The 122,252-nt window shown below is 42.1% G+C and overlaps 1 protein-coding gene across 1 annotated transcript; it reads left to right on the top strand.

Annotated features, from left to right (window-relative positions):
- Nucleotides 1–39,280: 39,280 nt before the first annotated feature.
- SCN11A (sodium voltage-gated channel alpha subunit 11) lies at nucleotides 39,281–120,599 on the top strand. The gene is made up of 26 exons (XM_055557924.1): nucleotides 39,281–39,547; nucleotides 42,562–42,680; nucleotides 43,648–43,749; nucleotides 46,227–46,355; nucleotides 47,966–48,069; nucleotides 52,330–52,509; nucleotides 53,299–53,362; nucleotides 60,914–61,055; nucleotides 61,640–61,837; nucleotides 62,733–62,906; nucleotides 66,666–66,795; nucleotides 67,789–68,027; nucleotides 72,252–72,434; nucleotides 75,215–75,583; nucleotides 78,498–78,920; nucleotides 81,205–81,318; nucleotides 82,045–82,159; nucleotides 84,681–84,835; nucleotides 90,737–90,910; nucleotides 96,643–96,744; nucleotides 97,214–97,483; nucleotides 98,157–98,210; nucleotides 99,523–99,664; nucleotides 105,674–105,774; nucleotides 112,764–113,034; nucleotides 119,569–120,599. The coding sequence occupies exons 1-26, from the start codon at nucleotides 39,281–39,283 to the stop codon at nucleotides 120,597–120,599; spliced, it is 5,352 nt and encodes a 1,783-aa protein (XP_055413899.1).
- Nucleotides 120,600–122,252: the final 1,653 nt, after the last annotated feature.

The following is a 122,252-nucleotide window of genomic DNA, read 5'->3' as shown; positions in this document are numbered from 1 at the left end:
CCAGCGGTTACTTTTAGTAAAACTACAGGCTGAGGGGAGAGCAGTGTGTTTCTATCCATGTTTCCAGGCATAAAAGCACAACCCATTCTTGAAGATTGAGCACTGAGGTACATGAATGATTTGGTCACAGCCAGTTTTGGATGGATTGCAATCCAGGTCTTTATTCTGTACCTTAACTATGATGAATCAGTTCATCAGGCTGTCAAGGGAAATGAAAGCTTCACTGTGAGAGGATGTTTGAAATGAAAAGGCTGTGTTGGACTTGGTTCCTGCACTCAAGGGTCTTGGGGGGAACAGAACTGTGAAATAACTGGAGATTATTTTGCAATCTAAACTGCAGACTGCAAATCTGGCTGCTTACCAGGACTGAGCAGGGGATGTACCCGAGGGAACTTGTCACTTAAAAGAAAGCAATTGCACAGATGCATATAAATGACAGTGGACTTATATGTGAGAATATAGGGAGTGGTAAAGAGGAACCATTGGAGAAGGAAATGGCAACCCACTCCAGTGTTCTTGCCTGGAGAATCCCAGGGATGGGGGAGCCTGGTGGGGTGCCATCTATGGGGTTGCACAGAGTCGGACACAACTGAAGTGACTTAGCAGCAGCAGCAGCAAAGAGGAACCAGAGATCAAATTGCCATCACTTGTGGAGTGGGTTGCCATGCACTTCCCATTTTCCAACCCAGGAACCAAACCCAGGTCTTCTGCATTGCAGGCGGATTCTTTACCATCTGAGCTACCAGGTAAGCCCATGGAAAAAGCAAGGGAATTCCAAAAAAGCTCTTCTGCTTCATTGACTATGCTAAAGCCTTTGACAGTATGGATCACAACAAACTAGAAAATTCTTAAAGAGATGGGAATACCAGACCACCTTACCTGTCTCCTGTGAAATCTGTATGCAGGACAGAAAGCAACAGTTAAATACAGACATGGAACAGCAGACTGGGTCAAAATTGGGAAAGGAGTACATCAAGGAGTATATTGTCACCCTGCTTATTTAACTTATATGCAGAGTACATCATGCGAAATGCTGGGCTGGATGAAGCACAAGCTGGAATCAAGATTGCCAGGAGAAATATCAACAACCTCAGATATGCAGATGATGCCACTTTAATGGCAGAAATCGAAGAGGAACTAAAGAGCCTCTTGATGAAGGTGAAAGAGGATAGTGAAAAAGCTGGCTTAAAACTCAACATTCAAAACGCTAAGATCGTGGCATTCGGTCCCATCACTTCATGGCAAATAGATGGGGAATAAGTGGAAGCTGTAACAGATTTTATTTTCTTGGGCTCCAAAATCACTGCAGATGGTGATTTCAGCCATAAAATTAAAAGACACTTGCTCCTTGGAAGGTAAGCTATGACAAACCTAGACAGCATATTAAAAAGCAGAGACATCACTTTGCTGACAAAGGTCCATATAGTCAAAGCTATGGTTTTTCCCATAGTCATGTACAGATGTGAAAATTGGACCATAAAGAAGGCTGAGTGCCAAAGAATTGATGCTTTCGAACTGTGGTGCTGGAGAAGACTCTTGAGAGTCCCTTAGACAGCCAGGAAATCAAACCAGTCAAGCCTAAAGAGAATAAACCCTGGATATTCATTGGAAGGACTGATGCTGAAGCTGAAGCTTCAATACTTTGGCCACCTGATGCGAAGAGCTGACTCATTGGAAAAGACCCTGATGCTAGGAAAGATTGGGTACAAGAGGAGAACGGGTCAGCAGAGGATAATAAGATAGATAGCATCACTGACTCAGTGGACATGAATTTGAGCAAACTTTGGGAGATGGTGAAGGACAGGGAAGTCTGGCGCACTGCAGTTCATTGGGTTGCAAAGAGTCAGACATGACTTAGCAACTGAACAACAACAACAAAGACAGAGGCAAACAGCTTCTGTCATTTCAAAAGGGACAGCAGCCTCAACTCAGCTTCAAGGAGCCCAGTGAGAAAACAGGTCTATAATTTCCAGATCTTCTGGTTTGGTCAAAAGAAGAAAGAAATCTTGATGTTTATATGGAATTTCTCAATTTTTAAAAGTCCTCAATTTAATAAAATGGCGAAACATGGGTCTGCAGCTTTCTTGGGGAATCTCTGCAAACACGTGGTGACAAGTGGAAAGCCAGGGAAGCTCAGAGAAGAGAGAAGAGGGTTGGGGGGAGCCTGGCATCCTGGGGCTGTTGGATGGACCCTTTTACTGGCAGGAGGGTGGGTCCACACCTCCCTCTGGGTGGAGGGCAGGATGCAGAGCCATATCTTCCGAGCACACTCCTATAGCCCAGGGACTGGCTCTGACTTTGTCTGCTTGTCCTCTTTGCAGCTATTCCCTAGAGGAATTGTGGAGACAATGAGAGAAGAGTCTCTTTTGTTCATTTTTTTTTTTTTTTTACAAAACGGTATGGAATTGTCTAAGTGATCGGAGGCAAAATTTTCTAACATTTGGAGAGTATAAAATAAAAAGTAAGAACTCTCTTCTATTTCCATTTCTAAGAGGTAATCACTGTTAAATTTTTTGGCTGTTATTCCAGAAATTTTCTAAGCGTATAAAAACCACATATGTGATTTATTTATTTTTTTTCCCCCAGGAGCTAGAGGAAAGATGATTGGCCTTCGGACAGAGAGCACAGTCCCAACTTTGTGCCTTTTTGTCTATAGTGTTTCCTGCTTGGAAGGCCTTTCTCGTCCTCTTCCTCTCCTGACGCAAATGCCTTGAAAGGCAGCACAGTACAGAAAAACACAGGATCTCAGTCAGACTTTCTGGTTCCACAGTCTGGCTCTCTTGGATACTAGTTCTGACTCTAGCTGAGTTCCTCGGGCTTTCCATGCCATGATTTTCCAATCTATTAAAAGGGCCTTAGGGACTTCCCTGGTGGTCCAGTGGTTGAGGCTTTGCCTTCCAGTGCAGTCAATCCCTGATTGGGTTGCTAGAATCCCACATACCTTGTGGTCAAAAAACCCAAAAGTAAAACAGAAGCAGTATTGTAACAAATTCAATAAAGACTTTAAAAATGGTCCATATTAAAAAAAAGAAACCTTTAAGAAAAGTCATTAAAACCAGAATCTGTCTCAAAAGGTTGTTACAAGAAATAAATTTGTTGAAGGCCATGTGGCAGCATTTGGCACCAAACAAGTAGTGGCACTGTGGTAGAGAATCTGCCTGCCAATGCAGGAGACACAAGAGACTCGGGTTCGGTCCCTGGGTTGGAAAGATCCCCTGAAGGAGGAAATGGTTACCCACTCCAGTATTCTTGCCTGGAGAATTCCATGGACAGAGGAGCCTGGTGGGCTACAATTCATGGTGTCACAAAGGGTCAGACACGACTGAGCACGCACACACACACAAGTAATTTATAGGTGTTCACTATTACCATTGTTCTCAAAGGCCTAACATTATTTTTCCTTTCTATTAGGAAACCTTCCTCAATCATCCTTAATTCCTGCTCCTGTCTCCTCCCCAAACTTACCTCTTTTAGTGATGATGATGCCGCCGAACTTGGCACCTTATTATATATATTGCCTCACACTGACTCAGCATGGGTCATGTGTGCCTGTGCATTGCTGACCTGTCTAGGGCGGTCGCCATGCCTCTCACTTCTCTGTGTCTGTGCAGAGGAACCCCCATGAACAGAGGTAGGCAGGGATACAGGTGCGAGGATCTCCAGGTCTGTGTCCTACTCTGCCTGATGCCGCAGAGGTCAGTGAGAAGTCAGGGAGCTTGGGACCCAGCTGCCATTGCTTTGAGCTGCTCTTTATATTCACAGAAGGTGTCTTGCCAAAATTTAGAGCAAACAGTTTTAGAAGCTCTCTGCTAGTGTCAGGGCCCTAAGGGCGGTGATGCTCGGCACTTCTCCTCTCCCCAGGGAGCCTCTGAGATCATCTCAGTAAAACTTTAATGCCTGGAAGTCAATTAGAGTGGCGAATTCTCCTGTAATCAAAAGAGGCAGTGCTTTTATTGGAAAGGTGCAAACAAGAGGGGAAGGATGGCAGCTGTGTGAGGCTCTGCAGAGCTAATAGCTTGGGCTGAGAAAGTTATTTCAGCAGAGTCAGACAGTATCTACCAGACATGAAGGCAAAAGGAGGGGCTCTGGAGTAGGCAGAGGGGGAAACAGGCTAGGCCTTCAGAGGTGGCCTCCATGATTATCCTTAGAGTATGTCGAAGCATTCCTAGAGCAAATTCACAGCTTCGCTTTCCTGGGTCGTCCAGCAGATCCATGAATTACTCTCCATCTCTCACTTGAGAGAGGAGGAATGGAACTAAAAAGAGGTTAACATGACACTGGAGTTAATACCCCCGCCTTTCTACTTTCAGAAAGCAGACCTCACTGGAGTGAGGAGTATGGATGAGGAGGCGGGGGGAGCTCTGTTCTCTCTAAGCACATTCCCCGAAAGTGGCACCTTCTCAGTGCCTGCTAAGAGAATTCTGAAAAGCTGTTATAGGAAGTCATGTGAAATTAATGACTTAAATATCACTGGACAGATGCACGAGTTGTATGTGTCTGTTCCATTTACCGCTACATAGCAAATCACCCCAAAACTGTCTTCCAAAAACCATTTTATTATGTTCACAGAGCCTGTGGGTCAGGAATTCAGGCAGGGCAACACTGAGGATGGCTTGTCTGTTCCATGATGTCTGGGGCCTCAGCTGGGAAGACGTATAGCAGGGAGTCACTTTACAGCTGGAGGCTAGAGTCTTCTGAGGGTTCAAGTGGCTGGACATCCAGGACTGCTCATCACATGGCCTTTAGCTGATGCTGGCTGTCAGTTGGGAACTCAGCTGGGGCTGTCGACCAGTGCACCGCTTGTGTCTTCTCTAGCATGACAGTCCTAGGGGATTTGATACTCCTCTCTGGAGGCTGACTTTCCCCAGAATGAACCTCCCAAAAGAACCAGGCAGATCTTTTATTTTTTATGTTTGTTTTTTTGGGGGGGAAATCCAAATTTTATTTATTTGGCTGTGGTGGGTCTTAGTTGTGGCATGTGAAATCTTTAGTTGCAGCATTCAAACTCTTAGCTGGGGCATGTGGGATCTAGTTCCCTGACTAGGGATCAAACCCAGGCCCCCTGCATTGGGAGCACAGAGTCTTAGCCACTGGGCCAACAGGGAAATCCCCAGGCAGACCTCTGAAGACCTACCTAATATCTCTTCCACTCCAGTCTGTTGGTCAAAGCAGTCACAAGGGAAGGAACACAGACCCTACCTCCTACCAGTGCTGAAGAATATGTAGCTGTTGTTTTTGAAGACCTCAGTATTGTCTTATTCCTTTATGTCCTCATTCCTTTATGACTCCGTGAATCCCTAATAACATAGGAGTTGTTCGTGAAGTCAGCAGGTGCTAGAATCCTGCCTTGGCTTTGCCACTAACTAGCTGTGTGACCTTGGAAAAGTTATCTCACCTATCCAAATTTCTGTTTTCTCATTGATAAAGATATTTATTGTAAAATAAACATTTAGGTATCTTTTGTCACTTGTAAAATATCTTTTAAAAAATTTTATTGAAGTATAGTTGATTTCTGAGGTTGTGTTCATTTCTGCTGTACAGCAAAGTGATTCAGTTATACACAGATATACATTCTTTTTTATATTCTTTTCCATTATGGTTTATCTCAGGACATTAAATATAGATCCCTGTGCTATATAGTAGGACCTTGTTGTTTATCCATTCTATATGCTGCTACTGCTGCTGCTAAGTTGCTTCAGTCGTGTCCGACTCTGTGTGACCCCATAGACGGCAGCTCACCAGGCTCCCCCATCCCTGAGATTCTCCAGGCAAGAACACTGGAGTGGGTTGCCATTTCCTTCTCCAGTGTATGAAACTGAAAAGTGAAAGTGAAGTCGGCTCAGTCGTGTCCGACTCTAAGCGACCCCATGGACTGCAGCCCACCAGGCTCCTCCGTCCATGGGATTTTCCAGGCAAGAGTATTAGAGTGGGGTGCCATTGCCTTCTCCAATTCTATATGCAATAGTTGGCATTTTTTTGGTGTTTAGTCACTAAATCATGTTGGTTCCAACTCTTTCCAACTCTACTGCAGCACACCAGGCTTCCCTGTCCTTCACTATCTCCCAGACTTTGCTCGAACTCATGTCCTTTGAGTCAATGATCTACTAACTCCCCAAACTCCCAGTTCATCCCGCCCTCAACCCTTCCCTTGCCAACCACAAGTCTGTTCTCTATGTTTGTGAGTCTGTTTCTGTTTAGGAGATAGGTCTGTTTGTACTATATTCTAGAGTCCACATATAAGTGATATCATACAGTATTTTTTTTTTATCTTTCTGACTTCACTTAGTATAGTAATCTGTAGGTCCATCCATCATGCTGCAAGTGGCATTATTTCATTACTTTTTGTGGCTGAGTAATATCCATTGTATATATGTACCACATCTTCTTTATCCATTCATCTGTCAATGGACAGTTAGGTGGTTTCCATGTCTTGGCTATTGTGAATAGTGCTGCTATGAACAAAGGGGTGTATGTATCTTTTTGTATAAAATATCTTTAAAATGTAGCTGTCTGATACAGCTCTGTACAGGATTATGATAAGGGATTGAAATATTGCCAAGATGCAGGCAGAAGTCTTGTGTGTGGTGGAAACTTGGGGACAACAGAGAGAAAAATGGGGAAAGGCCTTGAGAACGATGGTGAGAGATGGAGTAGGGGTAGGCTAAGGTGAGAGGAGTGTGTGAGGATCACCCAAGACAGGAAAAGACTGGAGGGTGATTTAAGAGGTCATGCATGAGCTGTAAGAATACCACTGCTGCCCAAGACAGAAAGATAACTGTTCAGAGGAGGCATAAGATAGGCGAGAAACATTGAGGATGGAGACCAGAACATATGCCTGGATGGGGGTGTGTGGTGATGGTGGGAAGATCAAATTTCCTAGGCTCAGAGAGTAAGAGAGACAGAGACAGTAAGATGAGTAAGGAAGAATATTGTTCCTTTGGGGTCCTATGTGGCTCTGCCCAGGGCTGGAGGGGACATGTAGGGAGGCTGGCCACATAAATGTCAATGGCAGGCATTGGGGCTGTACACTCAGGGGAAGTAACAGGCAGGCAGGGCTGGCTTCACATGTGTGCGATCTGAACAGTCACACTGACACCTTCATCTAGGAGGGATCATGCTTGATTTAATGCTCTGCTGTCACCATTTTGAAATTCAGATATAAACATTTCACTTTTAACATTTATTATTCCCTTGTTCTCACCACTGAGGTACCATATTGGAACTAGGGTTCTTAGGTTGCAAGCAGCAGGAACCAACTTTTTCCTATTTAAAATAGCAGTTATGGGGAGTTCCCTGGTGGTGCAGCGGATAAGAATCCATCTGCCAATGCATGGAATGTGGGTTTGATCCCTGGTCCAGGAAGATTCCACAAGCCATGGACCAACTAAGCCCATGTACCAGAACTGCTGAAGCTGGGGCTCTAGAGCCCGCAAGCTTCAACCACTAAGCTCATGTGCCATAAGTAATGAAGCTCACATGCCTGAAGCCTGTGCTCCACAATAAGAGAAGCCTGTGCAGCACATTGAAGAATAGCCCCTGCTCGCTGCAACTAGAGAAAGTTCATAAGCAGCAAGGAAGACCCAGCACAGCCCCCAAATAAGTTAATTAATTAATTAAAAAATAGCAATTATGGGAAGATGGAGGTTGAGGGGAGGTTCATTTGATTGAAGACAATGTTGAAGAGCCAAGAAGAGGCAGATAACAGGCGGCTCTGAATATACTGGTCTCCAGCTGGACATAGCACCTGGCCCAGTGGAGGGACCTCAGTTGAAGAAAGAGTAAGACCAACTTGGAGAGTGTGGTCTGAGAGAAATCTTATTGAAAAGGACCTCATAGAGCAATACCACTCTGTGATTCCTCCTATGGCCTGAGAGTTGAGGAGGGATCACAGCTGAGGGTAAAGAGGGAGAGCTTGGAGAAGGATAACTGGTATAGAAGCCTTTCCAAAGTAATCAGACAAAAAATAATTAAAAATGTGATGAACAGGACTTCATTTTACCCAATTCTCCTGGGAACAAATCAATGAACCAATCATTATCTTCACCAGAGGCCCATTTAGAAAGAGAACATTTGAAAAAGCATGTAGAACTGAAAGACTTGTAATATGGAATTTTATCTCTAAGTAATTTCTGTCTAACTTTCTGGTGGGTAAAATACAATACAAGCTTAGCTTAAGTGGAAAGTGTTTTTTTGTTTTTTTTTTTAGTTCTACCAGTTTATTGCTACCAACCCATCTCCCTCCACCCTCATGCATGCATGCATGCTCAGTCATGTAACCTTATGGACTGCAGCCCTCCACGCTCCTCTGTCCATGGACTTTTCCAGGCAAGAATACTGGAATGGGTTGCCACTTGCTTCTCCAGGTTTTGTTTTTTAAATAGAGATAGATTGTTCTTTCCTGAAACCAGTGGTGAGTCATGATGGCCAAAGGACTAGATCATAGAGTCCTTAGTAACCCAAAGGGCTTCTTATTGTGTTTCTCACAATCCTCCAGAGAGGTAGAAGCTATTTTTAACTTATAGGTTAGGAAATTGAGGCACAGAGAGGTTAAGTAATTATCTTGTCTTGCTCCTAGGATGAGTGGGTCCTCGTTTGTCCTGGCACCAGGGAGGGGGTTTTAGAATTTCCTTGTTCATGTCTCCATTATTTCCTTTCTCCACTCAAGTGAGACTCAAGCCCCTGGTACAGGGAGGGCAGGCTGCAGAGGGCCCAGTGTCCACTGAAACTCTATGTCATAGGGCACAATGACCTTCCTGAACACAATGACCATTCATGAACAATGACCATCCCCAGTGTTCCTGCTTCTTAGAAGTCTTCAACTGGGGGAGCCCGACATCCTGGACCCTTTGCTTGAGACCTAAATATTGATGAATGCCCTGACCGCTCTGGGAAGGGTGACATGGAGCAAAGAACAGCAACTCTCAAGGTTGAGGAGAAATCACTGACACCATCTAAGCCAGGGGCCACAGACCCACAGGCTACAAGAGCCACTCGGGTACCACAAACAAAAAAGTGGGACAAAAGGAGCTACAGCAATCAGAGAAGAGAAAGAAATAAAAGGAATCCAGATTAGTAAGGAAGAAGTAAAACACTCACTATTTGTAGATCACATGATACTGTATGTAGAAAACCCTAAAGATACTATCAGAAAATTGCTAGAGCTCATCAGTGAATTTAGTAAAGTTGCAGGATACAAAATCAATACACAGAAATCACTTGCATTCCTATATACTAACAATGAAAAATCAGAAAGAGAAATTAAGAGATCAATCCCATTTACCATTGCAACAAAAAGAATAAAATACCCAGGAATAAACCTATCTAAGAAGACAGTTCAGTTCAGTTGCTCAGTCATGTCCGACTCTTTGCGACCCCATGAACCACAGCACGCCAGGCTTCCCTGTCCATCACCAACTCCCGGAGTTCACTCAAACTCACATCCATCGAGTCGATGATACCATCCAGCCATCTCATCCTCTGTCGTCCCCTTCTCCTGCCCCCAATCCCTCCCAGCATCAGAGTCTTTTCTAGTGAGTCAACTCTTCGCATGAGGTGGCCAAAGTACTGGAGTTTCAGCATTAGCATCATTCCTTCCAAAGAACACCCAGGACTGATCTCCTTCAGAATGGACTGGGTAGATCTCCTTGCAGTCCAAGGGACTCTCAAGAGTCTTCTCCAACACCACAGTTCAAAAGCATCAATTCTTCGGCGCTCAGCCTTCTTCACAGTCCGACTCTCACATCCATACATGACCATTGGAAAAACCATAGCCTTGACTAGATGGACCTTTGTTGGCAAAGTAATGTCTCTGCTTTTTAATATGCTATTTAGGTTGGTCATAACTCCTCAAGGCAATGCCAAAGAATGTTCAAACTACCACACAATTATACTCATCTCACATGCTAGCAAAGTAATGCTCAAAATTCTCCAAGTCAGGCTTCAACAGTACATGAACTATGAACTTCCAGATGTTCAAGCTGGATTTAGACAAGGCAGAGGAACCAGAGATCAAATTGCCAACATACACCGCTGCTGCTGCTGCTGCTAAGTCGCTTAGTCATGTCCGACTCTGTGTGACCCCATAGACGGCAGCCCGCCAGACTCCTCTGTCCCTGGGATTCTCCAGGCAAGAATACTGGAATAGGTTGCCATTTCCTTCTCCAATGCATGCATGCTAAGTCGCTTCAGTCGTGTCTGACTCTGTGAGACCCCATAGACAGCAGCTCACCAGGCTCCTCTGTCCACAGTATTCTCTAGGCAAGAATACTGGAGTGGGTTGCCATTTCCTTCTCCACAACATACACTGGATCATCAAAAAAGCAGGAGAGTTCCAGAAAAACATCTACTTTTGCTTTATTGACTACATCAAAGCCTTTGACTGTGTAGATCACAACAAACTGTGGAAAATTCTTAAAGAGATGGGAATACTAGACCACCTGACCTGCCTCCTAAGAAATCTGTATGCAGATCAAGAAACAACAGTTAGAACTGAACATGGAACAACAGACTGGTTCCGAATTGGGAAAGGAGTATGTCAAGGCTGTATATTGTCACCCTGCTTATTTAACTTATATGTAGAGTACATCATGCAAAATGCTGGCTGGATTAAGCACAGGCTGGAATCAAGATTTCTGGGAGAAATATCAATAACCTCAGATACAAAGATGACACCACCCTTATGGCAGAAAGCGAAGAACTAAAGAGCCTCTTGATGAAAGTGAAAGAGGAGAGTGAAAATATTGGCTTAAAACTCAACATTCAGAAAACTAAGATCATGGCATCTGGTCCTATCAGTTCATGGCAAATAGATGGGGAAACACTGGAAACAGTGACAGACTTTATTTTTGGGGGCTCCAAAATCACTGCAGATTGTGACTGCAGCCATGAAATTAAAAAACGCTTGTTCCTTGGAAGAAAAGCTATGACCAACCTAGACAGCATATTAAAAAGCAGAGACATTACTTTACCAACAAATATCCATCTAGTCAAAGCTATGGTTTTTCCAGTAGTCATGTATGGATGTGAGACTTGGACTAGAAAGAAAGCTGAGCACTGAAGAATTGATGCTTTTGAGCTGTGGTTTTGGAGAAGACTCTTGAGAGTCCCTTGGACTGCAAGGAGATCCATCCTGTCCATCCTAAAGGAAATCGGTCCTGAATATTCATTGAAAGGACTGATGCTGAAGCTAAATCTCCAATACTTTGGCCTCCTGATGCAAAGAACTGACTCATTTGAAAAGACCCTGATGCTGGGAAAGATTGAAGGTGGGAGGAGAAGGATGACAGAGGATTAAGTGGTTGGATGGCATCACCGACGTGATGGACATGAATTTGAGTAAGCTCCAGGAGTTGGTGATGGACAGGGAAGCCTGGTGTGCTGCAGTCCATGGGGTTACAAAGAGTTGAACATGACTGAGCGACTGAACTGAACTGAATTGAAGAAGACAAAAGACCTGTATACATAAAACTATAAGACACTGATGAAAGAAATCAAATATGCCATAAACAGGTGGACGGATATTCCATGCTCCTGGGTTGGAAGAATCAATGTTGTGAAAATGACTGTACTACCAAAAGCAATCTACAGATACAATGCAATCCCTATCAAATCACCAATGGCATTTTTCACAGAACTAGAACAAAAAATTCCACAATTTGTATGGAAACAAAAAGCCTGCAGATAGTGTAAGCAACCTTGAGAAAGAAGAATGGAGCTGGAGGAATCAACTTACCTAATTTCAGACTATGCTATGAAGCTACAGTCATTAAGATAGTATGATACTGCCACAAAAACAGGAGGATAGACCAATGGAACAAGATAGAAAACCCAGAGATAAATCCATGTGACAAAGGAGGCAAGAATATACAATGGGAAAAAGATAGTCTCTTCAATAAGAGTTGCTGGAAGAACTGGACAACTACAAGTAAAAGAATGAAATTAGAACACTTCCTAACACCCTACACAAAGATAAACTTGAAATGGATTAAAGACCTAAATGTAAGACCAGAAACTATAAAACTCTTAGAAGAAAACAGAGGCAGAACACTGTATGACATAAATCATAGCAAGATCCTTTATGACCCACCGCCTAGAATAATGGAAATAAAAACAAAAATAAGTGTGACCTAATTAAACTTAAAAGGTTTTGAATAGCGAAAGAAACAAGGTGAAAAGACAACCTTCAGAATGGGAGAAAATAATATCAAATGAAACAACTGACAAAAGGATTAATTTCCAAAATATACAAGCAGCTCAATACCAGAAAAACAAACAATGAAAAAGTGGGCAGAATACCTAAACAGACTTTTCTCTAAAGAAGACATATGTATGGCTAATAAACACATGAAGAGGTGCTCAGTTCTTGTTACCTAAAATATGTCATTGTGTAGCATGACACATTGTAGGTAACCACATAATGCTGCAGTATTTCTGCTGATTCCCTTGATAAATGAAACCTTTCTTTGAGTTTGTTCCAGTAGAACAATCCACAAGGTTCTTTCATCTGCCTTTAAGTTCATGTAGGAATAGCAGCTTTGAATCAGCTTCCCACCCCTTTTATTAACTCCAAGAGCCTGTATTATACATACTGACTTTTCCCTTTAAGTCAAGGGCTCACCTACTGTTTACCCGGGACCATTAAACCATTAAGAAAAACGATGCTTCATGGGCCAGGACAATTTATGCACTTTGTTGAGAGTGAAGCTAATTTCCTCTTGCTCTGTGGAAAATGTTGTTTACACTTACTAAAGGTTCCAGGAATTCTGCACCCTGAGTTGATCCAGGTGTGATCCCGACAGAACAGGCAACAGAACTACCATTTCTCCATGAGCACTTGACTTTGGGGCCCTAAGTCACTTCAGTCAGTCTGACTCTGCTGCTAAGTCACTTCAGTCGTGTCCGACTCTGTGCGACCCCATAGACGGCAGCCCACCAGGCTCCGCCATCCCTGGGATTCTCCAGGCAAGAACACTGGAGTGGGTTGCCATTGCCTTCTCCGCACTTGACTTTGGAGCCCTAATAACTCTAAACAGGACCTGGTGCTGGCCTCAATCTCTATTTTTGAACTGTGCTTGTTTTCGTGGCTCTGAGTTAATGCCACCTCACTTTTCCTGTCAGATTCATCCCCCTCACTTGAACGTCTGAGGTTGAATGGGGCCACTTCTCCATCCCTCCTGGGTTTAGGACTGGAATTCTCCCTGTGGATTGCTCTGTTCCCTCCTCCTTTGTCTTGGCACTGCCACTGTGGCACTTGACCTCAAAATCTAGAGGCCACAGATGAAGAGGGCAGAAGGCAAACTGCAGACCAGCCACTAAGGACATGGCCACAGGGCCTGGGGCACAGGAGGCGCTAGCTCCCCCTGGCTTCCAGTGTTCCTGCTTTTTTAGTCCTTCTCAGCTGACAGAGCTCTACTTCCTGTTGGAGCCAACTTCAAGCCATTTTCCAGGTCTGTTTTTCTGAACTGCTTCTTGGAAACGTAATTAAAGTGCAAGGGGAGACGATTGCACTCTTCACATTTGCCATCAGGTCAGGAAGTGACATTCCTGGATAATAAGAATTTCCATAATAGATGGAAAGTCCAACCCCAGAGAAGCCTTGAGGTTGATGAAATTAGGGTTTTTCCAAATGAGGAAGATAAGAAGCCACATAAAATGAACTGTAACCTTGGAAACTATGACGTACAAAAACAGATGTAGGCAGAAGGATGAAAGTCCACAGAGAGGGTAGACAAAGGAAGACTGGTGACAAACCGTTTCAAGGTTGTTCAGCTGCAGCCAGGAAAGTAAGGCACTGTGTCTCAAGATGCAGCCAGGAGAGTAAGGCACTGTGTCTCAAGATGCAGCCAGGAGAGTAAGGCACTGTGTCTCAAGATGCAGCCAGGAGAGTAAGGCACTGTGTCTCAAGATGCAGCCAGGAGAGTAAGGCACTGTGTCTGACATTCTGGCATATCTCACCCTAGGTTCTAGGCAGACCAGCTCTCAACTGCATCAGAAATGTCAGGCTTTATATAGATTTTGGTTATAAAAAAAATGTTTGCAACTACCTGATCCTTTGGTTCACTTCCACCCCTAGTGAGTAAAGTTCTGGTTATTAATTTGGCTTCCCTGAAATCCTGATGTTGGGAAGAGGCTGCCTGAGTTAGTGTTCGTGACTATTTTGTTAAATAGATGAGCTATTTCTGATCCATTAAAGCTGAGGACAAGATTCTGGGTCTGACTTGACTCATCCATGAGCTCCTTCCTGCTAGACACAGCCACCTACTGGAAACTTGAAAAATCTCCCAAGTCTCTCTTGCCTTCAGAGACACTTGAAGCCTCGCACATATTTCTCTTTATCCTCTTGCCTTTCTTATGGTATTCAGTCTGTAGTCTCCATACTGCATACTTTGAGAGGGAAGTGACCTGCCTGGGCTCCTGTGTAGTAGCTATCACTCCTGACTTCTGCTAATGACTGAGATCACTGTACACAGTTACTTGCACTGATTCTGGGTATTTTGTTGCACTGCTCACCCATTAACTTCCTTTCCTGGAAAGATGTATTAAAAACCACTTTGCTTCTGGAAGTAGGCTACTGGCATGCTGCAGGCCTGGGTCAAATCTCAGAGTGACCACAGTATAGCTTTCTTGTTAAGGAAAAAGGCTGAATGGTGAGGTTAGGGCCAGGCTAAGGAGGATCTGAAATGTTTGCTGGGAATACTTGAAGAATTTTGTAGGGAATTGGGAGATTTTGGCTTTCTCAGCTAAGAAGCAACCTGCCCATATATGATTTTTTGATGGTGTAGAGATTGACTAGAGAAGACAAGGGCTGGAGGCATCTATTGTGATGGTCCAAATGCCAGAGGATGAGAGCAGGGCTAGCAATGGAGATGGAGAAACAAAGTTAGAAGAGATTTTGGAGGAACACTATGCAGAATTGGCAAAGAGGTGTCTTCTGAAGGGTGAAGATTGAAAGATTCATGGAAGTCCATTTAAAACTTTATTAGGTATATATTTATTTTTATGTGTTGAAGTCCCTGCCTGCCATGGTCTCATGTGAATGACATGGCAGAGGTTTGCAGAAAATGGACATGGAAATAGCAGTGTCTGGAGGACTGTAAGGTTCAGAAAGCTCTGATTCTCAAAAGTTGTGAGCCATATACCCTGCTGTGCCTCTGTGGTCCCAGGAAGCAGTTCTGACCTCACTGGAGAAAGCTTGCAGTGTCTCCTATGCCTCATTATCAAACTGGAAACAGAAGTTGAATGAGGAAAAGTTACACCCACAAGGAATTGCAGGACTTTACTACTTTATATCTCAAAAATCCAAGTATCATTCATTCATCCACTCATTTACTCAACAAATACCATTGAGTGCCTACAATGTAACATGCACCATTCTGAAAATTCATTGGTAAGCAAAACTAGGAGTGGTCATAGCTGTGGTGGGATTTATGGAATCCAGAGGAAAAGACAGATGTTAATCTATCCTTTAAATGAATGGAAAACTGCCCTTGGAATAAGTACTAAGGGGAGACTTATGGTACTCTAAGGCCTGAGAGTGGGAGAATCTGGCCCAATCAGGGAGGTCTATGAAGTAAGGAAATTTCTTGCACTGATATTTGAAAGGCTGGAAGGAGTTTAAGTGAGCTAAGAGGCCGAGGAAGAGGGTCGGGGGGATCAGAGAGGACAGTATGTGTGAATACCTTGTGGCCACAGGAGGCATTGAGCGCACTAAGGACAGAAAGAAAGCTGTTGTGGCCAGAGTGGAAAGGCCAAGGGGCAGAAAGAAGTAGCAGGCAGCTGGAGTGGGCAGGGCCAGACCATTCTGGGTCTGTGAGCCATGGTAAGAGGCCCGGTGGCTCAGATGGTAAAGCGTCTGTCTACAATGCAGGAGACCTGGGTTTGATCCCTGGGTTGGGAAGATTCCCTGGAGAAGGAAATGGCAACCCACTCCAGTACTCTTGCCTAGAAAATCCCATGGATGGAGGAGCCTGGTGCTGGCTACTGCCCATGAGGTCACAAAGAGTCAGACACGAGTGAGCGACTTCACTTTCACTTTCTTTTATCATGTTTAAAGTCTAATCACATCATGTTGTCTTCTCTGTATTGCTTTAAGGAGTATTTTCTATTTATGGCAAGTATCATTAATTTTTAATGAGTAAAGATTTAAAATATATATGTATTTAAAATTAAAAATTGACTTGATTTAAATAAAAATAGTAATAGTCATACAGGTGGTAGGCAGAAATGGCAAGAATTGCAAACATGGAGTGGAATCAACTCTCATGGAAGGAGTGTGGATGCTGATCACAAGTCTAGTTACCACCCATCACCATACAGTTCACCCCTTTTTTTCATTATACCCCTTCCTCTCAGTTCAGTTCAGTCGCTCAGTTGTGTCCGACTCTGAGCACCATGGACTGCAGCACACCAGGCTTCCCTGTCCACCATCAACTCCCAGAGCTTACTCAAACTCATGTATATCACATCGGTGATGCCATTCAACCTTCTCATCCTCTGTCGTCCCCTTCTCCCCCCACCTTCAATCTTTCCCAGCATCAGGGTCTTTTCAAATGAGTCAATTCTTTGCATCAGATGGCCAAAGTATTGGAGTTTTAGCTTCAGCATCAGTCCTTCCAATGAATATTCAGGACCAATTTCCTTTAGGATGGACTGGTTGGATCTCCTTGTATTCCAAGGGACTCTCAAGAATCTTCTCCGACACCACAGTTGAAAAGCATCAGTTCTTCAGTTCTCTGCTTTCTTTATAGTCCAACTCTCACATCCATACATGACTACTGGAAAAACCATAGCTTTGACTAGATGGACCTTTGTTGGCAAAGTGATATCTCTGCTTTTTAATATACTGTCTAGGTTGGTCATAGCTTTCCTTCCAAGAAGCAAATATCTTTTAATTTCATGACTGCATTCACCATCTGCAGTGATTTTGGAGCCCCCTAAAAAACAGTCTGTCACTATTTCCATTGTTTCCCCATCTATTTGCCATGAAGTGATGGGACCAGATACCATGATCTTAGTTTTCTGAATGCTGACTTTTAAGCCAATATTTTCACTGTCCTCTTTCACTTTCATCAAGAGGCTCTTTAGTTCTCCACTTTCTGCCATAAGGGTGGTGTCAGGTTACTACTAATATGTTCTCTGTATCTACAAGTTTTGTTTTATTTGTTCTTTTGTTTTCTTAGATTCCACATATGAATGAAATCATATGAAATTTGTCTTTCTCCATCTGACCTTTTTCACTAGAAGATAATACCTTCAAGATTTATTCATGTTGTTGCAAATGGCAGAATCTTATTCTTTTTTATGACTGAGAAATAGCCCACCAGGTTCCTCTGTCCATGGGATTCTCTAGGCAAGAACACTGGAGTGGATTGCCATGCCCTCCTCCAGGGGATCTTCCCAACTCAGGGACTGAATCAGCATCTCCTGTGTCTTCTGCATTGGCAGGCAGTTCTTTACCCCTTGCGCCACCTGGGAAGCCCCTGTTGAACAATATGCAAAATGAAATAAGCCAGTCACAAAACAACAAATACTTTATTATTCCACTTATATAAGGTACCCGTGAATAGTGAATTCAGAAAGAGAAAGTGGAATGGCCAGGGCCAGGGGAAGGGTAGAATACTGAGTTGTTTAATGGGTATAGAATTTCAGTTTTACACGATGAAAAGAGTTCTCCAGATTGGCCTCACAAAAATGTAAATACTTAACAGTATGTAACTTTATGCTTAAAAGATGATATATTTTTATTTACAATAGCCAAGATATGGAAATAAGTTCAGTTCAGTTTAGTCGCACAGTTGTGTCCGACTCTTTGCGACCCCATGGACTGCAGCACATCAGGCCTCCCTGTCCATCACCAACTCCCAAAGTCAACCCAAACTCATGTCCATGAGTCGGTGATGCCATCCAACCAACTCATCCTCTGTTATCCCCTTCTCCTCCTGCCCTCGATCTTTCCCAGCATCAGGGTCTTTTCCAGTGAGTCAGCTCTTCTCATCAGGTGGCCCAAGTATTGGAGTTTCAGCTTCAACATCAGTCCTTCCAGTGAACACCCAGGACTGATCTCCTTTAGGATGGACTGGTTGGATCTCCTTGCAGTCCAAGGGACTCTCAAGAGTCTTCTCTAACACCACTGTTCAAAAGCATCAGTTCTTCAGTGCTCAGCTTTCTTCACAGTCCAACTCTAACATCCATACATGACTACTGGAAAAACCATAGCTTTGACTAGGTGGACCTTTGTTGGCAAAGCAGTGTCTCTGATTTTTACTATGCTGTCTAGGTTGGTCATAACTTTCCTTCCAAGGAGTAAGCGTCTTTTAATTTCATGGCTGCAGTCACCATCTGCAATGATTTTGGAGCCCAGAAAAATAAAGTCAGCCACTGTTTCCACTGTTTCCCCCTCTATTTGCCATGAAGTGATAGGACTGGATGCCATAATCTTAGTTTTCTGAATGTTGAGTTTTAAGCGAACTTCACTTCCCTCTTTCACTTTCATCAAGAGGCTCTTTAGTTCCTCTTCACTTTCTGCCATAAGGGTGGTGTCATCTACATATCTGAGGTTATTCATATTTCTCCCAGCAATCTTGATTCCATCTTGTGCTTAATCCAGCCCAGTGTTTCTCATGATGTACCCTGCATATAAGTTAAATAAGCAGGATGACAATATACAGCCTTGACATACTCCTTTCCCAATTTGGAACCAGTCTGTTGTTCCATGTCCAATTCTAACTGTGTCTTCTTGACCTGCATTCAGATTTCTCAAAAGGCAGGTCAGTGTCTTCCCATCTCTTTCAGAATTTTCCACAATTTATTGTGATCCACACAGTCAAAGGCTTTGGCATAGTCAATAAAGCAGAAATGGATATTTTTCTGGAACTCTCTTGCTTTTCTGATGATTCAATGGATGTTGGCAATTTGATCTCTGGTTCCTCTGCCTTTTCTAAAACCAGCTTGAACATCTGGAAATTCATGGTTCATGTACTGCCAAAGCCTGGCTTGGAGAATTTTGAGCATTACTTGGTAGTGTGTGAGATGAGTGCAATTGTGCAGTAGTTTGAGCATTCTTTAGCACTGCCTTTCTTTGGGTTTGTAATGAAAACTGACCTTTTCCAGTCCTGTAGCCACTGCTGAGTTTTCCAAATTTGCTGGCATATTGAGTGTAGCACTTTCACAGCTTCATCTTTTAGGATTTGAAATAGCTCAGCTAGAATTCCATCACCTCCACTAGCTTTGTTAGTAGTGATGCTTCCTAAAGCCCGCTTGACTTCACATCCCAGGATGTCTGGCTCTAGGTGAGTGTTCACACCATCATGATTATCTGGGTCATGAAGATCTTTTTTGTACAGTTCTTCTGTGTATTCTTAGATGCCCATTTAATTGAACTGACATTAGGCTTTCTTGATCTGTCCTCCATGTTTCCCAACCCCTCTTACTTATTTTGCATAATTTTGAGTTCTTTTGCTGCATTTTTGTTTAAGTTCTTTATATTTATCTTCCAGCTTTAAAATTTTCTGTGCCTATGTGTCTAATCTGCTGTTTAACTTGCATACTGCATTTCTACTTGTAGTTGCTAAATACTTTAATTTGTAGGCATTCTATTTTGTTCATTTAAAAGTTTGCCAAGATCATTCTTTACACTCTCTTGTTTCCTGATATTTTTTCCCTGTTGGTTCTTAAATTTTCTGTCTGATAATTCTGCTACCTAAAATCTTTGTGTTATCCATTGCTTTTTCTGGGTCTCACTGACAGTGACTTACTTCTTCTGATGTTTGTGATTTTGATTGTGAACTGCTAATTTCTATTAAAACTTTATTTGTGGAAATTGCTTAAGACCTGGATCAGAGTGAAACTTCTCCAGAAACGATTTGTGTTGTTTTTGCTAGCCTCCTTCAAGAGACAGTTTTATTTCTTGTTCACCTTCGTGGGTGTAGCTCTTTGGTGCTTCAGTTTTACACAGTGCACTCCTCTTAAATATCCCACTTTAGAGACCTCCAGACTGTCTGTCCTGCTCCACACTCTGTGCAGCCATTTAAAAGGCAGCATAATTATGGTCTTGAGGGTGTGGCAAATGTCGTTTAAATAAAGGTCATTCCAACACTCTCTTTCATCCAGGGGTTTCTGTTTTCTCTTTATTTATAGCATCCTCAGAGCTTTTAAATGTTTTAATTTTTCATCTGTTAATATTTTATGTAGTATTTTAATTATTTTAGTTGCAAAATTATATAGGGTATTTACCTCTCCATGTCATTCCAGAGTCCTCTTCAAGCTTCACATTTTCTTTATATAAAAACCATTATATATATATATATATATATATATATATATACACACACACACACATATATATTTTTAGTAGTGACTCCTGACTTCAAATAGAACCCGTGAGCCTCTAATTAACAAGCATGTGAGAACGTTTTTTCTCTTGAGATTATATTTATTTACACAAAGTTTCATGGAAAGGAGTATAGCAACTAACTTTTTCTTGTGATAAAACTGAAGGATGAGAATAATGTTTAAACATAAATATAAATTTAAATTAGGAAAAAGAACATGGTCTTCAAACTTACACTTGTGCTATGTCTTACAACTCCTTTTGTTTCTGTATCATAAAAATATCTTTTGCTAACCCTCAGCTGGTAAAGAATCTGCTTGCAGTGCAGGAGACCCAGGTTCAATTCCAGGGTTGGGAAGATCCCCTGGAGAAAGGCATGGCAACCCACTCCAGTATTCTTGCCTGGAGAGTCCCTGTGGACAGAGGAGCCTGGGTGACTGCAGTCCATGGGGTTGCAAAAAGTCGGACATGACCGAGTGACTAAGCACAGCACAATGTTTGTTAAATTGTCTTATAGATGTAAATTTCCACATTTGAGCATTGTGTGCCATATCATGTAACTATAACTCTCTAGGCCTTGCTAGTAATTGTCATATAAGCATTACTTGTGAAATTCTGTTCTATGGCAGATCTGTATTATTTCTAAATTTCTTTCTTTGATTTTGGTGTTATCAGATTTACATTGTCTGCCTCTTCTCCCTTTCTCTATGCAATTACTAATTTATTCCCAGACTCTAACACATTCTTTGTCTTAAGTGTTAGAAACTTTTTTCTTCTGGTCTATGCAGTCGACAATGAATTCAATATGCTTGCATCTGCACTCCCAACTGAGTGAAGGTAGAAGTTATGTCTTACTCATTTCTGGGTCTAAGTGCTTTATAATTTCATAGGAGCTCAGGAATGTAATGAATAGAACTCAGGAATATAATGAATAGAATAGAAACAGAAGAAAAAAAGAATCAAAATCCAGGTTCTTGAATAGCAATTAAATCTGCTGTTGAGGCCACCGGGCTTTCTTCAGGGTGCGAGATGTCTGAGTGGGGCCCAGCAGGGGCAGGGTTAGTGTTCAGAGCCCAGGGCATCATCAAGTGATTTCCTATCACTCAGCCCAGCCCTTTGACTCTCTTTCTTAGCCACCTGGCTGCGAACTGTCTGAGCCAAAGGAGCCTCAGAGTGTGGGTGATGGGACCCGGCCACTGAGGGATGCTGGGGAGGGAGGCTGGCCCAGTCATCTCTGCATGTCATCTCTGCATGATGGCTCTGTGGTCCTGGGGAAGCTACAAGCTGGAGACTACTCCCACCTCCCCTCCCCATCCCAGGCCCAGCATTTTGTTTCCTCCAATTAACTGTGCATAACAACAAGGAGTGAAACCAAGTGATTTAAGTAATAATTTATCATGTTCAGTTCACCATTAACAGCCATCTAGTGTTTCCTTTGCCCTTTTAAATGAGTCTTTGTTCTAGTGCTCAGCTCTTTAGTGTATTCCATAAGCTTTTAGTGCATGCTTTCCCTCCCTCCCTCCCACTCTCCCTCCCTCCTCCTGCCTTCCTTGAGCTCTGAAGCACCAGTGTCTTTCTGGGAGCAGCTGAGCCACCTGTCATCTAGCATCCTTGTCCCATTTAATAGAGAACTTGAGTGTTAATATGTGAGCAAGAACTCCAGGCTGGGTGCTGAGAGATGCAAGGGAAAAGGATACAGTCATTGCCCTGGACTGGCTTTCAACCTAACTGGGATTGGGTGAGGCTCATCCAACATAAAGTGATCAGAGGAGGGGACAGAATTTGTCAGTGTCAGCCAAGTAAGGCCTTGCTATAAGGAAAGCTCCCTGGAGGAAAGGACTGAAACGAGTTCTGAATGTTGGTGGGGATTTGGGGAGAAAGTAGAGGAGAGGGCAGCTCACACAGGGGCTGGAGGTGGGCACAGGTGTGGATTTGGGCAAAAACTGGGGTGAGGGCAGGTGAGGTAAGGTCAGGGAGGTGAACCTTAACCAGCCTAGTGCTTGGTCTTTTGTCTGCCTGCTTGCTAGTTGGTCTCTTCTATGAAATCACCTGGTCTGTGAGCCTCTTTTTCTTAACCCTGTGGTTTCTGGGGTGTAGAGAGCCCCTTACAGAAGAAATCAGACAGTGGCCCCAGTGAAGTCTTAGGTTTTCTTGGTCTATTTACTTTCATGGCTGTACTCTGTTGGGCTGTGTATGTGTATATGAGTGAGTGAGTATGTTGAGGAATGAACACCTTGGCTCTCAGGGACTCTCATGAGCCCCTTGTGTTTCTGGACTTGGGGCTAGGGTGGTAATAACAGAGCTGGGGCAGCAGGGGCCATAGCTTTGAGTCACTGAGGCTGTGAGACCCTAAGCCCCTGACAGAGGCCCTGAGAGCAGATCTGTCCCTACCTGAGGTCTGTTTGGCTCCCTGATGGTGGAAGATGGGACTAAGGATGGGAAGCCTGGACCTTCGGAGGGTCTGAGGGAACACCCTCCTCTCGAGCAAGGTCCCAGGGCTCTGGGGGCATGTTGCGGGTCCCCTGGTCCAGTGCCCAGCCTAGTGCTCTAACCCCTTCTCAGAAGGAATCAGTATATTGGGCGAGGAGTCTTACTGGCCTCCCAAGGAGCCAAAGTGCTAACAGGTTTGACTGCCCAGGGCACTGATCATCCTGGAGGGAGAAGATGCAGGGACCCCATGGTCTGACTGTCTAGGCATCTAGGAACCTGTTCTCACATGCTCACTTCAAAGTGTCTCCAGGCTAAAATGTCTTTAAAATGAGACCTTGGGGCGGGGAGGAGGGGGGAATATTCCCTAAGATTTAGTTTTAATTTATGAAATTGAGAGCAAGCAAAATAAGACAATATTGTCTTTAATTCCAAATGATGGCAATCCAATGAGGTGGAGACATACTTCTTTACTAAAATGTCTTCTGAGGATAGCATATTATTTGTTTAAAAAATAATCAGAGAAATTGCTTGAGATGGAGGGTGAGACCCCAAGGGCATGCACGTAAAAAAAGAGGGGGACATCTTTCAAACTGTTATGCTCAAGGCATCAAAAGAAATTTGCCTCATTCCTGAAAGGTAAGATGGTAAGAAATTTAGTTGAATAGAAAGAATTGAATCCAGTGGAGTTGGGGAAGGCCAACGGAGATCCTCCAGGGCCAGAAGTGAGGGGCAGTAGAATTGGATACAGGTCACAGAGAGGTACATACAGGCAGCTAACGTCTGTGGTCCAATGAAAGAATGCGTTCTTTTAACGGTAACGGACTGCCACAGGGGCAAGCATGCCTGTGGAGTTTGGTTGGGCCACTTTATACAGAGGTAGCCAGTGAGCTTCTGTGCTTGGGATTTTAGAAAGAGAACTGAGTCTCATCCAGTGTAGATTTTGACATGAAACATTTAACCCAAGGCCACGTGATAAACTGAGGAGGAAGGTCTTCCTACGTCTAATGTGACAGCCATTCTGTTTCTGAACTTAAACCTTAGTGGATATTGTCTCTCTTCTATATACATTGTGAATTCATTTCCAGATGCCTTTAAATTTGCTCTAGAAATACCAACATCCACTTTATGCATAGTCAGGAAAAAGTAGGAAAAAAAAAAGCTGAAATGTCATCTCAGGGATACTGAACTACAGCCCCTGGACCACCTTCAGCCTTCCAGGGATGGTGGGAAGGGGTTGCGGGGTGGGGGAAGGAAGGGAGGATGGTAAGGGAGAGGGTTGGGAAGGCAGCTGCACAGTCAGGTCAGCTGTGTTTCTTCCTGTCACTGCAGCTCAATTCCTTTCCTCTGCATTCCCCAAGGAGTGACTGTGCAGATATCTGATGCCATGCAGGCCACTGGGCTTTTGTTCAAAGCCTAGACCCGTTCTTCCCTTTTATAAGCTTGATGGTGCTGTCACTTTAAGACTTTGCCTAGCCTTTTTTCTTCCCTTCCTCTCTAACAAGACCAAACTGAGAAGAATGAAGCCAGGGTAAATTGAGAAAATATTTGAAACCTATTAAGTGTGGCTACAAGTTTATTGCAATTCTTAAGTTAATTATATCCTTTTTGACTTCCAGCCAGTCCCTTCACTGGGCTTCCATATAGACTTGGCCACCTATCCCAGCCTCAGGCTGGCAGCATGCCTATCTGCCTGCCTTATTCCTTCCCTCCTTCCTTCCCACCACCTCTTCCCCCTCCCTCCTGCACAATTAAGTCAGCAATCCTCAGTAGCTACTACCTCCTGGGGCCTAAATGTAACTGGGAGTGTGGTGAGTGTAAAGCATTTGAAATGTGTGTGTATTTGTATCCATGTGAGGGGCAGGAACGTGGTACACAGTGGAAGGTCACATATGTAAACACTGCCTCTTACCTCAGCCACAAACATTTATTTTAGCTTGTACCCTGCAAAGTGTTATCCCCAATCATTTAAATTTCATGGGTTCCTGTACAGTAGGTGTTATCACTGTATATCCAGGAGTTTATGGATGAAGCAACTGAGGCTCAGAGAAATTTTACAAAGAGATTGATCACATAATTATTATAAGGATTTGATTTAGATCGTACCTGAGTGATCTAGTGGTTTTCCATACTTCTTCAGTTTAAGCCTGAATTTTTCAATAAGGAGCTCATGATCTGAGCCACAGTCAGCCCAGGTCTTTTTTTCTTTTTTCTGACTGTGTAGACCTTCTCCATCTTTGGCTGCAAAGAACATAATCAATCACATGCAAAGAGATAGAGGAAAACAGCAAAATAGGAAAGACCACAGATCTCTTCAAGATAATTGGAGATATCAGGGGAACATTTCATGCAAGGATGGGCATGATAAAGGACAATAATGGTAAGGACCTAAGAGAAGCAGAAGAGTTTAAGAAGAGGTGGCAAGAATACACAGAAGAACTATATATAAAAGGTTTTAATGACCTGGATAACCACGATGGTGTGGTCACTCACCTAGAGCTGGACATCCTGGAGTGTGAAGTCAAGTGGGCCTTAGGGAGCATTGCTATGAACAAAGTTAGTGGAAGTAGTGGAATTCCAGCTGAGCTTTTTAAAATCCTAAAAGGTGATGCTGTTAAAGTGCTTCACTCAGTATGTCAGCAAATTTGGAAAACTCAGCAGTGGCCACAGGACTGGAAAAAGTTAGTTCTCATTCCAATCCCAAAGAAGGGCAATGCCAAAGAATGTTCCAACTACCATATGGTTGCACTCATATCACATGCTAGCAAGGTTATGCTCAAAATCCTTCAAGCTAGGCTTCAGAACCATGTGAACTGAGAACTTCCAGATGTACAGGCTGGGTTTAGAAAAGGCAGAGGAACCAGAGATCAAATTGTCAACATTCGTTGGATCATGGAGAAAGCAAGGGAATTCCAGAAAAGCATCTACTTCGTCTTCACTGACTGCACAAAAGCCTTTGTGTGGCTCATAACAAACTGTGGAAAATTCTTAAAGAGAAGGGAGTACCAGACCTCCTACTTGTCTCCTGAGAAGCCTGTATGAGGGTCAAGAAAGAAGCAACAGTCAGAAACCGGACATGGAACAACTGACTGGTTCCAAATTGGGAAAGGAGTATGACAAGGCTGTATTATTGTCACTCTGCTTATTTAACTTCAATGCTGAGTACATCATGTGAAATGTCAGGCTGGATGAAGCACAAACTGGAATCAAGATTGCCAGGAGAAATATCAACAACTTCAGATATGCAGATGATACCACTTTAACGGCAGAAAGTGAAGAGGAACTAAAGAGCCTCTTCATGGGGTGAAAGAGGAGAGAAAAAGCTGGCTTAAAACTCAGCATTCAAAAAAGATCATGGTATCCAGTCCCATCACTTCATTAAAATAGAAGGGGAATAAGTGGAAGGAGTGACAGATTTTTATTTTCTTGGGCTCCAAAATCACTACAGACAATTACTGCAGCCATGAAATTAAAAGACATATGCTCTTTGGAAGGAAAACTGTGACAAACCTAGACAGCATTTTAAAAAGCAGAGACATCACTTTGCTGACAAAGGTCCATTTATTCAAAGGTGTGGTTTTTCTGGTAGTCATATACAGATGTGAGAGCTGGACTCAGAAGGCTGTGTACAGAAGAACTGATGCTTTTAAATTGTGGTGCTGGAGAAGACTCTTGAGAGTCCCTTAGACAGCAAGAAGATCAAATCAGCCAATCCTAAAGGAAATTAACTCTGAATATTCATTGGAAGGACTGATGCTGAAGCTGAAGCTGCAATACTTTGGCCACCTGATGTGAAGAGCTGACTCATTGGAAAAGACCCCAATGCTTGGAAAAACTGAAGGCCAAAGGAGAAGGGGACAGCAAAGGATGAGATGGTTAGATAGCATCACTGACTCAATGGACATGAATTTGAGTAAACTCCAGGAGATAGTGGAGGACAGAAGAGCCTGGCATGCTGCAGTTCATGGGGTCACAAAAGGTTAGATTTGACTTGGTGATCAAACAACAACAACATTTTATGTCAACTCAGCTAGGACCAGAGAAAGCCAGTATACAGTAAGATAGGAGAGCAAAGAGCCTGGGGAGCAGCAACAGAACCAAGAGATGAGGAGAAGCAGAACCTCCTGAATATCCTGCAGGTCTTCAGTCTGTGGTTCTATTCCATGAGAGTCAGTAGCTTCTCTTCCCTTGGATTCTGTATGACATTCCCATTCCTTACCAATAAAATCTCTTTCTCTTTTTTTTTTTTTTTTTTTTTGCTTATACAATATACTAGGGTTAGGATTTCCTTACTTGCAACCAAAATAATCTTCAATAATGCATATCAGAAAATGGAAGCAGTGAGCTAAGTGCTAAATATAGGTACAAGAAGTGAATAATAGGAGTTAGAGGATGGAGTAGTTTTTGCTGTTGTTTTGCAGGAGATCTCATGAGCTGGACACTGAAGCCTTGCTCACAACCTACATGTATGTAACCATTTGGCAAACCTTGTTGAGATGACAGGAGAATACACAGAAACCATCTTTTAGCAAGTTTTCAAGCCTAGCAGATGCTCTCGGTACCCATGCTACACTCCCTCAGACTACCTCCGATTTCAGCTAATATGTGGTGGACAGTTCCTGTGCTCTAACAGCATCCCACCTCAGTGGTCTCTCTTGCTTCTTTTGGCTTTTCTGTCTCAGTGGTTTGCCACATGAGCTCTCTCAGCCCATGAGCAAGCATAACCCAGAGACTGGAGGTCAGAGAGAAATTAACCTCAACAGAGACTGGAGGATCTACTTCCAAGATGGCTTACTCTCATGGCTGATAAGTTGGTGCCAGTTATTGGCAAGACACGTCAGTTCCTTCCCATGTGGAGTCTCCACAGGGCTGATTGAGTGTCTTCACAGCACAGTGGCTGTTGGCTCCTTGCAGAGGTGCAGTCCAAGAGAACAGGGAGAAGCTGCATTGCCTTTTGTGATTGAGACTCAGAAATTACACACTGTCACTTCTGCAATATCATGGTGGTTATACCTGTTCAATTTGGGATAGGACCACGTAAGAACATGAATATCAGAGGTAAGGGTCACTGAGGCCATTTTGGAGGCTGATTATCATAATGTCCCTGTGGGCAACCCTCAGCCTCTAAGGGATATAAGCCAGAGGACAAATGCCCAGCTTCATAATTCTCAAATAAATTCTGCATTTCCTCAGAAATTCCTGAGAGAGGCTGAGCCTCCAATCTGCCATATCAGCTGAAGTGTACACCCTTTATTGGCTTTTCATCCTTCTTAGCCTTCCATTTCTCTTTCCCTCATGCATGTTTCCTATGATCCACCTCCCTAACAAACTCTTTCACTGAAGGACTTGTCTAATGCTTTTGGAGGAACTAAAACAAACTAAAACACAAAGGTAGTATCTAAAATAATCTTGAAATGGTGTGGAGCCAATCACGAAGGTGATGTACTGTGCTATTGGAATATTGATGGCTAATCATGTAGAGGAGGCTCACAGAGGGATGGCATGGTCATGAAAACTTCATGGAAGCAGCAGGAATTGAGAAATGGAGGGACTGGGGAAAGGGGCAGGAAGAAAGGCAAGAGGAGGGCAGCTTTAGCAATACTCTGGGTGAGGCAGGGGGCAAAGAAGAGGGATGTGGCTGGAGCAGGAGTGGTCAGTACATGGGGCAGTCTCCCAGGAAGGGGCAAGGGCAGACTGTTCATTGGGAAGGCCGTTACAACAGTCCAGTGAGAGGTTAGAAGGGCTTTACCTCTGGAAATGAAGGCTAGAAAGGAAGAGCAAGATCGTACAGAGCCAGACACATCAGAGCCAGATAGATAGGACTGAGGAGCCTGTATTGGGTTTCAGAAAGGACTATGAGGTTAGTAGTTCTCTTATTCATTTGCAAATAATTATTAAGCACCTAGTAAATATATACAGTTTTAAGAATATGGCCATAACAGTGAATAAGATCATGAAACTATGTCTTCAACAAGCGTGTTTTCTGTGGGGATATATCTGGGAATCTCCCTTAGGACCTTAAAGGTAAGTACATCCTTGGTAATGGATTCTGGACTTCCTCAGATGTGTGTCCCCAGAATTAGTCACAACCAGTTCTCCTTGGTTTGCTCATTTTAAGTTTCCCCACAAAATATTCTGTTCCCTTTGACTGCTCTCACCTTCTGCTGTGCTGGACATCACACTCTCAGCATCACTCATTTACATGGGCATCTTATTGTCAGTGAGATAGCAGTGGTGCACGTCAGGGAAACAAAGGACTTGGTGGTTATACATAAAATAATCAGAAGCATAAGACAGTGCCAGAGCTGTGCCTTTGGCTAGTACAAGTTCCTGTTCAAGCTTGGCAATATCGAAGTGGTGTGCAAGGCCATGCAAAGCATTCCTTCATCTCAGCCTCCCCCTCAGCTATCCCCATGGAACCACTTGAGATTCTCTACACAGTCTTGTCTTTCCAGGCTGGTGTGACCTGGCTTATGCTTTTCCCGAAAAGCCCATCCTTACTTTCTCTACATATTGAGTTCTTACTCATTTTCTGAGCTTCTGTTCAAATCCCACTTCTTCTTGGAACACTTCCCAGAATGAGTTGCTCTCTGTTCTATGCTTTGAAGGCCTTTGTTTGCATCTTGCTTGCTGACCTTTGATGTTCCCATTCTTGTTTTGTAGTTCTTTGAACACATGAAGTCTCTTTCTCATAAAGAGACTGCATACTGCTCAAGGGCCCACATCTCATTATAGTATTTCCAAGTACTATGAAATAGTGGAGGTTGAATGTCATCTTTGCGAAATCAGCAGATGGGAGGCATGGTTGCTGCTAAAGCAGATGCACCATACTTGACCACTGATGCTGAAGTGGATCACCTTATCAGATGGTCGGACTGAAACTGGCAAGGTCTTGCTGCCTACTAGCACTTGAGGGAGGTGACGATGCTATACGGTTTGAGGTATGCAAATGTGAGTGCTCTTGCATTGGCATCTCATGTTACAAGGAAGTGTGGGGTCTCAACCACTGGACCAACAGGGAAGTCCCTGTGCTCAATTTTTCAAATGCAAGTATGTCTTCCCTAAGTTCCCCACGGGGAAGGTGAGTCTGGGGGAAGTCCTGAATGCAAGCTGCATGCTGCTTGGGCAGCCTGTGTTTGTGTAGTACTCTTAGTCAATTAAGTCCTTACCCCTGGAATAATTTTCACTTCCTTGAAGATGGAGCTAGAAAGATTCTTTGAAACTTCAGAGTGGGAAGTCTGAATCTGACTTAATAGCTTAGGAAAATAATATTTGCAAAGAGTTTATATTAAAAAGGCCAGGGCCTCTTAAGATAATGGATTTACAGGCCTCCTTTACCTCTTCAAATGCACACATTTCTGTCCATGTAAAAAATGCTCCTTAACTCTGAGCACTTCTCTTATTCTTTGATCTTCTCTTACTCTGAGAGTCACCCTAAAATCAGAAAAGGGTTTAAAACGGTCATATACACAGTGCCGGGCCTGGTGCTAATCTCATCCCACATGTGCAATTTCATCCTCTCCATGGGGTCTAGGTGTTGAGGCAGTAGGGGGAGAAAAACAACCAGGACTGCTCTCTCTTAAATTAAGATACTTATATCTAGTGTTTGCAAAGTGTTTTCACAGATACAATCACATTTGCTTCCTGAGGCTAAGAAAATTTGGAAGATTATCCCATTTTATAGGGAGAAAATAAGGACTCAGAGCAATTGAGTGATCTGTCCAATATCACACAGCTTTGAATAGTAGAGCCTAGTTCTTCTGACCAGAATTCAGTGCCTCTTCTGGCAGGATGAAAAATCTGCCTGTGATTCCAATCCAACACTCCTTTAAACAATTGCTTCCTACCTCCTGCTTCCTTATAAACACTCATATTGTGTCCTTAACCTCAGTTCGCCGTCAGCTGGCCTCTGAAAGGTAACAATGGCTGAAAATAGTTTATGGTATGACACTGCCCAGCAGGATTTCATTTTCCCCCAAGAATTAACAAAACAGAAACTTACATAGGAGAGTTTGAGTTTGGTGACAGGTCCATTGTGGAGTTGCTTTGGTGGCCAAGGGGTCTTATTGGTGTCCCTTATGATAAATACATAAGCAAGCATGTATTTTCATAGATCTGAACCCTGGTGTTGATGGCACAAGAGAAGAGAAAGTTGGAGGAGCCGAATGGGTGCCCTGTGAACAGTTTCACATTGTGGACCCCAAGGTTCTGGGGGATGAGACCCTACGGCCCCAAGTTAGCTGACCTGCAAGCTAAGCTGAATGCAGAAGCAGCATGGCTTTTCAGATCGAGTTTTCTGTATTTTCTCACCCACTTGGATGAGGCCAAAGGAAAGAAAAAACAACCTGTTTCTTTATTAATGATGCTTTCTGCAGAGTTAGATTAAGCACTGATTAAAGGCAGATGCTTCCAAAGTATAAATGTAAGTATCATCTCAGTCACTTCTCCGGTTACAGGGTTTCCTACACGATTCTTTAAAATCACTTTGGCTCACTTCCCATTCGCCTTCCTCTATGCTCTCCACCCAGCTTTGGAGCCGCCCCTCCCAGAAGGGCTTCAACTGTCAGGAGCTGGAGCTTGGACTCTGTGAGAGACTTGCTCTGTGGAGAGCTTCAAGAGGTGCCACGGGAGCTGCTGCCTGGAGCTACCTTACCAGGAGGAAGGTAAGTCTTCTGGGCTGGGAGCAGCCCTGTTCTTCTGTCCTTTCAAGGCTGGACCTGCCACTATGGAACTTGCTGTCTTTTTCATCAGGGTAAAGTACGGGTCTTCTGTAACATTTTCCTGCTCAAATCAGAGGCAGAGACCAGGTACCAGGATACATGGCTTAGGCAATAGGGTCCATCAGGTGATTCTCCTCCTTTCAAGTGCTCTGAGAGGGCATGGGGATAGGAGATGGTCAGCTGGCTGGCCTGGTAGGTGCTTGCAACCCTGGACTTTAAGTCACAAACTGGGCTTTTCTAGAAATGATGCGTTCAAGTCTTGGTCTCCATCTGAAGCTATTGTGCAAATCCTCCAAACATTTTCTGAATTCCCTGTGGCCAGTTAACTTAATCAGAAATTGATATACATGAGGGTGTTTTTTGTTTTGTTTGTTTGTTTGTTTGTTTTAGAATAGCTAGCACCTAGCTTGGGATTGGCTTTGGACAGAGATCAAATTGTGTTAAAGTCTGTACATGTTTGCTTTCTTTCTGATTTTCTTATGGGATCTATGAAGGAGGAAGAGTATGCATATATTCTTGTAGCCCACATTCATGAATATGACTTATGCATCACCAAAGTTGGAACTTGTTATGGGGACCACCACCCAAAATGGATGAGAAGGCATCCTGTAGAGTGTAGTTGCCACTGGACTCTCTGGCTTGGGTGAGTGGGAGGGTGTCATGGTGGGGCTCCTGGGATGCCTGTGGGAGTGCCATGTGAATAGTTGCAGTGAGGCTGATGTTCAGGGAAGAACGTCACACACAGTGAGGGTGCCATCCACCCAGCCCAGCTGGAAGCTGTGTGCCTTTTTCCTCCTGACTTCCTTCTGTCACCTTCTTGGAATGTCTTAGCTTAGGTATAACAATGTAGGTGGATAGGTGGAATTGCATGAATTGAGATTCTCCAGCACTTATGGGGTCGTAGGCAAGTATTTCCATTTCTCTAAGCCCTGTTTTCTTTTGTAAAATGTGGGTGGTATAATAATATCTACCCTGTAGCTCTCTTGGAAATTATGAGAGATAATCTATTTAAAGTGTTTGACAGTGCTTAGCCCATGGCTCAGACTCTTATTAACCTCAGAGTGGACCTTTGGCATTTTAGATTGTGTGGACCAGATCCATGGCAAAAGGTTCTGGTTGTACAGCTGCAATCCTTTTGTGACTTCCTCTTACTGGTTAGGGAAAAGTGTGAGGGTCGAGCTCCTAGAGAAAACTAGCAAGAAACACTAGTTAAAGGAAGATGTAAGGTTAAAATCTCTGTCTCTTAAGAGAGGGGATTCAGCTTAATTCCAAATGAATATTTCTTTTCAGAAATCCCCCAAGGATAATATTTATCTCATTAGATTGCTCTGAGGATTAAATGAGATAATAATTTTGCTGGAACAAGGTAGACATCATTAAATGACATCTATCATTGTGAAAATGTTTGAAATGTCATGTTAATTGAAAAATTCACAGAGTGAAATGGCATATGTATCGTAATGAGCGCTATGTAAATATATCCACAAGAAGACTACAGAAAAGAAATCCCTCCCAAATGTTAAAACTTGCATGTGGTCAGTAGCTTTGGTTTGTGAGTGATCATTTCCTTGTTTTCTAAATTTTCTTTAATGGATGATTCTATCAGCCCAAGCCCTGGCAGGAAACAGATGGCACATTCAAACTGGGCATTTTGAGGATGTTTTATTGAAGAGACATTTTATAAAAGTTCAGGCAGAGTTACAGTAACAGAAACAAGTTAGAGTGCTGTTCTCAGGTGTGTTGAGAATGGGTGACATTATATTCCACATCTGAAGGGGAAGGGGAATGTGCTATAGAACCAGAAGTGAAGCTGTGTAGATAGAACCAGAAGGGAAGCTGACAGGAACTGTGCTGCATGCTGCCATCAGGGAGAGAGTTGGGAAAGAAATCCCTGACCCCATTCTCCACTGTTCTCTGGGTCTCTCGCTGGTTCCTCCCATTGGCCAAGCTCAACCAGAAGCCAGAGTTCAAGGGACCCCAGTGAGGGGGCTCCAGGTAGATCAGCTCATGGGCATTGAGTAGGGTGGGAAAGGATGGAGAGAGACCTGTAGAGCAAATTAAGATGGCCAGCACAGTAAGATTATGTAGCTGTTGTAATTATAGGTAAAATCATAAACAAGAAAGAAAAGCCTTTTGCTATCCTCAGTGCTTTCACACCATACTCTTCTGACTTCTAGCCTTCATAACCGTGCCTTCCTCCAGGCTCCCAAAGCCCCTGGTGCTTCCGCTAGTGCAGCCGCACTCGTTGTATGGCTTCATCCTTCGTGCTTGACTTGCTTGATTCCCCACACCATTGTAAGACCCTGGAGGCTTGTAAGACCCAGCACATGAGTGAACGAACGATTGGAATTCAGATCTAAATAACTCTGAAAAGCTATAGATTTGAATTAAGGTCTGGAGCTACTTAATAGAGAGTGGATTCCTGATGAATTTAGGGTCTCTGCTCACGGAAGTGAGGCCTCAGCCCTCCTTCCTAGGTGAGTGTTTGTTTTTTATTTGGTGGCAGTGGGCCCGTGAGCCTGTTGAGCCCAGACAGGCCCTCAGAGGCCCTGACAAATGGCTCCCCACCTCGCTGGCCAGTTTAGCCTATCACCTGATGGGGGTCTGGCAGAGCATTCTCACGGGCCTCCCAGTCGCCAGGATTGCCTTGTGTCAAATCATAATTCACATGGTCTCCTGGTTTAGGACTGTAAATTGAGATTAAGCTTGCTTCCTTTCTGACTCTAGATTTAGAGCCTGTCTTTATACCTGATACTTTGACTCTCTGTTTTGAATTAGAGAATGTTTTGAGCCCTTGAAGAATTTTTGCAATCTTTTTTCAATCCTATGAAAGTCACATACATGCATATAACTCAAATAGCTCCGAAGGAGGAAATGTTGGGAAGGATAGAACATGAAAAATGAAATGTTTCCACCTTAACCAATATATCTAGTCTACTTTTAACCATTTCAGTTTTTCAGTCTTCTGGTCATTGTCTCACTTAACTCTAAATAATTCTCTTATATGTCTGTTTCTTGATTTATCAAGTTTAAGTAAAAATTATTGAATTGTGACTGTGTGTAATGAAGGATGACTTCCTTGGTGGCTCAGATGGTGATGAAGGATTTAACTCCTTACAGTAATCCTTCTGTCTTTCTCATGATTTCTTCCAGTTTTTGTTCCCTGTATTTCTAATTTGGTTTTGCACTTAATTACCTGTGTAATTTTAAGGGATAAACTTGTACTGCTTGATGCGTTGACCTTCCATAGAATGTCGTATTTCTCTTAAGTGTTTAGGATGAAGAAGTTGGTGCCTCTGAACTTCCCTTCATCTTTTCTCTCCAACTTCAGCTTGTAACAGTATTTTATAATATTTATAACATTTTGAAGTCTATCCTGTAATTATAATTAATTTTTCTTTATGTATCAGATGATTGTTAAAAATAAAAACCTAATATATATCAACAGGCTCACGGGCCCACTGCCACCAAATAAAAAACCTTCATGATATAATGATTTTTGTAGCTATAAGTCTCTAAAACCAAGTACTATATTTGGACCCTTAAAGAAGGGGGTGGACTCTGATATCACTGACCTTCTGCTGCATGAAGGAGAATGTTCTAAGTGTCAGGTCACATGGACTCTCTTTTTTTCCCTATCCTTATAATCTGTTGGCTGCTCAGATCATTTAGTTGGCCTCATGTGCAAAACATGACTTTTTGAAGAACATTTTATTTTCATGAAATTTCTAATTATCTTAATTTTCTTACTTATTAATAAGCCAGTTTCTTAATCATATATTTTTGTTAGAAAGAATTTACTTATTTATTTATTTTTTTATAGAAATTTATTTATTTTAATTGGAGGTTAATTACTTTACAACATTGTATTGGTTTTGCCATATACATCAATATGAATCTGCCACAGGTATACACGTGTTCCCCATCCTGAACCCCTCTCCCTGTCCCCTCCCTGTACCATCCCTCTTGGACTTTATTCTTGAAGACTTTTTCTTATGGTGTTCTGATTTCTGATTCTTGCTGGATAAAGACCATTGAGGTGCAGATATCCTGGAATAGTTTTATTGCACTCTTGGGTTGGGTACAGTATATCTTGGAGCCCATGCATCCTCCATTTTTTGATTCTTTTTTTGCTGTTTGGGAGCATATACTCAATTTTTTTTTATAACGAATCATTTAATGTTACAAAAATTTGCCTCCCCACTTGAGTATTAATGAGGCTTAGGAAAAAATTGCACTTAGCTAATTTAATTCTTTGTGGGCTTCCCTGGTGGCACAGATGGTAAAGAATCTGCCCACAATGCAGGAGGCCCAAGTTTGATCCCTGGGTCAGGAAGATCCTCTGGAGAAGGAAATGGCAACCCACTCCAGTATTCTTGCCTGGGAAATCCCATGGACAGAGGAGCCTGGAGGGCTGCAGTCCACAGAGTTGGACACTGCTGAGCAACTAACATACACACAAATTAATTCTTCAACGAATTTTCCATGCAATGAAATTATTTTCTGTACAGAAATTTTCAGAATTAAATATTTTTGTATTTGAATATTTCCAAATTTTATCATTTATAATTTGTGCCATATTTATTTTACTAATTCATTACCTTAATTAATTTTGCATGTGCAGCCTCTGTTTCTACAGTCCAGTTTTCCTGAGTCTACTTCTGTTAAAGAGTATTTGATTCTTCCATTAATTTTTTTCAGTTAATAAGAAAATTTTACTGCATGTGGTTTTATTTTATCAGATTTGAGTTGATAATTTTTATAAACTCTTCTTTTTTCCTGGGTCAGTTTTTGTGGTTTTCAGTGTTAACTTTTTTTTCCTTCTTTAGACAGTTTATTTTAATTGTTGTTATTTAAAAGAAGAATGCCAAAATAATTGTGGCTTAAGATTTGAATCTAAAACTTGTGTTGAACAGCTCTTGAATACATGTCATTATATCCAGGTTATTATCCAAAGCTCATGAGAAATTATCCTCTATAGATGCAAATGCTAATTTATACCTATTTATTATTGTTAGTCAGAAAATTCTTCTGATTACATTTTCCCTAATGGTTTCATACTTCCCCCCTCCTCCCAGTGTTACCTTTAAGATGTAGTTCTTTAGTTATTACATCGTCTACAACAAATTTTGATGTGTGCAGTTTAAGGGGGTTATCAGTTTCATTTGTGTTGTTTATTTTTATAAAGTCTTTTTTACTCAAGAACCCAACCAAGATACCTCAGGGTCAGAACAGCAGGATCAGAGTATCCATTTTCTTTTTTAATAGTCTCATTATTATGTCAAGAGCCCTCCACTGTATTTCTTGCTGCAACTTAGCATAAAGTCTAGTTTTTGCCATCAAGGGTCTTTACCTGGCTCAACCATTTTATAGGATCAACTAACACTCATATGCTATTTACGGCAAAGGACTTTATGCTTGTCTTAAATGTCTTTTATGAGCTCTAGAGCCAAATTCAGTAGAGTATCATTATATGCTTACTTCATTTGTATAAATTCGACTATACACGTTTATGAGAGAGAATAGAGGGGAGAAATAGAAGGGAAGAGGCATGGAGGGAAGGGGAGAGAAGAGAGAGTAATTTAAATAGTGTAGCCTGTTCCATCATCTGGGCACATCTATTACAAGCTTGACCCTGAATGAGTGGAGGACAGAATCCTCTGAATCTATGGTCCCAGGCTTGGTTTCTGTTGACATACAGCTCACACCTTGTGAATATTACATTACCCTTAGTGTGTTTAAAGACATTTTTTTGTTGCCTTTATTATGACTCTTAAACACAATCCAGCTACTTTCTTCACTGAAGAAAGAGTGTCTGGTTCTGGCACTGGAAGAAAACTGGCAGTACTGAATTTGTTGACAAATGAATTGAGATGCCTCTTCAATATGGTACCTCCCTAAGGGATTTTCAAGGGAAATTTTGACCATGATTTTAGGGTTTTTTTTAATTATTATTTTAAATGTGCTGTTTTCAGAGCCTAATGTGTATAAGCTGTGATTTTCTTGTACTGAAGTGCTTCTTGATTCTCTCTGCTTGCAGGTCCTGTCGATAGCTTCAACTCCATGTGTTTTAAACTGAATCTGTTCACCCATAGCCTTCTCCTTCCCTAGTGCTCTCTATGTAGTGAGTGGCACTGTTGACCCACTTGCGCAATCCAGGAGCCTTGGCTCCTTCCTGTCCCTCAAATCCACCTGTTTCTTAAATGACTCTCAAATCCATCTACTCCATTAGGTCATCCTCAGTGGTTATGACCCGTTGAAACAATTTCTAAGCTCACTTCTCCTCTTCTAGCCTTCTCAACTCCTTCATCCCCTTATCCCAAATCTATCCATTCTCACCAGTAAGAGGGATATTAAAAAATGATAGTGTTTCTCCTCTGTAATAGTAATAACTCAAATGTTAGCAACTCCCCCCTACCCTCAGGGTGAGGTTCATGATCTTTACTAAGTATTATAGGCCCCCACATGCTCTTTGATGCTGACTGACCATCATGCTCCACAAAAATCTCCATTCTGAGCAAACAAGACCTGTTGACGGATAATGTGCTTTTTCAACCAAGTGTCTTTGTTTATGCTCTTTCCTCTCCCTGCAACACTCTGATGTCCCTTATTTTCTTCTCTGAGACTTACATCTCCTTCAGGTCTCAACTAAGACATTAAAGCTTTGGTAACCCATCGCTGATTCAGCAAAGCTGCTTAGATACTCATCCTCTATTCCTTTCCTAGAGTAGCATTTGTCTTACTCTGTTATAATTTCATGTCTTTTATCTGTCTTCTCCACTACAGCAGGGCAGCATAACTGTAGTGCCTAGAGGAGCAATGGAGGTTTTTTCCACCATTAATACCTAGGACTGTGCCTGGAACAGGCACTGAACACATGGTTGTTGAATGAAGACACCAGTCCTATGTCAGACTCACCATTGTAATTCCCTGGAGAGGTGTGAGAATTAGTCCTAGATTGTCATTCAGTAAATTAGAAAGGAAGAGGATGCTTGATATGGAGAATAAATGCATTCAACTTAAACAGTATTTTTTTTTTTCTGAGTCTAGTTTTAAGCCTGAAGCTGTGGAGAAAGTCCTTGTAGAAAGTGCAATCAGGGATAAGGGCTGGCAGAGCTATTATCCCATGATAGAGTGACCCTATTGGCTTTGGCAAACCCTTTTTGCTTCCTTGGAGTCTTGCTTCTGCCTGGTCTGGATCTCAGAAATAAGGGAGCTGGCATAGGATCATAGATGATAGTATAAATGTTCATGCCCATGTTTATGGCTCTTTTGTTTCCATCCCATCACATTTCAAGAACTTTTCTGACGAAAGGTGAAGAAAGACTCATGAACTCATAGTTTTGATTTTTACAACCCCCAGTTATGGCCCATTTGATTCCCTATTCCTTCCTCTCCTGTTCACATTGTGAGCACTTGTCTACCATTAGTAGGTCCTATTTCAGTAGTTCAGCTGATTTAGTTTTATTGTCTTGCTTGGTGCTCAGTTTTACAGACTGAGCTTCTTCTTCTGCTCATTGATCTTGAACTAAGCTTCCCACCTGTTCCCAGGTCCTTCAGGAATGATGTTCTGCTTTGGTCTCACGTGTGCCCCAAATTCTTGGTATATCCACAATTACGGTCAACTTTTCTGATTTTCCACACAGCTAATGAGCTCCCAGGTCCCCCCATCTCAGTCTCAACTCTGTAGACTCCATAGTTCTATCCATGGAAAGTAGAATCTCAGGGCAGAAATTAGAGTATAATCTCTACCTCCCAGATTTCTCTGAGAATCTATTTACTGCTTGTCTCTGTCCCGAGGGTGAAGATGGATGACAGGTGCTACCCAGTGATCTTTCCAGATGGGAGGAATTTCCGCCCCTTCACTACTGACTCTTTGGCTGCAATCAAGAAGCGGATCGCCATCCAAAAGGAGAAAAAGAAGTCCAAAGATTGGAAAGCAGCAGAACCCGAGCCTCGACCTCAACTCGACCTAAAGGTCTCCAGGAAGTTGCCCAAGCTTTATGGTGACATTCCCTGTGACCTGATAGCAAAGCCCCTAGAAGACTTGGACCCATTCTACAGCAATCATAAGGTACCTCTGTGAGGAGACGGGAGTGTTCTAACCACAAAGTATAACTGGCACTGCAAGGATCTCCTTGGGCTATAAAGAGGCCAGACTCCACTTCTCCTTTGCTATCACCCTGTCTTTGATTTCCAATCCTAAGAATGGCTTTCAGTACTGATTTTCTCTCTATAATAATGGATATTTTGGAGAAGATAAGGACTAGGAGCAGTAGAAGGGTAAAATGGTGTCAGGAAAGAACTGGACCAGCAGTCAGAAAGGTTGAATACAGACCATTTCAAGTGCTTGAATTTATAAGTTTGGGTAAATAATTTCACTAATTGTCACTTTTATAATCAGTAAAATGAGAACAATGCCTGCTTTCCCTTCATTACAGCATAGACATGCGATGGAGGCACTTTATAAACTGTAAAACATTATGCTGATATGAAGGATTAATACCACTGTCCATGAATGTCTGTTTCAGCAACTAAAGTTTACCTTGAGAAACTCTTAACCAGTAGGCTTTTTAGGTTATTAATATGAAGGTCAAAGCCCCAGACCAACACTTGACACATAACAGGAGCTCAATAAATAAAGTTTAAGAATATTGTAATCAGGTGGGCACATGCAGATTATATGTAAACTCCATGCCAATACATGATAGTCTTGCTGTTTTATCTACTTAGATGTAGGGAAATTCTAATAAAAGTTTCTCAAAGAGGTTCCTGAATGAGGAAGTGTGAGCTCAGGCTCTTCTGATGGCTGGTCAAAAACCCAGGGCAGTGAGGAAAGTCCTCTATAAGCCATCCCCTTCCAGGAAAGACTCAGAAGACTTTGCCATCATCATTTCACTGCGTGGTCCAGCAGAGAATGGAAAACCTATTTTGCCAGACTGAAGACAGGGAGGAAGGAAGCTGAGGAGTTTGGGGCAAGTCCTGGAAATTATGGCATGCTGAGGGCATTCTTTGTGGGCACCCATGAGAAACTGACTTCTCCAAAGGAAGACTGCCTGGTTTGTATGTCCTTGAACTGAACAGACTTGGGATTACCAGGCCAAATGAGGACTGTGTAATGGAGGAAAGTGTGGTATGAGTGGGAAGAACAAGAAAGGAGAAAGGAGATGAAAGAACAAAAACACTTCAATATCTCTCCCTCTCCTAATGCTCCAGGATTCCAGGGGCTTCTTAGAGGCAGAGTCATTGGAAATAAGTTAACTCCAGGAGACCTCCTTCTGCCTCAAGTCTGGGTAGGGAACCCAGGAGGTAGGCAGCGGCTTGGTGTGTTATGGACAATCCTGGGAGGACAGACTCTGTTCCAGCTGGGGTGGGTGTTCTAGGACCATCTCTTCTAAATCTGGGTCCTCCCTTTAAATCAGGAGACATGATACTTGTTCGGAGCTCTTACACCCACAGCCTCACATGCCAGTGCTCTCAGCACTCCTGTGAGCCATGGGTGGTGTCATTAGCACTTCACCTTACAGATGGGGAAACAAAGCTTTGATGGGGAAGTGGCTTACACCAGGTCAAGCAGCCCGTTAGTGGTGGAGCTGGGACTCAAACCCAAGGGTTCTTTCTGTAGTCACAGGTCACTTCTTATCTTTCAAAGCTTCCATTTTTGAAAGAGAAAAGGGTGGAGATGTGTCAGCAAGCAGACAGGAAATACCTATATTTTAAATCATTAAAACCTTGGGAAGTGTAGTTAAATACACCATTAGTTGAAATATTTAAAGCAGTCAGAGGAGGCATTAATAAAATATCTAGGTCAAAGGGCACAGAAATAGAGCCATAGCATGCCACCTATTAATCTGGGTGACCCACCTCAGGGAGAGGTTTACTCTCTGCCCTAAAATCATCTTTCTGTCCAGAGGAAGTACACGGAATCTCTAAAGTGAGTCTTAGACTCCTGGGCTCATAGCTTTCAAGGAATCCTGTAGCCCATTTCATTTTGTTATGGAGGAAAAAGAAAGCATCCTAGTCCTGGTTGGTTACCTAGTTACCTGGTTACCTAGTCCCCAGGTAAAATCCTAGCATTTTACCTGCTGCCAGATGGCCAGCAGACAAGTTCCACAACTCGGTGAAGGAAGCTGATGCTTGGCAGTGGCTGAAGTTCTGGTCCCTCAACCAAGGTGGCAGCTAACCTGCTGTTTCTGTGCCTGGATGACAAGACCTGTCTTCCCTGTCTGAGAACATGCTGAATTACATGTCAAGGAGTACTTTCTGCAAGTCTGAAAAGAGCAGTGACATGGAAGACAGGAATGACCCTAGTTCTATGAAGGCTTTTATAACTAACAGCCTTGGGAACCCATATAACTGTTGACTGTTATATGGAAAGGGGATGGTTTGAAGGTTGTGTTAGAAGCCTGTAAGTCATTGGTTTTGTCCAGAGGCAGCTTCATGCCCAGAGCCCAGGAAGAGATGCAAAGAGGTGTTTTTCAGCAGGGCCCATTTGGGCACTTTGGGTGAGAAGCGCACCATTTGGTGGGTCTTTCCTGGATTTGGCATCCCTGGTTATACCCATGACAAGGCCGCAGAGACTCCAGTGAATGTTCAGTTCTACTTCTGTCTCTTCAAGTTCTCTTCTAATTCTCATCTCCATAAATAGTACAATACAAAGGGTTTTATTTGACCTAGTTATTACTCTTTATCTCTTTTTTTTTTGTTTGCAGGGCCCATGCACTTCATTTCTGTGGCCTCCAGAATATGTCACTGGGTGAAAAGTCCATAGCTCAACAGTTATTTTAGGCGTGAGGACTGACTTTCAACATATCAGAGTCTTGGGGCCCTGAGAGAGACCTAAGCCACGTGGGTGGGGGGGATCTATTGGCTTCCAAAGTGGCAGTGTAAGCTGCTCAGAAAGTGCCTCTGGCTTCAGAAGGTAACTCTCTAATCAGAAGCTGCTGTCATAATATGACAAGCCATACCTCAACCTATGGTTCCACTGAATTTTCTCTAAGATGAACTCATGATAAATATTGTTTTGTCACTGCATGTAATTCCTGTTGTGTGGTTTTTTGCCTTTGTTTTTTTTTTTTTTTTTGGCAGACATTTATGGTGTTGAACAAAAAGAGAACAATCTACCGCTTCAGCGCCAAACGTGCCTTGTTCATTTTGGGGCCTTTCAATTCAATCAGAAGTTTGGCCATTAGAATCTCAGTCCATTCATATCCTTTTGTTGCTTCTTTTACTAAGTCCAGGTCATGGGAAGTGTGCACAAGCTCGAGGGGTTCATGTGTCTGTTGAGTGGAAACAACCCATTCTTTCAACAAATCCTGGCTGAGTGGCCCCATTGCATGGCAGGCAGGGCTGTGCTGGGGCTGGCCCCTGTCTGGGACCCTGAGACCTTGGAGGAGACGAGAGGCTCAACTGGGCTTTGGAGGCATCAAGAATGGCCTCCTGAAGAAAGGAACATCTAAGCTGAGACCCAAGTAAAGGTTGTAAACTGGCAACCTGTGCACTGAGTTTAGCTGATAAGTGAGTTGTGGTAGAACTACAGTGTTTAAAGCTTTTTTGGAAACACTTTCTAGTGTTAAAAGTACAGATTTACAGGGGATGAGAAGAAACCTGGCAGTTTCAGATGGGAGGCGGGGGAGATGTGAAAAAGACAGGCGTGGGTTGGTAGACATAATGAAGTACTCAGGAAAACGGGAAGGAATATCTATTTAAGTTGGGTTCCCTAGAAGCAGAGCCTGAGATGGGATTCTTAATTAAGTGATTTAGTGGAGGAGTGCCGTCTGGAAAAGGAAAAAGGGAAACATCATGGAGCAAAAGGAGGAGCCAAACAAGGACAGGGCCTTAGCTGAGTCTACATCAGGCATCAGCCTGAGCCCACAGGGATCTTCAGAGCATGGGTTGTATCACAGAGCTGCCCCACCTGAAAGCCAGAGGGCGAGTTTTTGCAAGTCTGTGGGTCAGACGTGTGGCAAGGGCATGTAGCCTTGCAGGGTGAGAGGCTGCCATTCGAGGACAGTTCTTCAAGAAAGGGGGTGGCTGTGGGTTGTTCCAGTCAACACTCACAAAAGACAGATGCTTCTGCAGAAAAGGGGTCCTGCAGGGACCCCTGCAGCCTCTACTACATAACCAGTGACATGGGCCACCCTGCGGTGCACCTGCCTTAACAGCCCTGCTCACATTGTTCAGCATGTTCATCATCTGTACTGTCATCATCAACTGCGTGTTCATGGCCTTAGCTCATCAGAAGAGCAGCATTGACGTGAAAACTGACCATGCTGAGTAAGTATTTTTCCTGCACACGTTTATCCTATGTTTTTAAGCAAATAGACCTTAAAGAATCATGATTATATCAGAGTTTGGCTATGGAGAGAAGAAAAAGTCACCCATAATCCCAGATCCCCAACACCAATGCTGGCAGAGTCAGTTTCATTTTGAAACTTTCTCAGAATAGTCTTAGAAATGGGTTTACTAGCTGGACATCCATGACCCTGACTGGATACCCTAACTATGGTTGAATTGACAGTGACACACCCAAGTGGGCCTGATTTGCCTGGAGGGTTGAAGTCTCCCTGTCATGGAGAACTCGAACGCTGCTTCCTGCTGGGCATGGTTCTACTCCACAGCAGATGTCATTTTGGTCTGCATGTCCCACCATTGGCCAGGCTTCTGCTAGAAAAGAGAGAATGGTAGGGTGAGAGGTGGAAGGCCAGATGGCTAGACAGAAATTGCAGTCAGAGGTGGCTGTCTCATTTGTTTGAGCTCTGGATGAAAACTTGCAGAATCCTGCTGCTGCTGCTGCTGTAAGTCGCTTCAGTTGTGTCCGACTCACAGCAGCCCACCAGGCTCCCCCGTCCCTGGGATTCTCCAGGCAAGAACACTGGAGTGTGTTGCCATTTCCTTCTCCAATGCATGAAAGTGAAAAGTGAAAGTGAAATCGCTCAGTCGTGTCTGACTCTAGCAACCCCATGGACTGCAGCCCACCAGGCTCCTCCATCCATGGGATTTTCCAGGCAAGAGTACTGGAGTGGGGTGCCATTGCCTTCTCCATGCAGAATCCTACACATCTGCAATTACAGCCTTTTTTTAAAAAAGACCCATAAATTTTATAAATTATACCTGAGTTTAAAAGATGGCATCTCAGGGCACACAGTAATTACGCTTCTGTGTTTATTTGTCACCTGAAAGGTGAGCAGTTTAGGAAAAAGCTGAAGCAGGAAGTAGCTCTTTCCCAAGGCAGCCTCATGACCATTTCTGCTCTTGTAATTAGCTGCTTTAGGATTTTTCAAGTTCCTAAGACCTTAGTTCCTTAGCTTTGAAGGCTAACAATGACTGGATATTCTACCAGAAAAGGTCCACTTCTTTTAATCTGAACCAGCAGATTGTTCAAATGAATTGTTTCTGTCCCAGATGTGGGACCAGTATGTGTATGGTGTGTGTGTGCACACCAACCAAGCACTTTTTGTTGAAATTATAACAAGAGAAATAGGATACTATCTTTTGGAGAAGGAGGAAGGAGAAGAAGGGAAATAAATTAGAAGATAGAACATGATGAAGGACTAAAGGAATAAAATGGAAATAGTTTTTTTTTTAATTTGTGATAAAATACATATTACCACAAATTTGCCATTTTAATCACTTTTAGGTGTTCAGATCTGTGGTATTAAGTACATTCACACATTTGTGCAACGATTACCACTCTCCGTCTCCACAACTATTTTTCATCTTGCAAAACTGAAACTGTACTCATTACATAATAACTCCTCATTCTGCCTTCCCCTCCAGGTTTCCCCTGGAAACCACCGTTATACTTCATGTCTCTATGTATTTGATTACTCTAGGTGCTTCATATAAAGGAATCATTTAACCTTTGTCTTTTTAAACTAGCTCATCTCCCTTAGTCTATGACCTCAGGGTTCATCCATATTGCTGCATGTGACAGGATTTCTTTCCAAGACTCAGTAATATTTTATAGTATGTATGTACCACATTTTATTAATTTGTTCATCTGTCAGTGAACATTTGGGTTGCTTCTACCTCTCGGCTATTGTGAATACTGCTGCTATTAACATGGTTGTGCAAGTATCTCTTCAAGACTCTGCTTTCAGTTATTTTGTATATATACCTAGAATGATTTGCATTTTTCTGATGATTGGTGGTACTGAACATCTTTTCATAGGCTAGTTGGCAACTGGTATATAATCTTTGAAGAAATGTTCATTCAAGTCATTTGGCCATTTTAAAGCTGGATTATTTAATTTTTTTGTTATTGACTTTGTAGGAGTTCTTTATGTAGTCCAAATACTAACCTCTCATCAGATATATGATTTGCAAATATTACCTTCTAGGACTCTTATAGTTTCAGGTCTTACATTTAGCTTTAATCCATTTTGAGTTTGTTTTTGTACATGATGTAAAGGTCCAACTTCATTCTTTTAAATGTGGATATCTAGCAGTCCCAATACCATTTGTTGAAAAGACTGTCCATGTTGGCTGAAACTTTTCTCAAGAAAATGGCTATGAAGCTAGTGATTTAAAAACAGCTTTGCAACTTTATTCATGGACCTGTTTATCAGAAATCCCAAATATCAGAACTTGCTTGAGGACTTTGCCTTTCTGAACTCTGATTTGCTAAGACCGTAATGTTAAATGTCACATTAAAATGGAATCAAACCTCATGAAGGTCAGATCAGATAGAGGGGCTCTCTGTGTTTCACATCACTTATCATATTTCTTCTTCTGGATGATTTGCTTTGTAGGTATGTCTTCCTTGGGATTTATTTATTTGAAGCATTAGTTAAAATATTGGCAAGAGGTTTTATTCTGGATGAGTTTTCTTTCCTGCGAGATCCGTGGAACTGGCTGGACTCCATTGTCATTGCAACAGCGTAAGAATGTTATTTTTGCTGAAGAGACTAGGGGTGGGAAAGAAGCCCTTTGGCTTCCATCTGGGTTCTGTGTGGATCCACATGAGTGGCTGAGTACAGCCAAGTAAAGCCTAGAACTCTTGAGTGCAGTGTTGGCACTGAACTGCACCATGTAGCCAACTGGCCAGAGGACTTCACACACACAAATCCACTTCATCCTTTCTGTTTTTTTTTTTTTTTTTTCCTCCCCCAACCAGGGACTGAATCTGGGCCATGGCAGTGAGAGCGCTGAGTCCTAACCACTGGACTGCCAGGGAATCCCCCACAAATCCATTTCTGGTCCAACACTCATGGTCTTACTTTTTCAGCCATTTACTCACCAAACACTGACCTGTTACGGGGCCAGGCTCTGTGGACCCAGGGTTGTGATAATGAAAAAAACATCATTCATGATTCTCACTCTGTTTGCAGTTCAGAGGGGATGTGAAGCATTTGTGTGTGTGCTTAGTCGCTCAGTCGTGTCCGACTCTTTGAGACCCCATGGACTGTATGTAGCCCTCCAGGCTCCTCTGTCCATGGGATTCTCCAGGCAAGAATACTGGAGTGGGTAGCCTTTCCCTTCTTTGGGTGATCTTCCTGACCCAGGGATGAAACCCAGGTCTCCTGCCTTGCAGGCGGATTCTTTATCATCTGAGCCACTAGGGAAGCCCAGTGAAGCATGACCATTAAAACCGGCTACAGTTAGTGCTAGCATGGGATGCTGTGCATCGTTCTGGCTGTCAGAAGATGGAGCAGGAGCACAGGGTCTAGAACATCTTTGTCTACTGAAAGCTCAAGGAGTTTCTGTCATGTTTCCTTCTAGAAGTGTTATTATTTTGGCTCTTGTGTTTACGTTTATGGTCCATTTTGAGTTAGTTGTTGTATATAGCATGAGTGAGAGTTGAAGTTCTTTCTGAAGGAGAGGACATCAATCTGGCATCTGAATGATGAGCAAAATAAAAAGCAAGAGAAACGATGGCCCATTGCCAGCACAGTAATAATAAACCCAACCTTATTTAATTAGTGCCAGCCATTGTCTTAAGCACTTTGCATATATTTTTGTTTGATATTCACAAAAGCCCTTTGAGGTAAGTACTAGTAATTTCAGAGTTTTACATTTCAAGGTCAATAGTCAGATGTTACTGAGAGGTGGTATAGTGCAATGCCGAAGAGTATGGGCTCTGGAGCCAGGCTGCCTAGGTTCCTTCTGGACTTGGCCACATGGTTGAGAGACCTTAGGGAAGTGTACTGGGGCCTGGAACTTGGTAGCAAATCAATAAATGTTTAAGTTGATTTCTGTTATCCATGAATGTAGCTACAGCTGCCATGACTATTTCAAGGAATCCCCAACCATGTCCAAATATAAAGATCAGCTGAGAATAGTCTCCTGTGCAATCTATGGTCCTTGGGTCCACAGCAATAGAGAGTGACATTGCCAGGTCCTGAGATGATAGTGGGGCTGGAAGGGGAGGCTGCAGATTTCATGCTGCTGAACAGAACCCAGGCTGTAACTACTTGTGACTTTTGTGGAGATGTGTAGGAGAGATACATGACTGAGCAAGCCTGGACTTTCCTTGTGCTTTGCCTTATAGATTTGTATCATATTCTCCATATATCAATGACAGCAGCTTCAGTCTGTCATCCCTGCGTACCTTCCGAGTATTCAGAGCTTTGAAAGCAATTTCAGTAATTTCAGGTAAGTCACTCTAACTTTCAACATTGACTCTTAGCAGAAGAGAATAGTTCAAATTTCTAAATATGTCATGTAAACCAAAAACTAACAAACAATGCTCTTTATTCATTTATTTCATCATTCAACAAATATGTACTGAGCCCCTGATATGCACTGTGCTACCTGCCTGGGATATATTGGTGAGCAAACAGACAAAGGTCCCTGCCTTCAAGGAGTTTACATTCTAGGTGGGGGATTGGGAAATGGACTGAAGTGATAACTATATTAAATAAATAGATTATATGGCATGCTTTTTCATGGAAAAATGAAATGGAAAAATAGGTAACATGATGGCTCTTGGAAGCCATGGGGTTCAAGGAAGCAGGTTGCAGCTGTCAGTGGGGTGGTTAGTATAGGTGTCAATTGGAAAGGTGAGATGTGAGCAGATTTGAAATTGGTGAGGAAGTTTCATAAGCAGACATATGGGGAAGAGTATCCAGAGCCTAGGAAGCAGCCAGTCCACAGACCAGGGAATATGAAAGATGTGGATGGGGCTGGAGCAGACAGAGTGAGGGTCTAGGTGGGGGAGGAAGGACCACAGAGGTGAAGGGGAAGCACCTAAGTCCCAGGAAGTCTTGGGCTTTCCTCTGAGAGAAATGGGAGCCATGCAAGGGCTTTGCGCAGAGGAGTCCCATGACCTGACTCAGGCTGTAGAAGGATTACTCTGGCTGTTGTGTGGGGAACAGAACTCGGGGGAGCAAAGGAAGAAGCAGGAGGACCAAGCAGGTGGCCTGTTGGTTACCATGGATGCATGCTGCTCAGATCTCCTGCTGCAGGGAGCGCAGTTGATGAATGGTCCCAGCTGCCCCCTCTCTGGATTCACCACTGCATTCATGTTCATGCCAAGATCAGGCGTTCCCTGCATCTGGGGAGCGCTAGTGCAGGCCCACGCCTAAAGGGTATAGGACTTCTCTATGGGGGACTTTGACTCAGGGGCTTCTCAGTAACCAGGGTGAGACTATCTCCCATATGCACTGCAGTCTGAAGCCCTTCCTATCTATCCTGCTTCCTTCCTATCTATCCTGCTTCCTTCCTGCTCTCCTTTTCCAGATGTCAGCTCTGGGTCACAGTCTGAGGCTCTCTCTGCCCTCCATTCCCTCCCTTCAGACTATTTCTCATAGGCATTTCCCCCAAAATCTCCAGTAATCTGGTCTCAGAGTGTCTACTTCTCAGAGGGCCCAAACTGACACATGGGGCCACTGCCGTAATCCAAGCAAGAAGCAGTGGTGCCCTCATGGAGTAGAAGATCAGGCAGTAGAAGAGGAGTAGGTGAATGGTGGTCAGATTCTGTATAAATTTAAAGGTAGAAACAATGGGACTTTCTGACAGGTTGATCGTATACATGATGTGAGCAAAAGAGGAGTCAAGGATGAGTCAAGGTTTTTGTCTGAGTGACTAGAAAGATGGAATCATCTCTGAATGAGAAAAGGAAGACTGTGAGAGAAGCAGGCCTCAGGGGTCAGATTGGGGGTTAGCTTCAGACACATTCTGTTTGAGATGGCTGTGAGACATCCAAGTCAGAGTATCAAGTAGGCAATTAGAAATACAAGCTGATGTTCAAGGCTGCAGGTATCATTTCGGAGATTAGAAGACTATAGATGATATTTAGAGCCATGGAATCTGATAAGGTTATGAAGAAAATGAGCATAGATGGAAAGTAGAAGAGGACGCAGGACTGAGACCCACAAGGCCCTGAGACCCTAAAGGGGAGGGGAGAGAGGAAAAGCCGGCAAAGGAGATGAGTAGGAGCCACCAGTAAAGTAGGAAGGAGAGAAAAAGTGGTCTCCTGGAACCCAGATCAGCTCTGTGATCAGGGTAAAGCCCAGGATGGGTTGTAACTATGAATTCCAGTTTATCAAAAATGAGGTGATTGTGGCACAGTCTTCTCTTCTCCTTTTCCTGTCCTCTACAAAAAAAGTATTAAAAGTTATTCTCTCTCTGGACTCCTTCCCTCCTCCTTCTTCCCTTCTTCTTCTAGTCTCTTTTATCAGAACTCCAGGCAATTTGAATCTTTTTTCATACAGAGGTAGTAGACTATTTTTGGAAACTCCAGAAAAACAACTGCATGGTGATGAAGAAACTGACAGAGGATATTTTATGTAGAACTTGTCTCTCTTTCCTTTTCTCTTCCTCTTTTGCAAGGTGGACCTTGGTTTCCCAGGTGGATTTGGGGGTTTCTGCCTGAGCTGAGCCCCTCATATTTCATGTGGATAAAATATAAATACACGTTCAGGCAGTCACTTAGCAAATTTGTGTTCCCCTCTTCATCTCTGAGCAGGTAAACACACTCTCCATTTTGACTCATGAACTACGTGAGATCCCTGGATACTTTTTGTTTTTTAATTTAAATTATTTTAATTGGAAGATAATTACTTTACAATATTGTGATGGTTTTTGCCATACATGAACAAGAATTGGCCATAGGTATACATGTATCCCTCCATCCTGGACCCTCTCCCACACCCCTCCCCACTCCATCTCTCCAGTTTGTTCCAGAGCACTGGCTTTGGGTGCCCCGTGTCATGCACTGAACTCGCACTGGTCATCTAGTTTACATATGGTGCGTGCATGCTCAGTCATTTCTGACTCTTTGTGACCCCCTGGGCCATAGCCTGCTGTGCTTCTCTGTCCATGGGATTTTCCAGGCAGGAATACTGGAGTGGATTTCCATTCCCTTCTCCGGGAATCTTCCTGATCCAGGGATTGAACCCGTGTTCTCTGGTGTCTCCTGCACTGGCAGGCAGATTCTTTGCCACTGAGCCATGATGGTAACTTTACATATGATAATGTATATGTTTCAATGCTATTCTCTCAAATCATCCCACCCTTACCTTCTTCCACTGAGTCCAGTGCTTTTTGTGGAACGAAGAGTATAAGATACAATCTTTTATGGGGCTATGTAAAAATAATTCTGGAATCACAACTACCTTTCATCCAAATCATCTTGCTTTGGGGAAGACACAAGCAAGCCTCTTGTTATAGATAAAAAATCAAGCATAGATGAGGTTAGAGTATTTTCATGTTTGGTGCCCCTGACCATGCAGGGAAAGCACGATCTTGGCATGAACATGAATGCAGTGGTGAAGTCAGTGAATGTCCCAGCTTGGTCCAAAGTCTCCTCCTCATGTAGCATCACCCTTGGTGGGAAGGTCGTTGCGGCGGGCTTGGCCTCCCATCAGATGCTGTTTTGTGTTCTCAAGTCTACCATTCCTGGTTTATGCTGATCAGCTGAAACTTTGTCACTCAGTGACATCCCACACATTATAGATGCCATCTGCCAATTTCTTTCTCCAGAGAGCAGAACCCATTGAGAGCAGAGCCTGTGAATCAGTATTGTACCGGGACTGACTTGTTCTCGTTACCCAGCAGACTGTTTCCAACTGTGTGTCCAGGGCTGTCACGGTGGTAGCTTGAAAGCAGCTGCAGGAGAGGGGTGCATGGAGGGAGGAGAAGGGTCTACACTCCAGAATTTAGCAAACCAGGACCTTTGTAAGTGCTGCAGAGGAGGACTCTCCCTGTGTCCTCCCCTCTCTGCAGAAAGCTGATTTTTATACATTTATTGACACACTGCATGACTGTGTCCTTTTTATTTTGTAACTCTGGCAGCCAAACACTGTATCATGGACCTTGAAGGTGCTTGGTAAATATTTCTTGAATGAATTTTTAAAAAGCCCTGATTATAAGTAGTAATCTGAGTTTTTTTCCCTCAGACATCTTCATTATTGGGGTCCAGACAGAGCTCCCTCTTCCAGCTTTCTTTGCAACCGCCCCGACCCGCCAATTTAGCCATATCTCAGGGCACCTTGTGTATGTTACTGTAGGTAGTAGCTACCAAATGTTAAATACAGCTTCTTCACTTTGGCATCAATGTTGCCTGTGACCCCCAGTCAGGGAAGTGACTGCACAACTCTCACCAAGCTATAGCTTATGTCTCTGTGGCAAGTTTCTGCTCAGAGTTTTCTCACTTGCCCTTCAGAGCAACCCTGTGGCATCTATAGGGCGGGATAAAGAGGCCAAGTCCTAGACCAGTGGATGGCTCTGATGGCAAATAGCTTTTAAGGTACAGAGTCGGAACTAGAACTTTCAGCTTCATAATCCCAGGTCAGGTCAGTTTCCAATACCAGCCCACAATCAAACAACTTTGAAAGCCTTACTGTTCCTTGCCTGTGTCTTAAGTGCATGTGTGAGTAGGGGTCTTCTCCCCACGCCTGTTTTCTTCCTCAGGTTTGAAGGTCATTGTTGGGGCCTTGCTGCACTCTGTGAAGAAGCTTGTCGATGTGATGATCCTGGCTCTCTTTTGCCTCAGCATCTTCGCCCTGGTAGGTCAGCAGCTCTTCATGGGAAATCTGAGGTACAAATGTGTCAGTAATTCCTGTAAAGATCACTATCAAGATTACTATCAAGGTAAACACCCCACCCTTCACTTCTTGGTTTATGCATGGTCACTTTTTATTTATCCCCACTTGTACCATCTATCGGTCTGTGTTATGAGTGTCTTGGGAGCATTGGATGACTTGTTCCTCTAGGATTCTCATGTGGGCAGTTGAATTTCTTAGAGAACTGCCCCCTTCTCTGGATTTTCATGGAGAAGGAAAAGCCTGAAGTTGCACATCTATAACAGTGGTGTCAGCTTTCATATCTGCCCACTTCCTTGTTACATTTTACAGATGCCTTCAGAGTGCCTGGCTTTGGTCAAAGGGGACCAGCAACTTCCCACAGTGCCTCCCTCTACCCAAGTGTTTTCTTCAGTTATGTTGCTCCTTTTATGTTGCACCCTCTCCACTCTGAGGTCAACCCTGTATCAATTTCATGTGTCCTGAATTTCATGTGGCCATACTTTCTCCATGTCTGTCTTGGTTTTTGAGCTTCTCATGGGCTGACCCTGTGTCCAGCTTCTCCCAAGGGTGGTCTCTGGTTCAGTTCTATGTACTGAGAAGCAAAGTGGTTATCGTGTCACTGCTTCCTCCTCTTATTTCTCCTTCCTTCTCCTTCTCCCTCTTCTTTTCTTGCATCATCCTGAGGGCTTAGGCTCTGGTTTCTCTCTGGATCATTTCATTGGGATCACTTTGATCACCTTGATCATTTTGGAAGTTTCTAGACCATCTTTTTCTAGCATAATTTGGCATATTTGCTATTCTCTTTCCTTTCAGTGTTATTTTTTTCAACCTGACTTTATAATTCTTTCCCCCTCAGACTATTGCTTTAAAAAGGAAGAGTCCACTGAATTCAAAATGTGTGGCATGTGGATGGGCAACAGGTAAGATGTTTATATTCTTCATCCTATCTATTTGAAGTGGTGTGGCAAACAGTCTTCATCTAATGACTTACACAGACAGTGGTGATGGTTCTCAAACACCACTGATTATTTCAAGTGTCTAAACAAATTTTGACATGCATTACTAAATTAAAAATTATTTCCCAGTGTCTAGAACTGTCCTCTCCCCCAAATTATGTGGAATTTGTATCTGGTAAGAAACCTGCTGAAAACATAGTGATATTTCAACTTTATGGAGTGGATATTCAAGACCATCAAAGGTCAGAAAGGATATTGTGACTGAAAGCCCCATTTAGACCTATTTCCTGATCAATGACATGGCCCTGACGCAAGACATCTCAGCATACATCTTCTATTTGTTGATCTGTGACCACCACTGCCCTTGATTGCCCACACTGTTGTATGTGTGTTCATACACATTCACCTCAGCAGCTAGTAGCCCTCTGGGGATATCCTTCCTTATTCTAGTAGTCCTCTCTGAGTTGAGAGATTCTGTGAAGCTTTATTGAGTGTCTTTCTTTCTGATGATGTTGTTTTCTTTTGGTTTCCTTGGATCTTCACTGCTGTGCATGGGCTTTCTCTAGTTGTGGTTTGCAGGGCTATTGTCTAATTGTGGTGTGTGGGCTTCTCAATGCAGTGGCTTGTCTTGTCGCAGAGCGCAGGCTCTAGGTGCTCAGGCTCAGTAGTTGCGGTGTGCAGCTCTAGGGTGCATGGCCTTCAGTGGTTGGAGCACAGGGATCTCACTGGTTGCGCTCCCGGGCTCTAGAGAGTGGGCTCAGTAGTTGTGGCGCATGGGCTTTAGTTGCCCCTCAGCATGTGGGATCTTTCCAGACCAGAGATTGAACCCATGTTCCCTGCATCGGCAGGCTACTCTTATCTCCTTACCACCAGGGAAGTCTGAGTGTATTTCAAATTAAGATAATATGCTAGGCACTCTGATGAAATAGACTACATTCATTTATCAATAACAAATATGTATCGAGGGCCAACAGCGTGCCAAACTCTGTCTTAGGTCCTAGGAATCCAAGTACATATAAAGGAGTGCTGCCCTCTTGAAACTGACATCTTTCAGGGAAGAGAGATGTACAGTAAATTCTTGAAAGTGTGATGAGTGTAAATACAGAGAGAAATAACACAGATGTAACCCTGTCTGTAAAATTAGGGAAGTCTTGTAGTGGTCACAGGTTCTGATTAGGTCAGACTTATTAGACATATTAGACTATAATCTAATACAAGGTTTATTGAGTTCTCTAGAATGATCTTCAAGAGGACGTATATGCCTACAGTTCATTTTTAGTATATAAAATGCAACAGATTTCTGAATCTTGATTCCTAAAATTTTACTGAATTCATTTATTAGTTCTAAACAGTTTCTTGATGGAGACTTTAATTTTCTATCTGTAGTATCATATCATTTGCAAATAGTGACAGTTTTACTTCTTCCCTTCCAATCTGAATATTTATTTATTTGGCTGCGCCAGATCTTGGTTGTGTCACACAGGATCTTCCATCTTTTAAAAAAATATATTATTTATTTTTAATTGAAGTATAATTACTTTCTAGTGTTGTGTTGGTTTCTGCCATACATAAGCATGAATCAGCCATAGCTATACACATATTTCCTTTCTCCTGAACCTCCCTCCCACCTCCCACCCCATCCCATACCTCTAGGTTATCACAGAGCACCAGGTTGAGCTCCAGGTGTCATACAGGAAATTCCTGCTAGCTATCTGTTTTACATATGGTAATTATATGTTTCAACGCTACTCTCTCAATTATTGACCCCCTCTCCTTCCCCCGCTGTGTCCACTAGTATGTTCTCTATGTCTGTGTCTCTATTCCTGCCCTACAAATAGATTCATCGGTATCATTTTTGTAGATTTTCTAGATCATATAGATGCATTATATGTGATACTTGCATTTCTCTTTCTGACTTACTTCACTCTCTATAAAAAGCTCTAGTTTCATCCATCTCATTAGAACTGATTCAAATTCACTCCTTTTATGGCTGAGTAATATTCCATTGTATATATGTACCACAACTTCTTTATCTGTTCATCTGTCAATAGACATCTAGATTGCTTTCATGTCCTGGCTATGTAAATAGTGCTGCAGTGAACACTGGGGTACATGTGTTTTTTAGAATGGTTTTCTCAGGGTATATACCCAGTAGTAGGCTAGCTGGGTCATATGGTACTTTTATTCCTAGTTTCTTAAGAAATCTCCATACTGTTCTCCATAGTGGCTGTTACCAATTTACATTCCTACCAACAGTGCAAGAGGGTTCTCTTTTCTTCACATCCTCTCCAGCATCGTTTGTAGATTTTTTGATGATGGCCATTTTGACTGTATGAGGTAATACTGCACTGTAGTTTTGATTTGCATTTCTCTCATAGTAAGTGATGCTGAGCATTTTTCATGTGTTTATTAGCCATCTGTATGTCTTCTTTGGAGAAATGTCTGTTTAGATCTTTTGCCCATTTTTGATTGGGTTGTTTGTTTTTCTGATACTGAGCTTCCTGAGCTGCTTGTATATTTTGGAGATTGATCCTTTGTCAGTTGCTTCATTTGCAATTATTTTCTCCCATTCTGAGGGTTGTCTTCATCTTGGGCTTCCCTGGTAGCTCAGATGGTAAAGGCCACAGGAGACCAGGGTTTGATCCTTGGTCTGGACAATCCCCTGGAGAAGGAAATGGCTACCCACGCCAATATTGTTGCCTAGAGAATTCCATGGACAGAGGATCCTGGTGGGCTACAGTCCATGGGGTTGCAGAGTCAGACACGATTGAGCGACTAATGTTATGGTTTCCTTTGCTGTGCAAAAGCTTTTATGTTTAATTAGGGGTCTTCCATCTTTCTTGTGGCATGTGAATTCTTGATTGTGGCACATGGGATCTACTTCCCTGACCAGGGACTAAACCTGTGCCCCGTGCATTGGGAATGTAGAGTCTTAGCCACTGGACCACCAGGGAAGTCCCTTTTCTTCCAATTTGGATGCCTTTCATTTCTTTTTTTGGCTGATTGCTACGGCTAGGACTTCCGATATCAATTTGGCCAATTGCTATGGGTAGGACTTCCAATATCAAGTTAAATAGAAGTGGTTAGAGTGGGCATCCACCTTATTCCTGAGATTAAGCAAACATGTGTATGTCCTTGTGAGCAGAGTCTCAGTTTGTTATAGCCCTCCTGTAAATCCCACTAGATTTCAAACCAGCTAAGGGAACTTTTTGTCCTAGTGTTAGACCCTAGGGCTGGCCTGCCCAGGATGTGATTGGAAACCTTTACCTGCCAGGAAGGATCTCTGAGCCTCTGATATCCCTTTCTTCTGTGTCCCTTCCTATGGGTGTGAGTCCCAACCTAATTGCTTCCCCTCCCTTCCTACCTGACTCTGTGTGGATCTTTCTTTAGACTCTTATATCCAGTTTACTGCTAGTGTCCAGTTTGTTTCATTGAGAATTGCTCCACATGTAGACCTATTTTTTTTAATAAATTTATTTATTTTATTGGAGGCTAATTACTTTACAATATTGTATGTCGACATTCTAGGAATCAGAGAACTAAAATGGACTGGAATGGGTGAATTTAACTCAGATGACCATTATATCTACTACTGTGGGCAGGAATCCCTCAGAAGAAATGGAGTAGCCATCATGGTCAACAAAAGAGTCCAAAATGCAGTACTTGGATACAATCTCAAAAACAACAGAATGATCTCTGTTCATTTCCAAGGCAAACCATTCAATATCACAGAAATCCAAGTCTATGCCCCAACCAGTAATGCTGAAGAAGCTGAAGTTGAACGGTTCTATTAAGACCTACAAGACCTTTTAGAACTAACACCCCAAAAGATGTCCTTTTCATTATAGGGGACTGGAATGCAAAAGTAGGAAGTCAAGAGACACCTGGAGTAACAGGCAAATTTGGCCTTGGAATATGGAATGAAGTAGGGCAAAGACTAATAGAGTTTTGCCAAGAAAATGCACTGGTCATAGCAAACACCCTCTTCCAACAACACAAGACTCTATACATGGACATCACCAGATGGTCAACACCGAAATCAGATTGATTATATTCTTTGCAGCCAAAGATGGAGAAGCTCTATACAGGCAACAAAAACAAGACCAGGAGCTGACTGTGGCTCAGATCATGAACTCCTTATTGCCAAATTCCAACTGAAATTGAAAAAAGTAGGGAAAACCACTAGACCATTCAGGTATGATCTAAATCAAATCCCTTATGATTATACAGTGGAAGTGAGAAATAGATTTAAGGGCTTAGATCTGATAGATAGAGTGCCTGATGAACTATGGACTGAGGTTCGTGACATTGTACAGGAGATAGGGATCAAGACCATCCCCATGGAAAAGAAATGCAAAAAAGCAAAATGGCTGTCTGGGGAGGCCTTACAAATAGCTGTGAAAAGAAGAGAAGTGAAAAGCAAAGGAGAAAAGGAAAGATATAAGCATCTGAATGCAGAGTTCCAAAGAATAGCAAGAAGAGATAAGAAAGCCTTCCTCAGTGATCAATGCAAAGAAATAGAGGAAAAAAAATAGAATGGGAAAGACTAGAGATCTCTTCAAGAAAATTAGAGATACCAAGGGGATATTTCATGCAAAGATGGGCTTGATAAAGGACAGAAATCGTATGGACCTAACAGAAGCAGAAGAGATTAAGAAGAGGTGGCAAGAATACACAGGAGAACTGTACAAAAAAGATCTTCTCGACCCAGATAATCACGATGGTGTGATCACTGATCTAGAGCCAGACATCCTGGAATGTGAAGTAAGGTGGGCCTTAGAAAGCATCACTACAAACAAAGCTAGTGGAGGTGATGGAATTCCAGTTGGGCTATTCCAAATCCTGAAAGATGATGCTGTGAAAGTGCTGCACTCAATATGCCAGCAAATTTGGAAAGCTCAGCAGTGGCCACAGGACTGGAAAAGGTCAGTTTTCATTCCAATCCCAAAGAAAGGCAATGCCAAAGAATACTCAAACTACCGCACAATTGCACTCATCTCACACGCTAGTAAAGTAATGCTCAAAATTCTCCAAGCCAGGCTTCAGCAATACATGAACCGTGAACTTCCTGATGTTCAAGCTGGTTTTAGAAAAGGCAGAGGAACCAGAGATCAAATTGCCAACATCTGCTGGATCATGGAAAAAGCAAGAGAGTTCCAGAAAAACATCTATTTCTGCTTTATTGACTATGCCAAAGCCTTTGACTGTGTGGATCACAATAAACTGTGGAAAATTCTTCAAGAGATGGGAATACCAGACCACCTGATCTGCCTCTTGAGAAATTTGTATGCAGGTCAGGAAGCAACAGTTAGAACTGGACATGGAACAACAGACTGGTTCCAAATAGGAAAAGGAGTTCATCAAGGCTGTATATTGTCACCCTGTTTATTTAACTTATATGCAGAGTACATCATGAGAAACGCTGGACTGGAAGAAACACAAGCTGGAATCAAGATTACCGGGAGAAATATCAATAACCTCAGATATGCAGATGACACCACCCTTATGGCAGAAAGTGAAGAGGAACTCAAAAGCCTCTTGATGAAAGTGAAAGTGGAGAGTGAAAAAGTGGGCTTAAAGCTCAACATTCAGAAAACGAAGATCATGGCATCCAGTCCCATCACTTCATGGGAAATAGATGGAGAAACAGTGGAAACAGTGTCAGACTTTATTTTTTGGGGCTCCAAAATCACTGCAGATGGTGACTGCAGCCATGAAATTAAAAGACGCTTACTCCTTGGAAGGAAAGTTATGACCAACCTAGATAGCATATTCAAAAGCAGAGACATTACTTTGCCAACAAAGGTCCGTCTAGTCAAGGCTGTGGTTTTTCCAGTGGTCATGTATGGATGTGAGAGTTGGACTGTGAAGAAAGCTGAGCGCCGAAGAATTGATGCTTTTGAACTGTGGTGTTGGAGCAGACTCTTGAGAGTCCCTTGGACTGCAAGGAGATCCAACCAGTCCATTCTGAAGGAGATCAGCCCTGGGATTTCTTTGGAGGGAATGATGCTGAAGCTGAAACTCCAGTACTTTGGCCACCTCATGCGAAGAGCTGACTCATTGGAAAAGACTCTGATGCTGGGAGGGATTGGGGGCAGGAGGAGAAGGGGACGACAGAGGATTAGATGGCTGGATGGCATCACTGACTCGATAGACGTGAGTCTGAGTGAACTCTGGGAGTTAGCGATGGACAGGGAGTCCTGGCGTGCTGAGATACATGGGGTCGCAAAGAGTTGGACGCGATTGAGCGACTGAACTGAACTGAACTGATTGTATTGGTTTTGCCATACATCAACATGAATCCGCCACGGGTGTACACGTGTTCCCCATCCTGAACCCCCCTCCCACCTCCCTCCCCGTACCATCCCTCTGGGTCATCCCAGTGCACCAGCCCCAAGCATCCTGTCTCATGCATTGAACCTGGACTGGCGATTCGTTTCATATATGATATTATACATGTTTCAATGCCATTCTTCCAAATCATCCCACCCTAGACCTATTTTTGATGTATTCACTGGGGGAGGTGAGTTTAGCATCCTTCTCCTCTCCCATCTTGATCTCCTCCCAGTAAAAGCACCATATTAGAGATATGGACCTGAAAGAGGTAAAAGTTGTTGAATTGGGGATATATAAATGACAGTTGAAGAATGCTAGAGTGGTTTTCATTACAAGCCTTGTGGTGCCATGTGAGTTTTTAAAACCACAGCATGTGTTACTTTGATAAGAATACTATATTTCAAACTAAAAAAATACATACTCTTAGTGTATTTGATAAATGCACTCAATGAGGTGTGTTTTGGTGATGTGGGCAAGACCCATATGCAAGGTATCTACTGTTTTTAAAGTAAAACCCAAATGTTTGTAATAATAGGGGACTGATAACAATTGTAATCTAAATATTCAGCATTAGCAAAGCATTTATAAAAATCCAAGAAATGTAAGACACACAAAAAATGAGACATTTCCTTGTATGCTGATATGGAAAGACCTCCAGTCAGTGTCATTCCATGAAAAAAGCAAAGTGCAAGACAGTCTTCAAAGAATGCTCATGTTCATGTATTATAGAAGATGTATATTGATAGACATGTGCTATAGTCATAGAAGGCTTCTGGAAAATTTATAAAGTAACTGTTTTATTTGTGCCTTTAGAAAGTGGGACTGGGTATCTGGGGAGAGAGGGAGACATCAATTCATTGTATGTCCTTTTGTTTTTTTTTTTTAACTAAATTGTTCACTAAGTCACTACACTTCATTTTTTAATGAAAAACTGCCAATGTGAACTTTCTAATCAATCTGTTTGAGAAGAGACTATGAATACCCATGTTTAGACATAGACTGGGAGGTTTGGAAGATGAGGGATGACACTCTACAAATGTTCTCTTCACCTAGGAGTTTTCAGTGTAAGCTCATTGTTCTTGGAAGAACCAGTGCCCTGGGAAGGGTGTGTGTGTGGTGGGGGGAACCTGGCTGCAGAGTATGTAATTCTTTCTCTGTTCCTTTGTTTCCAATATCTAGGGCTTGTCCTGAACAATATGAATGCAAAGATAGCAAAAAAAATCCTGACTATAACTACACAAATTTTGACAACTTTGGCTGGTCTTTTCTTGCCATGTTCCGGCTTATGACCCAAGATTCCTGGGAGAAGCTTTATCGACAGGTTATTTATTTATTCATTCTATTTCCCCCTCTCTCTCTGTACCTCCCCCTGCCGCCCCCTGCTTCTCTGCCTCCCTCTCTCCCTTTCCACCACTTATCTATCATTTATTTATAACCAACCATCTCTCCTCCACCTTTGTCATGTATTTTTTATCCTTAACAATTGTACTGTTAAATTCTCTTTTTAGAATTCCATTAGAAACATCAAAAAGACTATAAATGTGATATCTGGAAGAAGAGTACAAAAAACTCTTCCTAGAAATATCAGCCCTCACCAGATTCCCCATGGACTGCAGTTCCACCACTAGTACTTCAGCCTTCATGCTGCATTGCTCTCTCTTGCCATTTTTATGTAAAAAACACAAATACCCATGAGAAAGTCATAGTCAAGTCACTAGGACTTCTGTGTGAACGTACAAATGGTATTTCCTTACTGAGGGACAGAGCATCAGAAGCTCCAGTTGGTGGGGGAGGCAATAGATGAGGTTGTGGGCAGCTGAGCCAATCAGGGCTGGGGAGAGACCAATTACTACTGTCTAATCTCTGCTCCAGGTGAAGTCACCCCATGTGTTCTGTCCCTTGCAGACCGTGCGTACCTCAGGGCTCATCTCGGTCCTCTTCTTTGTGGTGGTCATCTTCCTGGGCTCTTTCTACTTGGTTAACTTAACCCTGGCTGTTGTCACCATGACTTATGAGGAACAGAACAAGAATGTAGCTGCTGAAACAGAAGCCAAGGAGAAGATGTTTCAGGAAGCCCAGCAGCTGTTGAAGGAGGAGAAGGAGGTAGGGGCACATGATATCTGTTAATGGGGTCTGCTTGGGGGCATCCCAGAGGCTGTGGGGTCTGACACTTAAGGTTTCTGAACAAGGCCTGTACAGTGCTTTCCCAACTGGTGATTTTCTGAGAATTTTTAAGCCCCTTGCAGCTGGCTCTGCTACAGCCTCTCACGAAGATGCCCAGGAACAGGGCTCTTGAGAAAGGGATTTTGATGATCTTTGGCTTTCTGAACATGAGCCTTCAAAGACAGATCCAAAATTGCTGGCTAGATATATGTGTGTGAAAAGGAAGGCTCTTCTCTAGGCTTTCTTGTGGGAAGCTGAAGATGTTTGTGTCCAGGGACTTTGCTTGAGAGTGTTTGGAAAGCAATCATGATGGCTGTAGAGATGACAGTCATGATCATCTCTCCTCTCTTATAATTCCTGTTATATTTACAGGCCCTTCTTATTGTTTCCCTGGCATCTTGATTTTTTTTTCCCAGTTCTTAGATTTAAAGATTCAGTTTTAAGATTTCAAGGCAGGGATCATGTTTTATGCTTTTTCTCATCCTCTGCAGAGATTTGTCAGGAGGAAACCCCTCTTAAGTGCTTGATATCTGCATCATTAAACACAGACATTTCGTGAGTACCTAGCACATTCAGGACACTGTGCTAAGGGTTGGTGGCACAGAGATATTGGAGAGTCAACCCTGCCTTCAAGGGCTGCAATATTGTGAACAAACAGGACACATTCCCCACATAAACAATGATAAAGATAGCATACTCCAGTTGGGCAATTTGCAGTTGAAGTGGTCCAGTGCTACCAGAAGAGAGGGGAGAATGCTCACCAAGGTGGAAGTCGTTTGCAGTGTTCTATGAGAAGTGTGATCTGTTCATTAATTGCTTTTGTTCACTTTCTAAGGCTCTGGTTGCCATGGGAATTGACAGAAGTTCACTTAATTCCCTTGAAGCATCATCTTTTTCCCCAAAGAAGAGAAAGCTATTTGGTAGTAAGAAAAGAAAATCCTTCTTTTTAAGAAAGTCTGGGAAAGACCAGATTCCAGGATCAGATTCTGATGAAGATTCTTCAAAAAAGGCAAGTTTCGGCCAAAGAATTTATGATATTTGAGCACTGCTCAGGGGGACAGGTCAAGTTGTCAACCTAATTGAAAGGATTCATTCAGTCAGTGAGTCATTTATCCATTCATCCATTTGCACATACTTCCCTGCATCCATGGGTCTATTCACTTATCCATTTATTTACAAATATCTGTTTAAAGTGTTGACAGTGTTTATTTGGCACTGGAGTAGGTACTGGAGACACACGGGATATATAACACAGACATCTAATAATGTAGACACAGTGCCAAGAAGGCACTTACTGTTCAGTGTGATGACCAGCATGATGGGCACAGGGAGAGCAGAGCAGGAGCAATGTCTTAGGGGCAGTGTTTATTTCCTCCAAGGCAAATGTTAGAGATGTTAGAGCACAAGTAGATTATTTGGCAGTGATCGCAGGAAGTACTGTGAAAGGAGGGGAGAAGTGATACATGGAAGAGAAGGTGGTCAATTAATGTGCGTTATTAAGTCAGTGTAATCTCCTTGGACTGAGGGCACTATTTATACACTACCTTTGGTCTATCATTGGTTCAAGACTTCTGGAGTCAGGAAACAATAATTTATGACTTGCTATGTGTTAGGGTGAAAGTTATTTGGGTTTCCAAAGAAAGCCCAAGGATGTGTGGATGGGACCAACAATAACATCTGTTTCAGACCACCAGCCCCAGACTTGATGGGGACTGGGAAAAGAGCAGTGGATCAGAAAAAAGTTCCTAGAGGAAGCAGTGTGTAAGCTGAAAGGATGAATTAGCCAGGTTAAAGGAAGAATGAAGCTCCACATGCAGAGAGAACAGCACATGCATAGGCCTGGAAGCAAAGGAGAGCAGAACATGACCTAGTAGAAAATGTGCATGTGCACACTCACACACACACACGTGTGTGTGTGTGTGTGTGTGTGTGTGTGGTTGGTGGGGATGGTGGCAAGAGGTTCTAGTGTGTGTGTGTGTGGTTGGTGGGGATGATGGCAAGAGGTTCTAGTGGTAAGATGTGGACCCTTGTAAAAGGCCTTGAAGCCAAGCCAAGGAGTTCATTCTTTACCCTATATGCAAGGGATAAGCAGTATGGAAAGGTTTTAAGCAGAAGAGTGATAAAGACCAGATTTACTTTGTGGAAATCCTGGATTCATGGAAGAGAGGGGATTGGAGGAGGGTGAGACTGGAGGCCACCAGTTAAGAAGCTGTTGCAGTGATCCAGGTAAGAGGTGGAAGTGGCTTCAACTATGGCTCGGGCAGTGAGGATGAAGAGAGATGAACAGGTTACAGTGGATCTACAGAGGGAATGATTTGGCAAGTGATTATATGCAGAGGGTGGGAATGATGAGGGTGGGGATGATGCCAGTTTATGGCTTGGGTAGCTGATTTGTACTGAGATGAGCAGAGAGCATGTTCTGGGGGGCGAGGAAGATGGCAAGTTAAGTTATGCACATACCAATTTTGAGATGCCTAGAGAATGAAAGAGGAGAGTGAAAGAGCTGGCTTAAAACTCAACATTAAAAAAACTAAGATAATGCTATCTGCTCCCATCACTTCACAGCAACTAGATGGGGGGAAAGTAGAAACAGTGACAGATTTTATTTTCTTGTGCTCCAAAATCACTGCGGATGGTGACTGCAGCCATGAAATTAAAAGATGCCTGCTTCTTGAAAGAAAAGATATGGCAAACCTAGCCAGCATATTAAAAAGCAGAGACATCACTTTGCTGACAAAGGTCCGTGAAGTCAAAGTTAAGGGCTTCCCCGGTGGTGCTAGTAAAGAACGTGCCTTCCAGTGCAGGAGATGCAAGAGATGTGGGTTTGATGCCTGGGTCGGGAAGATTCCCCTGGAGGAGGGCATGGCAACCCACTCCAGTGTTCTTGCCTGGAGAATCCCATGGACAGAGGAGCCTGGTGGGCTACAGTTCACAGGTTGCAAAGAGTTGGACACAACTGAAGTGACTTAGCTAGCACACAAATGATTTTTCCAGTAGTCATGTTTGGATGTGAGAATTAGACCATAAAGAAGACTGAGCACCAAAGAATTGATGCTTTTGAATTGTGGTGCTAAATAAGACTCTTGAGAGTTCCTTGGACAACAAGGAGGTGAAGTCAGTCAGTCCTAAAGGAAATCAACCCTGAATATTCATTAGAAGGACTGATGCTGGAGCTCCAGTACTTTGGCCACCTGATGCAAAGCACCAACTTATTGGGAAAGACCCTGATGCTGGGAAAGATTGAGGGAAGGAGGAGAAGAGGGTGACAGAGGATGAGATAGTTGGATAACATCACTGACTTAATGGACATACTTTGAGTAAACTCTGGGAGATAGTGAAGGGCTGGGAAGCCTGGTGTACTACAGTCCATGGGGTTGCAAAGAGTGGGACATGACTAGGGACTGAGCAACAACATGGGGCATTCAAGCCAGGTTATTGTTTAGGCAGTGGGACATGCAGAAAAGAAGCTATGAGAGGATGTGATATAGAAAAAAAATCTTATTTAAGGTGGGGGATGTTTGAACATGTTTTAATTCTGGAGAAGAGAAATCAGAAGAGAGGAAGATGTTGGAGATACAGGCCAGGGAATAATGGCTAGAGCCTCCTTCCTGAGGTAGTGGAAAGATGAAGGAGGCAGAAAGTGGGTGTGCATATCTGAGCCTGGAAGGAGAAAGGGAGTTCAGGGGTCTTTGAAGTAGATGGACGGACTTGCCCCACAGCTGTGAGCAGTTCCCTGGTGGAGTGACAGGGTAAGATCCCACGGTTTAGACTAGGCTTCTTTGCTGTCACATCACAGCATAGTCAAGAAATTGCATGTATTTTTTAATATTTTGGAAGTTTTTCCTCATTCTTAACCTAAAATGTCTTTTCCCTTTAACTGTTAATAGAATGAGAAATGGCTATTGCAAGACTACAGGCTGCCTTTAGAACAGCTTTTCACTAGTTCCCTATAAGGCCATGGTTGGTCAGAACCTTTGGGGGAATAAATAATTACAAATACCTGAGTTTTCTGGATAGCTGAAGGTTTATGAGGTTATGTGTTTTAATTTCTAGATACTTTAGAATTTTAGATAAGGTGAAAATCAATAAACTCTTAGACACAGCCTGAAAGAGTACCTGAAGTTTACTACTATAAGGATTTTGTGATATTTATATGACTGTCCTTCTTAGTTTGTTTTGGGGTTTTTTATTGTCTGTTTTTGGTATTTTTGCCACATGGCATGTGGGATCTTGGTTCCCCAGCAGGGATCAAACCCATGCCCCTTGCATTAGAAGCGCAGAGTCTTAACCCCCGGAACACTAGGAAAGTCGGAGTTACTGTCTGTTTCAAAATCTATTTAGACAGCCACTCAAGGCATTTCACTGTCTGGCCTCAATTCACCTTTCTGAATTTATCCCCCACTTCTGCCCCTTGCAAACATTGTTTCTAAATTACACATTTTATTGCTTTCATACCCCAAACCACCATGCATTAGTTTTTGTAAATTTTTTTTTTTGCTTTTTGTTGACAATGAATAAAACACAGAGAAATAAATGTTTCTGTAGGTATGACTCTAGACTCTAGAAATGTGTATACATAAAAATATGAATGTTCAACCCATATTCCTCTTATGTATTAAATGTGAATTAAGAAAATTGAACCTTTGGCATGCAATGAAGTTGAAGTGAGTTGAGCATCTTCACTGCATGTGGCATTGAAACAAAGTTGTGAAGTTTTGAGGAGAGGCCGCCCCTTCCCTCAGAAGGTCCATCATGCCTTCTCTTACAGCCGCACCTCCTTGAGCAAACCAAACGACTGTCCCAGAATCTGTCAGTGGACCGCTGTGATGAGCACGGAGACTCCTTCCAAAGGCAGAGGGCGCTGAGTGCTGTCAGCATCCTTACCATTACTATGCAGGGTAAGTTGTGGCTCCCAGCCTAAGTTCAATGATGTCCTTCCCTTCTCCCTCTCTCCAGCTCCCTAGAAGCCCTCTGCAACCCACCATGGGTACTTCTGCACAGTGACTCCCAGTGCTTCTTTGGAGCATGTGAGCAACATGGCTTTTAAGAAGCGGGCCTTCCCCGTGGGCCCACCCTGAGCTGCCCCTTGGGTAATGATGGGACCAAGAACACCAAGAAGACTTCCTGTTCAGGCCACACAGTCACAGGAGGTTTCAGTGACAATGATAGTCAACCAAAGGAGATAAAACATAGAAGTTTCCAGGAGGTGACAGTTGTCATTGAAGTTAGAATAGGAATCTGTCATGAACAATAGAAGAAGACCTATGCATACAGGCTGGTACCATCTGAGGGACCTGATTAACCACAGGTAACCGGGGACCAAACTGAGGGGTTGGTGTTCAAGGGCAGGACTCAGGTGCTAGCAAGAATGGGGTTAAACGGGTTCTTAGCACTTCTGAGTCCCCTCATGAAGCCCTAACATTGTGTGGAAATCAGGCTGCCTTTTCTGACCTGAAATCAACTGATTGCATGCCTTTTGTTTCGTGCTTATAGATGGCCCTGCCTGAATATCTCCCTTTCCTCTGGGCCCTGGAAGCTTCCTGTGCTCTGGTATAGCCATCACCTTGGTCCACCTTGGGTGAACATAACTTGGGCTTATGTCTGTCTCTCTCATAGGTTCATAGCCAGTCATTGTTGACTTCCCATCTGTATCTCTGACAGTGCAGCCCCGTTCCTAGGTGCTCAATGTACATATAAAGACTTTTACTTGACTATGCCACATGAAAGCTCAGTGTGGGAAACCTTTTTAGCCACACAGCAGTACTCTTCTTGACTGATCATGTTGTGGCACAGAAGATGCCAGGGAAGAGGGAAGAAGGACACACGGGCAAAGAGCAGCCAGACTGGTGCAGAGCCAACTCCTCAAGTACTTTTTCATTCTTCTTCTCCAGAACAAGAAAAATCACAGGAGCCTTGCCTCCCATGTGGGGAAAATCTGGCATCCAAATACCTCGTGTGGGACTGTAGCCCCTGGTGGCTAGACATTAAGAAGGTCCTGAGAACCGTGATGACTGATCCCTTTACTGAGCTGGCCATCACCATCTGCATCATAATCAACACTGTCTTCTTGGCCATGGAGCATTACAAAATGGACCAGAATTTTGAGAATATATTGTACACAGGGAACTTGGTAATTCTAGGTTTTTAAAAATACGGAACATATTTCAAACTTTGAATTGTGACTCTTGCAAATCTAGCTATTTTGTGCATGGTCTAACCTAGCATGGGTCTTTGGTCCTCTTAGGTGGAGTAGAGGGAAAAAATGACTGTTAGAATTTTATTTTTACCCATTTCAGTAACTTTCAATGGGCCCCTGTTCACTCTCTAGTGTGGTATGTCTAGTATGGTTCACGCTCTAGTTAAGGTATGTCTTTACTCATCTAATGGATGACTAAAGAGTCATTCACTGGTAAGACAGAAGCAAGTAGACATCTTCTTTTTCCTTTTTCGGCTGTGCTGAGTCTTCGTTGCTTTGCTCTGCAGCTTTCTCTAGTTGAGTGAGTGGGGGCTCCTCTTTGTTGCAGTGCCTAGGCTTCTCGATGTGGGGAGAAGTGGGGGCTTCCCTTGCTGCTGAGCACAGGCTCTGGGCACATGGGCTCAGTAGTTGTGGCTCATGACCTTAGTTGCTCCGTGGCATGTGGAATCTTTCTGGACCAGGGATCAAACCTGTGTCCCCCACATTGGCAGGCAAATTCTTATCCACTGTGCAACCACAGAAGTCTGCAAGTAGACATCTTAAAAGGTCAACTATTTTGGATAATCAAGAAAATATTAACCATATCCAAGGACCCATGGTAATGAGTACCATGGTACCTAGTCATGTTGATGACATCATTTGTCATAAAATAATGTGACTGCCATTGCTAAGTGTTATTTTCCCTGTAAGGGTGAGTCAGGGCCTGGAAGCTTTAGGAGGTTTACTTTCCCAGGAGTGGGTTGCGAGGTGGAGAGTGAGCGGGGGTGGGGTTCCAGATGAGTCTGCTTCAGTAGTCTCAGTTAAATTGGAAAAACTAAGATAGGGGAACAGACTTTTCAAAAACTGTTCACTTTAATTCATAATTCCTGCAGAAGGCCCAAGGGTAAATTAGTTTCCCAAGTATCAGAAATAGTAAGTACTCAGTGAATGTTCTACCCTAGTTTGCTAATGAGTTAATTAGCTAAAAACCTTATCATAATGTCAAGTCTTTTCTTCTTAAAGTTTTATGTTATTTTTATAATTTAAAAAGCAATACATGTTTTTTAATTTTAAAAACAAGGGGAATACAAAGAAGAAACTAATTTCTTATGGTCTTACTAGTGAAGATGATCATTTTTGGCATCAGAATATTTCCAAGTATGTATGTATGTAGATGTTTAAAAATTTTTTTTACATTGACAAGAACCCAAAGTACCTATTGAATCAGGAGTTGGTCCACAGAGCTGCCTCTGTGCATCAAGTTTAGGATGCTGTAGAACTGTAGACGGGTGCCTGTCACCTTTGGTTCCACATCCCATGAAGAGGAGCAGGGAACTGCAGTATAAGACCAGGGTGGGTCTCCTTATAGATAGTCTGTATTTAGGTTCTTTTTCCCATACTGCCTTTAGGGAGAAGAGCCCTTTGGGTATGCATATGCTGGATTAGATTCCATGTTGCACAATGAACCTGACACACAGATTACCTTCTAACAGGCTGGGTCTTCTGGGATCCAGGCCAGGCTGTTTGGTTCTCTCCTGTTGAGGTGTCCCAGAATGGCCTGACAAGGTTATTTCACTTGGAGGGAGAATGTTATGTGACCTCAGGGCCACAATACCTACCCCAACAGAGTCAGCAGGACCCATCTTTCAGTACCTCCTGGTAGATAGAGTTATTGGATAAGTTCCAGAGAATACTCCAAAAGTCTCTGACAGGGTCATCTCCATAGACAGGGCTTCCCAGTTGCAAAGGTGGTCTGTCCATCACTTCCCCTGTTGATCCAACTATCGGAAATAACCAAAGCCCACCTCTCATATTTCCCACTGACCAGGCATCCCAGGTACTGATGTAAAGTTGCATTTTGCAGTTGGAAGGTGGCTAATTAAGTGACATTCTTCTCCAGAGGCCAAAGGAGGCACAGAGACATTGTTGGTGTCTGAAAACACAGGCAGCAGTTGGACCTTGGGTCCTGGAAATGAAAACATGCAAAGCTGATTATGTAGCCTGTGCATCCATTCCATGCACCCCATTCGCTACACATGCGAAAAAGGGAGCAGCCACCTCATCTGTTGTGCCCCCATGATGGTGATGATGGGAGGTCTTGGAGCCCTGGGCTTGAAGGAACACATCCAGACTTCCTTCCTCTGATGGGTGGAGCCAGATTAAGCTGGCCTGTGGAGTTCTGTGGACTACACTCAGAAATAGGCTCTCTAGGCTTCAGAATTGCTTGAATCAAGGGGAGTCCATTGAGCTCCCAAGAAGTCATAAGTAGCAATTGAATTGGATTGCAAAACTGATGGTTCCCCAGGCATCTAGTGATGCTGTCAGGCTAAGACACCTAGAGCCTGAAGGAGACAGGAGGAGGAAGAATGCGTCAAAAGGGGAAGGAGAATCCTGCACAATTAACTGGAACACACAACACTGCATGCTTTTAGGCACTGGTTGTGGCATTTTGGGGATAGACAGCAATGTTGGGGGCTTCCCTGATGGCTCAGCGGTAAAGAATTCGCCTGCAGTAGCCACAGGAGACACGGGTTCGATCCCTGGGTCAGGAAGATCCCCTGGAGGAGGGCATGGCAACCGACTCCAGTATCCTTGCCTGGAGAATCCTGTGCACAGAGAAGTCTGGTGGGCTAAAGTTCATAGGGTCGCAAAGAGTCGGACAAGACTGAAAAGAGTTGGATAAGACTGAAGAGACTTAGTACACACATGCACACAGGCAGCAGTATTTAAAGGGAAAATGTAGATATAAGCTTTGATTTTTCTTTGCCACTCTTGATTTCTTTTTATTTGCCTATCTGGGGTTTAACTTTGCCCAGCCTTTTATATTAACTTGTATCATTTTATTTTGGGGTTATATTTTATAAATAGTCATTTCATTATTTATAAAAATAGACCACCTGTTACTTTTAATAAAGAGATTTAATCATTTATAGGTTGTTGCTGTTGTTTCCAGAATTAAAGAGGAGAGTCTTATAATGAACAACATTTAAAAAGATTTTAACCCTTTTCATGTGAAAGTCACTCAGTCGTGTCTGGCTCTTTGCAACTGTATAGTACATGGCATTTTCCTGGCCAGAATACTGGAGTAGGTAGCCTTTCCCTTCTCCAGGGGATCTTCCCAACCCAAGGATCGAACCCAGGTCTTCCACATTGCAGGTGGATTCTTTACCATCTGAGCCACAAGAGAAGCCTAACCCTCTTTTATTAAAAACAAACAAACAAACAAAAACCCTTTTTATATTACTGTATTATTTTCACACTATGGTTTTCCTCATTTCTGCTTAATTTCTGTGTGTTTAGGATAGAGAATGTGCTATTTGCTATGAAGAAATGCTTTGCCTTATTTTCTGCAAAGATATAGGAGATAGATTTAACTTTGAATTTGGCTACTGTGCAACATTTTGCAAGTTTCTTAAGCCTGTATTTATCTAATTGTTAAAGGCAAAGAATTATTTTTCTCATGGAAAAGACATAGTTTAGTGCTTTTTAAACTCTTGCCCTTCCTTTTAATTCTTTAATATTTTGTTCTGGAATGATGTGCCCTGCATTCTGAGGGAGTTTTTAAGATTATATTCTGATTCACTAATCTTCCTTTCAACCATAACCAATTCAGGGTTTATCCTCTATATCAGGTTGCTCAAAGACATTTTTTCTGTGTCTGGTAGTGATTTTCAATTTTCTGTTCTGGGCCCTTAAAAATTTTTTTTTTTCTGACCAAAGTATTGAGGTTGAGTGTTTAGATAAACTGCTTTTGTATTTTGGTTTATGAATGATATTTATCTTTACTTTTCAGAACTGTTGTGAACTCCCCTCACTTTGGAGTTGTTAGTATCTTAAAGAGAATTCAGAGGAGGAATTGCTTGACACTTCCTATTACTCTGCCATCTACCAAGAAGGCAATTTTGCTTTATTTTTTTTTAACAGAATGGAAAATAATATTTATTCTCCATCCTGATGCCTGTTAGCTTGGTGATACTGGAGTGGAGGCCGTGGTGGGGTTGGGTCATGGGGAGAGAGGAAAAGGTAAAGTGAAGTCCATGCTACAGTGGTAAATGTTTCTTTTTCATGGACTGCAGGGCATATTGTATCAAGTATGAGAATACAGTTTATTTCTTTGTAACCTCTGTAATTCCCTTGGACATACCTTCTTTTTCTCTCTTTTTTTCTGCCTCACTGTAGGTTTTCACTGGCATTTTCATGGCTGAAATGTGCCTAAAAATCATTGCTCTGGATCCCTACCACTACTTTCGTCGAGGATGGAACATTTTTGACAGTGTTGTTGCTCTTCTGAGTTTGGCAGATGTGATATTAAACCATATAGTTTCAGGAAAAAGTTGGATATCATTTCGTTCCTTAAGAGTGGTAAGGCACTTACTTTCTTATTTTACTGAATAACTTATCTGCCAGGATTGAAGAGTCTTCAGTGAGTTCAATAGCTAGTTTTGGATTAAAGCTTACCATCTTACCTTGATCTGAGAACCAAAATTACACTCCTCCTGCCACCCAGGTGTATAATACACTCGTGAGTCCCAGGTGGTCTTCTCTCCATTGAATCCCTACTCTCCTCCCTCCCCTGCCACAAGATGACCCTTCAGGCAACCAGATGCAAAATCATGTCTTCTGGTGTCAGGACTGTGCTCCCTGCTGTGTGTGCAACCCCCTCCAACTATCTTCCACGCCCCCCCCCAACTCTAAGCCAGGCACCCTCACAGCTGGGCTTACCAAGGGGGATGTACTGCAGAGCCCAGGACGGGGGCAGGCACTGCCAGTGGGTGTTGTCCCACAGGGTCCCTCCTCACTGCTCCCAGTAGCGCAGTCCTTTTCTGCAGGCTTTGCCCTTCACCCACAAACCACTGGAGGCACCCCAGTAGCCTTTGCCGAGTACCTGATACGTCTGGGGAAGACTGAAAGGTGAGGGAAGCACTGCCTTCAAGGAGTTTGTGGTCTAGGGAAAATATAAGACGTGGCCCAGAAATGACCATGCGGCAGACCCCATAAGAGGTATGGGCAGAAATCACAGAGAAATCATATCTGGGAAGGGAATCAGGAAACCACAAAAGGTTACCTCTTGTCCTCTTTCAAAGATTTACTTTTTTGGAGGGGACATGGATACGATTTCTTTTTTTCTTTTTAAAAACTTTTTATTTCATATTGAAGTACAGCTGATTAACAATACTGTGATATTTTCAGGTGAACTGTAAAGGGACTCAACCATACATATACATGTATCCATTCTCCCCCAAACTCACCTTCCATCCTGGCTGCCATATAACATTGAAAAGAGTACCATGTGCTATACAGCAGGTCCTTGTTGGTTATCCATTTTAAATATACCAGTGTGCACATGTCCATCCCAAACTCCCTAACTATCTCTCTCCCCCACCCCCCATCCTTCTCTCCAGCAACCGTAAGTTCGTTCTCTAAGTCTGTGAGTCTCTTTCTGTTTTTCAAGTAAGTTCATTTATATAATTTCTTTTTGGATTCCACATATAAGAGGTGTCATACAATATTTCTCCTTCTGTGTGGATAGGATTTCTAAACATGTGGAATAAGACATTTAATTCAGTTACTTAAGCATACATTTTATAGTTGGCATATATTAGAAAATCACACTGCTTAAAATCAGGCATTATTAGGCTGCTCCCTAAGTTTTATTGGTGCTTGGGTGAGCAAAATTACATTTGCTTTACTAATGGTTAGGCTTATTACAGCCATGCTCTGAGGCAAGGAGTTCTACGAGTTTGTCTGTAGATAAGAATAGAACCACATTTTCTCCCTGAGATGCCCCCAGTTCCCCTCTATGTAGACAGCAGTGGTCCCTCTCTTGTGATAGAAGTCTAACTGACCTGCAGTATCTACCTGCTCCCCCACAAATACTGGGTTGGCCGAAAAGTTTGTTCAGGTTTTTCTTTAACATCTTATGAAAAACCCAAGTGAACTTTTGGGCCAACTCCAAAGTTGACACTTAACAGGATTGTACTTTGGAGTGAAACCATTGGTTTACATTAAAAGTTAATATAAGAAATAATCTGTGAAACTAGTTACTGTGCTTTTTTCTGTTGTTGCCTCCTATAAGTTTCCATGGAGAGAATTTCTCTCTGGAAAAAGAGAATGTGTCTTGAGTAGTCCTCCTAGGCGCAATACATCAATTTGTGAGCTCAATTATATAATGAAGGAGTTAACCAACTTTGTCTGTAAAAAGCAGATGGTACATTTTTTCAGTCTTACGGGCCATATGGTCACTGTAGAAACCTCTCAGTTTGCCATCATAGCACAAAAGTAGCTGTAGACATTAGAGTACACATGCGCATGGCTGTGTTCCAATAAAACTTTATTTACAGACATGAAAATTGGAACTTTATACAATTTAAATGTGCAATGAAATATTTAAAAAATTATTTCCAACCATTTAAAGATATAAAAAACTGCTCACCTGTCAGGCCATGTGAACGCAGGTAATGGGATGGATCTGGCCCTGGGCCCAGAGTTTTTGACTCTTAGTATAGATAGTGAAGGACAGGGAAGCCTGGCATTCTGCAGTCCGTGGGGTCACAAAATGTTGGACATGACTTAGCGACTGAACAACATCCTATTGGGGGCTTCCCCAGTGGTGCTGCAGTAAATAACCTGCCTGCAACGCAGGAGATGCAAATTTGATCCCTGGGTCAGAAAGATCCCCTGGAGAAGGAAATGGCAACTCACTCCAGTATTCTTGTCTGGGAAATCCCATAGATAGGGGAGCCTGGTGGGCTACAGTCCATGAAGATCACAGAATAGTCAGACATGACTTAGTGACAGCAACAACCAATATTATACAGGGTTCCAATATATTCATTTTGTTTAATTAATGTGTATGCTCAGTTCTACCATCATGATCCCAAAGTCTTTATCATTTAAAAAAATTAGACCAAATGTTTCATTTTTAAAATAAAAAAATACATATGGGTGAATATCAGATTGGGGCATGGAGTTGCTGACCATGTTTAGGATGGATTTGGCTTTGAAAAAATTTTTGAAAGTTATAAATGCTATGGTTTGGGAACAAGTCATTTGAATTATAGCTGAGCAGGTGGAATTTGTCCTAACTGGCTTTTCTTCCATTTTTGTTTATTGTCTTTTTTTTATTATTATTATTTTTATAGCTGAGGGTCTTCAAGTTAGCCAAATCCTGGCCAACTTTAAGCACACTGATTAAGATCATTGGCCATTCTGTTGGAGCCCTTGGAAACCTGACTGTGGTCTTGGCCATTGTGGTCTTTATTTTCTCAGTAGTTGGCATGCAGCTTTTCGGCTCTAAATTCAATAACAGAAAGAATAATTTAAAGTCCTGTGACCCTGAAGTCCTGTGTTTACGGCGCTGGCACATGGGGGATTTCTACCACTCCTTTTTGGTGGTGTTCCGCATCCTCTGTGGCGAATGGATTGAAAACATGTGGGAATGTATGCAAGAAGCTAACCCAACGCTGTGCGTTATTGTGTTTCTGTCGATCATGGTGATTGGAAAACTTGTGGTGAGTGTCTCAGTTTTGTTGTTGTTGTTTTAAATGCATGGGCTAAATAAATGCATTAGCTTCTTTTCCAACACTTTACTAGTGAAAATTGTTATTTAAATATAGTATTATAAATTTAATGTTATATGATATTCAAAAATCTGCATTTGAATTTGATTTGAAGACAGTATGGTAAGCATGAAAGAAAACCTGTCATGTAGTCCTTTAAAGATGCCCCAATGTCTATCCTACTCCAAGTGATTATTCAAATCGCCACTGATTGGCTGAGGTAGGGATATTTTACTTAATTTGGTCCGTAGATGTAAAGAGTACATCATGCAAAATGCCAGGCTGGATAAAGCACAAGCTGGAATTGAGATTGTGGGGAGAAATATCAATAACCTCGGATAAGCAGATGATACCACCCTTATGGCAGAAAGCGAAGAGGAATTAAAGAGCCTCTTGATGAAGGTGAAAGAGGAGAGTGAAAAAGCTGGCTTAAAGCTCAACATTCAGAAAACTAAGATCATGGCATCCAGTCCCATCACTTCATGATAAATAGATGGGGAAACGGTGGAAACAGTGACTGCTATCATTTTCTTGGCCTCCATAATCACTATGGACGGTGACTGCAACCATGAAATTAGAAGACACTTGCCCCTTGGAAGAAAAGCAATGACAAACCTAGACAGTATATTAAAAAGCAGAGACATTATTTTGCCTACAAAGCTCTGTATAGTCAAAGCTATGGTTTTTCCAGTAGTCATGTATGGATGTGAGAGTTGGACCATAAAGAAGGCTGAGCGCTGAAGAGTTGGTGCTTTCAAACTGTGGTGTTGGAGAAAACTCTTGAGAGTCCCTTGGACTGCAAACAGATCAACCCAGTCAATCCTAAAGGTAATCAACCCTGAATATTCATTGGAAGGACTGATGCTGAAGCTCCAGTACTTTGGCCACCTGATGGGAAGAGCCGACTCATTGGAAAATACCTGATGCTGGGAAAGATGGAAGGCAGAAGGATAAGGGGACAGCAGAGGACAAGATGTTTGGATGGCATCACCAACTCAATGGGCATGAGTTTGAGCAAGCTCTGGGAGATGGTGAAGGACAGGGAAGCCTGGCGTGCTGCAGTCCATGGGGTTGCAAAGAGTCAGACATGACTGAGCAACTGAACAATAACAACAAAGATGTAAAGAAATGTCCACAGAGTAAGGTTTCTTGCTGTTTAAAAGAAGGAGGAGGAGAGGAAAGGAAAAGGAGGAGAGGAGGAAGGAGGAATGATGAAAAAAGTGGTCCTTTTTCTTCCTCCAGCCCTTTTATGACTGTGACTCTTGGTAGAACCACAAACATCATGCAGCCATGAGAAGTACCAAAGCAAGACAAAGTCAGCACTAAGGAAGGTAGACTGAAGGTGGAACAAACCTATTGTCAGGGCATAATTGGTCCTGTCTTCTAGTTTCAAACATCTTGTCATGTGGCATTTTCTTTTTATGTAAGCTTGCCCTGTATCTGTTACTTACAGCTGGAAACATGGTACTCTATGGAGAAACTAATTAAGTGTACACCATTGAGAGTGTGATGAGACAGGAGACAGACAAGGATACCTGAGCATAAGATCTCAGAATTGAGACTATCATGCAAATATAATTAATGATCCTCATACAAATATAATTAACTGTCCTCAGTATCTAATAAATGGTGTTAGTAGACAGCAGGATGGAGAAGGCAATGGCACCCCACTCCAGTACTCTTGCCTGGAAAATCCCATGGATGGAGGAGCCTGGTAGGCTGTAGTCCATGGGGTCACTAGGAGTCGGACACGACTGAGCGACTTCCCTTTCACTTTTCACTTTCATGAATTGGAGAAGGAAATGGCAACCCACTCCACTGTTCTTGTCTGGAGAATCCCAGGGACGGGGGAGCCTGGTAGGCTTCCATCTATGGGGTCACACAGAGTCGGACATGACTGAAGTGACTTAGCAGCAGCAGACAGCAGGAGATATGCAAGATCAAGGGAGTGGGAAGGGAGTGCTAAGAAGGACATTGTGGGAGACACGGTACTTGAAAAAGGCACTTCAGAGGCAAAGTGAAAGTGAAGTTGCTCAGTCGCGTCTGACTCTTTGCAACCCCATGGACTGTAGCCTACCAGACTTCTCCATCCATGGGATTTTCCAGGCAAGGGTACTGGAGTGGGTTGCTATTTCCTTCTCCAGGGGATCTTCCCAACCCAGGAATCAAACCCAGGTTTCCTGCATTGTAGGCGACCCTTTACCCTCTGAGCCACCAGGGAAGCCAAAGAGGACTTAGCAAGTAGAGGGTAACTTGAGCAAAGATTCAGACTTGGGAATTCTCATTGTGAAGCTGAGGAAGTGTGACTGGACCCATTAACACCCACAAAAGTCTTTCCCCAGAAAGCTGTATATTTTTTAACTGGTGAGAGCCACAAACAAAAGAGGTAAAAAAACCTGCACAAGTGTACCATCTCTCAAATTGTGCAGATAGGAGAGGACCTCGTAGCACAGCGGTCCTAGACATTAGACTCATATCCATGTGGGCAATTCCAGCAGAAGTCCAACCTCATGATTCTGGCTGATCCCCAAGGAATATCCACTTTTGATTTTGCCACATGGTTATGCCTTTCACCTTACCCTGGCCAGGCTCTACAATACACACTGCTTATACACAGACAGCCTGCATCTGGCTGTTTGCACCCTTTAACTTCAATTTTCTTTGGTCTTATCTTGATGTCTCTATTACTTCCTCAATCTTCTCTCCTTTTCTTTATTTTATAGATGAACTTTCTTGGGAGACAGAAGGACATAGAACTTTCATTTGATTTTGTTTCCAGTCTTGGGGAAAAGTTGTTGTGGAACCCTACTGTGTTGTTTCCTTTGCTAAATTTTCCCTATGTCCCTCTCCCTTTGCCCCTTCCTAGGTACTCAACCTCTTCATTGCCTTGCTACTCAATTCCTTCAGCAATGAGGAGAGAAATGGATACTTGGAGGGAAAAGTCAAGAAAACCAAAGTCCAGATAGCCCTGGATCGGTTCCGCCGGGCTTTTTGTTTTGTAATACATACTCTTGAGCATTTTTTCAGGAAGCGGTGCAGGAAGCGACATTTATCAAAGCAAAAAGAGGTGACAGAAGGCCCTGGTGGAGAGAGCAAAGATATCATTCCCCTGGTCACAGGGATGAGAAAGGGCCCAGAGATCTGGGAGGAGTTTGGTGTACTAACTTCTGTACCAATGACCTTGCATGATCGGACTTGGTTGGCCCCACTTGCAGAGGAAGAAGATGATGCTGAACCCCCTGGTGAAGATAAGGCACAGGCTGTCACACAACCTGAGGCTGGAAAACAGGTACACAGGTTCATACATAGACTCACGGATCATTTAAAGCTGGAGCTGCCATGGGGTACTGGTTGCCTGCCCTGTCCTGAGCACTATGCAGAGATGATAAAGGTATACAGTGTGGTGGCTGCACCTCTGGGGCTGGTTCTAATCATGGTCTGCACATGTGGCACAGGTGGGAGATACCAGAGGAGTTCAGAGTGGGCTGGGGCAATGAGGGAATCAAATGCCTTTGGTTGGGCACCAAAAGAAATATAGAGTTGGAACTGACTGAAAGGTGAGAAAAGGAGTGTGGAAGGTGAAGTGAATATAGCATAAAAAGAGATTTTGTTTCTTATGAATTGCCTGCCACCCTGGGGAGGATGTCTTAGCCACTACCCGGGATACTCGGAGGGGCCGTAGTCTCTCATCTCTCAGCCTCCCTCTTCCTGCATGGAATCTCTGCCCTGCGAACTAGCTGGAGTAAGGGAGATCAGGGCCCCAGTATTGTCAAGCTTTTGAACTTGGAATAGAGTCTCTGTCCTATGAGTAGTAACTAAAATGGAAAAAGAAATCCAACTTCTTGACCACATTCACCAGAAATTTAGCCTCTTCAACTCAGATTTGGAGGAGATGAGAAAAGCTGTGACCTGCACATTCTAATGAGATACATATCTCTTCATTGGGAGCCGAGGGCAGAGGGAGCCCCATCTTCTTGGTCACATCTCCCTTCCCACCCCCATCAAACTGAGCTGGGGGTGGGAAGCAAGAGAACAGGTCATGGCTAAAGTGCCATAGACTCCTGCTGTTATTACTGAATAGCATAGATTTTTTTAAAAAAAGTAAGTATTTCTTCATTTGCTGTATGCCCTTAGGACAATTTACAGAAACCTTAAATATATTTTTACAAATATTTTCCACCATTTATGTTAATTTTACTGTGAAACATTCTGCAGAACTCCTTATTCTACCATCTAAGAAGCAACACTCTGAATATCTTTTTTATAAATGTATTAATTTTAATGACATTTTTAGATTACGATACTGATTTTGTTCTTTTTCCTCAAGGAAATTAACCTCCCTGTAGTTAATTTTTGAGGACTACTGATTTTATGTTTGTCTCATCATACACTTTGGAATATAAATTTGGAAGTTCATATTTGTGGGAGGGTCTGTCACTCTCCCTGCAGTCTAAGTTCTGTGGTATCTTTAATAGACCCTTCTAAGGGATCCATTCAGAACTAAGTCTTATCTTGGCAGCTGACTCTTCTCTAATAGTGATACTAGGCATTTTGCAGATCCAGTCGCTAAGCCAGTGGCTCCCTTTGCCCAGATCTTATTTCTGGCTGTACTTCCTCCTGCCTCCCTAGGTATGCAGCTTTGTATAATTGTAACCCCAAGCATTGGCCACAACTTCTTTTAACTTTCTCTCTTAAGTATAAGAACTTCAACCCAGCCCAGAGTTTCAAGCTTTGGGTATAACTCTGGTTTCCTTTTTCATATGGGACACTTTTATTCATTGTTACTTGCTGCATGCTTTAAATTGTTATTACTTTATTTTTGTTCTGTGGTCCATAGATAATGTGTATCTGTTTTTTGTGTATATGTGTTCAATGGGGAGCAGCATTCTTAAATTATGTCCATACAATGTCAGATTCACAAGAACCTTCACATATATTTTAGGACAAAACCTTTCTTAAGATGTGACTTTGCATATCCTTGGATTTAGCTGCAGGTCATCAGACAAAATTCATTTTTTATTTTTATATTATATATTTTCATATTTTCTTTATGTGTTTCAGTTGCCTATTTTGCTAACTCAATCCTCTGTACCTAAAAGAATACAAAATTATTTTCCAAATTATTCTTTTAATAGTTTTATTCATGTATTTTTACATTGGAATATCAAGTGATTATCGTTTTTAATTTTTACTGTATTATGGCATTGTAGTATTTTTTCAGGGATAACTAATTATACCAGTACCATTTATTAAACAATTTATTATTTAGCCATTGAATTGAAAGGATACAGTAAGATTCACTTCTTAATTATTTGCTGAATTTTGTATCAAATCATGTTGTTTTGATTACATTACTTATGAGTAAGTTTCATTATATGTTTCCTATAATAGTTTTTCCAGAATTATTTTATGTTGAGTTTTTTCAGGAACAGTTTTTAAAAGTAAAGAGAAAAAGTTAAATAATGTCAAAATTTTCATGATGAACAGAAAACCAAATAGAATTCAAACTTGTTTCATCCCAAGTGAGATGTCCAGGAGGAATATTAATTCTACTCTTGGTTTCTCAGTGTCAGGCCAGCGAAGTCCATCAGAAGAGCAAGGATCTCACTAGTCCAGGAATTCAGAGTGTGGAAATTGATCTATTCTCTGGAGATGATCCTCCTTTGTCAATACAGAATCTTCGGAAGGTAATTTTCCCAGGGTGTTCCCAGAAGAAACATAGCTCATCCACTTACCTTGCTCAAAATAGCCACTATGGAAAAATATCTAGATTAGTACAGAGCAAACTGTCAAACTTACATTATTAAGCAAAGATCTAGCCCAGGGTTTCTCAGCCTCACCAGTATGACATTTGTGCCCAGATAATAATTCTTTGCTATGGTGGACGGTTCTGGGTATTGTAGGGTGTTTAGCAGTACCCTGCCTCTACCCACTAGATGTCCATAGAATCCCCCCCACCATTGCAAAAATAAAAAATATCTTTAGACATTGCCAAAGTGTCTCCTGGAAAGTAAAATCAATACAACCACTGTTCTAGGCCTATTATTCTGGGACTTGAGGTAGCTGACAATTTCATTGTCAGTAAAGTGGCCTTCTCCTCATCACCTGGCTTCTGTGTGTGTGGTTTGTCAGCAGATCAGAGGTAAGATGTGGAGGGAGGAAAAGGTTGAGACACTGTGTCATGTGCTTTTACCTTTCATCATCCAAGGGAGAGGAATTAGAGAATTCTGTCTTGGAGTCAGGGCTGGTCAGAGCATTTAGGAAAGAACCTAACAAGAGGGATACTTTCTAGACAAACCTCATACCTACCTAGTTTCATGAATTAAAAGTCCTAAAATAAGATATTATATATTAACCATGGTGACAGAGAGTGTTGGAAAATGATTCCCCCTTTCCTTTGTTCTGATGTATAGAAGTCTGATGCTACGAGTGTGCTCTCAGAATGTAGCACCATTGGTCCACAGGATCCCTTTATGCGGGTACTTGAAATGATTCCCAAAAAGGAACCAGAGAGGTGTTTGCCCAAAGGTAAGTGGCAATATTCCTACATTCAGTTCATGGAATATTTGGATGGGATTATGTTATTCTTTGAAGCTCTAGAGTTTGATAGATCCTTTCTTTCTAATTCTACTGGAGACAAAAGTGAAGAGAGTCTCCCCTGGATTCTGGAGACCACTTCAGGAAATTCTTGATTCAGGTGAGGTCAATTCATACAGCCCAACTTATAGAGTAGAAACTTGGGACAGCTTTTCTAGAAAGCCCACTGAGCCAGTATTCCTACCACTTGGTAGAGTTCCCAATACATCAATTGTCAGGATATCCTTGAGGTCATAGATCAAGAGAACTTGACCATAAATCTGGGGTTGGCTAGAGCTCTGGCCGAGGCCCTCAACTCATCTCTCAAGATTTTTCTCTGGAAGAAGGCATCCAAGATGGTGGGGTAGGAAGACCCTGAACTCAACTCCACCCATGGAAATACCAAATATACACTTACTTGTAGAGCAATTTTCCCTGAAAAAGACTCAAGGACTGATAGAACAGCTGCTGCATATAGATAGAACATACAGATCAGGTAGGAAAGATGGAGACGTGGTATCCATGGGAACTGTACCCTCAACTTAGTGACCTACAGTAGGAAGGGATATTGTTGTGGGGCCAGAGCACAGACCCACCCACCTTGGGATCAGCAAGAAAACAGCAGTTTAAAGGGCATCTAGACTATACCAGAAAGAGATCCATGTACCAACCCTAGTGTGTTAGTCAGATCTTCGCTGGTGGCTCAGACAGTAAAGAATCTGCCTGCAAAGCAGGAGACCCAGGTTTGATCCCTGGGTCAGGAACATACCCTAGAGGAGGAAATGGCAACCTACTCCCATTTTCTTGCCTGGGAAATCTCATGAACAGAGGAAGGAAATCCATGTTCTAACCCTAGAGCTTCTGCCAAATGCACAGAGAAGTGCTGGATCCCTTTGTGGGGTCAGAGGCAGCAGAGAGCACCTGTTTGCCTCACCCCCAGAACTCTCCCCAGCCCTCATTCACTCCAGCTCTAGCTACCCCACCAAGGTAGCCTGGGACTTAGCACTCCCCAAGGCCTGACTCCAGCCCAAGCCCACTCTAACCTCAGCTGCTCCACCTAGGTGGCCTCAGATGCCTAAGTGCTCCCCAGGAGTTGCCCCTGACAAGCTTCAGCCCCAGTAACCCTGCTGAAGATACCAGGTGCAAGCTGTTTACACGGGGACACTCCACACAAGTCCATTCCTTGAATACCAAGATAGGTAGCCGTTTCGCCTAGTTCATAGAAACAAAAACTAGAATTCAAACAAAATGTGCATATGGAGGAATGTATTCCAAATGAAAGAACAAAACCCTAAAGAAAAACAAAACCCAGGAAAAATCCTAAAGAAACAGAGTTAAGTAATTTACCTGGTAAAGAATTCAAAGAGATGATCATAAGAGTTTTCACCAAACTAGGGAGGAAAATGGAGAACTTCATTTTAGTAAGAATTTCAACAAAGACTTAGAAAATGTGGGCAAGAATTCAATAACATGATAATAATGCAGTCCACATTATAATTAAAATGTCAAAAATTTGAATATATTGTGCCAGTCCTTCTGCTTTGTGAAGTTTCTGCTGAAAAATCATCTAATAGACTTATGAAGTTTCTCTTGTATGTAACTAGTTCTTCCCTTACTGCTTTTAAGATTCTCTATCTTTAGTTTTTTTGTGATTTTTTTTTTTTTTTTTTTGACCATGCCTTGCAGCGTGTGGGATCTTATTTCCCTGACCAGGGATCAAACTCATGCCCCCTTCATTGATTACATGGAGTCTTAACCACTGGACCACTGGGGAATTCACTATCTTTAATTTTTGACATTTTAATTATAATGTGTCTTGGCATGGATCTCTTTGGGTTCATCTTGTTTGAAAATCTCTGTGCTCCCATCTCAGGACTTAGGTATCTGTGTCCTTCCCCAGGTTAGGGAAGTTTTCAGTCATTATTTCTTCAAATAAGTTTTTTGTCCCTTTTCTCTCTTTTCTCCTTCTGAGGCCCCTATATTGCTAATGTTAGTATACTTGATGTTGTCTCAGGGATCCCTTAATCTCTTCACATTTAAAAAAATTCTTTTTGCTATCCTGATTGGGTAATTTCCACTACCCTGTCTTCCAGATCACTAATTTCATTCCTATGCATCCTCTAAACGGTTTCATCTCAGTTATTGTATTCTTCATCTCAGTGTTGTGTTCTTTTTCATCTCAGTTATTATTTTCTTCAGTTCTTATTGGTTCTTTTTAATACTTTCTATAGTTCTCTATCTTTGTTGAAGTTCTCACTGAGTCTGAATTGGCATATGATGACCTCTATTCTGCTCTGTTGACCAAATGTTGTCACGTGGCTGAACCCAGATTCAAAGTGTTGGAAAAAGACTCCAACTCTTTAGTTGGAGGATTTGCAAAGTTACATGGTGTGTACAAGGAGGGTGAAGAGTTGGGCTATTAATGCACGTGTATTATAGACACTCGTGATAGTGATTCTCTACTTCCTTGCAGGCCTGAATTGCTGCTCTCTATGCTGTACTGTGGACAAGAGAAAGTCCTCCTGGATCACTTGGTGGAGCCTGCGAAAAACCTGCTACCAAATAGTGAAACACAGCTGGTTTGAGAGCTTTATTATCTTTGTGATTCTGCTGAGCAGTGGGGCACTGGTAAATTGTCATGGTCTTGTGGGGACATTGCGGGGCAAGGCGGCTGGGTGGCTTCATTCCGACTTGGCCCTTCAAGGAGCTGTGAATGTGGGGGAACTAGAAAGAAGTGGGATTTCTGTTGGTGTATCCTCTTAGGGGACAGGATTTTGCCATGATGTTCTGAAGAAATGCTACAACTGGGAAATCCCCAAGCTGAAGAGGCTTTACCTGTAGGAAGCATGACCCACGTCAGTGCTTTATTTTTATGTGTTTATTTATTTATATATTTGTTTTTTGGCCATACCACACAGCATGTGGGAACTTAGTTCTTTAAACAGGAATGAAACTTGTGCCCCCTGCCACTGAAGCACAGGATCTTAACCACTGGACCACCAGGGAAGTCCCCAAATTGGAACTCTAAAGTGGCTATTGGAGTCTTGACCTTAACTCCAAGTCTGTCCATCATTCCTAGAGGATTTCTAGACATTTTCAGCGTATCCTACATGTTTCCTCCTCTAGATGGCAATGCTCCTATTCTCTTTTTTTCCTGATGGCCCCTATGTTGCTTTCAAAAAGATAAAACGTTTAGGAGAAGTCTACAGGGGCTAGAATAGGATATAAGTTGCCTTGGTATTTTTCACTACTCATGATCCTTTGAGAGGAGGGAAAAGAGATACTGTTTTATGTGTATGACAGATCCTTCCAAATTGAGGTATTTTGTGAGTTCTGATGAGCTTTGGAAATAACTAAATCAATCAACCTCCCTAGCCATATGGTCATGAACTCCTTTCTGCTCTCTCTTCTCACCTTGTTGTCCTTCTTTCCTCCTCTGCACACATACCCTCACCTTGAGCAACAGTATTTTCTCTCTTATCACCTACATGTTTCTCTCTCTCCCTCCCATTATGTCTTGTATTTCCTCTTAAAATGGCCATAATGTAAAACTAAATTCTCTTAGTATTTGTCATCCCAAGTGAATGGAGTAATGAGTTCCCCTTATTGATTTAGAGTCACAGAGCATTTCACAGTAAATTACTAGGAGGGACAAGGACCTATCTTGTTCCTACACCCCTACTTTCCTGGTTAGTGCTTTACATCTGTGTAATCTCCAGATGAGAGGAGATGAGCATGCATTGGGGTTCACCAGAGCCTGTGATCAACAGACAGCCCATTTGCCTGCTTTGCTCTTCTTCAAACTCTTTGCAACCCTGTGGACTATGGCCTGCCAGGCTCCTCTCTCCATGGGATTTCCCAGGCAAGAATGCTGGAGTGGGTTGCCATTTCCTTCTCCAGAAGGTTCTTCTTCCCAACCCAGGGTTCAAACCCATGTCTCCTGCATTGGCAGCTGTATTCTTTACCATTGAGCCACCAGGGAAGCCCATTTACCTCCTTCAGATCAGATCAGTCGCTCAGTCGTGTCCGACTCCTTGCGACCCCATGAATCGCAGCACGCCAGGCCTCCCTGTCCATCACCAACTCCTGGAGTTCACTGAGACTCACGTCCATCGAGTCAGTGATGCCATCCAGCCATCCTGAAACAAAAAAGCAAATTTCTCTAAGACAGTCCCAGAGAATTGCCTTGATTAATTTTTTTATCACTCATCCTGTAGGCTTCCCTGTAATCTGGTGATTAGATTTCATTAGCTATCTACACTTCCAAGTGACAAGGTTCTTGCTCTTATTCCACAAATAGTCGCTGTTATCTGTCATGCCCTGTGCTATTTAGTGGAAAAGCAATGTTGTTGTCACAAGGTCACACAGACACCTGTGTGAGAAAACTTACAATCAGAGAAGCAGCAGAGGGCACACAGATCTCCTAGTTCTCATCTGCCTTCAGATGAGGCAAGGGTAGGCTGGGCAGGGTGAGACTGAACACACAATGCGGAGGCTTCCAGGAGACAGACACAGGTCCTGTTTCACTGCACGTATTTATAGAGAAATGGAGACAAGAAACATCTAGTCCCTCGCCACTGTATTTGGTATATGGACCAGCAGCCTCATATCACCTGGCAGCTTATTAAGAATTCAGAGTCTTGGGCCCACCCCAGACCTGCTGAATCAGATGCTAGGTGGTTTAAGGCTCATTAGAGTTTGTGAAGCTCTGATTGGGGCAACTACATAGAAATGGGAGCATCCTGGATTAGGCCTAGTTACATTATGGGAGGTTCCAATGCTCAGTTCTGATATCAGCCTGCTCTTCCTTTGAGCAAACTCAGACCTGCTGAGCCAGCTTGTTGCTAAGCTTCCAAAATGAAATGGGAAATGAGCTTTCAACACCATTCAGATTTGTCTCTCCTAAAGAGGCAGTCAGCAAAAACAAGACCGGGAGCTGACTGTGGCTCAGATCATGATCTCCTGATTGCCAAATTCAGACTTAAATTGAAGAAAGTAGGAAAAACCACTAGAACATTCATGTATGACCTAAATCATATCCCTTACAATTATACAGTGGAAGTGACAAATAGATTCAAAGGATTAGATCTGATAGAGTATCTGAAGAACTATGGCTGGAGGTTCATGATATTGTACGGGAGGCAGTGATCAAGACCATCCCCAAGAAAAAGAAATGCAAAAAGGCAAAATGATTGTCTGAGGAGGCCTTACAAATGGCTAAGAAAAGGAGGGAAGCGAAAGGCAAAGGAGAAGAGGAAAGATATGCCCATTTGAATACAGCGTTCCAAAGAATAGCAAGGAGAGATAAGGAAGCCTTCCTCAGTGATCAATGTAAAGAAATAGAGGAAAACAATAGAATGGGAAGAAGACTAGAGATAGAAGACTAGAGATCTCATCAAGAAAATTAGGGATACCAAAGGAACATTTTATGCAAAGATGGACACAGTAAAGGACAAAAATGGTATGGACCTAACAGAATCAGAAGATATTAAGAGATGGCAAGAATACACAGAAGAACTGTACAAAAAAGATCTTCATGACACAGATAACCATGATGGTGTGATCACTCATGTAGAGCCAGACATACTGGAATGTGAAGTCAAGTGGGCCTTAGAAAGCATCACTACGAACAAAGCTAGTGGAGGTGATGGAATTCCAGTTGAGCTATTTCAAATCCTAAAAGATGATACTGTTCAAGTTCTCTGCCCAATATGCCAGCAAATTTGGAAAACTCAGCAGAGGCCATAGGACTGGAAAAGGTCAGTTTTCATTCCAATCCCAAAGAAAGGCAATGCCAAAGAATGTTCAAGCTACTGCACAATTGCACTCATCTCACATGCTACAAAAGTAATGCTCAAAATTCTCCAAGCCGGGCTTCAACAGTCTGTGAACTGTGAACTTCCAGATGTTCAAGGTGGATTTTAGAAAAGGGAGAGGGACCAGAGATCAAATTGCCAACATCCGTTGGATCATCAAAAAAGCAAGAGAATACCAGAAAAACATCTACTTCTGCTTTATTGACTACGCCAATAAATCTTTTTGTAGATCACAACAAACTGTGGACAATACATAAAGAGATGGGGATACCAGATCATCTGACCTGCCTCCTGAGAAATCTGTATGCAGGTCAAGAAGCAACAGTTAGAACTGGACATGAAACAACAGACTGGTTCCAAATAGGGAAACGAGTACATCAAGGCTATATATTGTCACACTGCTTGTTTAACGTACATGCAGAGTACATCATGAGAAATGCTGGGCTGGATGAAGCAAAAGCTGGAATCAAGATTGCTGGGAGAAATATCAATAACCTCAGATATGCAGATGACACCACCCTTATGGCAGAAAGCGAAGAAGAACTAAAGAGCCTCCTGATGAAAGTGAAAGAGGAGAGTGAAAAAGCTGGCTTAAACTCAGCATTCAAAAGTGCAGATCATGGCATCTGGTCCCATCAATTCATGGCAAATAGATGGGGAAACAATGGAATCAGTGAGAGACTTTATTTGGGGGGGCTCCAAAATCACTGTAGATGGTGACTGCAGTCATGAAATTAAAAGACGCTTACTCCTTGGAAGAAAAGCTATGACCAACCTAGACAGCATATTAAAAAGCAGGGACATTACTTTGTCAACAAAAGTCTGTCTAGTCAAAGCTATGATTTTTCTAGTAGTCATGTATGGATGTGAGAGTTTAACTATGAAGAAAGCTGAGTGACGAAGAACTGATGCTTTTAAACTGTGGTATTAGAGAAGACTCTTGAGAGTCCCTTGGACTGTAAAGAGATCAAACCAGTCAATCCTAAAGGAAATCAGTCCTGAATATTTATTGGAAGGACTGATGCTGAAGCTGAAATTTCAATACTTTGGCCACCTGATGCGAAGAATGGACTCATTGGAAAAGACCCTGATATGGGAAAGATTGAAGGCGGGAGGAGAAGGGGATGACAAAGGATGAGATGGTTGGATGGCATCACCGACTCGATGAACATGAGTTCGGGCAAGCCCTGGGACTTGGCGATGGACAGGGAAGCCTGGCGCACTGCAGTCCCAAAGAGTGACTGGTATACTGGTGTCACAAAGAGTCAGACAGGACTGAGCAACTGAACTGAAAGAGGCAGACAACCCCTGACCTTCAAGAGCTTGGAGGCTTATAGGCAAGAAGGATGGAGTCCAGACAGCTATAACTAGGGCCATAGTGGTACACTCAGAGAAGCAATGTGCCATGTGGATGGCACCTAACCCATTCCTGTGGAAGAAGGACAGTTTCCTACAAAAGATATCAGCTAAGCTGATATCTTAAAGGCTGACCAGGAGCCAGTCGGGGAGAGGAGGAGATGAAGGGCCTTCTTCAGTCAAAAGCCCACTTGGGGGCTGAAAGTGAGACTGTTTTATTCTCTATTCTTTTTCTTTAGGGTTGTGGGACTGTGAGATTGCCTTAGTTCCTAACAGCATTGCTGATTTCTTTCTTGCCTTCCCAAGTGACTTGGCAGGGTTAGTGCCTCTTCTCTCCTTTCTTTCATCCTCAGTAACACTGTAAAGGCCAAAAGGACAGCTTATAGCCTAGAAATACAGAATCACACATACACATACTTTGGGTTAAGGAAATGTTTGGATGTAGTGTGAAAAAGGGTCTCTCCAAAAGCTTAGATGTCTAATTTTTGTAGTCCCACTTAATGAATGTTTGGGCCTTCCCAGGTGGTGCTAGTGGTAAAGAACTTGCCTGCTAATGCAGATAGATATAAGAGACTCGGGTTCGATCCCTGGGTTGGCAAGATCCCCTGGAGAAGGAAATGGCAACCCACTCCAGTAGTATTGCCCGGGGAATCCCATGGACAGAGGAGCCTGGTGGGATACAGTCCACAGAACCTAACATTAGGGTTAGGATTAGGGTTAGGGTTAGGCACAGAGTCCGACATGACTGAAGTGACTTAGCAACATTCGAAGTAATTTACATTGGGAGCTCTAGCCCAGTGCTTCCCAAACTTTTGCACATCATGGTTCACATACAAAAATGATCACATCTGTAGGGAACACTGGGATATGTGGATAATGCTGTTTGTGGTGGGGTTGATGAGCCTCAGGGTTGGCAGGATCCAGAGTATGAACTAAGGTTTTCAGATTTGATGTTATAAACAATGAACAGCCACTGAATAGAGCCACCCAGGTAACTAGGAGGATGAAAGAAATGGTGAATGCCACTGGGAAAGTTGGCAAGATATTGTTGGCAAGAGTTGAAAGGATTAGGAAGACCAGGAGATAGTGTGATGATCCATTAGGAAGATTTTTTTTTTAAATATTCCAGGGCCCATTGATGAGACTCTGGGAAAATATAGTGGCAACAGAAATCTAGAAATAGGATTTTCCTCCTTTTGTTTTACTTACTCAAGGAATTGTTTCTACTGGAAAAGTTCAGCCTTAAGCAAAATCTCATCACCAAGAGAGATCTAGTTTATTCAAATAAGGAAGAACAATAAAAAGTAAAGTCAGCAGAGAGTTCAACCTGACCTATGGCTGTGCTTTATCATTTCAGGTATTTGAAGATATTAACCTTGATAAACAACCCAAAATCCAAGAATTACTTAAATGTACTGACACTATTTTCACATACATTTTTATCTTGGAGATGGGTCTGAAATGGGTGGCCTTTGGATTTAGGAAATATTTCACAAGTGTCTGGTGCTGGCTCGATTTCGTCATTGTGATTGTAAGTTTACCATCTCTGTATAATGTGCAGGTGGGATGGAGAGGGGCTGGGTTGGGGTGGAGGAGGGGATCACATGGGAGCTGCTTTTCCTGTGTGCCTCATACGAGTGCCTCTCCAGAATATTTTTCTTCACATTTATCTATCAGCAGTCCAGCCTTTCCTTGGTCCCATTCCTCATATGCTGCATTTCATATGCTCACCATCTCAACCATTTCTGTGACGGTACTCATTCACTTCTCTCCATAAGCACAGCTTATGTCTGATGTACATCTAGAATAACTGCACATTCTCTACTTTTCCTTCTCCTTCCAACTTTTAATTTCTTTTCAAGACTCCTTAAAGCAGGTTAGCAGCCAGCAGATTAGGCTGGTCTCCCATCTTGATTGTCAAGCAACAAGGATTATTCACATACATTTTTTTTTTCCTATTTAATCTGAACAACAGTGTTCCAAGTTAGGCAGACCTATGTATTGTCTACCACATTCCAGACAAGGAAACCTGAAGCTCAGAGGCTTAGCAGCTTGTTTCAGATGAGATTGGAATTCACACCTTGGTCTGTAGGATGCCAAGGTCAATAGAAGTAAGCGTAGGTAACACTTTTCGACTGCTTTCTCAGTACCAGGTACTCTGCCGTATGCCTCTTGTGCATTCTCTCTTTTAGTTATCACAGCGTTTCCATGTTGCAGTTATTTTTTTCCCCCGATATATAGGAGTAAACTAAGTCATAGAAACATGTTCGAGGTTGCCCAGCTAGAAGATGGAAGTGAAGTCACTTAGTCATGTCTGAGTCTTTGCAACCCCATGGACTGTAGCCTACCAGGCTCCTCCATCCATGGGATTTTCCAGGCAAGAGTACTGGAGTGGGTTGCCATTTCCTTCTCCAGAGGATCTTCCCAACCCAGGGGTCAAACCTGGGTCTCCCACATTGTAGTCAGATGCTTTACCATCTGAGCTACCTGGGAAGTCTTTTGAGCCACCTGGGAAGAAGAAGGAGGTGAGACTCAAATCTAGTAAGCCTCCCTGCAAAGTCCTTGATTTTAACATCTATAGCCTTTCTATAGTGACCTAATTAGTTAGACTTTGTCCCTGCTATTTAAGAAAGTAGGTATGACAAATGCATAGTATAAACTGTGTGCTCAGCACACCACACTGGAGAGCCATAATTTTGTTGGCGGGTACAAATAGGCCGTGTGGTTCAAGCATTTCAGAAAGTCATCGGTGCCATCAGAACTCCAACACAAGCATTCCCATGAGCATCATGCGGGTCCCTATCAGTTTCCAGAGTGCTGGTCACTGTGCATCCATTGTCTTATTGACTATAGTGAAGGATGCATAAGACAATGGACAGACTTTTGGTATCTCTGATCTAGGACCTGTAGTTTACTGACCTAAACTTAGGAGACTGATTCTTTTTTTTATTTTTGATTGGAGGATTATTACTTTAAAATTTTGTATTGGTTCCTGCCATACAACACTGCGAATCTGTCATAACTATGTAACTATATATATATATCCCCTTCCTCTTAAGCCTTCCTCCGTCCCCTTTCCCCGCCACCCTGTCCCCTTAGGTCTTCAGAGAGCGCCAGGCTGGGCTCCCCGTGTTACGCAGTAGCTCCCCACCAGCCATCTGTTTCACACATGGTAGTGTGTATATGTCAGCGCTACTCTCTCAATTTGTCCCATCCTCTCCCTCCCCTGCTGTGTCCACAAGTCTGTGTAGGACACTGATTTTAAAGCTGTTTCTTTACTCTCTTTCTGTGTAACCTCAAGCAAAGTGCTGGAAGTTTTGACATCAATTTCCAAATGGATATAAATGAGAGTGTAGATTCTAAATTGCCCAAATTTGCCCAGGTACAAAATGGAAACCATACAGCTAACAATAACTATTTAAAACATCAAAATAGTAGTCGAGTGCCACACTTTCAAAAAGGACACCAGGTCCAGGTGGTTCTGAAAACAAGTTTTACCAAACTTCCAAGGAGCAGTGCTATAGACCACATGTTTGTGTCCCCCTACCCCGCCCCTGAAATTTGTGTTGAAACCTGATCTCCAGTGTGTTGGAGATGGGGCCTTTGGGAGGCAGCTAGGACATAAGAGCATTGACTCCAGAGCCCTCATGAATAGGATTAGTGATCTTATAAAAGAGCCTCCACAGTTTCCTCACTCCTTCTGTGAAGACAGGGAGAAGATGACTGCCTATGAACCAGGAAATAGGTCCTCAACTGGACACTGACTCTGCCAGCATCTTAATCTTGGAATTTCCAGCCTTCAGACTGTAAGAAATTTCTGTTGTTTATATATCCAGGCTATGGTATAGTATTCTGATATAGCAGCCTGAACTAAGACAAGCAGTGCATCCCAACCTTACTCAAATTAAGACAAGGAACAGAAAAGGAGGGGAGGCATGCAAACTTATTTAATGAGACAAAGATAACCTTGATAACAAAATGAATGGAACAAAAATGAGTAGAGCAAGAGAAGATATAATCCTTTAACTATATAGCTTTATAAATCCCAGAGAAAGCACTAAGTGTGGTTCACTATTACTGTTACCAGCCTTAGCACTATACAGACCCAGTTCCATCTGAAACAAGGTGCTGATCCACTGAGCTTCAGAGTTCATGTCTGTTATGTGGTAGTGAAGTTATGTGTGTGTGTGCTAAGTCAGTTTGGTCATGTCTGACTCTGCGACCCTATGGACTGTAGCCTTCCAGGCTCCTCTGTCCAGGAGTTTCTCCAGGCAAGAATAGTGGAGTGAATTGCCATGTCCTTCTCCAGGGGATCTTCCCGAAAGGGACTGAACCCATGTCTCTTAAGTCTCCTGCATTGTCAGGTTCTTTACCACTAGCACCATGTGGGATGCCCAGCAGTGATGTACACCACTGCATAATTCAGAACATTATCGTGTGGATTAAATGAGTTATGTGAATAATCTTTTTACGTTGCTTGTTACTCAAGATTAAATAAAATGATCTTTATAATTTTGGAATAGGAAAGTGCAAACACAACCACAAATATATATCAAAATATAAGACTTTCTTTTTTTTGTTCAACAACGCCATGATTATAAAAGACAGGCTAGACCCTCAAGACAGTATATACCACATATAAAACAGATAGTTGAGCTTACCGGGTGGTTCAGTGGTAAAGAATCCACCTGCAATGCAGGAGACACAGGTTTGGTCCCTGGGTCAGACACAGGTTTTGTGTCTGGAGGTAGGGCTGGTAACCCACTCCAGTATTCTTGCCTGGAGAATACCATGGACAGAGGAACCTGGTGGGCTACAGTCCATAGGGTCTCAAAGAGTCAGACACTACTGAAGTGACTGAGCGCACATGCATGCATAACAGATAGTTATTATCCACTGTAAATAAATACCCCCTACAGATCAACAAGAAAAAGACAACCCAGTGTAAGAATGGGAGAAGGATGCAAACAGGCAATTCACAGAAGGATCTTGAGTTGTAACAAATGTATGAAGAAATAAATACACACTAGTTATATCACCAGTTAGCATAGAAATACATATTAAAATGAGACTTCTTTTTACTTATCAGACAGACAAGAATTTTTAAGTTGGATAATATCTAACATGAGAAGGATTTAGGAAAATGGAATTTCTAATCACTGCTAACTGCTATAGAAGACATTTGGGGAAAGTTTTGCACCATTAAGTTAAAATTACAAATGAACCCAATTTACAAATCCAGAAATACCACTTCTAGTTACACGTTTAAGGAAAACTCTTGCATATGTACCCAGGAAAAATGCACGTCTGTCTAGTTTGCTATTATTCATTGTAGCAAAGAAATGGAAATAACTTAGGTATTCACCAAGGGGGAATGAGTTCATAAAATATAAATATATTCTGTAATATTCCATAACAGTTAAAAGGAGAAAACCATAAGAATATATATCAACATGATAGGAATCTCAAAAACATAGTACAGGGAGATTAATGCAAGTTAGGTAGGAATAAAATAAAACTAGTGAAAACTTCCCACCTGGAAGAATGCTGAAGAGTGGAAAAGAACGGGGATATGTTCTTGTCAGCGTTTCTCATGGATGTTTCAGTTAGGGGTGAGGTTCCAGGTGAAAAGGTATACAATGTCCCTCCAGGAGCATCTTCTCCATTTACACTAACAGTCATTTAGTAACGCCAGAACTTCTAGGCTTAACAACCCCTTTCCCTCTGGTTAGTAACAAGGTCAACAGTCCATGGGGTCACAAGGGTCAAACACAACTTAGCAACTAAACCACCACCATAGGAACAAGGTAGGCGTATTTGTGCAAAAGCTAATTAAATAACTCTCCCAGCAGGCAATGCTGTCACAAGCAGAACAAAACAGCTTATTTGAAAAAGCCATTATAAATAAGCACATTTTGAATCGATGGTGATTTTTAAAAACTGATTATGAATTTAAGACTCTAGTTATTCTGCCATATTCATTCAATTTCTCTTACTCTGCAAATGTGTTACTACTGCAATGAGATTGGCTAGTGGGAGGTGTTTTTAGATACCAATGAACTTTGCCACCAGCTAAGTCAGGAGTATCAATAATTCACTTCCTGTCCTGCTGAGCACTCTCCATCTAAGCTGAGCCTCTGAAGGCTCTGCATAATCAATAAGAATGGCTGAAAATCTGCAAATAGTGTCTTCAACTTAAGCTCAGCATCTTTATTGAGCTTTAAAAAAATTTTCTTATTTATTTATTTGTCTGTGCCAGGTCTTGGTTGTGTCGGTGGGATCTAGTCCCCTGGGCAGGGATTGAACCCATGCCCACTGCATTGGGAGCACAGAGTCTTAACCACTGGACCACTAGGGAAGTCCCTGTTTGTTGAGTTTTAATTTAGTGTGTTTACAGAGTTTTCCAATCCTCTGTCATATCCCACTGTAAAGAAGCATGTTAGGAGAGAAAATTGGATTTAATTCTCCAAAAAGGAGCTGTTTGAATGAGGGAACATGTTAACCAAAAGGAATTCATTCATTCATTCTTTTTTTTTTTTTTAGAATTATTTCTTTGTAACTTTTTATTTTGATATTTCAAGCTTATGAAAAAGTTGCAAGAAGTTGCAAAAGAATCCCTTACACTATTTCCCCAGATTCACCCATTATTAATATTTAAGCCCATCTGCCATATCAGTTTTTCCTGTATTTTTTCCCCTAAACTGCTTGAGATTAAGTTGTAGGGATCACACTACATTAGCCCTCAACATTTCAGGGTGTATTTCCAAAGAACAAGCATGTTATCTCACACAGTCACAAAACAATTATCAAGGTTAGGAAATTTAACATGATCCAGTACTAAAACCCACATCCATTTTTGAATGTTCTCAGTTGTCACAAGGTCCTTTATGGCTAATTTACCCTACCCGCCTACCACCACCTTTCCCCTACCGCAATCTAGGATCCCACTCAGGATCCCACATGACATGTCATTGTCATGTCTGTCTGGTTTCCTTGAATTCACAACAGTTTCTCAGCTTTTTTTGTCTTTCATTAAACAAATCATGTAAACGCACTGTTCTCACCCATATGGGCTGGAGCTTTGCCAGGCAAGAAGAAAAATAGCCTCTAACCTGCCCTCCCCTTCCAGGTGGGCCTGGTTGGTTTCTGTCTGGATAATCCACTGTGGGCATGCATTTGCCTCTCAGAAAGATGGCTCTTAACACCACTGGGTTCTCTGGTCACCAAGCTGGATGTACTACCCATAGCTTCTTTTCCCTCCAGGTCTCTGTGACCAGTCTCATCGACCTAATGGGCTTGAAGTCCTTCCGGATTCTTCGAGCACTGAGGCCCCTGCGCGCACTGTCCCAGTTTGAAGGAATGAAGGTATGTTCTTTAGGTGGAATGGAGGAAAGTCAGCTAGCAGGGAAAGGTAGAGAAGCCAACTGCTCTTCTTAGGCTGGACATCCCTTAAATTGTCAAGCTTTTCCTGGACTCCTTCCCATCTGGCCCACTACTTAGAATTCAGAGGTAGAGAAAAGTCCAAGATATAGTCTTCACCTAAAAGCACTTCTGTGACAGTCGAGCTGGGCTCTGGCTTCCCTTCAGTCCTAGGGCAGGTGTCTCAAACACCATCATCAGAAGACACTTCTCAAGCGATCCTGTAGCAACCGAAAGGACCTGTAATGTAAGGAGCTGAGAGCAGGGCATGCCATGGGGTTGGGGTTCAGGGTTGGAATGTAAAGATGAGGTTTCAAGAAATGCAGCCCCACACATCAGACCCATCCTGGGAAGATTAAGAGCTTGGTGAGTCTCACACATCTATTATGTTTTTCTTCTGCTTTGTTTCCTTAAGGTGGTAGTTTATGCTCTCATAGGTGCCATACCTGCTATTCTGAATGTTTTGCTTGTCTGCCTCATTTTCTGGCTCATATTTTGTATCCTGGGAGTAAGTCTGTTTTCTGGAAAATTTGGAAGATGTGTTAATGCAACAGATGTAAAATCAGTCATAGATTATCACATTGTTGCAAACCGGAATCAATGTGAAAGTGGACATTTCTACTGGGACACCCCGGACGTCAACTTTGACAATGTGTTAATGGCTTACCTTGCGCTACTGCAAGTGGTAGGTGCTGTCGGTTTGTTTTTCACTCTGGGGAAAGAACCCTTAAAAGAATCATAAAGCATATCTCAGCTAATAAAAATATAATGACTCCATTGAAATAATGGATTCAAACCCCAGTTTCCTCATGGGAGCTAATGCCCTCTGGAGTTGTTCCCCACTGAGCATCGCCAACTTGATTGTCTACTGAGCTTCAACCTCCAAGACCCTGTAAGGGTTTGGACCTCACACTCTGTCCTGTGGTGCCTTGTTCTCCTTAGCTCCAGCCAGAGAGACATGGAGCCTCAGATGCCAAGCCACACCTGTAGTAACAGTTCCATGTGGGAACAGTCCCATGTCAAACCGTGGTTGCAAGGTCTTGGACAGATAGCGCAAATAGATGTGGCATCAGGAAAGAGCCTTAATCAGGTTCTTTGCATCAGCTGGTCCATAACTTTTCTAGGAATTTTTAAGGCAGAAATTTCTCTTGTCTTGAAACTTTTTATCTTGTGAAAATGAAGAAAAAATAACACAAAACACATGCCCATGAACTTTTTTCAGCTGTTCCTTTATGTAGGCATTCTGTCCAGGAAGGGTGGACCATCATCTTATATACATCTGCCCGCTGGACTTGCTGGCTTTTGTATGTTGATGACAAGTCTATAATGGTATTCATGTTTCTCTTCTTTCGTCGCAGGCAACATTTAAGGGCTGGATGGATATTATGTATGCAGCTGTTGATTCCACAGAGGTGAGCTTGCGTTCTACCGTGCTGTAGAGTGCTAAGATCAAATCAGGAGAATCATGACTGCATGGCCAGCCTAGAACTTCCCTCATCATAGTTCCAGTGGCCAGAGTTCTCTGCCTTTTTTACATTAAGACAAACACTATGAAACAGGGGTTAAAAGGGTTCTTACTCATCCTCCTCTGAGTATTACATCCTAGCATGCTCACAACTCTGATGGTCTCCGTCTATTTCTCTTTCTGACAATTCCCTGGGTACAAGTGAGGTGAGCTTTTCTATGTTCCTCTTTCTATCTGAACCTCCCTTTGCAAGATTATCAACTTGCTGCATAATCTTATGTTAAATTATCAGTTAAATTAACTGAATATTAATTCCTTCTTTCCATTAGATTATTTCCAGACTAATGCCTACACTTAATTCAAACAAGTAGATGCCTGAAGCCAAGTGGGACTAAGGTTAGGTACTATTTGAGGCAAAAGAGAAAAATAATTGTTTCAAATATTTATGTCCAATACAGTGGTTTCTATGGCGGGTGTTCAATAACAAATATCGTAAGTCCTTTGAGCAGATGATAGAGTTATCAACACTCATCTCTATCTTTGAATATGATTAGAGGACAGAAAAGAGAGGTGCTCCTACCCCTAGCCCCAAAACGAATAAAACCAGAGCCTTGTGAAGAACTTGGACAGAAGGGGTCTTGGATGCTTTTGGTCATACCTCGAGCTAGGCCAGCTTGGTTGTAGTCCATTTTTGTCCCTTCTAGAGCATGATCATTCATTCATTCATACACTCATTCAATGTGTGTGGAGAACCTCATGTCACAAGCTATGCCAGGCACTCGGAATTCAAGAGTGACAGAACACAAGCACAGACTAAATACAATAGTGTAGCGGGCTCTGTAGGAGCAATGTAGATATTCAGCAAGGATTGGTAGTTAAGCTCCTTTGCGTGAAATGGACATGTCCCTTCTCTGGTGGCCATCTTCAGTTTGGCTCCCTCCAGTTATGTGTCTATATGGACATCCTAGAGACGTTTTCAAAGGACACACGCAACCGTGCTACTCTCCTGTCTCACAGCCCTTCAGTGATTCTCCATCGCTTCAAAGAAAAATCCAAATGCTCCGCCACACCCCCTCCCCACTGTATGGTACCACTCAAGCTGCGCTGGGGGAAACTGAAAGACGGGAAGGGGGCTCCCTGCAGGGCCACGGCTCACTGGAGGAGGCTGAGTGGTTAATGTGCTGCTACCAAGCAATTAGGATGGCTCATATTTTTCTCCAGTAACTGTTTTCTTCTTTCATTAAAACAACCCCTAACAGGAAGGACAACAGCCACAGTTTGAGGCACGTTCTTGCATGTACCTTTACTTCGTAGTTTTTATCATCTTTGGCTCATTCTTCACTCTGAATCTCTTTACTGGTGTTATTATTGACAACTTCAACCAACAGCAGAAAAAGATAAGTATGGGGATTGTCCTGATTTGGTATTTTTACCTCCTCATTTCTCCGAAGAGCTTGGATGGAGCATAAATCAGTTCTAGATTGTTGTGCAAAGTAGCCTTTATCATCTGCATGAGAATGAAGAGGGAGCCTCTTAAGAAAAGAGTCTTGAGGATATGGCTGAAAAGGGACTGCATCAGCTGGGTTTTATTAATCATTGTTTTTATTCTTCACTCTACCCTCTTAAACAAAGGACATTGTTGAACTCTAATAGAAAAACAAATATCAGGATTAGTATTTATGTCAAATTGTAGTAACCTTGCAAGTGTATCTTGTTATTCAGGATAAAAAGAGTACAATCCCTGACTTAGGATAGTTCAATTTACATGATTTTTCAGCTTTCCAATAAGGCAGAAATGATACGCATTGAGTAGAAACTTTACTACAGGTTTTGAACTGTGATCTTTTCCTGCACTAGAGATATATCAGAGAAGGCAATGGCACCCCACTCCAGTACTCTTGCCTGGAAAATCCCATGGACGGAGGAGCCTGGTGGGCTGCAGTCCATGGGGTCGCTAAGAGTCGGACACGACTGAGCGACTTCACTTCCGCTTTTCACTTTTATGCATTGGAGAAAGAAATGGCAACCCACTCCAGTGTTCTTGCCTGGAGAATCCCAGGGACGGTGGAGCCTGGTGGGCTGCCGTCTATGGGGTCGCACAGAGTCGGACACGACTGAAGCGACTTAGCAGTAGCAGCAGCAGAGATATATAGTACAATACTTTCCTGTGACACTGAGTGGCAGCAGCCACAGCTCCCAATCATGCGTGCGCTCACTGAGGATAAACAGTAGATATATATTTACAACATTCCGTATCCATACAACCATTCTGTTTTTCACTTTCAGTACAGTATTTGATAAACTAAATGAGATAGTCAAGATTTATTTTTAAATAGGGTTTGTGTTACATGATTTTGCCCAACTGTAATCTAATTTCTGGGCTTCCCTGATAGCTTGCAATGCAGGAGACTCCAATTTGATTCCTGGGTTGGAATCGAATAAGATCTCCTGGAGAAGGGATAGGCTACCCCCTCCAGTATTCTTGGGCTTCCCTTGTGGCTCAGCTGGTAAAGAATCCACCTGCAATGTGGGAGATCTGGGTTCAATCCCTGGATTGGGAAGATCCCCTGGAGAAGGGAAAGGCTACCCACCCCAGTATTCTGGCCTGGAGAATTCCAAGGACTATATAGTCCCTGGGGTCACAAAGAGTCAAACATGACTGAGCAACTTTCACACACATGTGAAAGCTAATTTCTAAGTGTTCTGAGCATGTTTAAGGTAGGCAAGGCTAAGCTGTGATGTTCAGCAGGTTAAGTGTATTAAATGCATTTCAAGTTACATACAATATTTTCAACTTAACATGGGTTTATCAGGATATATAACCATTGTAAGTGCAGGAAAAATCTATAAACTCTCCTCTTTCCGTAAACTTGCATCCTGCCTCTCAATACCCAAGTCTCAGCAGATTTACTGAACTTACGTGGAAAGAAGATGGTGGGGAAGAGACAGGTTTTTTTCCCCCCGTGTGTTGTGACAAACACGTATTTATTTTTCTGATTCAATAATCTATAGGAGCATTGTAGTAAATGTGGAAAAAATATGACGAGAAAAAGAAAATTTAAATCATCCATAAGGTGACCACCAAATGATAACTATTTTAGATTAAGCCTAATCATTTTGGTACCATCTTTTCCAGTTACTACTAAATAATACTAAATGTTTCTTTTACACTGTTGAGATTATATAATATTTTAAATTGTCTTCTCCATTAGTTATGAGTTCATGTCATGAGATCATCTTTATTATAAGAATTTTAATGGATGAATTACATCCCATATTATGGATAGACCATAATTTGTTCCAACCATTCCCCCTACTCCCCCTTTTAAGGACATTTAGGTCATTTCCAAATTTCTTGCTCTTCTAAAATAATCATGAACATTCTTGAAAGTCTCTCTGTACATCTCTGATTATTTCCTCAGGATAAGTTCCTAGAATTTAAGGCATTAAAGATAGATTGTCAAATTACCTTTCAGAAATACTATGCTGGGTACCCTCCTTTTGTAAGACATGAAGTGCCTGTTTATTCTGTTCTCATCATTCTGACTTTTGTAATTTTAAATTATTTTTTCTAGCTTGGTGGGTAAAAGTGTTACCTCACAGTTTTACATTCATTCATTTGACCATTTCTGAAGTTAAACACTTTTTCACAGGTTGATGGCCATAACTATTTCTTCCTTGAGTTTTCTGTTTAAAAACAGAAAACTCTTTGTCTCTTCTTAAAATTGATATTATCATTTTTTCTTATGGTTTTATATAGTATGTTCAATTTGACTTACCTCTTACATTTTTGTAATGACATTTTAAATTTATAGACATTTAGCAGATGTATGAAGTCAAGCTTTCAATCTTGTCCTTTTTCCCTCTTTTCTTGAATTTATATACTGAAGGCATTTCTCAATCCTAAAATCAGGTGGCTAAATATTCACCTTTGGTTTTTTCCTTGTTGTTTTGCGACCTTCTTTATTTTTCTGTTGAGCTTTTTTTAATCCATCTAAAATGTGTCCTGATACTGCTGAGCTTTCTTAGTGTCTGCTGGGAGAGTCATTCACAGTCCCAGGCAACTATATGGCTGCTGTTACTCAAGAGTGTGCTATATGGAGTCACCTCTGTAATATGCAGCTTGATTGCAACCAATGCCTACAATCTGAATGTCAGGACTTGCGATTTTAGATTTAAGTTGCATTTGAAATCACTGTTTTGATCAGTCCATAGCATTTTTGTTCTATTTTGTTTTACTTTTATTATAGAAAATCTCAAACACTCACAAGAATATAGTAAAATGAGCCTAAAATACCCAGCACCCAGCATATTTACTGATTTAAGAACATCCTTATACCTTCAGTGTCTTTCCCCATTGGATCCTTCCACTGGATTTTTTAATAGAGCATCACATACATCATATTATTTCATCCACCGATTTTTCAGAACATATCTCTTTTTAAACATAACTACAATTCCATGATCATATCTAAAAAGTTTAATATGAGTTCTTTAAATTCATCAAAAATCCAGTCAATGTTCAAATTTCCTCCAGTCTCTTATATTCTCAAAATATTTATTCATTCTTTAACTGATTAGTTGATTGATTGTATTAAAGTTTGCTTCTTTTCAAATTAGTATTCAAATCAGGTCCTTGCACTGGATGACTTCCTTGCTCTCTGGATTGACAGTATGTTCTAGGCATTGTTTGTACACTTTTTGCTCCAGATCTGGAATCAGCCATTTCTCTAGGGAGTTCTTGGAAGTGGTGTTCTAAGACCGCAATCTAGAATGCTCATTATGATTATTTTGAGACTTTTTCAATGGACAGAGCTACTTCAAATTTAGGACTACAAAGTTTTCATTTAACTAGTACATCTGTATCTCCTCTTTTCCACACTGAGAAAGCTGGTTCTTGTGGGTACAGAAGATGATAGCCTTTAAAATTTCCATAGCTGTTCATTTTATTTATCTCACCACACACAAAGGGCAGTCTCATAATAACAGTATTAATACTAGCATGATGCATATGATTACTGAAGATAGTTAATATCTGCCAGGCATTGTGAAAAAACCTAGTTAACTTCTAGGGCTGGGTTGTTGATTTATTTATTTATTTATTTTTACTGTGGCAAAATGGTCATAACATCAGATTTATCATCTGATAAGATGATAATCTTATCATTTTTAATGTACAGCTCAGTGGTGTTAAATATATTCATAATGTTGTGCAACCATCATCATCATCCATCTGTATAACTCTTCATCTTGTAAACTGAAACTGTACACCCGTTAAGCAATAACTCCCTGTACTTCCCACCAGCCCCTGGCAGCTCCCATTCCACTTTCTGTCTTCATGATTTTGACTATTCTAAGCATCTCATGTAAGTGGAATCATACAGTGCTTGTCTTTCTGTGAGTAGCTTACTTCATTTAGCATAATGTCCTTAAGGTTCATGCATGTTGTTGCATATTGCAGGATTTCCTTCTTGTTTGCTGCTGCTGCTGCTAAGTCGCTTCAGTCGTGTCCGACTCTGTGCGACCCCAGAGACAGCAGACCACCAGGCTCTGCCGTCCCTGGGATTCTCCAGGCAAGAACACTGGAGTGGGTTGCCATTTCCTTCTTGTTTATGACTATGTATATATCATGTTTTGCTCCATGTATTGATGGACAGTTGGGTTTCTTCCATGTTTTAGTTATTGTGAATAAAGGTCCTGTGAACATGGGTGTGCAAATATCTCTTTGAGACCCTGCTTCGATTCTTTTGGGTCTATATAGAAGTGGCATTGCTGTATCATGTGGTGATATGTACAGTATACAAAGTTTCTAATTTCTCTACATCCTCACGGACACTTGTTATTGATAGTAGCCATTCTAATGGATGTGAGGTGGTATCTCATTTTGATTTTGATTTGCATTTCCCTAATGATTAGTGACACTGAACATTTTCTCATGTGCTTATTGGCCATTTGTATATCTTCTTTAGGGAAATATCTATTCAAACCTTTTGCTCTTTTCAAAATCAGGTTGTTTGTCTTTTTTATTTTTATATTTTCAGAGTCCTCTCTATAGTATTAATCTCTTGTCAGATATATGATTTTCAAATATTTCCCCACATTGTGCGTTGCCTTTTTACTTCATTGAGAGTGTCTCTGATGCCCCAAAATTTAAAATTATGAAGTCCAATTGGTCTGTTTTTTATTTTGCCTTTTGTGTCATATCCAAGAAATCATTACCAAATCTAATGCTTTGAAGCTTCTATTCTGTGTTTTATTCTGAGAGTTTTATTGTTCTAGATATTACATTTATGTCTTTGATCCATTTTGAGTTAATTTTTGTGTATGGTGTTAGGTAATGATTCAGCTTCATTCTTTTATATGTTGATATCCAGTTTTCCTGGCGCCATTTGTTGGAAAGACTGTTCTAGGACTGTATTTTTTGGTCCATACTGTGGTGTAAATTTAAACCCCACACCCTCATCAAGGCAGGCTTGAATTCACAAGTTATCAGTGAAAAGTATAGATTAAGACAATGTCCTGGTTGTCTTCTCTCCCCAACAGATACGTTTGGTTTTCTTCTTCACTCTTTAATGGCAGCACTTGGAGAATTCCATTACCAACACACAGGGTTCTTGAACTAACCCCACTGTCTTTTCCCCATGACCCCCTTGTAGTTATTAAATCCTAATATTCTCATTTTTGCAGAAATTAGCAAATGCCCTTAGGCCAGCCATTACTTCAGGACTAATTTACTTCTCTTTTTTCTCTCTCTTGATTTTCAGATGATGGAAATTTTCCTTACTTTTTGGGCAAATTCAGCTATGTCTTTTAAAAGTAATTCTGTTCTATTTTATCCAGCATTTCTAGATGTTTTACCACTTCTCCCACCCAATTTCATGAAAATCCTACTTCATTTTTCTGTTCTTTATTACTCAGTGGTGAAGACACTTAAAGTTCTCTATTTTTTTTTTTTTTTTGTAAGACTAGCTCTAGACAGATGTTTTTGGAAATTTTATTAGTGATATATGCATTCATATATTTAGGAGAATTTTAATTGTCACTTTTTAGGACTTTTCATTTAGATTTTTATTACTAATTTCTATGTTTGTTTCACTGTAGTTTGATTTACACAACTTGAAGTATGTTCAGTTTTTGTAAAGCTTCTGTGGATGTTTGCAAAGAATTTGTAGTCTTATTTATATTATAAAAAGAGAAATAAAACTGATAAAAGTAACATTTCTCCCTTATTCCTTAATTTAAACCTGTTTCCTTTAGGCCCTTCCTTATAGTCTCATTCTGCTTCAAATTGGAATTTTAAGAATTATTGATAGAAATGCAATATAACTTTAAAACTATTTCTGAAAATTCAGAATTCATTTCCAAAAATCTGTTAATGATAATTAGCTCTCATCTTCTCCACATACTTAGGTGGCCAAGACGTCTTTCTGACAGAAGAACAGAAGAAATACTATAATGCAATGAAAAAATTAGGATCCAAAAAACCTCAAAGGCCCATTCCAAGGCCTCAGGTGAGAGCACTTGATTGATCTAAATACATGGGTGCATTAAGTGGTTATGAGGAACTCAGATATCTGTAGTGCCATTCTCCTTTAATTTTTAAATTTATAGACTTGATCTAAGAACTCAATATGAACCTAGGTACACTGGTGTATGACTCAAGTTCTTAGGAAAATCAGACATTCAGATTCAATAGTAAATGCCTGGGCAACAACTTAAATTTACTTTGTTGTGAGCATCTGAGAGCTGCTTGGGCTTCCCAGGTGGCATTAGTGGTAAAGAACCCGCCTGGCAATGCAGGAAATGTAAGAGATGCGGGTTTGATCCTGGGGTCAGGAAGATCCCCTGGAGGAGGGCATGGCAACTAACTCCAGTATTCCTGCCTGGAGACTCCCATGGCCAGAGGAGCCTGGCAGGCTACAGTCCATAGGGTCGCAAAGAGTCAGACATTACTGAAGCAACTTAGCATGCATGCATGCTCGAGAGCTGCTCAGTATATACTCATTACAGTGATGTGAATTTAGCAGCTTGTTTGAATGTAATCTTGGCCAATTTAAAATGTATTTATAATATATTTTACCACCTTTCTCTGGTGTGAAATTGAGGTCATGCATACTTCACTTCCACTTCACAAGTATTTATGATAAACTTTCCATCTTAAGAGCGGACACATTTTTTCTGTAAAAGGCCAGACAGTAAATATTTTAAGCTTTACAGGCCATGTGGTTTCTGCTGTTACTACTCAACTTTGATGTTGTAACACAAAAGCAATCATTATAGATAGAGAACAAATGTTCTTGGCTGTGCTCCAATATGACTTGATTTATAAACACCAAAATTTGGATTTCATGTAATTTTCATGTGTCAAAATTTTATTCTTTTTGAGTTTTTTCCCCCAAAACTCATTCTGAGTAAAACCTATTCTGAGCTCATGGGCTATACTAAAATAGGTGATGGACCAGATTTGGCCTATGGGCCATAGCTTGTGGAATTCTGCCTTACGAGGTACTTACAGGACTGCTCTGTGCTTACAGTCCATTGAGGAGCTGGAATTTGAGAACATTAGATTATAAAGTCATACAACAGGCACAGTTGGTAGTTCTGAGAAGTGAGTTTGGAGGCTTTCAAGACAAGGAGGGTCAGGGGCACCGAAAAGTCTGAGAAAACAGTATGGAAGAGGGGCTTGATATCTGATGCATGTAGAGGACTTGGAGATTTTCATTCAAACATGAGGTCCCAAATTATCAAAGTGAAAGTGAAAGTTGCTTAGTTATGTCCCACTCTTTGTGATCCCATGGACTTCTCCAGGCCAGAATACTGGAGTGGGTAACCTTTCCCTTCTCCAGGGGATCTTCCCAATCCAGGGATCGAACCCAGGTCTCCCACATTGCAGGCAGATTCTTTACCAGCTGAGCCACAAGGGAAGCCCAAGAATACTGGAATGGGTAGCCTATCCCTTCTCCAGCCGGGCCTTCCTGACCTAGGACTCGAACTGGGGTCTCTTGCATTGCAGGTGGATTCTTTCCCAATTGAGCTATGAGGGAAGCCCTAAATTATCAAAGATATGTTTAATTTCCTGCTATTCCCAGCAATCAGAATAGAGCCTGGCATTAAGTATGTTTTCAATGATTTGTTGAATAAAGAAGTATGTTTTAGGGCACAAAATCTATCCCCCTAGTTTTAAACATTTGTGTTGCACTAAAAATGTCTATAAATGTCAGGACAACTGTTTAGAATTTATACAATGAAAAATTTGTACAAAAAGTTTAATGATAAAATTATATTTGTAGAGTTTTCATCTGACAACAGTATGTGGAACTTCAATTTACCTAAGTCAAATCTAGCTCTCAAGTACCATACTCATTTTCTAGTACTAATTTCACTTTGAAGTGACTTCACAAGGACAGAAACGGTAAGGACCTAACAGAAGCAGAAGAGATTAAGAAAAAGTGGCAAGAATACAGAGAAGAACTATACAAAAAAGTCTTAATGACCCAGATAACCATGATGGTGTGGTCACTCACCTAGAGCCAGACTTCCTAGAATGTGAGGTCATGTGGGCCTTAGAAAGAATCACTACAAACAAAGCTAGTGGAGGTGATAGAATTTCAGCTGAGCTATTTCAAATCCTAAAAGATGATGCTGTTGAAGTGTTGCACTCAATATGCCAGCAAATTTGGAAAACTCATCCATGGCCACAGGACTGGAAAAGTTAGTTTTCATTCCAATCCCAAAGAATGGAAATCCCAAAGAATGTTCCAGATGTGTTTATTTCACATGCTAGCAAGGTTATGCTCAGAATCCTTCAAGCTACGCTTCAGCAGTTTGTGAACCAAGAACTTCCAGATATTCAACCTGGATTTAGAAAAGGCAGAGGAACCAGGGATCAAATTGCCAACATTCGCTGGACCAGGGAGAAAGCAAAGGAATTCCAGAAAGACATCTACTTCTGCTTCACTGACTATGCTAAACCCTTTGACAGAGATGGGAGTACCAGACCACCTTACCTGTCTCCTGAGAAACCAGGTCAAGAAAGAAGCAACAGTTAGAACTGGACGTGGAATGACTGACTGGTTCTAAATGGGGAAAGAAGTATGACAAGGCTGTATATGGTCACCCCGCTTCTTTAACTTTGATGTGGAGGCTACAGTCCATGGGCCCACAGAGTTGGACATGACTGAGCGACTAAGCACAGCACAGAGTGAAAGTGAAAGTTGCTCAGGTGTGTCCAACTCTTTGCGACCCCATGGACTATACAGTCCATGGAATTCTCCAGGCCAGAATACTGGAGTGGGTAACCTTTCCCTTCTCCAGGGGATCTTCCCAACCCAGGGATCGAACCCCGGTCTCCTGCAATACAGGTGGATTCTTCACCAGCTGAGCCACAAGGGAAGCCCAGGAATACTGGAGGCGGTAGCCTATCCCTTCTCCAGCAGATCTTCCCGTCCCAGGAATTGAACAAGGATATCCTGCATTCTCGGCAGATTCTTTACCAACTAAGGTATCAGGGAAGCCCACAGCACAGAGCACATCATGCAAAATGTCAGGCTGGATGAATCACAAACTGGAATCAGGATTGCTGGGAGAAATATGAACAACCTCAGATATGCAGATGATACCACTCTAATGGCAGAAAGTGAAGATAAACTAAAGAGCCTCTTGATGAAGGTGCAAGAGGAGAGTGAAAAAGCTGACTTGAAACTCAACATTGAAAAAATCATGACATCCAGTCCCATCATTTCTTGGAAAATAGAAGGGGAATAAGTGGAAGCAGTGACAGATTTTATTTTCTTGGGCTCTCAAATCACCATGGACAGAGACTGCAACCATGAAATTAAAAGACTCTTGCTCCTTGGAAGAAAAGCTATGACAAACCTAGACAGGGTATTAAAAAGCAGAGACATCACTTTGCCAACAAGGTCTCTATAGTCAAAGCTATGGTTTTCCCAGTAGTCATACACGGATGTGAGAGTTAGACCATAAAGAAGATTGAGTGCCAAAGAATTGGTGCTTTCAAAGTGTGTTGCTAGAGAAGACTCTTGAGAGTCCCTTTGACTGCAAGGAGATCAAACCAGTCAATCCTAAAGGAAATCAACCCTGAATACTCATTGGAAGGACTGATGATGAAATTGAAACTCCAATATTTTGACCACCTGATGCAAAGAGCTGACTCATTGGAAATGACCCTGATCCTGGGAAATATTGAAAGCAAAAGGATAAAGGGATGGCAGAGAGCAAGATGGTTGGATGGCATCAATGAGTCAATGGACCTGAATTTGCACGAACTCCAGGAGACAGTGAAGGACAGAAAGAGCCTGGCATGCTACAGTTCATGGGGTCACAAAGAGTCAGACATGAGTTAGTGACTGAACAACAGCAAGCACTTTGAAGTTCTTATTTAAACTTGAGCCAACAAGAAAGGCAAAGAGAAGTTTTATTTATATGTGCATGATATGCAACCATTGATTCAGTACCAGTTGGTCCCAGATTTGGAGTTAACTAAAAGACTCATGAGACACACATTTACTAGCTTGCTTCGTGAAGGATGTGAAGCTGGCAGTGCAGCACACAGCTGAACAGAAGCTGCAGTGACACGTAATGCAGCTTCTAGGCCTCTCCACTGCACTGGGCTTCCCAGGTGGCTCGGCGGTAAGAGGATCCACCTGCCAATGCAGGCAGAGACACAGGAGACAGTTTCTATTCCTGGATTGGAAAGATCCCCTGGAGGAGGAAATGACAACCTGTTGCAGTATTCTTGCCTGGCTGGGAAAATCCCATGGACAGAGGAGCCTGGCAGGCTACAGTCCATGGGGTTGCAAAGAGTTGGACGTGACTGAGCACACAACACGCATACTGCACTGGACATGTTAGAAGGCAAGAGATGAACTTGAAGTGGGCATGAATTGCTTTCCCACAGGGCTGCTGCTGCCTCCATTCCTAACTATCTGTTATAGCTTGTTTGTTGCATGTCTCATCAGGGAGTAGGTATGACCCCAGAGACATTCCTGCATGGCTCTCCAAACATAGCTTCACAATGGGTGATTCCAACAACCAAAGGCAACTCAGTTAATTCCAAGCATTTATCTTAAACTCTATATTCCAGAGAGCAGTGTTGCATGAGGTAAACCCAAAACCCTATCCCCTGGTGTCCGAATTTGAGCTTAGACTTTGAATCAGCTGTTAGCCCGTAACTGGGCTTCCATGGCGGTACAAATGGTAAAAACTTCGCCTGCCAATGAAGGAGATGCAAGAGACATGAGTCCAGTCCCTGGGTCAAGAAGATACCTTGGAGAAGGAAATGGTACTCCACTCCAATATTCTTGCCTGTGAAATCCTATGGCCAGAGGAGCCTGGTAGGCCCCAGTCCACAGGATCACAAAGAGTCAGACACGCCTGAGCGTGTTATAGTCTAGACACGCTAGCCCTTAACTCCCCGTAGATTTTTTTTTTAATTTCTAAAATCTACATATTATCTTTTGACCTTTGGAGTAGCAACTGCATAGAGAGGGAAGTACAGCTGTTTTAACCTGAGAAGTGATGGATATTCTTTCCAGCAGAAGAACCAAGGGATCTGGAATCATTTCTACCTAAAGCATTCTCACAAGGTAGCTTCATTACAGGCTTTAAAAATTATCCTGAGGTATAGAAGTCACTGTAAAATGACATAGAATGTATGTAGAATACATTAAAATACATAGAATGTATCTTAAAATAACATAGACTTTTTTTGATCCTCTACCACATTTGGTAGCTTATATTTTTTAATTTTCTCTATTTTCTCAATATTAGAGTTGAACTGTAAGGCCAGTGCTTACCATGCCCTTACATTTATTCTCAGCCCTTATTCTGCTTTCTTGGAGAGCATCCTTAAAAGTATCTTTTCTCGAGGTCCTTTCTGACTTCCACGATGCATTCTCACATAGGAAATGCATTTGACTTTCAAGTTTCTTCTCCAGACTCCTTGATAAAAGGTTTAGAGCTCCTGGAGCAAAGTTTGGAAGACATCAACTTGCATGTAATAGCCTTCTACTGCTGTTCCAACCCTTTTCCTTCTCATTGCCCTTGCTCTCCCATAGTGGCAGCACTCACTCTCTTGATGTTAGCTCATATCAGTACTGGTGCCACAGAACTCCACATTTGCTTTTCAGCTCTCTGCCTGAGCTCCAGACCTGTACCTCTACCTGCCCATGTCCCTTGGATGTCCCACTGGGCACCTCAAATTCCAGTGTGCCCAGGACACATCCATCATCTCCACCCCCCAAACTCCTCATCTGCTGTTCTCCAGTTGATTGAATGCACCACCAAGCAGAAATTATAACCTCAGCCTTAACCTTCCCATAACCTACTCCATTAGAACACTCTTGGACTCCTGCTTCTTCTTCCATATGAGTTCTTAAACCTAAAAACTCATGTCTTTCTCTACTGTTACCACCACAAAACATCATCTTTTGCCCGGATTACCCTAACAGATGCCTGGGGCTATAAAGATGAATTCTTAGGGGTCTGTGCACTTTCTAAATAGAACACTATGTGCCTACTTTGATTAGATGATATATAATATGAAATAATCTAATATATACATATGGTACGTATATATATATTATACATAAACAACCAATGTATAGTCAAGAATGCCATACGATATCAGTGTCTGAGTTTGTGCTAAAGAACAGTTTCCACTTAAGCAAACAACAAAGCCGTGCCTTATAGAGATTAGATGAAAGGAAATAGTGGATAGTTGAGTCATTGCACTGCACGTGGCAGACAAGGCATGCAAACTTGGTTAGAACCTGTTCTAGAGCAATCGGCACACCTTCACCTGGGAGCAGGTCATCCATGCACGAAACAATATGCAAGTTCACCACCAGTACTCATGTGAAATAATCAGTTTTTCTGTTTCCAATTGTAGTAATCATTGGATCAGAATCCCATTTATCTAGCCTTATTGTCTAGTGAGCAAGAATTAGAAAATTGGCTTTCAAGAATTGCTTGAATACAGAGTTTTGGTTAAGTGTAAGGTCTGATTATTCTAAACTGACAAGTGGAGCCTTGGAGATGTCAATTCTGTCTTGTCCAGCAAAAGTATGTGAGCAAGTATCCTCTGCATTAATATTATTAACGTCAAAATACAGACGTAGGTGAAATATACAGACCAAAGTTCATTTTTTTAATGATTAAACCCAACATGAGCTGTTTTATTTCAACAAAAACAAATCATCCACCACATCAAAGTTATGTTGTTACTAAAAATGTACGTATTTATTTAGTTTCAAAATGGAATTAAAGCTATATGCCTGCACTTTAAAACCAGTTTCTAATTAAATTTAATGAAATTAAATGAAAAATATCTATTAGAAGAATTTCTTGCCCTTTAAAAGTGTGCATTTTCCAAGAAACTAATTGTAAGAGAGGACAAATGCTTTTGTATGTGCCTTTTAATGTATGTGACTTCATTCCTACAACTCCAAGTGATTTATGATTCCTTTTTCTTTTTCCTCAGAACAAATGCCAAGGCTTTGTGTTTGACCTCGTCACACACCAGGTCTTTGACATCATTATCATCATCCTCATTCTCCTCAACATGCTGAGCATGATGGCTGAAACACATAACCAGTCGGAAACCATGAAACATTTACTTGAGTGTCTCAACATGGCCTTTGTGGTCATCTTTGCAATTGAGTGTTTCATCAAAATCTTTGCTTTGAGGCAATACTACTTCGCCAATGGCTGGAATTTATTTGATTGTGTGATCGTGCTCCTTTCTATCGTTAGTAAGTAAAACTGGCAACCAGAGGGGCTTTAGTCTGAGAGCAAGAAGTAAACTTGTAAGTCTTATCATTTGAAATTTTCTCCAGAGTAGCCACAGAGCATAAAATTAAATTTAATGCGGTTTTTGAAAAAAAAAAAAAATAGATGAATGAATGCCATTCTCTTTGGGGAGTTGCTAGAAAATACAGAGTAATTTCCATTCCCTTGATTATCTACACAATTGAAATAGAGTTAAGTAATTATGTGGATCATTTATTCAATGGGGATAGATGAAATTAAGATGACTTAGAAGTTTTTGTGGGGCTACCTGCTTTATCCAGGGAATTGAGTCAAAGTTCCATTTTCTTCTACAAGTATAACGCCTAAAGAGCATTTCTTGTTTTAAGGATTTGGCATTTAGTTTCCATGTTTTTCCCTAGTTCAAAATCCTTCTGGATGTGAGATCACAATTACTATGCCCCAGTGACATTGCTGGGCCTTCCTGTACCTCCTCCTTATAGAGGGCCTCCATGGCTCAACCTGGATGGGCTTGCAAGAGCATGTCATAAGGACAAATAGTGCTTTTTCTTTATTCTGTATCTCATGTTAACTTAAACTATAGTGGAAAGGACATAGTGTGTCAACTGCTTGGGTTTCACTCACCAACTAGCTTCACTCTATAATCGCTATATTTTTCTTAACTGCGGACAGAAATTAACCTTAATGTTTATAGAAGAAGAATAGGGAGAAAAAGAGGGTTATTGCCATACACCTTTTCATGAAACATATACACACACATGCACATACATTAACTTCGAAGGTAAATTCTTCATGACTAAGCTATAAGATTTTACTCTGGGTTTTTGAAGTCTGCTTTAATTAAACTGATAATTTAACTATAATTGTGTAAAACTGCCTACGGGTTCTTCTCATTGTTCAAAGAGCATGAAGGCAGTGAAAACAGATTTCACAAGTGGAAGCTTCTGTTTTATCTCAGAAAGGATGCAATAAACAGATATGCTGGATCAAAATATTTTGGTTCTTAACATGATAGCGGCAATCCAGATGTTTCAGGGACCAAGAAAATGGTATAGTTCATAGTCTGTTCTACTTTTTAGCCATGGAAACTTCTGTAGATAAGGTTTAGTAATAAATCTTTCAACATGCTTATGGTTAGTTCAGTTCAGTTCAGTAGCTCAGTTGTGTCCGACTCTTTGCGACCCCATGAACCGCAGCGCACCAGGCCTCCCTGTCCATCACGAACTTCCGGAGTTCACTCAAACTCACATCCATCGAGTTGGTGATGCCATCCAGCCATCTCATCCTCTGTCGTCCCCTTTTCCTCCTGCCCCCAATCTCTCCCAGCATCAGAGCCTTTTCCAATGAGTCAACTCTTCGCATGAGGTGGTCAAAGTACTGGAGTTTCAGCTTCAGCATCATTCCTTCCAAAGAACACCCAGGGCTGATCTCCTTTAGAATGGACTGGTTGGATCTCCTTGCAGTCCAAGGGACTCTCAAGAGTCTTCTCGAACACCACAGTTCAAAAACATCAATTCTTCGGCGCTCAGTTTTCTTCACAGTCCAACTCTCACATCCGTACATGACTACTGGAAAAACCATAGCCTTGACTAGACGGACCTTTGTTGGCAAAGTAATGTCTCTGCTTTATAATATGCTATCTAGATTGGTCATAGCTTTCCTTCCAAGGTTAAGTAGACTGTTAATCTTTATTAGTCAGTTTCAAGCACAAGTCCTGGTGAAATTGACAGCAGCAATAAAGTTAGAAAATGATGAGTCTGGGGCAACCATCTGAGCACTTAAAGAGCTCTTCCTCCAATATTCAGAGAGCAGCTTATTTATTCCACTATTTGCTGAAATTTTTCCAGGCAGTGCCAGGCATCGTAGAGCTCACAGTAACTGAAGGAGGTCGCCATTACCCCTACCATGCAGCCTATAGCCTACCATGGAGACTGAAGACTCTAGGACAGGGCTGCCTCAGGTCAAACTACAGGCACAGCCCCTCCCATCAGCAGAAAATTGGATTAAAGATTAACTGAGCAAGGTACAGCCCTCCCAAGCAAGGCCCAGTTTTCCCTGCAGCCAGTCCCTCCTATCAGGAAGCTTGCACAAACTCTTACCCTCATCCCTCAGAGGGCAGACAGAATGAAAACCACAATCACAGAAAACTAACCAAAATGATCACATGGATCACAGCCTTGTATAACTCAATGAAACTATGAGCCATGCTGTGTAGGGCCACCCAAGACAAATGAGTCATGGTGAGTTCTAACAAAACGTGGTCCACTGGAGAAGGGAATGGCAAATCACTTCAGCATTCTTACCTTGAGAACCCCACGAACAGTATGAAAAGGCAGAAAGATATGACACTGAAAGACTAAACACTCACCCCACCCCTAGGTGTCCAATATGCTACTGGAGAGGAGTGGAGAAATAGCTCCAGAAGGAATGAAGAGGCTTAGCCAGAGCGGAAAGGATGCCCAGTTGTGGATGTGTCTGGTGGTGAAAGTAAAGTCTGGTGCTGTAAAGAACAATGTTGCATAGGAACCTGGAACATTAGGTCCATGAATCAAGGTAAATTGGAAGTGGTCAAACAGGAGATGGCAAGAGTCAACATTGACATTTTAGGAATCAATGAACTAAAATGGACCAGAGTGGGCAAATTTAATTCAGATGACCATTATATCTGCAACTGTGGGCAAGAATCCCTTAGACAAAATGGGGTAGCCCTCAAAGTCAACAAAAGTGTCTGAAATGCATTACTTGGGTACATTCTCAAAAATGACAGAATAATCTCTATTCGTTTCCAAGGCAAACTGTTCAACATGTCAGTAATCCAAGTCTGTGCCCTAACCACTATGCTGAAGAGTATAAAGTTGAATGCTTCTATGAAGACCTACAAGACCTTCTAGAACTAACACCAAAAAAGATGTCCTTTTCATCACAGGGGACTGGAATGCAAAAGTAGGAAGTCAAGAGATACCTGGAGTGACAGGCAAGTTTGACCTCAGAGTACAAAATGAAGCAGGGAAAAGACTAACAGAGTTTTTCCAAGAGAATGCTCTGGTCATAGCCAACACCCTTTTCCAACAACACAAGAGACGACTGTACACATGGACATCACCAGATGGTCAATACTGAAATTAGGTTGATTATATTCTTTGTAGCTGAAGATGGAGAAGCTCTATATCATCAGCAAAAACAAGACAGGGAGCTAACTGTGGCTCAGATCATAAGCTCCTTATTGTAAAATTCAGACTTAAATTGAAGTAAGTAGGGAAAACTACTAGACCATTCAGGTATGACCTAAATCAAATCCCTTATGATTAAACAGTGAAAGTGACAAATAGATTCAAGGGATTAGATCTGACAGACAGAGTGCCTGAAGAACTACGGACAGAGATTTGTAACATTGTACAGGAGGCAGTGATCAAAACCATCCCCAAGAGAAAGAAACGCAACAAGGCAAAATGGTTGTCTGAGGAGGCCTTACAAATAGTTGAGAAGAGAAGCGAAAGACAAAGGAGAAATGGAAAGATATATCCATCTGAATTCAGAGTTCCAAAGAATACCAAGGAGAGATAAGAAAGCCTTCCTAAGTGATCGATGCAAAAAAATGGAGGAAAACAACAGAATGGGAAAGACTAGAGACCTCTTTAAGAAAATTAGAGATACCAAGGGAACATTTCATGCAAAGATGGGCACAATAAAGGAAAGAAATGGTATGGACCTAACAGAAGCAGAAGAGATTAAGAAGAGGTGGCAAGAATACACAGAAGAACTATACAAAAAAGATCTTCGTGGCACAGATAGCCATGATGGTGTGATCATCATCTAGCGCCAGACATCCTGGAGTCCGAAGTCAAATAGGCCTTAGGAAGCATTACTACAAACAGGAGATGGCAAGTTTGATTACTACAAACAAAGCTAATGGGGGTGATGGAATTCTGTCTGAGCTATTTCAAATCCTAAAAGATGATGCTATGAAAATGCTGCACTCAATGTGTCAGCAAATTTGGAAAACTCAACTGTGGCCCCAGGACTGGAAAAGGTCAATTTTCATTCCAACCCCAAAGAAGGGCAATGTCAAAGAACATTCAAACTACCATACAATTACACTCATTTTACATGTTAGCAAGGTTATACTTAAAATCCTTCAAGCTAGGCCCCAGCAGTACATGAACTGAGAACTTCTAGGTGTAAAACGGGGTTTAGAAGTCAGAGGAATCAGAGATCAAATTGCCAACATCTGTTGAATCATAGAAAAAGCAGGTTAATTCTGGAAAAATATCTACTTCTGCTTCACTGACTACACTAAAACCTTTGACTCTGAGGATCATAACAAATTGTAGACAACTCTACAAGAGATAGGAGTACCAGACCACCTCACCTGCCTCCTGGGAAACCTGTATGCAGGTCAAGAAGCAACAGTTAGAACCAGACATGGACTGCTTCAAAAGGAATACGTCGAGGCTGTACATTGTCACCCTGCTTATTTAACTTATATGCAGAGTACACCATGTGAAATGCTGGGCTGTGAAGCACAGCTGGAATCAAAATTGCCTTGAGAAATATCTATAACTTCAGATATGCAAATGATACCACCTTAATGGCAGAAAGTGAACAGAAACTAAAGAGCCTCTTGAAGGTGAGAGAAGAAAGAGAAAAAGTTGACTTAAGAATTCAACATTCAGAAAATGAAGATCATGGCATCTAGTCCCATAACTTCGTGCCAAATAGATGGGGGGAAAATGAAGACAACGACAGACTATTTTCTTGGGCTCACAAATCACTGCAGAGAGTGACTGCTACCATGAAATTAAAAGATGCTTGCTCCTTGGAAGAAAAGCTATGACAAAACTAGACAGCATATTAAAAAGCAGAGACATTACTTTGTGGACAAAGTTCCATCTAGTCAAAGTTATGGTTTTTCCAGTAGTCATGTATGCATATGAGAGTTGGACCATAAAGAGGGCCGAGTGCTGAAGAATTGATGCTTTTGAACTATGGTGCTGGAGAAGACTATAGAGAGTCTCTTGGACAGCCAGGGGATCAAACCAGTCAATCCTAAAGGAAATCAACTCTGAACTTTCATTGGAAGAACTGATGCTGAAGCTGAAGCTCCAGTACTTTGGCCACCTGATTCAAATAGCTGACTCACTGGAAAAGACCCTAATGCTGGGAAAGATTGAAGGCAGGAGGAGGAGCGGGTGACAGGATGAGATGGTTGGATGACATCACCAACTCAATGGGCATGAGTTTGAGCAAACTCTGGGAGATGGTGAAGGACAGGGAAGCCTGGCATGCTGCAGGAGCCACAAAGTATTGGACACAACTGAGTGACTGAACAACAACAAAATTAAGACCTACCACATTAAGGAATCAGAAAAAGAGAAATTAATTGAACCCCAAATCACTTGCTGCATGAAAGAACTGAGCTCACAGGAAAGACAAATTACTGTGAGCTTGATTACTCAAAGAAATATGCACAGAGGAAGTGGACCTTAAAGGAAGGACTTCCTCCAGTTGTTGCTGAAATGGTAAAAATTCCACATCTCAAAAAAAGTGGCTGTCCATCATCTCTAATGACCTTAGAGGATCCTCAGAGGAAGAACAAGGCCCTGTGTATATGAGGCAAGCATGTTCAAGCCATTCTGTAATATTTGGATCAAAATGTGTGTTGTTTTAAATCCTTGTATCACTTGCTTGCAGAGCAAGCAATGAGAAAACAGGATGATGTTTTAGGCCAAATATTCAGCAGTCTGCAGAAACTTCTGCTTGAGATGCCACTTCTGGGATATTTACAATAACAGAGAAACTGTCTCCAATTTATTCCCGTAGCTTTTTGAGTTTGGACTTCCAGAAGTCCTTGGAATGAGTGTATTGACAAAGATGAGAAATCTGTGGCGGTTTTAGCCCAAAGACAAGCATCACAACACTACCTTCTTTCTCTAGCTCTGTCCTTGCCTATAGCAGGCTGTGTTCAAATTCCTCTAAAGTAAGAACCTGTTTGTTTAAGACACCTTGGGGTTAGGGGTGTACAACTTCCACTGATAGCTCACACTCAAGCCAACCTTCAGTAGAAGAAATTTCTCTTCGCATTCTAATTTAAATGACTCCTTCAATAGTTTATATGTTTTCCATTCTATGTATATAATAAATATGGAAAACTGTTATATTTGCTACCCCATGAGTGATTTTAAATGCCCAACATAGATGATAATGTATTTCAAGTCCATTAGGTAACTTACAAAATAGTAATAAACTGCATTTTATTTATTTTCTTTGAAGGGTCTTCTTAGATGTCCTGTCCCATCTAAATTCCTATCTAAATTGTATGAACCTTGAAAATTGCTCTCCAGTTTAAGGCACATATATATTTTTTCCCTGATATGGGAAAAAAAATTCTTAATTTTGTACATAAGCTGAAAAGTAATGGTAAAAAGTTGGTCTCACTCAGATTGAAAGCAGGAGAGACAGGCTATGTCTAAAATCAATCTGTCTGCTGGAAATTCATTGACCTTCCTCCTTGTCTTCAGGTTCCGTGGTTTCTGCCTTGAAAACCCAGGCCCAGATTCCTTTCCCTCCAACACTGTTCAGAATGGTTCGCTTGGTTCGTATTGGCCGAATCCTGAGACTTGTTCGAGCAGCACGAAGAATCAGAACTCTGCTTTTCGCTCTGATGATGTCCCTGCCCTCTCTATTCAATATTGGTCTTCTCCTCTTTCTGGTTATGTTTATTTATGCCATTTTTGGTATGAACTCTTTTCGAAAAGTGAAGGAAGAGTCTGGAATTGATGACATCTTCAACTTCCAAACTTTTACAAGCAGCATGCTCTGCCTCTTCCAGATAACCACAACAGCAGGCTGGGATGCCCTCCTCAGCCCCATGTTGAAATCAAACAAGTCCTGTGACCCCAAGACAGAGAGCTGCCACCTCTCTACCATAGCCATAATCTACTTCGTCACTTATATCATCATCTCCTCTCTCATTGTGGTCAACATGTATATTGCTGTGATTTTAGAAAACTTCAATGTAGCCACTGAAGAAAGTGAGGACCCTTTGGGTGAAGATGACTTTGAAATGTTCTACGAAGTCTGGGAAAAGTTTGACCCAGAAGCAACACAATTTATCAAATATTCTGCCCTTTCTGACTTTGCTGATGCCCTTCCTGAGCCTCTGCGTGTGGCAAAGCCAAATAAATACCAATTTTTAGTCATGGACCTGCCAATGGTGAGTGGAGATCGTCTCCATTGCTTGGATATTCTCTTCGCTTTCACCACGAGGGTACTTGGTGAGTCCAGTGGCCTGGATAGCATGAAAGCAGCAATAGAAGAGAAGTTTATGGAGACCAACCCTTTCAGGAAGTTATATGAACCCATAGTCACCACCACCAAAAGGAATGAAGAGGAACGATGTGCTGCTGCTGTTATTCAAAAGGCCTTTCGAAAGTACATGCTGAAGACCCGGTGTACCTTGAAAGACAGGCCTCATTCAACCCTCCAGACACTCTCCAATGGAGACTTACCCAGCTCTGGGGTGGCCGAGGGCAAGGTCCATTATGACTGAGCCCCACACCTTCACCCACACCTCACAGCCTCCAAGCCTTGCCTCTGGCCTCTGAGCTCCAAGCCATCCACAGCTCTGTGTACAAACAAGTGAACTCTTCGAACTCGCCATTCCATTTTTTTTTTTTCCTGGCTAAAAGAAAATATTTTAGAGTTCACATCAAAGGATTCTTATAAAGATAAGGGTGCCTGACTATTACTACCAGTACAGTTTTAACAAAGAAAAAGACACTAGAAAGGTCTATAGAAGACATACTAATGTGAGGATTGAAGCACAGTTCAAATTATGTCAAAAGAATAAGAAACAAAAAACACATTAAAGTTTTAAATCATGTTTCCCATGTGTTCCTGAGTACTGTGTCCAATACCTTTGTTGGATGTTTTCCCCAGTAAAAGTATGTGGCTTATCACATATAGCTCTTTTGCATGCTAAGTGAGAATTCAAAACCTGCCAATAAATACTCATTGCAGATTTTTTTAGCCAATGTTGAATATTTTGAGTTTATTTCAAACCTAAAAGCACGATCATGATTTGTGTCAGTTACTACCCTATCTTTCACTAGCTGCAATATCTGTTATATATATGTGGGGAAAAAATAAATAAATAAAGCTTTCAGTTTGCATTTAATTCAGATAATACACTAAAAATCCTTTTGTTTGGTGCTTGTGTGAGTAGTGGTTTAAATGTGGTACCTAAGTTGGAATTAAAGGCAATAGCCAGTGGTATGCTGATAAGTGCATAATAATTGCTCTTCAGGAAAAAAGAAACAAGCCATGATTTGTAGTGTTTATTGATTTCTGTGGTGAATATTACCTTCATGACCAATTTCAAGCTACCAACATGATGTTTCTGAATGTAGAGTTGGGAAAGATGTCCACAGTCAGTTCTCGTGAGCTGCCTGGAGCTGGCTGAGCACACCATTGACTGGAACCAGTAAGACAGTCTCACTTCCGGTGAAATATCTGCAGTGGGCACCTCGGATGGAGAGTGCACCCCACTTAGCACAACAGCTGGACCCCAGGGCAGGGGAGCCATAAGACATAATGGTTAGCCAGAGACCTCAGTCATTTGATGAGCCCTACATTCAGTTCTGGCTGAATATATGCATGAAACACAGCCCAGAGAACAACCAAATCGATCAGAAGGGCCTGGCCCCAGGAGTAGCCCAGGACCTCCCTAAAAACTGGAGATGCCCAGAGGCCAAGCAAGGCATTAGCTGGACTGGGGGCAAAGAACTACAGTGTAATAATCTAGACTCAGATGGAAATCCCGCAGAAATAGCCCTGGAATCCTGTATCTCTGACAGGCCAGAGGAGGTGATGTGTCTGTCAGCAGCCTGGAGTCTAAGCCCTGAGCCTCTGCCCTGCCTCTCACTGTCCAGTGGAGGTAAGGCCAATGCTGGATGCTGTGGCATATTAAGAGGGAACTTATTTTCAATGTACACAAGATCTAACCATGACTCAATGTATTCATGTCCAGGGCCTAAATTTTTTGAGTTTTGTAGGCAGCCTTGTGCTCTGGAGCACTGGTAAAAGTAGTAACATCATTATCTAATCATTATCAATATCTAATAAACTTAGCATTCGCTGTAGGTCAGACACTGACTAAGCATTTGCCATGCATACTCTCATCTGTTCCTTACAATAAGCCAGG

Source organism: Bubalus kerabau, chromosome 20, assembly GCF_029407905.1.
Source record: "Bubalus kerabau isolate K-KA32 ecotype Philippines breed swamp buffalo chromosome 20, PCC_UOA_SB_1v2, whole genome shotgun sequence".
NCBI lineage: Eukaryota > Metazoa > Chordata > Mammalia > Artiodactyla > Bovidae > Bubalus > Bubalus kerabau.
Note: the sequence above shows the minus strand (reverse complement) of the source record. Positions and strands in the feature narration are given on the sequence as shown.

Coding starts and splice junctions, on each gene's coding strand:
- SCN11A (XM_055557924.1), top strand. CDS start 39,281: ATGGATGACAGGTGCTACCCAGTGATCTTTCCAGATGGGAGGAATTTC. Junction 61,838..62,732: donor TGTTGAAGGAGGAGAAGGAG/GTAGGGGCACAT, acceptor TCACTTTCTAAG/GCTCTGGTTGCCATGGGAAT. Junction 84,836..90,736: donor TGCTGAGCAGTGGGGCACTG/GTAAATTGTCAT, acceptor TTATCATTTCAG/GTATTTGAAGATATTAACCT.